This window comes from Antechinus flavipes, chromosome 3, assembly GCF_016432865.1.
Source record: "Antechinus flavipes isolate AdamAnt ecotype Samford, QLD, Australia chromosome 3, AdamAnt_v2, whole genome shotgun sequence".
Taxonomy (NCBI): domain Eukaryota; kingdom Metazoa; phylum Chordata; class Mammalia; order Dasyuromorphia; family Dasyuridae; genus Antechinus; species Antechinus flavipes.
The window spans coordinates 97,224,853-97,369,031 of record NC_067400.1 but is presented as its reverse complement, the minus strand read 5'-3'; the positions used below and the strand labels follow the sequence as shown (position 1 = coordinate 97,369,031).

Below are 144,179 nucleotides of genomic sequence, written 5' to 3'. Positions count from 1 at the left end.
TATATATGTTTTAATTATATTTCATTAGAATATTATAATATAATTAAAATATATATGTATGTGTATACATACATATATATTTTAATTATATTTCATTAGAATAGATTTGATATAGAATAGAATAGATATATATATATATATGTGTGTGTGTATAATATACATTATATATATGTATAATCTAGATAATTATAATTCTAGGAATTAATAATAAATATTTGCCTATATGACTTTTCCCATTTGGTAACTTTTTTTTCTCTTTCTTTGTTTTTACTTATCACATAGTAGTTCTTCCTGCTAAATGTTCCCATAATTTATCATGGTCTTCCAACTAGTAACAGAAATCTCTTCAACATTTTGTGTTATAATTTATTGCTGTTTCTTTTAAAGCTAAGTTTTAAAAAGTTACTATGGACAATCATTACCAGATTCATTATTGAAAGAAAAAAAAGGTCAATAGAGCCTTTTTTTTTTCATCTTCTAAATCATTAGGGTAAATATGGAATAAAATTTTGCTCCTGTTATGTTGGCCTATTTCTTGGGCAGTTATTATCTTCTTTTTCACAATCATTGAGTCTAATTCACCCCTGCACATAAAGTACCAGCAAGACATTTGCAAATATCCATGGAAAAACAGTATCTCTATTTATTTTTCTTTTGATATCTAAATAGCATGGATGATTCCTAGTGACTGAAATGTAAATTTTTAATCTGTAGTACATATTTAAATAAATATATTTCCACTGGATTTTAACATACATTATTTGATTTGTAAATTTATATATCTTGTTATATGAATTTAGAAATAATATGCTAATAAGGATTGCATAATCAAATTGCCAAAATATACCACAATGAAAAATAATAGTAATAATAAATAATGTCAAGAATACCTGATCTGCTTCGTATTTTATGTACTATTGGAGATGAAACTAATTAACCACATTACACAATATATGGAGTGGTCTCAATGGAAATTACAATGAAATTTTAGCACCTTTGCTACTTGGAGAGCACCCAAGCTTCATGAATATAAAAATCTCCTTTATGTCACTGTCACTAGTATATTAGAAAGAAACAGTGGGTAGATATCTACATCCATCCCCACATTCAGAATCTATTGTTCTTATATAAAGTCAATAAATTTTTGAGACAATTCCTGGAAATGAATTTCAAAGAAAGTATATTATTTTCTAATGCCATAGGTCAAGGGTTCTCAAATTTTCTTTTCTCATAACATCCTAAACATTTAAATTCACAAGGAAAGGAGTTTTACATGAAGTTTAAGAATCCAAATGAAATCCTGAGGAAAGGAAAGGAGAGGAGAGGGGAGGGCAGGGGAAAGGAGGGAAAGGGGGTGGAAGAAAGGGGAAAAAAAAGGGGAAAGGGAAGAGAAGGAATTAGGGAGGAAAAGTATATTTCATTCTGCATTTAGTCTCCATCAGTTCTTTCTCTTGGAGAAAGATAGAATTTTTCACCATTAAGTCCTTTGGAATAATATTGTATCATTTTATTGCTGTAAACAGTTAAGTCATTCACAACTGATCATTGTACAATTGTTTCAAAGATTGTTATTTTGGGTTTCACTTGAAAGCTTAGATGTTATAGGCCAGAACTCTGTAACTTGAAAGAAGGATTCTTACAAGGTGTTAAGTCAGTGAAATTACAATGGTTATCTAGTTTAGCATGATGACTAATAGTTCTCTGGTTCAGTACATATATTTAGTATTTAATACAGTTCCACAAGATTCACACCTATGATAATGTAATTATAATAGAGTTTGTAACAGCCAGCAAAGACTGGAGGAGATTCATTCCATCTTCAGTCAGGCTCCTACTGGATCTCCTGGGGGACTTAGGGACTGAGAGACAGATTCATTCCATCATCCACCTTTGTGGTGGCTGGAGGCTGAAGTACAAGCCCTCAAACTCAGAGAAAGATTCATTCACTTCATCTCACAAAACTGTGATGGCTGGCCTATCCTCCTGCATTTCTTCCATGGAGACCAAGGCCTGTCTAAAGGACCTCCAGAAAGCTACCTAGGCCCCAGACAAGGAAACTAGATTGTGAAGGAGATAATAAAGGATTTGGACTTTAACACCTGGCTATAATCATAGTGATTCTCATACTGAAGCAAAAGCTGCTCCCAAGACTTCCAGAAAACCAACCAAGAACACTACACTTAGACTCCTGAACTTTCTCAACCCTATCTCCCTCAGTTTTACACACACACACACACACACACACACACACACACACACACATTCATACATACATGTATATATGTGTATATACATATATATGTATTGTATGACATTATATAACATCATTATTCCCTTGAAAGTCTTGACTTGTTCCTCCAGATGAATTCTATTATTGTTTCTAGATTGACAAAGTAATATTGAAGTAGATTGATTTGCATAACATTAATGAATTAAATTAATTTAGATTGTATTGTTATTTTTATTGTATTTACTCAGTCTACCCAGGAACAAGTCATATTTATTTTATTTTATTTCAATGTATATTTATTTGTGCAAGAATATTTTATAAAATATTTATGTAATACTTGCATATGTCAAAGCAGTTAAACTTTCAAATATTTTACATTTTCTGAAATTATTTTAAGTGGAATTTATTCATTCAGCTAGATTTTGTGCATAGAAAGAAATGCTCATGATTTATGTTTTTAATATTCTGAAATTTGACTGAAGTTCATTATTTCAATGAATTTTGGGTTGACTAGAATTCTCTAAATAAATTATTATATTCTTTAAAAAGAGAGAATTTTGTTTTCTCTTTGCCTATAATTATTTTCTAATTTCTTTCTTCTTCTAGTTATATCTAGCATTTCTAGCATTGTATTGACTAGTAATCATGCTATTGGAAAACCTTAAAAAAATCCCTCTAATTTTTCACAATGTTGTATCTTATATTTAATTAGATATTACTTATAATATTTTAAAATTTATGTTATTCTGTGGCATGTTAATGCTGATGATAGTGCTGTTTTAAAACAGAAATGGATTATAGGTCTTTTCATGATCTTTTTTTTCCCATCCATTGATTATCATATAAATATTATTGTTCTTCTTTCTAACGTGGTTGAATAAATTTAGAGTTGTTTTAATAATGAACTAGTCCTGTAGTTCTAGAATCTGTACTATCTAGTAACATTGTATTATTTTTGATATGTTTTATTTATCAGGATTCACTAGGGATATTGGTTTATATTAATTTTTTCTCTGGTTTCACTCTGGTGTAAGTATCAAGAATAATTTTGTATTATAGAAAGACGGTAATTACTCTTCTCTGATTTTTTCAAATAGTTTATGTAATATTGGTATAAACATTTTAATTTTTGATAAAATATACTTATAAATCCATCTAATTATTATTTTCCTCCCTAGAAGTTATATAACTATGAGTTTTCTTTTATTTCTCTGAGAATGGCTTATTTAAGACATATATTTATTGCACTGTTAATGTCATAATTTTATGTTTTTGTTACTATTTATTCATTTTACATAGATTGCCAGTTATATTTGCAAATAACTGAGAAAATATTTCCCACTAATTTATTGCTTGTCCATGGGATTTGAATTTACTATTTGATATTGACACTGGTGATTTGGTTTTCTTCTTTCTTTTTAAAAATGAAGTTTGCTATTTTTTTCTGTTTTTTTTAAGACATAGTAGTTTTATTTTTTAATTAGATATTTGTTTTCAATTTTTATATCTCTTGATTTTCTGGATTTAAATTTTAGTTGAATTCTAAATTCATTGATCTGATCATTCAATGTTTTATTTATGAATGTGTTCAGAAATGTAGTTTCCCCTAAGGATTACTTTTATAGATTCTAAAAAAAAATTTATATGTTGTCTAATTATTGCAATTATCTTTCATGAAATTACTGAAGGACTCTAAAATTCATTCATTACAATTAAACTATTTAGGTTTGGGGTTTTTTTTGTTTTGTTTTATTTTGTTTTTACTAATTTTAATCATTTCTTCAGTACATATTTATTAAAAATAACTTTCATTTCATTGTGGTTTATAACATATACATACATTATTTCTGCTTATCTATACTTTTTTGCTTTTATGCATTTGGTGAATTTTACAAATTCACATACATATATGTATACATATACATATACACACATAAACATGCTTATACTAACATACATATATCAAGTATTTCATATTTGTATATATAAACATAATGTAAACTTTCAGTTATCTATCCCTAAATGTCTATGATATTTAACTTTTATAAAATTCTATTATATATTTTTAAAAATTTATCTAGTTTTTGAAAGAAATAAATTGATATTGCTTTATTATTCATTTCTCCCTATAATTCATTTAAACTTTCTTTTATGTATTTAGATGTTATATGATTTTGTATATTTATGTTTAGCATTAATATTATTTCATTGTCTATGATATCTTTCAGCAAAATATAATTCCCTTTTTTTCTCTTTTCATTAAATGTCATTTTGATATTTTTCTGCATGAAATCATTATTGCTATTGCTTATTTTTTCCTTCAGCTGAATCATAATAGATTTTTTTCCAGTTCCTTTTTTAACTAAGTGATGATTATGTTTCTGTTTCAAGTGTATTTCTTGTAAACAATATATAATCAATTCCAAGTTTTATGTGGTAACAGTCCTAAAAGACAGTGTGAAAATCAAAAATATGAATAGTGATACATTGAATCTATAGAAAATAGAATTTAGATTCCTGTAACCACAAAAAACTGCAATCTTTTCATAGAAATTAATGAAAATACATTTTTCTTCCTTCAATTCTATATAAAACTTTGATTTCAATAACACTTACCTTCCCAAACATAACAATCATGAAATAATCCATAAAATGTAGTACATAAAATAAAATTGGTAACATGTAAAATAGTTTTACTTGTAATTCCCTAGAATTCTGCAAACTTTTGTGCTATCTCAATTTTAAAGAAATTCAGACAATATTGACTTTCTTCTGAATTGTTTGATTGCAAAAACATGTAAAACAAACAAAAAAAAACATTTAAAATATATCTTTGGTTTAAAAAGAGAAATAATAATAATAATAAATTGTTAGATAAGGAATAATGTTGAGGTAACTAGAAATAAGCATTGTGAAAATAATTATTAGGATATTAGCTGAACTTGACTTTGTGAGGACCTGTAATGTATTTTTTCCATTTTTCTGTTCTAGTTTTTAATGTGTGATTTTCTTGTTAGCTTTCTTATCTCTTTTTTTCATTTCATTAATTCTACTTTTCAAGGTATTGTTTTCCTCAGTGGATTATTATTATTATTATTATTGTATTTGGGCTATTGTATTTTTTAAGGCATTTATTTCTTCAGTGGATTATTTTTTCATTTGGCCAATTGCATTTTTAAGGAATTTTCTTCCTTTTCAAAGCTGTTGACTCTCTCTTGCATATCTCTTGTTTCTTTTATCATTTTTAATTCTACTACTCTTATTTGCCTTTTAAAATCCTTTATGAGCACTTTCAAAAAGCCTCCATGACCTTGAGTCCAATTCATTCACATTTTGAGATTTCCTCTGTGGACATTTTATCGTTGTCTGAGTTGGTGTTTTGGTCTTCGCTGTCACCAGAGTAGCTTTCTTTTCTTTATTTTTTTATTATTATAGCTTTTTATTTACAAAATGTATGCATGGGTAATTTTTCAGCATTGACAATTGCAAAACTGTAATGGGCTGAGGCTTGAGTTGATGCACTGAGGTCCCAAGCACTTGAGGCTAAATAGTAATTGGATCATACTCGATTAATATATATGCTTGGAGAAAAAATGGTGACAGAAAGGAGTATACTTTCTTCTCAGCAGTTCATGGAACCTATAAAAAAATTGACCATCTATTAGGACATAAAGATCTCAAAATTAAATGCAGGAAGGCAGATAGTAAATGCTTTCTTTTCAGATCATGATGCAATAAAATATACATTCAACAAAAAATTAGGGGTAAATAGACTAAAAAGTAATTGGAAACTAAATAATCTTATCTTAAAGAATTATTGGGTGAAACAGCAAATTATAGACAGAATTAATAATTTCACTCAAGATAATGACAATTATAAGTCATCATACCAAAATTTGTGGGATGCAGCCAAAGTGGTAATAAGGGGAATTTTTATATGTTTAGAGGCTTACTTGAATAAAATAGAGAAATTAAAATCCCCCAATCAAATATTAAATTTGAAATTCTAAAATTAAAAGGAGAAATTAATAATATTGAAAGTAAAAAAAAAAAACTATTGAATTGTGGTGATCTTTTTCTTCTTTAAAATAATATATGAGATGATGGTTCTTTCTGGGAGAAAGTAGGTTTCTCAGAGAGGTTTTCTGGAGGCAGCCTTAGTATCAGTTCAGATCAATAATTACCCCAAATGCAGCCAGCTGGTAAAATATAAATGTTTATTTCTCCTTCCAAATCTTGTCTCTTTCCTTGGGCCCAGATAGCTACATTCTTAGAGGCCTATCTCTCTGCTTGGTTCCAACAACTCCCTCCAAATGTCTCCAAACCCAAAGGTTTGTCCTTCAGCCTCTGCCTCTGCTTTCTTCAGCCTCCAGCCAGCACAAAGATGAATCTATCTGTCTTGCCTTCCGAAGTAATTCTCTCCTGGCTCGAGCTCAATTCTGATTCATGGCTTCTTCTGACTTGATGCTCTCCTCTCCATGTAATTTGGCTGAATTCTGTCTGAGAGCCTCTGTCTGTATCTTATATATGAAAGAAAGGAATTATGGGATATGAGAACGAGGGATTATGGGTTTCTTCCCAGAGTCCTCTCTGGCCCTAAGAGCTTCAAGGGAGGTGTGAATTCACAAAGTTACAAAGTTTACTTTGTGAATCTCCCATACTTGTGAACTCTAATGAGTAAAGGTGTGAACACAAGCATTATATCAATTAGTTCTACTTAGTATCTTGTTTCAGGTTCTGACCCAAACATCTTTTTGTAAGATCAGATCAATAATTTATCAACTCTAATGAGTTAGCAGTTTGTAAAGATTCCAACACTGAATAAATGAATAAAACTAAGAGCTGGTTTTATGGAAAAAAAAAAAACACAATAAAATAGCTAAACCTTTGGTTAATCTGATTAGAAAAAGGAAGGAGGAAAATCAAATTGTTAGTCTAAAAATGAAAAGGGAGAACTTTCCACAAATGACGAGGGAATTGGAGCAATAATAAGGAGTTACTTTGCCCAATTTTATGCTAATAAATTTGATAACCTAAGTTAAATGGATGACTACCTCCAAAAATATAGGCTTCCCAGATTAACCAGAGGAGGGAGTAAATTGCTTAAATAGTCCCATTTCAGAAAAAGAAATAGAGCAAGCTATTAATCAACTCCCTAAGAAAAAATCCCCAGGAGCACATGGATCTACATATGAATTCTACCAAAAATTTAAAGAACAATCAGCCCCAATGTTATATATACTATTTGAAAAAACAGGGAATGAAGGAGTCCTACCAAATTCCTTTTATGACACAGACATGGTACTGATACTTAAACCAGGTAGGTTGAAAACTGGGAAAGAAAATTAGAGACCAATCTCCCTAATGAGTATTGATGGAAAAATCTCAAATAAGATATTAGCAAAAAGACTACAGAAAATCATCCCCAGGATAATACATTATGATCAAGTAGGATTTATACCAGGAATGCAGGGCTGGTTCTATATTAGGAAAACATTGGTATAATTGACCATATTAATAACCAAATTAACAAAAACCAAAAATCATCTCAATAGATGCAGAAAAATATTTGAGAAAATTCAACATCTATTCCTATTAAAAACACTTAACAGTATAGGAATAAATGGACTTTTCCTTAAAATAATCAGTAGCATGTATTTAAAACTACCAGTAAGCATCATATGTAATGGGGATAAACTGGAACCATCCCCAACAAGATCAGGATTGAAACAAGGTTGCCCACTATCACCATTACTATTTAATATTTTATTAGCAATGCTAGCTGTGGCAATAAGAGTTGAGAAAGAAATTAAATAAGTAGAGTAAGTAATGAGGAAACCAAATTATCATTCTTTGCTGATAATATGATGGTATACTTAGAGAACCCCAGAGATTCTACTAAAAAGCTATTAGAAATAATCCATACCTTTAGCAAATTTGCAGGATACAGAATAAACCCACATAAGTCATCAGCATTCTTATATATCACTAACAAAATCCAACAATTAGAATTACGAAGAGAAATTCCATTTAAAGCAACTACTAATAGTATAAAATATTTAGGAATCTATCTGCCAAGGGAAAATCAGTAGCTATATGAGCAAAACTACAAAACACTTTCCACACAAATAAGTCAGATCTAACCAATTGGAAAAATATTAAATTCTTGTGGATAGGGCAAGCAAATATAATAAAGATGACAATACTGCCTAAACTAATCTATTTATTTAGCACTATACCAATCAGACTCCCAAAAAACTATTTTAATGACCTAGAAAAAATAACACCAAAGTTCATATGGAAAAACAAAAGGTCAAGATTTCCAAGAGAAGTAATGAAAAAAGAAATCAAATGAATATGGACTAGCTGTACCACATCTAAAATTATATTATAAAGCAGCTGTTACCAAAACCATTTGGTATTGGTTAAGAAATAGTCTAATTGGATTAGGTTAGGTTCAAATTACAAAACAGTCGATAACTTTAATACTCTAGTGTTTGACAAACCCCAAAACCCCAGCTTTTGGGATAAGAACTCACTGTTGGACAAAAATGGCTAGGAAAATTGGAAATTAGTATGGCAGAAATTTGGCATTGACCCACACTTCACACAGTACATCAAGATGAGGTCAACATGGGTTCATGATCTAGGCATAAAAAATGAGAATATAAATAAATTAGAAGAACATAGGATAGTTTACCTCTCAAACCTGTTGAAGAGGAAAGAATTTATGAGCAAAGAAGAATTAGAGATTATTATTGATCACAAAATAGAAATTTTTGATTATGTCAAATTGAAAAGTTTTTGTACAAACAAAACTAATGGAGACAAGACTAGAAGGACAACAATAACTAGAAAAACATTTTTACAGTCACAGATCCCAATAAAGGCCTCATTTCCCCAATATATAGAGAATTGACTTTAATTTATAAGAAATCAGGCCATTCTCCAATTGATAAATGGTCAAAGGATATGAACAGACAATTCTCAGATGAAGAAATTGAAACTATTTCTAGCCATATAAAAAGATGCTCCAAGTAATTATTAATCAGAAAAATGCAAATTAAGACAACTCTGAGATACCCCTACATACCTGTCAGATTGACTAGAATGACGAGAAAGATAATGCAGAATATTTGGAGGGAATGTGGGAAAACTGGAACACTGATACATTGTTGGTGGAATTGTGAATACATCCAGCCATTCTGGAGAGTGATTTGAAACTATATTCAAAAAGTTATCAAACTGTGCATATGCTTTGATCCAGCAGTGTTACTACTGGGCTAATATTTCAAAGAGATTTTAAAAAAGGGAAAGGGACCTGTATGTGCAAGAAAGTTTGTGGCAGCCCTTTTTGTAGTGGCCAGAAACTGAAACCTGAGTGGATGCCCATCAATTGGAGAATAACTGAATAAATTGTAGTATATGAATATTATGGAATGTTATTCTTAGTTATGAAATGACCAGCAGGATGATGTCAGAAAGGCCTGGAGAGACTTACATAAACTGATGCTGATTGAAAAGACCAGGACCAGGAGATCATTATATACTTCAACAACAATATTCTATGATGATTAATTCTGATGGATGTGGCCCTCTTCATCAGTAAGATGAACCAAATCAGTTCCAATGGAGCAGGAATGAATTGAACCAGCTACACACAGTGAAAAAATTCTGGGAAATGACTAAGAACCATTACATTGAATTCCCAATCCCTATATTTTTGCCAGCCTGCATTTTTTATTTCCTTCACAGGCTAATTGTACAATATTTCAGAATCTAATTCTTTTTTATAGCAAAATAAGGGTTTGGACACGTATACTTATTTTTATTTAATTTATACTTTAACATATTTAGTATATATTGGTCAACCTGCCATCTGGAGGAGGAGGTTGTGAGAAGGAGAGTAAAATTGGAACAAAAGTTTTGGCAATTGTCAATGCTGAAAAATTATCCATGCATATATCTTGTAAATAAAAAGTTATAATAATAATAAAAATGCTCTAATCTTTGCCTTGTGAAAAATGATATATTTCAATTTCTCTCCATTCATAGTAATTGTCACTAAATCATATGTAATGCTGGTTATGACTTCTTAATATGTGGATTCTTTCTTTCTGAATGCTCATAGTATTTTTTAACCTGAAATCTATGGATTTTGATTGTAATATTTCCTGGGTTTCTGTTTGTGGTTTCGAATAAGGAAGTAATTGGTAATTTGTTTCCCTATTTTCACTTTGCCTTTTGATTTTAAGAAATGTGGGAAGTTTTATAATTTCTTAAAATATGATGCCTAAGTATTTTTTTTTTTGTCATAACATTCAAATCAGATTTTTCTCAATCTATTTTTAGGCAATGGTTTTTGTATGAGATGCTTCATATTTCTCCTATTTATTTTTGTCTTTGACATTTTGTTATCTGGTGGATTCATAGTCTTTTATAAGATTAATTCTAATTTTCAGAAGTTTGATTCTTGGGTAATGTTTTGTATCTCTGGTTCTAGACTGTTAACTCTCCCCTCCCCCAATTTTTCCTTATATAACTTTCATTTCTCTTCCCAGTTTTATTCTAGTGCTTTCATTTGGTTTTTAATATAAATTTTAGTACTTAAAAAAAATACTGCTAAATTACTTCCAGGAATTTTATTAGAACTTTTGCTCTAGCTGTGTATTTTTTTTAATTTTGTTTTATAGATATTTTGGAATTTTTTTCCTCTCAGTGTTTTGAGTCTCTCTGTTTTTGAGGTTCAAATGTGACACCCCCCCAAAATTTGAAGTTTCAGGCTGGTATTATGAGGTGTCTCAAAAGCAGTCTTGGATCCATTTCCAAATCAAGTGGCAAAATTTGTTACAATTGTAATGCCAATTGAAGATAGCTAAGTTCCAAAAGACTTTACCAAAGAACCAAGAAAAGGAAGATAAATATATAATAAAAAATTAGAGAGATTAGGTGCTTCATGTCACTGATATGCTAATTTTATGGCTCAGAGGAGGATTTGAGGAGTGCTCTGGTATACACTTCATTATAGTCTCAGAAACTTTATTATCACTGAACAACATATTGTTATCTGACAGCCAGCAATATTTGTGGAACAACAGTACTCCCAAGGCCAGGGGACCTTAGTGTTGCTGCAATATCTTCTCTAGAAGCTAGGGGAAGAAATACATCATTTCTAATAATACCACTCCCAAGACCAGATGGCCTTAGGGTTTTTGCTACATCTTCTCTAGAAGGTACACCCCAACACTGTTATCAAACATTCCTTTTTTATGGGATTTGTTTGTGTGGTTGCTTGTTCCTTCTACTTCCTAACTTCAAACTTCATGTTAAGGCTATGCTCTGTGCATGTGCTTGTGTCCTCCTGTGTCTAGTGTCTAGTATTGCTTAAATGGGAAAATGAGTATTGCGTTATTATAAGATATCAGGGACATCTTAGATTGGGGACTTGCAAGATTTCAGTGCTTTTAAAGTGGTCTTATCCAGGACAAAAGTATATCATTGCTGCATTTGTATGAGTTCTACAACTTTCTGATTTGTGTCTGAGTCTGTTAGACACAATTTTTGACTTGCACCTTGTTGAAGTTTCAATAAATTATTGTTGAAAAGCTTTTCAGGTTCAGAAAGATATAACTATAGGATTGTGAGATTCTATATTTTGAGAATACTGCCCTGTTTTTCTTCTGCAGGCCTGAGATTGGACTAGAGAGTATAAATGGAATCTGCTCCTTGAATCAGAACCATACAGCCAATGTTTGTTTTTTAACTTGCAAATTGCTCAGTACATAACCTATTGCCCATATCCTCTCCTTATCTTAGAATTCCTGAAAGACCTCTTTAACCCTGGGAACAGATCTTCTCTTCATTCTGTGCTGGATCTGGGTCCTAGAACTTCACTGTGAATAACAGAGATATTATTTGGCATCTCTTCCTCCATCCTCCATTCTGCCATCCACACACATCTGCCCTCCCCTCTATAGGTCTAGGCCCGTTTATTTCCCCGGGACATACATACTTCTGTAGTTTCAGTTTACTGAAATACACTGGAATGTTCTATGTAGTACATTTCTAGTGAAATCTCCCTTCCCAAAATCCATAGATTTATTCATTTCCCTCTGCTTACCTAGGCTGAAAAATATGATTTGACATTTTTCCTCTTAGACGCCTGATTTTCACTTAGTTTGACACATTTTCTATATATTGCCAAAGTATGGCTATACCTTTTCCTGACACTCCTCTAGCTTGACTCTGCCTCCTCCTTTTTGAAATTAGTCTATACATCCTGGCCCCAACCTATCTTTCTAACCTCATTGAAATATTCATCCTTTCACTCTCTCAGATTCTGCCCAACTGAATATCGCATCTCTGTCTTTTAATAGACCTCCTGCATTCCCACAATGCACTCTTTCCTACCTTCTGCCTCCTAGAGTTTCTCTTTTACTTTAAGGTAGAACACAAGCATCATATTCTGCATGAAGACCTTCTGATCCTCCCTTACTTCCCAAATCTTCTTGCATTTAATTTATTTGTATGCATCTATATAGATTTTCTTTATATTTTTCTGCATATCATTTATCTATATCATATACCATATCACAGAACTAAATATTTACAAAATAAGATTATCTCTATATTTATATGCAAATGTTTATAAATACATCTATACAGCCTTGTCAATCAAGTTTTCCATTTCTATATAAACTATGTAAAAGTAGCTATAGACATAGACATAGATATAAATACAGATATGATATAGGTATAGATACAGATAGATTTAGATATAGATAAATACATATAGACATATACATAAATATTGGCAGAGACATAAAAATAAGTATATATTTTATAGTTTTTTTTTTTCTCTCTAATCCAACTAGAAAGTAAGATATTCCAAGAAAAGCCTGTTTCTTTGTTTTGCATTTATATCTCTAGTTCCCAGAACAGTATCTGGCATGTAATAGCAATTAATAAATATATGATAATTTATAGATCAATTCTTAATATCAGGTAGGGAAAAAAAAGCAAAAAATTGTCTTCTTAAAATCTGATCTCTGATGTTCCATAAATTAAAATTGCAAGCTCAAAAGTACCTGAAATTATGTCAAGGCCAAATCAGGTGATTGATAATTCATGAAGTTTAAATGGATATATATGGTGAGCAAAATTGCCAAGCACTCCTAGAAAAGCACTTTGCATATTAGTGTACTAGAACACCTTTTGCTAATTACTTCCCTGGGTGATAACAACAAAATTTAAAGATAGTTTCAGCACTATACCAACAAGATACACCCTTTTGGTTATGTTTTTGTTTCTTAGTATTAAAATATGTTTTAATTGGATAATAACACAAAGTATTTAAGGATATCCTCAATGCTACAAATAGATATTGTGTCCTGTTTTAGAAAAAAAAGGGGGGGGGGCTGGATTAGGACATAGATACATTCTGGTTTTCAGTAACATTTCCTGAATTTATTGTGTGAATATGTACACATCATGGGTTTTTTTTCTGAGCCTCTTTCCACAACTGTAAAATTGGAACAATAGTACTTACTTTTAAAGACTATTAAAAATAGCAAGTCTGCCAGCCATCAGCCGTTATATTTATAATTTATTAAATGAATAATCTTAATGATTAAATAAATCATGTTCATTTATATCTTCTCCCTTATGTAGTATAGGTACTTTTTGGGGAAAAAGTATAATTTATATTTTAAATCATATTTTATTATTTGTGACTGTCATTTAAAGGAATCCTATTGAGGGTACTTTTGTTAAGCAAAGAATCATTTCTTAATGTAAATAATAACATATAATCTGTCTTCTGTGTTAATCAAAAATTTTAAGCAAGTTTTGTTGAAAATGAGTTACATATGTATTGCCTCAAAGTGAATAAATAATTATTGCTATTATACCATCATTTTCACATATGCCCTTTCTTCTTCCACTATTTACTGAGAAATCCATCTCTTATGTAATTAGTATTTGAGAAATGACTAGTGTCATGATATTTTCAATCCATAAGAACAAACATCTCCCTTTGAAGAGTATTTGAAAAGTATTTTGTGATTTATAGAAACCTTTGACTCAGAAAGAGAAATGGACATATATACACATATGAGTATGTATACATATATACATATATGTAATTGTATGTATGTGTGTACAGAATGGATATGGAGGAAATAAATGAGAATGAGGAGTTTATTAAGACATTTAAGTTGTGAATTTGAGTGACTAAAAAAGGGTTTTGGGGAAATTGCAGCTTTGTATAAGTTGGATTTAATAATTCTATAGAGACATCCCATTAAGAAATCAGGAGAAAAGTTAGGACTGGGTAACTATATCTGAGACTGATCTTCTTAGAGAGGAATCTTAAATACATGGAAAGTAATTAGATAAAGAATAAAAGTAGCACAAAGGGGAAAGAAGGAAAGGAGAAAGAGAGAAGAAAAGAAGGCCTATGGCAGTCTTGTGGGATGCTCATTACTAGCAGACACAATTGAATAAAGAGCAAGCAAAGAAGAACAAGGAGTCAGAAAGGTAGTAGGAAAATCATTTGAGAACAGTGTTACAAGAATCTGAAGAGAAGAAAATTTCAAGAAGAGCTTGGTTGGCAGGGTCAAAGGTTTTAGGAGGTCAAAAAGAATGAAGGAGGAGAAAAAGCCATTAGATTTGGGAATTAAGAAATTATTAGTATCTTTGGGGAAATGATGTGGAAACATTGATTGAAGATAGCTTTCTTGGAGAGGTTAGGAACAAAATAGGAAAAATATATAGGATAATAGATACCAAGAATAGATTGATGAAATAAGCATTTTTAAAAGATATACAGAGACAGAGAAAAACATTTCAGTAAAAACAAAAGAATGCATTAATCAAATGTGATAGTATATATAAAATCATATTTTAAGTTCTTCTGACTTTTCTCATTTTTTTGAGAAAAAAAAACTATCACCATAATTATAAACCATTCAGTTTCATTTTTTTGTTTTATCCATCCCTAACTCTATTGGGTGCCCTTGGACAAACTATTTAACATTCCTGAACCTTAGTTTTCTTATCTGTAAAATGAAAAGTTTTGATAAGAAGAATTTTCAAGGATAATTCCAGGAAGGCAAGGTTTTGTTGTTATTCAGTTATTTACAGTCATGTCCTACTCTTCATGATCCCACATTTTGGATTTTCCTGATAAAGATACTGGAGTGGCAGTATTCCTTCTCCAGCTCATATTACAGATGAAAAAATTGAGATCAGGAGTGATTTATTCAAGATCACACAGCTAATAAATCTCTGAGCCCAGATTTGAATTCATGAAGATGAGTCTTCCTGACTTCAGGCCTAATACTCTCTTCTCTAACACCTAGCTATTCTGGATTTAGAATTAGTTTTTAATACTAACTTTTGATAATACTGAACATTTCATAAGATTTCTTGTAACAATTATTTAGTTCTTTTGATGAAAAAATATTAGGAGAATGTCAAAATGCCAAAATATCTTCCTTTTTTAATGAGCATGCTGTGTGGCCGTAGGTTTTTTGAGCTGGGGTGCAGTGGAATGGGGAGGTAGAATGATAGACCTTGACATCAAGACTGTGTTTCCTGATTTGTCTCTCAGTTTATGAGTGACTTTGAAATTCTATATTTTTAATTTTTTCCCTTTGAAACTTAGCTTAGTCATATTTGTTTACTTAGTGTGAGTCTTAAGAAGTCAAATGTTTTGTAAAGATGTGCAAGAGAAGTAGCTGCGTTTTTCCTCATCATAGACTTTCCTTTCACTATTAGCACTTCAAATATTTCTTGCTTTAAAAATATTTTACCAGTTTCTTTTTCTATACTATTTCTCTATATTATAATATACTTTATATGATATAATTTTCTATTATATTAGAATGTAATATAATAACATAATATTCTCTACAATAGATAAGATGATATTCTCTATAAGATTTTGTCCTTTTAAAAAAACATTCTTACCTTCTTTAAATTAGCCTATATGACAGATATATAAGCACACACACACACACACACACACACACACACAGTGGAATAATTCTCACTCTTACCACCTCATTCATTTGTGATCTTATAATTACAGGTATTGCATTTCGCACAAAGCTGAAATCAAGGATAATCAGTTACTTAATGCACTACTTTCAGCACCACACAATTATAAAAGATTTTGAGCAAAATCTGAGGAAAGGTCAATTCATTATCTTAAATCAGGAATAGTTTCTGTGGAAATAGTTATTTATCCAAAATTACATTAGAACAATATTCTTTTCTGTGTTTGACTTGACTCTGAAAAATCCATAGTTTTAACAACTATCTGAATCACATAACAAGACTCAATTACACCAGGTGGTATTGACTGATGTATTTAATAATGTAATAAATATGCCAACCTTGACAGAATTTGTTAGTTTGGAAATAGGGCAAAATGCTATTAGCCTGCTAAGTTGGCTAATGAGAAATATTGCTTACAAAGTGATGAGACCTGTCAAGCAAATTTATGGTATACAATATTCATAAGTTACCACATATTTTAGTATGGGCTGGCAACATAGGCAGCATGCATTGTGCCCACTGTATTTACAAAGAATAATCAACCTTAATAGAGGAAAAGGCTGACCAGGAAGCAATCCATATAATATTCTAATTGTCACCACTAAGGCTGTGGTATTTCTTTGATCCAAAATCTTCTGCCTTGTGTGTCTCTATATTCTAAATGAAATGCGATCTTTAACTTTCACATTACTTAGCCCAAGGAACTAAAAGAGATTTTATTCTCTTGAAGGGTTTTAACACTACAATTCTGACTTAGTTACTTTGGGCCTAGCAGAAACTTGGCAAAAGATGAAATCAGCTTCTGGGTTGCCAGGATTGATGGCCTAGAGCCAGTTTCTAATTCTGAATGTGTGGCATGCATTTCTTGGTCTCAATTAAACCATATCTGTGCTTCTAAATGCAAAACTCAGAAACAATTTTATATAACACCCATATTAAGGTACTGGTCATCAGAAATCATATTTGAGTCTTGAAAATATAAAGCAACATGTGCATATGCACACACATGCACGTGTGTGTGTGTGTGTGTGTGTGTGTGTGTATTTAAGGAGTAGCGAGAGAACAACAGATTTCCTAGTCTTAGTTTGTCCTCCTCTTTTCACCTCACCCAGACTAAATTTTCATACAACTTATTTTGAGATCTCCTAATAAGAAAAATATAGGGAAAAAATTTGTCCCATTCCTCATTGGAAACAAAAATTAGAGAATATATGAAAATAACCATATCTCAGTGTTCTTTGTTTCATCCAATATACGTTAGACATAAAAGCTTTTTTCATAAAATTTCAAGCATTGGTTCTTTAAGCTAATTTTGAAGAGTTATAAAACAACATGCAAACTGCAGATCAGAGAAAAATGAGTTTCAGTATCCAAATAATGAATGAGAAAGTTTGGTTGGATTATCTGTATTGGTACCTAATTTGCATCATAGTACTGTTTTACTTTGTGGTACCTGACTAGAATATTTTTCCCCCTAGAATCTTCTGGGAAGAGAAGCAGAGGCTTTTGGGAGCATGTATAAATGTTCTGGAAGCACAATATTTTCAAATGGAACTACACAGTATACCAAGCCTTGTTTGGGGAAAGAAATCAGTGCATTCATTCTTCCCCATTTTTATATATGAGTTTACAGGGGAGCCAACCTTTTTTTTTTTTTTAATGTAGCTGATATTCCAAATGAAAAATGGGCATTAGAGCAACAAGGAAACACAGTAGATTGATGGACTGTCTTAATGTACTGGCCTTGAACTCTATGAACTTGTCTGTGAATCCACCCCAGATTAGGGAGACAAGAATGAATCAGATTCAGATGGCCATAAAAGTCACAATAAAACAGACAACTCTTGTATATTTATGGTCTGGGAGCCACACACAAGACCCCTGCTGCAGTAATAATTAAAAACAACCACAACAAAAATTCTCAACGAAGGAGGCTAAGTCGAAAAACAAGGCATAAGAAATCCTGACCTTTTTGATCAGTCAAAAAAATCCCATTAGTTGAATGATTGATTTTCTAATTCTTTTTTTTTTATTTTCCTTCCTCAGCATTTATTTTTGTTGCCCTCTTTCTGTTCCTTTTGTGAAATACTCTTAAATAGTTTGTCACCCCTGTATATTTAACTGAAAAGAGTAGGTCAAGAAAACAGGAGACCAAAGAAGCAACTTGATTTGGATTTCATTCCTAGCTAAGCTTCTTTAATCTTCACATTTTATCAGGTTGGATGTCAGGAATTACCCTGCTTTTTTTACAAAAAGAGAAAGATCTTGGTCTAGGTTTTACTATTTTTGCTAGTACGGCCACATTTTTCTTAAGTAAACACAAACAGAATATTTTGATTCTTCCAAACAACAACCCAGAACAGGTTTTTGAAGTAGTCACTAGCATGACTTTGAGTGGACAAGGGTGATATTGTGTGCATCGATGTCATATATAATATAGATGAGATTGGTAGGGACAGACATCTCTTAATTTATTCATTGTACCAGTGTAATGCCAGCCACCCCCTGCTTTTATTATACCAATTTAATGCCAGCCATTTCCTGTTTTCATTAGACCATTGTAATGCTAGTCTCCTACTGTTCTCATTAGAGCAGGACTGTGTAATGGCAGCCACCTCATGTTTTCATTATAACAGAGCTGTATGGTGCCAGCTGACACTTGTTTAACTTCATTGAAGAGCATTTGACCAGAGAGGGTATTTTTCCTATGAAGTAGTGGCACATGAGACAAAGGCCTCTTTGGGTTCTTGGAGAAATGATGGTGAGTGCTGCCATCATATAGTAAGCATTGATAGGAAAGACCTGACTGATCTTATTAACACCAAGAAAATTAGATACTGATGTAAGTGGCAAGATTGTTCTAATGAACATTTTAAAAGAAAACTTTAACCATATAATGTGTGTATATATTTGTGCAAGTGCCAAAGTTGTTTTGTTTTCCTTTAATTCACTTAGGGTATATTTTCTATGAAAACTTTGAAATATAGTTTCCTTAGAACTGAAATAGCCTTTATTTCCATTTACCTTTAAAAAGCCTTAATGTTGCACGGGACAATGGTTCTTAGAGTAGCAGCTTGTTAGAGGGGAAAATACTCTGGACTCAGACGACTCCTATTATTGTCAAATAATTTAACATCCCACGATCTCAGATTCATCATCTAAAAATTATAGGAGCTCATAAGTTAGCAATAAGGTCCCTTTTATAATTAGATGTTTGATCTCTCTAGTAGAATGGCTATTTTACTTATATGTTTTTGTTGGGGTAGAACCATTTAATGCCCTATGTAAAAGTTTTCTTGTTCTTTTTATTATGTATCCAAGGATATTAAATAATCAACAATATAAAATGAAATGCATCTTTTTGAATGTCTAAAATCATTCCTTTAAAAAAGTGGAGGGATGATATTTAAATGTAAGTTTGTTCCATGTTTTTCACCCCTTAAAAAGAAAATGTTATAGATTAAAAAAGAAAAAAAGCTTTCTGTCATTCACAGATTATTATATTATTAGCATTTCAGAATAGGGTAATTGACAGATGTGTATAAGTTTTGTTAAAATGATTAAAAGCTGTTGAAAATCATAACCTGACAATGTTCCCTGGGAAACAAAGACCTATCCATCTGTTAGGGGACTCTCTAAATGATTGCAATGAGTCACCTCTAAAATGACAGCTGTTACCCCAGGATTTGAACCTAGAAACAGAAGAAAAATATAATGAATATGATTCAGCTAAAAGGAAAAAAAATATCCCCACTTTTGATAACTTACTGTGGATAGAAAGAGGTCTGAAGTTTATAGGGCACTGTTACCTACAAGTACAGATCTTGTTAAAACCAAGAAAAAACAGTTCTTCAATTGGCATGATTTTCAGATCTGATAAACCATATCTTATCTTTTTATATATCATCATTTGTCTTTCACACTTCACCTCATGATGATAGAGTACATTAGTATCACTTCAGAAAATGTGAGGCACTGAATTTCAGCAACTTAAAAATAAAACACCACTAAAATACTGGAATAAGCATTTTCTCTTTATGCAAAATCATGAGTGACCATTTCACCAATGAGCAACAAGGTTAATATTGGTAGAGCATGGGAAAGAGTCTATCTTATTTGTTTCTTTTTTTCTGATTTAACTGTTCCAATCTGATCTACTCTATTCTTGTACACTACAAAAAGATGACAGGTGTACTCATAACATTATTTGAGAAATAAAATGTGTGTTCCAGGATGCAAAGGAACTATTAAGTAAGTAAATTAGATTGAACAATGGTAGTAAACAAGCAATTATATTGTTGTTGTATTTTGGTTGTTTTGTTTCATTTTTAATAGGAAAATTACAGAACAAATAAAATTGAACAAGTTTTCCATTTACATTTGGACTAATAATATGAATCACCAGTGGAAGGAAGAACAACCAGAGAGACTATGATATGTATTACTGAATCTAGTATAAGTTGTAGGATGCAGCTTTTAAAGACAAAAAGTGTTGCAAAAAGCAGTCCTGGTCTTCTGGCAAGATGCAATATTAATTACAATTTATAATAACTTCAATTTTCATCAAATTATTGTATATTTGGACATTCTATGCCAAATAAAATCCTTATTGTGGACTGGGGATGATGATTAATATTTGTGCTAGATTGCCAACATGTATGCTTTTAACACTATCACTGTCACCCTTTCAATATATTATCATTATTATTATTAAGGCAGTGTCACTTCAAGGGTAAATTCATAAATATGTAAACTACCCATTAGTGCCTATAGATTTATAAAACAATATATATAATCAAGAGATACTATTTTTTTTAACTTCCCCTAAGCTGTCCCCTATACCTCCTAATTTCACTTTTAAAAAGCTATTCTGTGTTTTTGGTACTCGACAAATGATCATTATGATAATCATCAAAGGAAATATCTACATTTTACATTTAAGGAATTAAGAGTATAAGAAGTCAAAGAATTTGTTAATGAAAGGAAATAATAGCACGTAATTATATATTTTTTTCATGGACATCATTCTAGTTGCAATTCTCTTACTATTTCAGAAATTGTTTCTATATTTTCTCTAACACTTGACTCTTGAGTCTCTCTTTCCAGTGAAAGGGATTAAGATATAGTCTGCATTTTCTAATATTGTAAAGAATTATTGGAATGTTCCTTTGCTGAGCTTGTCAGATTTTATATATGTATGTGTGTACACGTGTATACATGTGTATACATGTATACATGTGTATACATATATACAACACAGACATGCATTATATGCTGTGCAGTGTACGTGTACATATATGCACATGTGTATGTGTACCGTGTGTATTTATACATGTCGTATTCTTATTCATGTATGTTGTGTACATGTATGCTTATGTGTGTGCATTAAATGTATGTAATTTCACATAAGGATACATGCGTCTATTAACACATTTATGTATTTAACCTAATTTAAGGTAAATTAATATAATTTAAAGAATTATCCCATGACTCCTCTAATAGCAGTAAAAAGTGAACAAACAAAACAAGAGCTAAGTGGGTTCATGGAAGCTATGTATACCAAGTGTAGACTGCTAATCAGAACATTTGGTATATATTTATTTCCATGCTTTCCTGGGATATAGGAATTTGGGATCATAAGTTTAGGTCAAGGAGGGCTTTGGGGCAATCAAGTCTAACTTCTCCCTTTGTAAATGAAGAAAGTAAGACTCAGAGAGATTAAAAGATTTTCCAAATTCACATAACTAATTAGTGCACTGCCTTTGACCTGCTTGCAAGGATAGCATAGGGAACATTGTTAAAAATGAGAATAATAAACTCAACATTCCATCTGTATTATTTTGTCTAGTCATAAAGGATGATCCCCAAATATGTGATACTTGAAATTGAAGCCTGGAGATAGGTAGAAAACAATTCATAAACTGATCATAACAAGAACCAAATTAGTATACAGAAATTTGAAATCATTTGCACATATTTACTTAACTAGCAAGCAGTAGACTCAAAATCAAATCTTCTCTGTGTTATTCCATTGCCCTTTCCACTATAATCTTCTTCAATTCAAGTTTTTGTTGTTGTTGTTATTGAGTTGCAACTAATAGTGTTCACCTAAATCAACTAAATCCCATTCGGTGCTTTACAATAGTGAAGGAATTAGACATTTTTTCTCTAAGATGGCCTGAACACTTATTTGTATATAAGGATTTTTTTTCAAAGTATTCAAGTAGTCATCAATGTGCACACACATCTCTTATTGAAATTAAAAGTGAATTACCTGATAAATGGTCAAAGGATATGAACAGACAATTTTCAGAGGATGAAATTGAAACTATTACCACTCATATGAAAGAGTGTTCCAAATCATTATTAATCAGAGAAATGCAAATTAAGACAACTCTGAGATACCACTACACACCTGTCAGATTGGCTAAGATGACAGGAAAAAATAATGATGAATGTTGGAGGGGATGCGGGAAAACTGGGACACTAATGCATTGTTGGTGGAGTTGTGAACGAATCCAACCATTCTGGAGAGCAATCTGGAATTATGCCCAAAAAATTATCAAATTGTGCATACCCTTTGATCCAGCAGTGTTTCTATTGGGCTTATATCCCAAAGAAATACTAAAGAAGGGAAAGGGACCTGTATGTGCCAAAATGTTTGTAGCAGCCCTGTTTGTAGTGGCTAGAAACTGGAAAATGAATGGATGCCCATCAATTGGAGAATGGCTGGGTAAATTGTGGTATATGAATGTTATGGAATATTATTGTTCTGTAAGAAATGACCAGCAGGATGAATACAGAGAGGACTGGCGAGACTTACATGAATTGATGCTAAGTGAAATGAGCAGAACCAGGAGATCATTATACACTTCGACAACGATATTGTATGAGGACATATTTTGATGGAAGGGGATTTCTTTGACAAAGAGACCTGAGTTTCAATTGATAAATGACGGACAAAAGCAGCTACACCCAAAGAAAGGACACTGGGAAACGAATGTGAACTATATGCATTTTTGTTTTTCTTCCCGGGTTATTTATACCTTCTGAATCCAATTCTCCCTATGCAACAAGAGAACTGTTCGGTTCTGCAAACATATATTGTATCTAGGATATACTGCAACATATCCAGCATATAAAGGACTGCTTGCCATCTAGGGGAGGGGGTGGAGGGAGGGAGGGAAAAAAAAATCGGAACAGAAATGAGTGTCAATATAAAGTAATTATTAAATAAAAATTAAAAAAAAAAGAAAAGCCAAAAAAACAAACAAACAAACAAACAAAAAAAAAGTGAATTACCAAAATTATAAAGGGTAAAAGGAAAAGAGAATTTGTATAAGTGGGAGTGTGCAGAATATATTTCAACATTTTCAATTAATATCATTTGAATATAGAGATATTTTGGAGAAAAATAGCACTAAAAGGTTGAAGCAACTCCTTCAGAGAGAAATGTATAAGTTTCTCAGTATTCATAATAAAAATAGAGAATGAAGTAGATTAGTTTATTCCAACAGAATAACTGTTAGAAAAACTGAGAAATTTAGCAAGAAGTTGAACAACATCAATCAATATGCTTTGCGTCTCATAGTTATGTAGAACTTGGTTTTCTAAATCTTAAAAGTAGTTGTCATCAGTGATGAATCATTGAGGTATTTATTTTTTGCCTTATGGATTTACTTAGTAATCCTTGATAAATTATATCTTCTTTTAGAATAAAGGTGTCTATTATTTGGAGGGACAATTTAAACCCAAGGAAAAACATTGATTATTTTCTCAGTATGTCATGAAAAAAAAAATTCTAATGGCTCTGGTTAGAGAAAACTGAGATTAAAAAAAACCAACTGACTAAATGTTTTGCTCTCATTCAATTCAAACTTAATCAGTTTTATCATTCCTTTGATTATCTTATTCTCTCAGTATGTCAGTGAATACATATATGAATAAATATGAAATACTCTTAAGATTTCTGTTACTATCTGTACCTAAATTTTCTGACAGGTTGGCTATAAAACCTCAGGGAAGCAATTGTATTTTTTTTCTTCATATAAACATCACTAAGAAAAGATTCTGTTTTCATAGTAGTGATGAGAAAATAGACTAAACTGAAAAAAATGTGTGGAAAATTGGTTCTGTTTTCTCCAGTCATTAAAGGAATTAAGAGTAGTATAACATTTAAATTTTGAATATTAAAACTATAATTTTTCATAATTTGTTCATAAAAATTCTTCTGATTTTTTAACTACCACAAAGTAGGATCTGTGAAAAACTAAAATAAATGAACAAAAAAAATTAGTCCTTCATATTGTTAGCTTTGCTTATTTGGAGATTGAGTGTTACATAATTCTAGTGTCAATTTTCTTTTGCCCAATTTGTAAAAAAAAAAAAAAAAAAAAAAAATCCATTTTGAGAAATGCATGTAATGTAACACAAATTAAAAATGGCAACTTGAAGAGAGTTTCATAAAACAGTTTCCACACAATTAATATTTTTAAGAAAATACTATTTTTGCTGTGAAAATTGAGGAAAATAATTGAGGAAAATAAACTAACTCTGAAATTTGAAGATTAGGAAATTGCATCTTTTAATTCTGAATAGCACAGATTCTAATCATTACATATAAAATGAGTGTTACCTGGAATTATTATTTTTGAACATAAAAAATGAACAGAAGATGTTATTTTTTCTTCTGTGGTCTGCTACAAGAATCCTGGAAAGTGTACCTTAAAAGGCTTAAAGATGGTTCATTAACTTTCTGGTCTGTTTCTATGTGCACTGCTGATATCATCCTGACCTTAAGAATTCAAGCTGCACATCTCCCGTACAGAATATTCTGTGTTATTGTTGAGGAAATTCAGCCTTTGGGTACTTATAACTGAAAATATATGCTTTAAGTAGTTTTCATATTTCATTGTTGAGTAATAAAGCTGGGAGAACAGTCCTGTGCATAAGTCTCTATAGTGTATTCTGAGTGACTGAAGATCTAGAAACCTCTAGTTAATTAGCTACTACTATATAACAATGGACTCTCTACTAAATGGTTTTGATATGCAAAGAACTACACTCATGAACTGTTTGAATTAAGAATGCCATCTATATATACATAGATTCAGTGATTGGATTGCTTTAAAAAAATGAGCCTTTCCTTTAAAGAAGGTATTTAGCCAAGTTATTTATATTATGCTTGAAGTTATGTGTTTTCACTGCAAGAGACAAAAATTAATGTTATATACAGCATGGGACAGTTGGTAGGACAATACTAAAATGATGTCTTTGGTTCTCAGATTATGCCAGGTTTAATATAAAGTATAGCATATTGGGCTGTTTAATCATGAAAGTTTTTTTTTTCTAGTTTCACTTTTATGATTTTGAATATCACTTTTCCTCTCAATGTGATACTTCTCTCATCTATAAAGTGAGGGGATTTAAATAAATAACCTCAAAGGTTGCTTCTAGCTCTAAAACTTCTAAGACTATTTCAAAGGAGCTATGTAAATACTGACTAAAGTAACTTTTTTTTAACCTGTTAAATGAAATCAAAGTCTTACCTGACATGCTAAAGATGTGTTATAAAGTATAGACCTATTGTAAAAATTGTAAACTTATTGTAAAAATGAAAATATTTTCAAAATGCTAATTATACCTTAGCCATATTGATCTGATTTTGATAAGACTTGGGAAACTGGTTTCCTTTTAAAACGTTCCTTTTTTTTAAGTGACTTTTCACCAGGAAATTACAAAGGTTAATTCCCAAATCTGTCCATTCCTTTTTTAACCATATTAATTACTTTTAGATTGGCCTGAACAATGAAGCTCATCTTTTATATGACAATCATAAGAGTGTGATTTTTGTCAGTTAAAAATGTGAACACTCAGGCTTGAGGTCACTAAAAAGTAGTTTGTTTTTTCATTGATTTCTTTGAGGTTTGACTTGTTGCAGAATCTATATTAGTTTATATTTCTCCAGCCCTACTGCATGATTGACATTTTGAACACTCTAAATCTGCAGATTCCAAACTGTCACGCTGAGAAAACACTCAAACACTATAAAAAAGGAAGATTCATTGGGTTGCTCATATATATATATATATATATATATATATATATATATATATATATATATATATATATATATATATATATATTTGGATGAGCAGAGAACTAGCAGTAACAATTGCATTGCCACAAGTTGCTTTTCCAAAGTAATTACCACCAAGCTCCCTGTGGTATGCAGTGTTTAACACATTGCTTCCAGTGTTAATGAATGCAAGAGGAGGCAACACAACTATTAGTAATTGCTTTTTATTCGTAGTCCTCATTTTCCAGATAGGTCACATTAAACACAGCCATTAGACAATAGCGTTGAGATAATCCATACAATGTATGCTGCTTTTGTTGTCCTTGTTCACCAATTTCTTGGTGCAGCTCAGAACTTTATGGGAATGATGAAGCTGATAAATGGAATTGCCAACCTGTGGGAAAATGGGGCCAGGGGAATCAAAACTTGAATCAGGTCTCATTCAATTCTGTTTCAAATTCACAAATCTTGATAGCCAAAACTCTCATCTGAATTAATGCTCTGATAAATGCTATCTGTTGTCAAAAAGAATGTAATTAGACAATAATGAGTGCATGTATGTTATGTCAGCCTTAGACTACTTGTTGACCTCAGCAACTTCTACTCCATTAAGTAACATTCAGTTTTAAAGCTGGTTTTAATAAAGCATCCTGCTCCATTACTGGTCATTACATGATTTTTATGGCCATATTTCTAAATGGGTACCATCTACAAGCTCTAATGGCACATCATAGATAAAAAGGTCTCTGCTAATTGGGGGTATCAGTATAAATCAATTTTCTGACCATGAATCTAGTTAATTTATGGTGTGGTGAATCAACCTTAACATATTATCATCTACAGTAAGGTTCATTGCAGACACTAAAGCAAAAGTATTAAAGTATTCTTTGAAATTATTGGATTTCCCCCTTTAGCACTTACTTTAAGAAAGACCTAAAAAACACTAATTCTTCTTCCTTTTAAGTGTTGTATGCAATGTTATTAGCAATAAACAACTGTTGGAACTTTATCTTTCAAAAGCTTCTACAAAATGCCATTTATTCTGTTTGACCTCAGAAATAGTACTGTTTTAGTAAGTGAGAAATGAACTAATCATTAAACTTTTATGTATGTGTTTGAAGAGGATGGAGCCCAATTTGGTGATGAGAGATTTTTTCCCCGTTTTATATAGGATGTAAGGCCCCTTCAAATTCCACTGGTTGATCATGCATTGCCGGCTGATACAGGCTGTTTCAAAAGTGTGAAGTTGGCAATCTCAGATGGCTTCATGGGAAGCAAAGCACCAGAGGTCTATGACAAAGGTAGCTGCTGGCCAAATGAATGAAAGCAAGATTCCCTCAACTCAGCTAGAAAGCTCAGAGTCATGGGTGCTGAATTACCTCAGTCAAGTAAATAAATAATCACTACTAAATACATATAATGTGTTAAACACCTAAAAATAGTAAATCACTAGTGACAGAGAGCCTAAAGGTAAATTCTTCTTACATTGGCACAACCAATTCTTAAAATCTCATGTTTCATGGTTCATTTGTTTTGAACATATTCAGACACATACAATGAATGGTGTAGCTGGTTGGTCAGGGTTAGGAGTGTTGAAAAAAATGAACCCTATTCGCTCTTAGTTAATTTCATGTAAACACCATCTTTTTTAAAAACGTGCAGTTCTCTGTGTCTAATAAAAGAAAGACAATGCTTAGTGGAATTAAATAGCAGAGTCACTTCTCCATCAAATTTCAGCTATCAAGCTAAATCAACCTGTAGTCTCCTGGCAAAATAATATTGTATAAGAGAGACAACACATTTCAGATACATAAATTGTCCAAAATACAAAGAGCAACTGGGTTTAACATGTACAAGATCCCTTGTTTATTTTTTGTTTGTTTTGTTTTGTTTTGTATTCTAATTTAAATATTTAAGAATAATAAAAACCAAGAGCAGTACTTTGGAAAAGTTATTACCAGGAACCAAAGACAATTCTTTGCAAGATTGTAAGGCTGATGAGATTTGATCACTCTTCCCCCTGAAAACAGTTTTGCAAGAGGTACTGTCCAAAATCACATCCGAAATTGATGGAAATAGCTTAAATAGAACTTTGTGAGGTCTGAAATTGCAAAACTGAATTCACATCGTCATTTTTAAATGTAAGGACTCCAATACATTTATATTGTTTCTGAACTGGTTTGGTGACCAGAAAGGAAGGCACGGAGTTCTCCCCTATTTTCACAATAATGTATTTCTCTATTCCAGTGAACAAATAGTTTTCATTTAATCCCACAGCACTTTTTAAGGTAAAGTCCTAATATTCTGTTATGAAATTATAAAAAGCCAGATATTTAAAAACTCAAGGGGAAAAAATAGTCAAATCATTTTCTTATCTCCTGATTCCTCTTACTGGGTTAATTTCATGTTTTGACCATCTGAAATTGGAGGGTTTCCCATTATTATTTGTAAGTAATTTTGATGTTTGCTAAAAAACAAAACAAAAAAAAAAAAAACAGAAAATAGGGGAAAAGCCACTCTTAAGCTACTCCAATAAAGAAAGCAAATGAACTCTTCAAATCAGAACGAATACTATTGTTTTAAAAGCTTGTAATCTTCAGATTACACACAAGAAGAAACCATGGGCATAGACAGGGCTGGTACCTAGACATGCACAAAAACATTCTCATGCTTTGGAGACAGAATGGCAGCATGAGTTTTGAAGGCCTTAAAATACTTGGAGCAATCAATCAGGGGCAATATATTTACACAAACAAAAGCTAAGTGTATTGTTGTGAGGGGAGAAAGAACCCAAGGACGTTCCAGGAATTGGTTCAAGTGTAATTTTTTGTTATTAAACATGAATTTTCAATAAGAAGCTTCTACAAGGACTTGCACATAACCATGACTGATGGATGTATTTTCTGACCTTTTCAGTTAGCTCCATCAGCTCACTCAAATACATTTTGAACAGATTATGTACTGTAGTACTTTCTAGACCATACATTAAACAAGAGACTTTGCTCTGAGGCACTGCTTCCCACACTCCATGGGGAAAAGGAAGCAGGAAAAAACAAAACTCATAGAGTTCGACAGCTACCGAGGCAACACTTGCCATTTACAATATAAGCCCAAATATTTTTGCAACACAACTATATATTAATTTAATAAAATACACAATATAGCTCTTATACACTCAACAATTTGGCTCATATGCACTGAATCTGCAATAAATCAATAAAAATATGTCATTTGATGTAAACACATTGAATCTTCTTACATTTGCACATTTAAATGGTCATGTGGTTCATGTATGTCTAAGACATTTTCACTTTCCTGAGCTATTTTAGTGTCCACAAATGGATAAAAAAGTGTTAATAATGTTAATTTTCTCTGTGTAGTACCATCCAATGGTAACTAATTTTTTTTCTGAAAACTTCTCTATAACTTCAAGTTTAAAACATTGATCATTATTTATATGTTTGTTGGACACTAAAATGCTAAATAGGCATTTAAACCTTTAAAAAGTTTCATCTTTAATGAAGTGAAATAGTAAATGTGTGTGCAGGACAAAATGGACTATATCATTTTTACACTTAACTTTTATATGGCAGGAAGTGTATTACGAATGACCAGGATATGCTTTGTTGACTAATGATATGGAATGTTCTTTGTGTATTCATGTGTGGCAGGTAACTTTATACAGAAACGTTTACCACAAATGTGTGTTAATGTTTGGCGTAGCTTGGACTACTGCAAAGATCTTTTCAGGACTTTCAGTAGAGACCTGTGATGACTGTTGGAATTCCACCACACATCAAATTTTGTTAACCCTGCCTTTCACAGGGTTATAGGTAAACAGTAAAGTCAGCATTAACCATGGAGGACAGTCTTACAAGGATCAGAAAGATTTCATTCCTCTCATCTTAGATTTTCTTAACAGATTTGTCAAAAGATGTTTCTCCCTCCCTTGTTTCCTCCCTCTCTCTTTATTTTTATTTTTTTCCATCCTTCTTTAAGCATACTTGACTCTGTCCTAGTGTAAGTTTGGTCAAAATGAAACCAGTGTTATCTGTGAAAAAGAAACAGCAGTGAAAAGAACATACTTGTGGGCACTTCAGATGTTCACTAAAAGCCTTAAAGCAGCATTGGTCTTCCTTCATCCCTGTCAAACTGTAATAACCAGGGGGGATTGTTTCTAAATCAACAGAAGAGGCAAGAAAATGCCAATGCTTTTTTTTTTTCTTTCACTTTCTCACAGCCACAGGGTCACTTCCCCGGCAATCTTGTAAAAGCTTATCAATTTCTCTCACAACTTCCTCCGCATCCACTGACTCTCTGCCTAGATCCCGGTTTGAATGGTCTAACTGCTCAAGAACAGAGTCCATCTCGTTGGAGTCTCGACTCACTCGGGAATGCACATCCGCAAAGACTCTAGCCATCTGATCGGAGGCCATGAACGCAGTGTCTCTTGACTGTTTACTAGGCGACAGATACTGACTGTCAGCAGACAGGTATTGGTTGCTTGCTTCTGCCAGAGTTCCTGGTTTGGCGTCGCAACCATCTATCGGTCCTTTAGTTGAGGTGCAAGGCTCAATGCATGTCTTGGTTGGGCTGCTTGATGCTGAGGGAACCTCTTGGAGAAGAGGGCTCAGGGCACGTTTGGCTTTTAAATAAGGTTTAACATTGGCAATGAGAATAGTGTGCTCTCTCTTGTCTTTTCCAAATGTACAAAAAGTCTTTTTCCCAGTGGGATTCACAGTTTCATAAGTCTCAGTCTCAACATTAGCTTCCACTGTGGGTACAAAGAGATTTGTGCGGTAATCTGCATTTTCAGCCTGATTGGTTGTAGGAAACTGGGGCATCCAACACCTGTCAGAATGACCAAGGACTCGGCATTCATCTGTACAATTAACACACTCTTCTTGCTCTGTAAAACAAATGAGAAAACAAGTCCAGTCATTAGATATCCCTTTAAATTTCTATAGAGGCAGTGATCAGTCTCAGTGGGCTTGCTTGACCCCTGGTCTTTTAATTAAAAAAAAATAAAGAAAACAATAATTAAAACATTTCAGTAGGGTTGCATAAACCTTCAGGCTGAGACGATGGTTTTATTTAACACGATTCTCTAGATATTAAAGAATTCCCATAGCCCAGAGGAAGTGAAAGGCTGCCACAGGAGAATCATTCTCAACAGAATTGAGAAAGCTTCCCCATAAACTAATCTGCTACAGAAATCAGTTAGTCTTTGTTCAGAAAAACTCATCTTAGAAAACGGTGAACAGTACTTAAGCAACTCAAAAGGTATTATCAGGTTTAATTTTTCAAATCAAATAACAGGGCAATGACTGGCTTTCAGACTTTCATAAAAATCTTCAAGCTGGTTTTTCATGTTTTACCTCCACTTTGCTTGTAATTGTTATTTTGGGTGACAGTCATAAAATAAAAGGTTTTCTTAAAAAGTCTACTTTTCCTGCTGAGAATGGAGAAATGGAATTTTCTTTCAGAATGCATTATGAATAAGCTTGTCAAAAAGTGCACACTGGTATTTTATTAGATATGCGTATGGATCATGTAATCAGTTTTCTTCACTCCTGCTTTTTGTTTTAGTGTAAGTATGTGAAAATGGATTTGCTCAAGAGATAGAGCTCAGAATGAATGACAAATCATGACATTCTGTTTCAAATGATAATGCTTTCTGCAAAAAATGTTGCTTCCCTGTTTTGCCAATAGGCATATGGAGTATCTAAATAAAACTTTTTTTAATGACTTCTGTTTCAAAGATGCTGAACAAGAAAATATGAAGGAAAATTTCTCTCTTCTGTGCAGTTTAATTGACCCCAATATTCTAAAGTTTAACTCTTCCCCACTAAGTTGTCTAAATTGGTTATATTGCCCAAAATAATTACTCCTTTCATGTAGAAAGAACAATTGATTTGGGAGTTAGAGGACCTTAGTTTGGGATAGCTGATATATGGTTAAAAGAACTTTGCCAATTCACTTTACTTCTCTGAAGCCTTAGCTTACTCATCTATAAAACAAAAAGGGTTGGACTAAAATTTTTTAAGTTCCTTTCCAGGCCTAGATCTTATAATCTATGGAATTGATCCATTCTAAGCCAATTGAAGTTCCTTGTGAAGAAACAGTATATATCAAAGGACTATATGGGAACTAAGTTCTTATGCACATTTGAGAATTCTATGAATTTCTTTAACTGAGGGTAAGTAATACTCTCAAGTGACCTGAATCTAGGATAATCTCTATTAGCATGCATAGCCAATTTTTTTCTAAATAAAAAGTGTATTCTTAACCCATAGGTAACATACAGAATGGGGGGGGGGGGGAGTGTAGGAGTACTACAAAAGAAGGTTTCAAATCTGAATTTACATTTACAATATAAACATATTTCTGGGTATAAGAACATTACTTTAAAAATTCAACTATATAAACTTCTTTCCTCCATAATAGGAAGTTTCCGAGTATCTTGACATTATAGAAAATTATGTCATTTCATAGCATGAAATATTCACACTTTGAAAATGGAAAAAGTATTTTGGTACATTGTCTCACTTTCATTTAGGTCAATTTTTAAATTTTATTTTCAGTGAGTGAGCTAAAGTGTACACACATATATACATATGTTAAATACATATGCAACAGACTATAAAAGAAAGAGTTAGTTTGTAGATAATCTGAACAAATGAGTTGAAACATTCTGTTATGCATAAACACATATACATAAACAAATCTTGAGAATTCATCAGACTTTCAAAAAATCTTTATGGCATTGTAAGGTCTAGTCTAAAGAATTGTCTATAGATTGGTTGCTTATCATATTCAGCTGATATTTGTGACAATCACATTTGCTTTCTAGAAAATATTTTTAACAACAGGGTTATTAAAGTAATATGGATTAATGTGCTGAATTTATATATCCTCAGCCTTGTTGACCCAAGAACTACAAATCTTCAATCTTATCTGGTACATCTACTATTATATTTACCTATCACAAACCTGCACACATACACACACACACACACACACACACACACACACACACACAGAAACAGGGAGATAAGAGAAAAGAAAGTCACTATCCATTATGCCTTGTAATATATTTACATGTTTTAGAGCATAAATTTCCAAGTTTTTCAACACCTATCCATACTCCTTGAAATTGCATATACAATTTTATGTTCCGATCTTGACTAATTTTTCATTTTTGTAAGTTAGCTTGCCTGATACTGACCGAATTATATATGCATAAAAATGAAATAAAAAATAGCAAAAAAAGATCTGGGAGGGGGGAAAAGAGAATAGTGTAATCATTTTTTTAAAAAAGTCTGAATTGACCCTGAATATGAAATCATGAGTTCTGTTTGTATAAGCATCTTGAATTCTAGTGCTAAAAAAATTATAATTTTTTTTTATTTTAGTCTTTATGTCACATCCTATGAAGCAAATTTGGAGTATTAGATATAATACATTATAAGCAACTGATCCTACCATTAAACTATAATTTGAATTGCTACAATTCTCAGACAGAAAAGTAAATAGAAAAGGAACTTTTACACCAGTAGTAGGGACCATAAACCAAAGTGAACTATCACCACTAAGTGACAGATTAATATTTATAAAGGGGAAAGAGTGGAAGGGAAAGTAAAAACAATGTAAAGGTAAGCATAAAGAAATAGATACACAGAAAGATAAAATTTTCAAAAGGATATATGCTTATTAAACACACACATATTCATATATGTGTTATACATATATACATAACCAAAAGGTTCTATGGCAAGTTATTGCCTTGGTCTTTTCTATCTCTAGTCATTCTTCCTCCTGTAAAAAATATGTCCTTAACAAGACATATGAGTATAATAAATAAGAATAGCATAGAGACTTCCCTCAATCTCTGGAGCTTTGCAGGTAGGCAATCAAAATCGCTTTCTATACCTCTGGGAGAACAAATTTTAAAATAGATATGTAAAATTATTAGCTATAGAAAGAAAAGGAATGTAAGCTCTGTGGAAAATATATACTTGCCTAGATTGAGAATTTGTAAAAGCCAATATTAAAAAAATTGAGAAGAAGTATAGACAAATAAATTTTATACAAAAATGCATTTTTTTCCTTGGAACCAGATAGCATTTACAAGTTAGTTTCTTTTTTTCCTGAGATACAGGAAGCTGGACAGACATGCTATATGACAAGGTCCAAGTAGTCTTCAATTAGATTTCATTCACCAAAGATTCATTTGTTAAGCATCTATATTATATACAAATTATTTTGTCACAAATTTGACTGAGATTGATTCATGCTTTGACTTCATACTTATCCAGCAGAATAATAACTATGAATGAGGGTATAGATATGGAGAAAGATATTTTTTTATTGAGCAGGATGGAGATCATACCACTTTGCAACTGCTAGGATTCTGGGACAGCTTTTTCTAAGGGACATCCCTTAGAGAAAAATAGAGAAATTCCCCTGTTGTAGTAGTTCTAATGATAACAACAAAATTTAAAAAGGGATATTACATCTGGAAGAAACAGCATGAAGCATACTCCATATAAACAGAATGCTAAACTACCTTGCGTCAAAATGGGAATGATCATTTCAGTCCATGATCAAATCTCAAAGAAATGTATTTATACTATGATTTAACTCTGACAACAAGCCATGGCTGAAAAAAGAGGGAAGTATTTAGGGATTCTAATGATGTGGCATTTTATTCTCAATCTATTCTTTGGCTGAATAAAGATTTGAAGTTGTTGGTCCCTTCTGGTAACTTTAAACATAGCTCAAGTACAATAGACTGATTCAGATCTGGATTTGTGAACCATCTCCGGCACTGAATATCTACAGAACTTAGATTGACTGAGTTTCAGTATCTCATCTGTTAAATAAGGTTAATAATACTTGCCCCTACTTATAATTGAACATAGTTTTTGTGAGAATCCCATTGGATAAGTTGTGTGAAATATCTAATAAACTCTAAAGCATCATATATAAATAAGGAATGACTATAATTGATAGTTAAGAAGCATTGTACTTTAGTCTTGAGCAAATTGAAGCAATAATCTAGAAGACCTTTGGACAAATCCTGCTCCTCTCTCCTTTTACCAAAGAAAAAATATTTTTCCATATCACTAAAATGAAAATTTTTCATAGTGCCTTAGTACTTGAAACATTTTAAAAGTCTATTCTGATAGACTTTGTAGTAAAATTAGTGGAATCTCCAAAACATTATTATGAAAAAAAATCTATACTTGTTTCCTATAGAAGTTGACTTAATATATGGTAAATGAAGATATATATCCTGCTTTCACCTAATCCAAAAATCAAGTGTATTTATGGATGTATATCTGTGTCCCAAAAATATTGTATTCTAGAATGAGTCAGTAGTTAAATGCATAAAATGCTGTTGTCTATTTTATGGCATAGGGATTTTTTTATTTATGGTGTAGTTAATCTATCTTAATTTTGAAACTGCATACTCATTATGACATTTCTATAATTACTTTTTTCCTTAGAAATATCTCTTTAAATTTCTAAAAAGTAATTACTTCAAAATGGAATTCATTTGGTTTAGCACATCTCTAACAGAAAACAAATATTTTAAGTAGATTCTTATTTTTATAAAATTTTAAATGAAATGACTGTTAATATAAATTCTGTATTAACTCTACAGAATTTTTTAATATCCTAGTTCTGTGTAGAGATGAAAAACAATCCATCTGCAAAAATTCACATGAATGACTCCACAAAGTAAAACAATGTAAACTACTTGAGGGTAGAAAATGATATTCATGTTATCTTTGAAAAAGTTGATGTTAAATTAATATTTTTATAAAATAGAATTTTGTGGCATCATTAAAGAAGAAAAATTGGAAATATATTACATTTTCTGTTAATGTATTTGAAATGACATATTAAAACAACTTATTGGACAGTGCTATGAATTGCAAGGGTCATTTTTCAAAGGAGAAGTTGAGAAAGCATTGATTTTTACTCTAAACTTTTAGATATTGGATTCTCTGATGTTTTAGTTAGATCAACAATTGCAATATATTTGGTCTAAAGTTTAGATGCATATGCTTGATTTGGAAATAAGGGGAACCAAAGCAGTAGTTCTCTTCACAAGACAGAATGGTAGACTGTTGGAAATTTGCATATTGATGTAGCCTTATTTATATGAGGCACTACTAGCTAAACTCAGAAATATAAAATGCATTGGCTTTTTTTTTTCTTTTCAGCTTTAGCTTGCCTTTGATTTTACCACTGGTATGAGGATTATTAGTATGCATCAAAGAATTATTATCTTTATATTCCTTTTAATGTTAGAATGTATCTTCAAAAGAAATAAGTTACTGGAAAAGAAATACGTGCCACATATACACAAAGAAAATTACATGCAGGTAAAACTTTAAGCAAATTGGTTGCTGTGATATCAGGTAATTTTGACAATTTTGCAAATGGTTACAAGAATGATTTTGATAAGAGTTCCTCTGTGCTCTGAACTGAACAAAACATTTCTGGAATGTCCCATGCAGTCTTGGTCAACATATTTCAAAAGTGATCTTGACAATGTAGATTATGTCTCAAAGAGGGAAGTCATAATGATTAGATTACTTGAAAATCATACTATATGAATTCAGGGCAGAGAATGGAACAATGACTTAGCATTCAAGTTCTTGAAGAGATTTTTTTTCTTTTTTATAAAGGTGCCAGAGAGCATAGCAAGTACCCAGAGATGGAAATTATGGGGATGTAAAATTTCAGCTCAAAATTAGGATTAAAAAAATTTGTATTAATTAAATCTGTCAAAAATAGAATGGGCTATTTAAGAAGCATGTAAAATCCCTGTCAGTGCCCAATTTTAAAGCAAAGAGAGATGACTGTACATCAATAGAATTATTACCACTGCTCAGTGTTGGAGTAGATGACATCTGAGATCTTTATGAGTAGAAATGATTTGATTTGTTGGCAGTTAGTTGGAAAGAATGTCATAATTGGATCCCGGAAGACCTGAGTTCTAACCTTGAAATTACTTAATCTCATTTCAGCTTCATCTTTAAAACTGAGATAATAATAGATAATACTTATCATAAGGTTAACATGAAAATGAAATCAGATAGCTTGTATAAAGTGCTTTGTAAACTTCAAGGATCATCATCATCATCATCATTATCATCAGCAGCAGCATTATCAACATCCTAACATTTATACAGCACTCACTATGTTCCAGGTATTGTGCCAAGAGCTTTACAATTACTATTTGATTTAATTTTCACAAATCCTAGGAGGTAAATGCTATTATTATCACTATTTTATGGAAAAGAAAGCTGAGGTATGTAGAAGTAAAGTGACTTACTCAGGATTATAAAAATAATATCCAAGGCTGAATTTGAACTGAGATCTTCCTTGAATCAGACCCAATGCTCTATCCACTATGCCATCTAGATCATCATCATAGGCAGCAGCAACAGCTTATGTCTCTAGCTCTTAGTACAGTGTTTAGCATCTAATAGGCACTAAATATATCCTTTATTGATTGATTTCTCTCCTCTAAGATTCTATGATGCCATTGTTTCAAAATCCAGTGAGTGTTCCACAAATTTAATAAATATAGGGTTTCCATAGTGCAATATTTCCATTTTATTATGCATCGTGTCTATTTCTTTAATAGATGAAAATTCCCCCAAATCTATAGATAAATGCCTATGGTAGGTAATGCACAGGAAGTATTGTAAAGGTTAAATGATTCTACATTGAGCTCCATTTGTTTTGAAAAAGCGTGGGAGTTTTTTTGTCTAACAAGATTCTATCCTCCAAGCTTACAGAAAGTATTGCGGAACTCTTAACATAGTGTTATCATGCCCCTGTCTTCCGATTTCAGTACAAGTGCACTGCTGCATCACCGTACTTTCTTCTTAGCTCCTAGGCAGTCAGTTAACTTAAAAGAAACAAATTGGAGGTTTAAACTTCTCTTCCATGTCATAGTGCCCCTGTGCAACTCCATCCAGAGATGAATGCTAGGCAACCCATTTTAAAACACTAACAGGAAACACTAAAGAACATAAAATGATTCCATTCCCTTAGCTTCTAATGCCCTGGGAGCCCACGTATTTGTAAATCAGCAATCATGCATATGCTTCAAGCATAAGAACTTCACATATACATATGCTATCTGCCTCTGCAGAACAAAATTAATTGTCTTTTTATGAAGATATAAATCTCTGTCATGGAAATTTGAAAACAAAATAAAACAGGATATGAATGGGGACATTCTGCTTCTTGGTGGCTAAGGCAGTAAGTACCCAAATCAACAGGGAATTTTCTGCACTTCATGGCTGTCAACAAAATAGTTTTATTTCTGCTTTGTGAATAGCTTTAAATAGAAAGAGTGCTCTTTTCTTAGCATAGTCGGTGCTGTTTCTAGCAGGATCTGAAACTTGGTGCTGTTTCCAAGTAGAAAATTCTATAAATGGAAGTCCATTTTTTATTTGTTCTCATTTTTCTTTTTTATTTCCAATTCCCTTTACTTCACAATATAAGCTTTCATAACACCCAATTAGTTTTTTGAGAAAGTAGGAAGTACCAATGTTCAGTAGATAAATGCCATATGTAAGGTGCCCCATCTCAGGTGCTTCTCCTGTTTGAAAACTATGAAAAATCAAGGTTTCTGATGCTGGTGTTCAGGGGCAATAGTAGAATAAATCGCAAGTTCTATGAATCTGAGCTAGTATACAAGCACAGATAAAATGGAAAAGCTAAAAATTAGAGCTGGAAAGAAATTTCAATATACCTTGAATATATGAAGATCCACTTCTCTGAAAATATTGTTATAATATGTCCTGGCAGGCAGCTTCTTCAGGACAAAATAGGTGTTCCTCTTGTAGTGTTGATTATTAATTCATATATTCCACATTAATGATGAGGATAATTGATAATGATTTCCTGAAACATAATAACCTAAATATGTATCTATATTCATCCTTTTCATCTATGACTCTGATATTAGATTTATTTAATATACTAATCCTAATATGTCTTTAGGTTTTCCTCTGCCTAACTAAAAAAGAAAATACTTCCATCTGTTACCATTGCTTAAACAACTACATGTATAAAATATACTTTGGTTCTCAGAAGAGAAAGGGTTATTAATATCAGAGTAAATTGTGCCCTGTGCTTCATATATTCAGTCCTTCTTTCCATCCCCCATTATCCACATATTCAATATTCACCTGAGTAGGTTTTTAAATTATTTTTAATAAGCTAGGTTTACCCCTAGGGCAAGTGAGAAGAAGAATGGGTGAGGGAAAATGTGACATAGGAGGAATTAATCACTTTATTTCAGCTGAATGATCTTTCATATATTGCACTGTATTACCCAGGATTCTCAGCTGTGCATGGGGACCAACAGTTGGTTAACTAATAAAGTAGGTGAATTACAGATGCAGCAGTTTGTTTATGACTCATTTCTGGAATATGTGAGCAAAATGGTAGCTGTTGCAAGCAGTTCATCGCATCAATAATGCTGTTATGTTACAGATAATAATTATTTTCATGAGTCCTATGGTTCAATTCTTTTTCTTCTGCTTCATTAATAATCAAATACTGATCAATGTTCAAATTATTTACATAAGAAAAATTTAATAAACATCTATGGCTATAAATGGAGGCTAAGCTTCTCTTCCCCATTCCCACCAATCTGCATTGATCTGCTAAATTCCCAGGACACAAACATCTAGAGCTCTGATTTCTTCATGTTGGGGGGTTCTGAGAAGTGACTTGGTTCTATAAGTGGGGATCATTTTCCCCTTTTTTATTGATTCCAAAATACTTTAGAAATTAACCATGGAATTGGTGCCCAATGATAGCACACCTGAGGGGGAAGGTGGAAGAACTGATCGCCATGAACATTTTAAAAACAGCATGCCCTGAAGGTTCAGGCACTGTTTACATCGCTCTTCAGGGAAAGAACTTAATTGTCAATTGACTTCCATATAGTCATCTCAGTAAAAATTTCTTAAAACATGGTTGAGTTGGAAAAACATGGGCAGTTTTGAAATGACAATCCTGAGGAATGCACCTGCATCGTAAAATTTGCCTCTGATGCATTAGCATGAGAGTATTCAGATGCTAGAATGTACTGGTCTACATCCTATTTGAGAAAATCCAGCAGCAGCTGGATGCTCCAAGCTGCTTCAAACATTTTCAACCATTGTTGAGTCCACCTGCATGCCTCCAGGAAACATTCATGAGCCTCTGTGACCCTCTGGACAAAGTACAGGGACTAAAATTCAGGCTATTTTCTGAGATTACATTGAAAAATGAGCAGCATATCTTTGAGGTGGGAGAAAATAAAGTAGTAATTGCATAGAGAAAATTAAAGATTAAAATAGAAGGAAAAATGATTAAAGAGAAAACATAGAATCAAAACCAGATATTGGCAACTCATAGCATTCATGTTTCTGAAAGTAAAAAGAATGCTGAAATAACTTTGTTACAATATTAAGATAGGATCCACTTACTACTTGAACCTAACTGTACCTCTGTGCAGGGTAAGATTCAACCCAATGAAACTCATAAGTGAAAAAATAGCTGCAATTCAGTGGGGAAAATGTCTGTCAATCTAACAGTTTCCTCAAAGTACCTTCCATGTTTATGCCAACACTACCAATAATTTAGGTACCAGAGGAGCAAGTGGAAAAAAACAACTATTAAATGTTATCATTGTTCCCAAAGTAGGTTAGATTCCCAAAGAGTATTCAAACATGAGATAATTCAAGAAAAAAGTACTCAACAAAATATATAATAATTATTACAGTATTTAAAAAATTCAGGAGAGATCAGAAGGATTTGAGTAGTTGACCTAATTTGAGATGGGTCTTTAAGAATGTAGAGAATTAGAAGTAGAAGAGGCAATAGTGGAAGGCATTAAGGACTGAAGAAAAACATCATAGGCAAGGGTAGAGAGAAAAACATAAATATATCACGTAGGTGGAACAATAAGGAAAGAAGCCTGATCAGAGTAGAGGGTTTGTGTTGGATAGTAGTGGTAAAAAAAAAAAAAAAAACAGGCATAAATGGAATGTGAAACTAAAATATAAAATGTCTTTGAAAATCATGGAGAAGCCTCTCATAATGGTGCATGTCTGAAATCCATGCTACTGGATAAGCCAGGAATTACTCAATTATTTGAATTTAGTATATCTGTGGTTGGTCTAAATTCTACCAGGTTGCCTAAGGAAGTGTCAACCAACCTCAAAACAAACCCAATAAAAACAAAACAGATTGTAGCTTTCAATCTGATAACATTGGGATCAATATTGAGTGACTTTCTAATATAGGTGACATAGGGAAACCCATTCTTAAAATAAAGAAACAAATAAACAAATAAGTAAATAAATAAAAGCCAAATGAATATGTATATACATTTTTTTAATCACACTAAAGAGAGAAAAATTGACTTAATTCAGGAAACTATAAAGTCAATATTTGATAAAAACTATATCTGAGATTTGAAAAGGTAGACAGACTGGTGAAAATTATGGATTTGAAGGTGATTAGGATGAGGCCTTGGTGGTAGACTCAGAACAATTTTATTACTCATATCAAATAGGTTTTGAGAACAAGAAACGGATTGGTGAATCTAAGCAAATTTTCTAAGGGAATAAAAATTATTGATATAGATCATAGGATATATAAAAAAGGGAAGAAATGAAGATAAACTAATGTGTTAAGCACAGAAAACTAAAAGAATAGTCATAAAACATTAATTTTCTTTTGATTAGAACTTGTTTTGCCCAGTATAGATTAGTTGCTTAATAAATGCGTAGTAAATTTCTAATTTTTCATGTTTGTAATTCTGGTTTCTCCAATAACTATCTTTCAGGACAAAGATAATATTCATCTATTCTTTTTTATTTATCCAATTATTTTAGAATATTCTATATTTCTTTATTATGACATTATATAATATACAATGTTATAATAAATTTAAATTAATTTTAAATTTTAAAAAATCAATTACATACACAGAACCAAAATTGGACATATCATCAAAAGGCTCTGAAAATAAAGAGTAGGACTAATATTATTGCATGGAAGTTGGAGTTGTAAATTTATGCTTGAAATTAAAAGGAAATAAAAAATCTTAAGCATTAATATCATTTAAAAGTAGAATAGACTCTCTCAGGGAGGTAGCATGTTTTTCCAGTGGAATTCTCCAAGGGCAGAATGACTTGTTCAAGATAAAAACAGAATTTTGTTTGTTTCTTTTTTGCTCAAATCAAGAAGTATTTATTAAGCATTTACTATGCTATGCCTAATGTATAGCATTAAGTGCTAGAGATGCAAAGAAAAGAAAAACCCCTCTTCCCCCCAAAATAATCCCTGCTTTCCAGAAACTCAAAGTTCATCAATAATTGATTGAATCACATGTCACATGAAGTCTCTTTCAACTGTAATTCTTTATTTGAATCTGAGCACTGTCATTTAAAAATCATGGAACTGTAGGCAAGTCATTTCACCTTTCTAGACATTGGTTTCCTCACTTATGAAAAAAAGCATAATAGTCACAATGATATATCTGCCTTATCTATATAACCTATTAGTGTTGTTGTGAGATTCAAATAATATTTTGTATGTAAATGATTTTAACATGCAAACTATTACATTTGTTATTGTCATTTATTATGACACAGAAAGCTCCCTCAATTTCACTATATGATATTAAATCTGTTCCATTTCAAATTGGTCTAAGATGAAAAAAAGGAAAACTAACATTTTGTAGAGCATTCTATCTTTCCATCTCTCTTCAACCTTCACAATTATGGGTAATTAATAAATTCATGGCATAGTGGAAAGAATTCTGGACCAGGAAGCACAAAGTCTAGTTTCTATCTCTACCTCTGCTCCTGATTACTTACCAGTCTTTAAAAAATTAACTTAACTACTCCAGGCCTCAGTTTCCTCATCTAAAATGAGACTGGAATAGAAGACTTCCCAAGTTCCTTCCTACTGTAAGATTTTGTGAGCTAGAATATAATTCCTGTTTAAAATATCATTCAGATATGGAGGTCAAAAGATTTGCTTCTTTGGTAATTTTTTTTATCCTAGTACTATTGTTTAAATCAAAAACAATATTTAAATAATAGCTTATTCATGATATCAAATTGTAGAAATCTATGAGTTGGCCATTAAAAAAAGAAAATTATACTTTAGCACATAGTTATAACAATCATCCTATCCTCTCACCCCTTCTTCCCACTGTTACTTTATGCAAAATGTACTACTTTCTTATTCAGGATTCTCCTTCTTCAGTGATTGTTAGTCAGAAACCCCTGAAAGTCTCAGTAACTCTCTTTTTAAGGCTCTGAGCTTTCATCTTGGTAATTTACTACTAGAGCATTTCCAAAGGGTTACCTTCCAAAGGGTTAACACAGCTGCCAAAAGTGTCTGATTTACATTCAGAGAGGAACTGATGCTTTGGCACAGAGTTCACAAAGATGCTATTTGGCTTACAAGACCAAATTTTAAATTCTAGCCATTGAAATACTGCAATGAAATTCAGGCATAAAAAGGATGTTAACTCTATTACTGTTTTTTCATCTTTAGAAGAGGAGAATTTCCCTTATGTTTTCAGTGTCTCTGTTTGTGAGTTCTATCTCGGGTTGATGACATGAATCTTTGATGATATGGATGAACACATCTAAAATTCAAGTCATCTTTCTGGCAAAGCTCTAATCCTGTAAGGAAGGTCAATGAAAACATGCCTATTAAGCTTAACTTGTTGTAAGTAACAAGCAGGATATTCATATTAGGATTTTTTTCTCTGCTTTGCTATCTGATTTCTATGGGGACATGCATCTATATACCAGCACAAATCTTGTTGTTCAGATTCTGTTACTAACACATGTTCTTTGTTCAATTGCTAGAGGTGGGTAAACAGAATCGGTATCATTGTTAACAGTCTCTACAGAGTTAATGCAGATGTAGCTAATCCTCTCCTGCTTATTATTCAGTCATCAGTACCCACCAATAGGATTTGGGATTCCCAGAAGTTCTATAGATTTATTTTAAAATGAAGGGTTAAATTTTAATCTTTTAATAGTATTTCTGCTGCAGTGAATATTAACTCAATATATAAAAACCTAATTCTGCAGAAATGTATGAAATTTCTCATTGAACCCCTTTCAACTAAATGGGCATGTATGGAAGGGAATGCAAGTATTATAATGCTCTAAAGCAATGTTTTACATTGCAAAGTTCAAACTGCCAAATTTTCTAAAGATAGTTGTGGTTTAGCCAAGCTTTCTTGTGAGCTGTAGGGAGAGTGGTAAGGAGGAGTGGGAGAGAATGACATTTAGAATGATATTCCCCCAAAATTCATTCCAACATGATTAGTATGGGGGGGGGGTGGAAACTTAGTGATTGGATTTACCAAAAAAGGTAAAGAATCCCAAATCAGTGGCTGGCAATTATTTTTAACTGAGTTTTATCATCTGTAATGCCTTTTGGGAAGAATAAACAGAAATATTTACTTGGTATATATAAAGACAAATTCATGAAACTGATACAGACAGTGCAAATTAAATGTAAACATTAGACTATAATTCACCTTACATAAAGCACTCTTTCTATATATGTTCTTCCAACTGTTATCATTGTTACATGAAGTAGAAAACACCTGTTGGAACTTCCAACTCCTATCCAGTCTCTACTCAGTTGCCATCTGTTACCAAAAGATATTTAGTTGCTCTTTCCCAAAAATCACTTTGCATTTATTTTATACAAGGTATGACATTTTTTCATATTCAAATGTCTCTCAATGTATTGTATTATTTCTGCTACATCATACTCCAAGGAGAATGTAAACTTCCTTTGCAAAAAATGTCTCATTTTTGTCTTCTTAGCCTTAAGACCTAGAGTTTGCATAACACAGTATGTGAGGTAGAGACTCAGAATGAGGGAATGGATTCATTCCAAAGACAGGAAGCTCTGTATTCATGCCCCACCTTTGATAATTGAAAGTTCTGTGATCCTAAGTAACAATCTCTGTGCTCCAAGCATTGGAGCTGAACATTGCAGAGAATCTGTTCACCTATACTGGTAAAGGGAATTTGCTCATCTGGGAGATCTCTAGATCAATGAAGTCACAGATTTTCCCACAGCTAGCAGTGTTTTATACATTAGGTGTTCAATAAATGGGGATAAGCACTTATTAAGCATATACCCTGTGACATGCCCTTTGCAAAAAACTTGTTAAATTGAAAAGAATAAAATAAAGATGTTAATTTTTTTTAAAGCTCCAGGTACTACAGATACCAAAGTTGATTGCTGAAAGTTAATACAAATTAATTTTTTTCCCCTGCTACATGTTTGGCTTGATTTAAGAACAAACTACATGTTAACCCCTTCCTCTCAAAAAGTGCTCAAAATTCATGAAGATTATATATATGTATGTGTGTGTGTGTGTGCGCGCGTGCGTGCGTGCATGTGTGTGTGATATATATATATATATATATATATATATATGAAGAGAGAGAGAGAGAGAGAGAGACTATAGAAATGTGGTTTTTTGAATGTGTATTAGTAACAGTGAAATGCTAGTTTCCTGGGACTATTCTCATGTTCTATATTCATTAGAGTATATTGAACCAGTGAGGAAGATAGCAGAATAGGTCAAGGAATTGACAACATGCAGAAAAACAAGAAATATGACCCTCTGGATATCATCTGATGCATAATCAAAGTTCAGCCAACAAGCCACTGATGAAGGCAACCACTGAACCAACATTTCAATGACAATGCATTTTTAAAAGATTGGAAAAGCCCCATGTAAAAATAGAAAATACATTACAAACTGCCACATAATTTAAAACACATTACAGAATAGTTTCTATATTACTGGGGGTATTAAACAAAACTGAAAATAAAGCATTAAATATGTGAGGAGTAGAGAAAAATAGCATGGATATAAACATAAATAATTTAAGGCCATTTCTCATTTTAGATCAAAAACATGACCTATGTCAGAAGATTTCACAGAGAGTTGTAAGGATTTTACTATTTAATATTTAAGGATTCTACTTTCAAACTCTTTTTTATATAATTGTAATTTTTCAGGTCTACATTATGGTTGGAAAGTTAAATGATGAGTCAATATTTCTATTCCTTTTATGCCCATATTAACAAATATTTAAGTTATCCAATAGTCCAATTAATCCAAATTAGTCCAAAATCCCTTTCTTTCAAGGTTTCAAAACTTTCCACAATGCTTTCCCAATTGTCTTTCCAATTTTTTTATTCATTTATTTCCACCATCAATCTTTTGCTTCAGTAAAACTTAGAACAATTACTGCTTCTATACCTCTAGAACTGGGCCTTTCTTCACAGTTTACCTGATCTAAAATACCATTATCTTCCATTAATTTTAACTTTTAGCTAGCCTTCAAGATTCAGTTAAAGTTCATATCTTGCTATGAAGATCTCTTTTGACTCCTTATTGATATTGTTGTCTAAGCTTCTTATCTGGCTTCACAATCATAGATGAATATATAATGTTTTAAATCTCTAACAAAACTGCTACTCGTCTGTAAGCTCCATGTTTATATTTCCAACTAAGCTTTATTTAGGGCAATGATGACATATTATATTTGTCTTTACTTTCCATGCAATATAATCTTATTTATATTAGCAGTTCAATAAAATAACCATTGATGAATTCATTAACTTAAAAAAAATTGTTAAACCATTTTGTCATCCTTAGAATTTTTTTTTTTTTGATGCAGTGTCCCAGGAACAAAAGAAAATGAATTCTAATCCTAGACTAAATAAATACTGAATTACCCCAAAAAAGTTTTAAAAATCACTTCTCTAAAAACTTATTCTCCTTACTTTTAAATTTTAAATGTGAAGATTTTTAAGCCTACTATGTGTGAAGTGCTGTTAAGATAACTATCTTTTCTCATATGGGACTATTACAACAAAAGTCATTTATGTGAAATATATTTAACTCTAAAAGAAAGATTTTCTTGAATATAATTGGTATTCTCTGACCTTTTTAAAAAGAACATTTTCTGCTTGGGGACAAAAATAATTATTAGGAAATTTTTCCTTAGGGTGACCCTAAATCTACCTTTCTAACTTCTACCCATTTTATCTAGAGCCTCTCTCTGATAACAAATAGCTAGGTAATACAGTGAATAGAGCTCTAGGCCCAGAGACAGCAAGAGCTGAATTCAAATCCAAATTCAGACACTTCCTAGCTGTGTTACACTAGAAAAGTCACTTTTACCTTCTTTTTACCTCAGTTTCCTCAACTGTGAAATTGAAATAATTATAGCACTTACCTACTAGAGTTATAGTGATGACAAAATGAGCTAATACTTATAAGGCACTTAGCATAGTGCCTGCTACATAGTAAATAGGACATAAATGTTCATTTCCTTCCCCTTAAAAAAACTTCAAGATAACTATAATGATTCCTGTCAAACTTTTCTTTTTTCATGAAAATAATGCAAGTTTCTTTAATCATATCTATCTATGTATGTTATATAAGGTCTTCACAATTCCAGTTCTTTTCCTCTAAAAACTTTCTAATTGTAATCCTTCCTCAAATTTAGTATCTAGAACTGAATATAAAATATTTAACACTAGGGCAGAGTCTTGGAAGACCATCATCTTGGTTTTATTATCATGTCTCTCAAAGCCATTCAATATTATATTAGCTTTTTCATTACCTTATTTTATTGCTGACTCATTTGAATATGCACCAAAACCACAGATTTTTAAAATTGCTACCTAATCATGTCCTCCATTATATATTTGTGAAGTTTCATTTGTGAAACTGGATATGGGACTTGACATTTATTCTGACTATCTTTATTAGTCTCAGTCATGTGGTCTAGTCTATTAGGTCCTTTGGAATCCTTATAACCAGTAAGTCAGTTAAATCTGAGTTTGTCTAATCTAAAAAAAATTATGAACATGACATTAATGTCTTAAATGTTGTTCTAAATGTTAAATGAAAGAGTGACAATAACAGAGCCTTGGAATTCTATACCAGAATTCTTTACAAGTGTACACTGAACCAAATACGTATTCTTTGGATCTAGCTATTCAGCCAATGGTATGACCCATATCAATACATGCTGTCCACAAGAATACCATTAAAAATTTTATTATACTCTAGGTAACCTATACCTTCAGCATTCCTTTCACCTAAATACTTACTAACCCCATCTCCAAAAGAAATGAAATTGACCTATTTTCAGTAAAGCCACATTAACTTTTGTGCTTACTAGTTATGATATTCACTTACTTCCTGTAATAATAATGAGAACTGATATTTTACAAGGAGTTGTATGTAGTCTGAACCTGATTATTTTTTTAAATAAGTACATTTATTTTTACTCATTCTCATTACAGTTCTTCTTTTTTCCCACCCATAATCTTTCAAGGATCGAAGATAGGGGTCCAGCAATCTCATCTGCCAATCCTTTTAGTATCCTGGGATTTGTCCACCTGGGCCTGGTGATTGAATTCATCAAGGGTAGCTAGGTTCTCTCTAAGCATCTCATTAATTATCTTGGCTTATAAATTCCTATCCAAATATCAGTCTCCTTGGCAGAGAAAATGGATGGAAAAAAGAGATGAATAGTTCTACCTTCCACCTCATGTGCATTCTTTTCAATCTGATCACCCTTAACAATAATTCTATCTCTGTTAGGATCCTTCTCTTTTCCCCGATATATCATTTTTGTTAGTCTGGGCTGATTCTCAAATTTATTCCTTTTGATATTGTTTTTACAAGACCATGCTACATTTTTGCCTTTCTTAGCTACTTTCACCAGTGCTTCTAGCTTCCGTGCATTAAAAAAAAAAAAAAAAAAAATTCAAGATAGTTTCATTACTTTTTGGCACATCACATCAGTCATTTTAGACAATTCTAAGCCCTTTCCCCTCTCATTTTAATTGTTTCAACTTGTTGTAATTTCCATATACTTTATGTTATGGCTATGATACTGATGTAATTATCAATTCAGATAAACAGGACTGAATAGCCAAAATTTAATGTTGTTTGAGAGGGAGGAATGAGTCCTAAATCCCTGGATTCTTGGGGGGGAAGGGAGGGATAACTAGAAACTAGACTATAGAAACTGTAAATTCTGGAAATTATAACTACCAAAGAGATACTTGACAATTATCTACTGGAACAATAAGGCTGAGATTCTGTACATATGTGCTTAGGGAAACTGCATAATATTTTAATCTTCAGAAAAATATCATTCTGAATTTCTTTATTCATGCCATAATTATACTTGGAAGCTAAATATATGTGGCAATCTCTATTTCTAATTGGGGTAATGAGGTCTCAGCCCCAAGGAGCTAGCTATATCAGAATCACTTTTCTAAGAATAAAAAAAACCTAAAAAATTAAGCTGATCTAAAATTTCTTGTGACATGTTAATTTGTCTTCATCTCTTATTTCAAGTTATTTAGTTAATATTACTAATAACTATTGAAATCTATTATTTAGTTTTTATATATAAATCTTAAAGTAATCTTGAATTAAGAGATATCTGATAAAATATTTTGGTGGGTTATTATATGAATTAATGAGCTCTTAATATATCTCCACCCTAAAAAAATTGTCCAACAAAATACTATTGCATGAATCAAGATGTTTTGATTGCTGCAAATGTGATCCAGAAAAAAAAATCAAGTTAATAATTGGTCTGGATGTGACATAAACTTATAGTTAGAACTCAATTCTCAAATTATACCTATAACTATACAAAATGCTATATGATAATATAAAAGGTGTATTAGAGAAGTAAGCATCTAAACAAAGATCTCCTCCAACTTATGGATATATTTAGAGTGCAGGTTTATTTATGGCTCATAAAGTAATTCAAGTGCTGCTTTAAAAAAAAAAAGAAAAAAGATCTTATGTACTGGGGAGAAAACACTGACAAATTAACCAATGACAAAACAAAAGGAATTCTGAAAGAGAGAGCTTTAGGGTAACCTTCATATAGATCCAAAGTGATTTCTAAATTTCACAATACTTATATTTAAATAATTTAAAATTATATTTTAAATTTAAGCAAGGCATATCCCTGCCCTGCTTAAGGTTAATAATTTCTGAAAAACATTTATTGGTTGCAATAAAGCCCAAACCACCTTTCAACACAACAACAACAACCTTGTGCTCAAACACAATTCCCTGCTTGCTCAGCTTATCATGTTGATAACAGCCGCGGTTAAGAACAATTGTGAGTGTGTGTGTGTGTGTGTGTGTATGAAACAATTGTCTAAACTGACAAAACTTATAGAACATAAGAACTAACAAAAATCCAAACTAGGGAAGCACTAATTACTTTTTAAACAAGACAATAAATGCGTTGTCCACTCACATGAATTTTTTTCTTTTTTTCAATCTTACAAGTTCTCTTATCTCCAAATATTTAAATGATTTTTTTAATTTCAAGCATTCATACCTAAGATTATTATGATAATATGTATTTTAAAACATTTTTAAAATATTAAGCCTCTCTCTCCTAAATCATTATTTAAAAAAAAAAAAAAACCTATACAATGATTACGCCTTCCTTCAAAGTTAATGTTTACCAGATTCGAGTGCTTAAAATGATTTTAAGTAATGCTCATGTGGGGAAGTTATTTCATTTCCATTTATAGTTTATCAAGTTCTGACTGACACACATTAGCTTTGTAACTCTGTGCGAATCATTTGAACTCAGTGATCTAGACAATTCTCTAAAACCACAGTTTCATAGAAAAGGCCAATTTGCATTGGCAGAGGACATTGCCTTACTCTGGAGTTGCTGATATCAAAATGAAATCACAGATCTTTGCCTTTCTCTGTCATTCATTCCCACCTTCTCCTTTTCTGACATTTAGAAAACATGAGATACGAGGATTTTTAGAGTTCTGGATTTGTATGCAGGGATTTCAAGTATTGTAACAACTACTAAAATGATGTCATCTTTTTCTTCAACACAAAATAATATTTTTTTTCAGAATGCATCAAACAATCCAGAAAGCAAATTTACTTCCCATGTGTCTTCCAGTGTAAGAAAACCTTGGTTTTTCTATATCATAGAAGCATAGATAATGAAAATAAAAAGAATACTTAAGCATTTCATTATATTTCCCTACCATAATTCACAAAAACAATAACCTAGTAGTGACAAAGAGTTAAAGCAGTTTCTAAAGTTGCTTGATTTATTCAATTATTGGATTCAATCGATGGCCTATTAAAATCTCAAAGGTTTTCTTTGATTTTTGCAACAAGTTTCTTCGTTCCAAATAAGCAGTTTTGTTTCTCAGCTTCTGACTTCAAAATTTTTTGTGTAATTTTAAATGGGATAGGAATAATTTTGTCTGGAGTTACAACCTGTTTCTTTGGAGGACAAATGCAAATTGATAATATCTCCATTTAGAGCTTGGGAGCAAGTGTAGACTTAATATATTCACCAAACTACCATTTTAATAAAAGTTATAAGATATGAAATGTCATATGGTGCAAAGGATGATTAGCTCTACAAAATAGAGAAAGGTGAACTTCAAGATGAACTATGTCATGTTGATGGTTCAACTTCTAAATCATGGAATCTATTCTACATCTAACTTAAAACATAAAGGAGAGGGATGAACAATACCTTCCTTGCCAAGTTTAGCTATTTTTCCTTTAGGGAAAAAAAAAAAAAAGTTGTTTTTCAAAACTGGTTTCATCAGTTTCCTAATACTTGTAAAACAAACAAACAAAAAATACTATAAGATTATTGGTAGAGTGGGCTTGCAGATGTAACTATGGTAACTTTAGAATCACTCATATTCTCTGATAATTCATTAACTGGAAAAACTAGAATAAATACATTTAGATAAAACTGTATACAAGAGTTTACATAAGATTATGTTTTTCTCCATCCCCCCCAACCTCTACTTTGAAGACGACACTTTGTCAAACACTAATGGTTACAAAATAAACATAATAAACTGATTTAATTTTAGGATTATTCAGCTGAAAATTCCAGTAACTTGATCTGAAAAATAATGCACATTTTGAACTTGTTGTTCTTTATTTTTTTCCCAAAATTATCATGTTATTTATAAGACCACAAAGAAATAATCATCTACCAGTCATGAATTTAAAATATATTTGTATATACTCATGTATATATAAGTTTTATCATCTAAAATGTAACATTCTGTTTACAAGAGAAGATAGCTAGCAGATGAAGTATTTGCTCACCTGGCAGAAGCAGATCAACAGATTGAAGTCTACTTGTGATGGTGTGTAGGGTGAGGATAGCAAAGGAAAGCAAAGTCGGGAATGCTTGAAAAATAAAATATTTTTAGTTAACAAATTGAAAAAAAAAATCAAGTTGGAGAAAAGGGTCCAGCCCAATTATAAGGTCTTCCTTTAACCTGGTTTCCATTTTAATATTACTATTTTTATAGATCCCAAAAGATATGGTACTATATTCTCATAAAATCATGAGACATATCTGAATGACTTCTTTTTGGGATATTTCAATTCAAACTAAATGAAAACAATACATCTGCTAACCCTACATATCACATTCAAATTCATATTCTGTAGTGTTACAGTAGTTCTTGCTAAAGGCATTTAAGATAAGCAGCTCCAGATTTCAATATCACCAATGATAAAATACTACTTTTAGGATGATAGTGAATTCATTTTGCTTTTTTCCTTAGTTTAAGAAATTATCTCCTCTTTTATTGAATGCATTGTGAGCAACAGCTTCATATATGTGGTAAGAAATAGCAACAGGATTTCAATCCAGATATTCCGCTGAAATCTTAAAGCCTTTGAGAGATGAAGGTCTTGCTCATGTTCACTAGTTATCTCTTAAGGTCAGGATTCTAACCAAGGTCAAGGCTACTTCTATAGCAACTTTTCTATATTTACTCTCACTATAGTTTAGTGAATTTATTAAACATAAACCACATAGTCAATATGCCACTTTTCGTTTAAGTCTCTGCATAGGTTAGATATCAGAACATGTTAAGTGTATTTTAGAGGCTTTAGAAGAAAAAAAATGGATGTGAAAGGAAAAAAAAAAAGATTGCTATCTAACATTCTTGCTCTGCCCTCCTCAATAAAAAGGTGGAGCCATAAATAAGTATTGTTTCCCTTTTAAAGTTTCATTTGCTTATTTTCAATTTTTATTCAGCATCTGTTATTCCCCCTCCCCTAAAATGTAATTATGTAAAATTCCATTATAAAACAAGTTGAGTGCTTAATAATAGGCAGCTTAAATATTTCTTCACACTGTTGCCCTGCAGATGTGTCTGTCATTTTTTTTCCCTGGCTTCCTATTTAATTTCTATCTGTTTCTTTCCCATTCTTAAAGTGTACTCCCACAACAGATGGAAACACCTGAAAATAAGTCTGGCTTGTGCACATGTTTATAAGACACCTATTATGATATTCAGCACATTGGAGAAGGAGAAAAAATACAGAATATTTGTCAAATTGAAGCAAAAGAATTAAACTGTGAGTCACATTGTTGCCACATTTAGATAAATGTTTTCAAGTGATGCTACAGCTCTTGCTAAAAGTGCTTAAGGTAAGAGCCCTTAGTCTTCAGTATTTAGACTCACTCTTTCAAGCAGACTCCCTTTGGCTTAACTACCTTTGGAATAATACCCTTCTATACTCAATTTTTTTCTATTAAATACTTCTCATTTTGGATAATTTCATTTGTTGATGGATTTCATTAAATTTACATTCAGTTTACAAAATGTAGGGCTGAAGTTCAAATTACAAGATGTGAATTTAAAATCCAGTTTTCCCATTTATTAGGTGTGTGATCTTACAGAAGTCACTTATACCTCTATGGGTCTTAGTTTTTTTTTTTTTTTTTTCCAAAGTAAAAAAAAAAATGAATTAGATATTGTCTAAGGTTCTTTCCAGGTCCAAAATCTATGATTCTATGAAATTTAAAATGAGGGGGACTGATAAATTGATCTTTAAGTTCCCTTCTACTACTAGATTTAAGAGTCTAGGTTTCAAACAGGCATAGAAGATCTCTAAATAATTCCTTTCCCATAATATAACTAGAAGCTTGTGAAGCCTATTAGCCTTTCATCTCCTGGTACAGGATAGTCTCATTCCAATGAAAACAACATAAATTATCATGTGAGGAAACTTAAGCTCAAGAACCCCAGAAAGTCCTAAAAGAAATTTAAGAAGGGCAAAAAGTCAAATTAGAAAGTTGATACTGGAAAAGAGATTATAGATGAAATGGATAATACAAACCCAATCTTCCTTTTCATGGATCTTAAATGAAGAAAGCCTGGTATGGTTTGATAAGAACATATGCTAGCAAGATAGATGTTGCTGACTACAAAGCTTAGTAAATACCTTGACTAAGATCAGCCAGTGGAACACAAATTATTTTATGCAAGATGGATTCAAATCATATTGAATAATTTAAAATGGAGTATTTGCTTCATAGGGTTATAAATTAATAGCTCTTCAAGTTTATGCTCTGAAGACCAATAGGGGTTCTCTTTTCATCTTGAAATAGGTTTGTTTTGTATTAAATCATATTTTAAATGCAATATGCAGAGTTTCAGTTTGTGCAGTCTCTCACAATAAACTGTCAGGCAATTATACAAACTATACATTTTAATATTTATATTTATTTCTAAAGTAAGCTTTACTTATATCCTTACTATTTACTTTACAGTCAAAATAGATTACCATTATGGAAACAGAATATCATATGACTTTGGTTTGGGCATGTATGTTCATATATATGTGAATACATGTGTATATGTATATGTGTGTTGTAAAATGCACTATTACATTAGTGTGTATATGTATGCGCGCACACACTAAAGCATATGTTTTACATGCATTCATATAAATGTGTTTTATAGCTAAAGATCAAAATGGGGTCAATGTCTAAATCTGAGAGAGGAGGAGGAAAGAATCATATATTTTGCTCAGTTTAGCTCAGTCACAATGTCACCCATTTGGATGGCTTGGGACAGAAAGTAGATATGAAAATGTGAGTGGAATCAAGTAGAAAATTATTAAAATCACATTTTGATTCAATCAGTGAAATCAGCTTTAAGAGTATCAAATTATTATAAAATTTAATTCAACTTGGATAAAAATTACTCAACATTTTCATATGCAAAACTGTGTACTAGGTACCAAAACATTTAAGGTTATGAATAAGAAATAGCCTTTTATTTTAAAGAGCATCTTATAGATGGAAGCAAAATTCACATGCCCACAAAATATAATATAAAAAGTGCAAGTGTGTCAGAGAGATAAAAACAATGAAATGAATATTTGAAAGAGGGGTAGAATCACTCTTTCCAAGGGACTTTTAAAGTAAGCTTGATGAAAGAGGCATCATTTGAGTTATACTTGGAAAGATCAGATTCCAATACAAAAATATAAAGTGAAAATGTTTAAGGAATAGGGAATGATGTGAACAGTGGTATGGTTATGAGCAGTGAAGGACATAGGGAACATATGATTTGGCTAAAGAATAAGAAATATAAAGGAAGGCAGTAAATGTTAGCAGTAAACACTCATTTACATAATGCTAGCATTACAAAGAATTATGAAATTTCAAACCCAAAAGAGATATTTAGAATTTTTGTCCAATTGTCTTATTTAGGATTAAGCAATGTAAGAAATAGCTCAATAAGATCTTATGCTTCATTATGCCTTTCAGTAAATGAAAGTATTAATTTTCTATGTATTCCTATGAAATACTTGAATTTATACTTTATTTAAAACAATTGAGTAGCTTTAACAATAGAAACACGAATAGATTCATTGTATTTAAGAGTTTTTCTTTGCTTGAATTATTAGCAATCATTGTCAAAAGTAAAGCATGCTATATAAATAATATCTTATGTCATAAAATTATGATTTTTTTGTGTCTGAAAAAGTTGAACAAAAATTTAGTTCTTTAACTTTTGTTTCTCTCATTTAGCATGTATTCATTTGTCATGCCTCATATTTATTATGTTTTCTCCAAACAAAAATAACTCCAATATAATACTGAATTACTGAAATCAACAAAAGAATGTTTAAAAAGAAAGGGAAAGTTTAACAAATTATAACTGGAAATGGAATTAAATAGTTCCAGCTACAATTATATTTATGTGAACAGAATGTATGGCAAACCTTCCTTTCAAAACACAGAGTAAAATCTTAATCAATATGATTAGTTTAAAATAAAAAGGTGTCAGTTCTATTTCTCAATACTTGCTTCAAAAAAGCAGTACTGTATTTCAAAAGCTTAATGTCATCCTACTGAAAATAATACTTATAAAAAGGAGCCAAAGATTACAATTTTTTTTTCTTTTCATAGAAGACTGGACAACCAAAAATGTTTTTAAAATATATTTCCCCTCAAAAAATCTATGAGGAAGTAGTTAACTTTGTTTTTCATAAATAAAAGAGAACAAGAAGTGGAGAAAATCTTTCCTTAAGACCATAACATTGTTTTGCCAAAGCAAACTGTGAAATTGAGTATGTGCATTATTAATATAGACATTTCTTTTGAAATGTAAATTTAACTTCTACAAAAAACAATATTATTGTGTTTGGGTTCTTTAATATATGATATAGCTCTTTTGAATTTTGTGTCTAAAAATATTTGAATATTCAATGCCCTGTTTTTCTAAGCAACCTTTTCCTATTTTGAGAAATAAAGAGCAGAAAGAGTAGAATGGAAATATCAAAGAACATTAAAAGGATTTGAAATAACCTATATAGGAGGTTTATTTTGGACCTACCCAAGAAGACTGAAAGAAATCTACATTGTACAAGCTGCCACATGTCAGCACACAGGTAGTTATTGAGCACTCATGTGTGCCCAGAAAATGCGGAGCCTTGGAGTTGATCCAACCAGGTTATAAGTTGTGGCAAGGCTATTGAACCTAACGGTGTGTAAAAAATGACAATGGTATCTTCAATACAAATGCATGAAACTATTGGATATAACTGTGATATTGTTTATGGTGTGGTTTCTGCCCCATTATTGCAGTTTCTTTGAATGAGAAAGCAATGCGTACTGTATGGTAGCATAGCAAATTACACCCTGCTCACTTAGCTTCAAATAACCTCTTCCAAGCCCTATGCACACATCTTAGATTTCAAGGTTTCCTGGTGGGAATTCTATTCAGCTAAGCAGGCTCCTCTATAGAGAATTACACAGCTATTTAATTTAATTTTTCCTGACATTTAGCCCATTACTCATTATGTTGACCTGGAAAAAGATACTGAAATCAATTTTTTTAATGATTCACATTATCAGAATTATGATCAAAGAGAGAAAGCCATGATCTGTATTAAATTTTCCACAAAAATTTCCTTTCGTATTAGAGCACTTTGTTGAGCAGACTTTGTAATGCCTGCAAAAAACATCATGAAGGCATAATAAGCCATGTAATCATCATTATCTTTGACTATGGCTACAGGGAAGGGGAAAAAAAGAATTTAAACCTTTTCATTTTAATGTCAAAACAAAATGGCACACTGACAGCTCCAGACTATGCTGTGATTAAATCACAGAGACTATTCAGATTTTAGGTATGAAATCAGAGGACAGGTATCCAAGAGTATAAAAATATCTATCCAGCTCAAGTATAATGATTGTCTGACAATTTCTATCTGGGTTTTCCCATCTTTAAAACAGAAAAAGGAGAAGAAAGAAATGGCAAATCTTCTTCCTATATAATGTAGAAATGAAAGTCACCTTTTAGCACTGTGGAAGTCCAATATTCTCATTTTCAAGATTTAAAAAAAAATAAACTAATCTAAAGCTTAGTAAGGATAAAATAAATTTTCCCAAGCCAACAGTCAAGCTTCAAATCCAGATCAGACTGCAATACCATTGTTCTTTATTAGGGAGAACTTTCTTTATCCAAGCAGAAATAATAATTAACAGTATAAGGAGAATTTATATCACATCTACCACATACAATACACTGTCCATGCACTTCAAAAATTGTAATAGATCATACAATACCCATTCACAGTCTTACTATTTGTTCCCAACTTAGAAATAGGGTTAGATTCTAAGGGTTTGTTGGCAAATCTATTATTTGTGAATCAGGCCACATTATCTAACAGAAATACTACTATGAAAATAGGGGGTTAGTTCTAAAGAATGATTTTCAACCTAGTTCTGTCATTTCTTATTAGCTGTGTGACTTTGGTAAGTAAATCTTTTCTGAATCTTGTTTTTCTCATCTGTGAATGGAAATAATAATATGGCTTACTACCCAGGGCTATTATGAGGAGAATGATTTTTAAATCTACATGTGAAAAGTGAAACATTTCCAGGTTAGGCCACAAAGGATTTTTTAAATGTTCCTTAAGGACATGAATTTAATTAATTAATTAATGTTTCAATTATATACCCAACACAAACAAAAAGGTTTAGTACATGGTAGGCTCAATAGATGCTTGTTGGTTGATTGACTGTTAAAATGTATCTAAACTACAGTATTAATAGTGACAGCCTGAGTTCTGCAGGAGGAAAATTTTAGATCTATACAAGCAAAATCCTCTAAAAATTAAAGTTGTTCAAAAGTGAAAAGAGCCACCTTCATAGCTAGTGTCTTGCAGCCTATGAGGTTTCTGTTTTGTTTACAATTGTTATGAGTTTAATCTCAAATAATATGAGTTTAATCATTATCTCTAGCAGACAATTCCTAGGTATGTATGCATATATGTACATATATGTTATGTGTGTGTGTATGTGTGTGTGTGTAATAAAATCTGTCTCTTGACCTACATAATAAATTGCCTATAAGACATTTTAAAGGGGATGTTCTTTTCAATGAATCAAAAACAACTCATTATTTTCTCCCACAATGCTACTTCTATTCTGAATTTCTCTATTTCTACTGAGGGACCATCACTCTTCTAGTAACCCCGATTGCAGCCCTGGTATCATCTTCAATTTCTCATTTTCACCCATTCCACATGACCATTTAATCAATTCCTACCTCCACAACATTTCTTACATACCCCTAGTTGCTTTATATACAACCACATCACTATTTCAGCATTCATTATATTTTGATATTATTACAATGTCTTCCTAATTGTTCTTCCTGCCTCATGTTTCTTCCCTACTAATCTATTCTCCATATAACTATCTCATATAGGAGGTGATTGCCTTAAAATATAGGTCTGGTTTTGTCAATAAATTCCAGTAGCTCCCCATCACTTCTTGGATTTAATGTTCAAGACCCTTCACAACTTGGTCCCACATTTCCTTTTCTGATGTCATTGTTTTTTTCTTCTCTTAATACACTCTGTGTTCTAGCCAAATAAACCTCTTCCTGTTCTTTATATATGACAGTCCATTTATTATCTCTGACTTAGCACTAGTTGCTCCCCTTGTCCTAGAATGCATTGCTCTTCAGCTTTACCTTTTAAAATCCCTTCAAGAGTCAAAACAAAGGCCACTTTCTACATGAAGTCTTTCTTGGCAAACTGTTATCCAGTGTATGTATGTATGCATATATGCATTTATATTTATATTCATATATATAAATGCACGTGTCTCCATTGATACAATGTATTCTATCTGGGAAGGAAAGGGACTATATAGCTTTTCTCTTTGTAACTTTAGCACTTTCTATAACTAAAGGACCATAGTAGGTTCTTAATAAATGTCTGGATTAATTAGCTCTCTCAAAAGCTTTCTCCACCTAAGTTTTTCTACATTGAATACTCTTGAATATCTGAATATTATATTAGATTATTATAGCCTAAGATGGCACAAGCATTTTAGCCATCATGTAACACTGTTGACTCAATGAGTTTGTAATTCACTAAAACCACATATATTTATCAAACAAATTATTGGTCAGTAAATCAGTTAGCATTTATTAAGCAAATATATACTAGGTAGGTACTGAGCCTCTCCCATGTAGGAATGATGAAGTTTATTTACAAATCCTAGTGTAATATTTAATTTTTAATCACCATTAAATCTATTTTATCTAGCCCAAGATTTTAGTCTATAAAAATCTTTTTGAATTCCAAATCCAGTGTCAGTTGTCTATTCTAGTTTTGTTCTACAAATCTGAAATACCTATCATTTCTGCCTTTATAGGTCTTAAAAAAATTTTTAAAATAGTCAAGGGTGGTGGTACTCCAATGTAGATCTTCTCCAAATAGATAAGTAAGCATAAATGACTACTCTACTTGTTCATCAAATACATAGAATCATTTCCCCTAAAATGTGAAATATCTTCCCAGTGCTTTGCTAAAATCATAAGGGTGGGTTTAATATATCATGTATATGTGTTTTATATATGTATATATGTAAGTATATATTTACAAATATATAATATAACATACAACAATAAAATAGTTTGCATGTATACACAAAAACATCGTTCTTTGTGTATATAACATAAAACAATACAAACATAATGTGTACATATGCATATGCCAATAAATATATAAAACATAATATATATGTGAATATAACACACATATATATAACTATACATGTCTCTGAAATTCTACCAATCTAGAAACCTTATTATTTTCTTTTTTAATTGTTCCAATTGTTGGAATTATTTGATATCCAATATTTGAAATACAATTGTGAATTTTGAATAACGATTTTCTAATTGTTCACTAAATATCCTCAATATTATTTGTAGAATTTTTTAAAGAAATTGAATGCAAATCTATTAGCCTATTATTTGAAGACTTCATTTTCCTATGTTGCCTCCCAAATTGAAAGTATTTACCCTCTCTAAGTCTGTGACATCTCCATCAGTGTCTTTTATGATCTTTCAAAGATCATCAAAAATAGTATTCTGACCTGTTGCATCGATATCTTAGAATAAAGCTCACCAGAATTGGATGTCTTAATCTCAACAAGGATATCTAGGTGATCTCTTCCTATCTACTTACTAGATAGATAGATAGAGATAGAGATATCTATCTATCTATTCTTCTTGGACATCAACTTTCTGATAGTCGTGTTTATTTGACCTTCTTGAGGGCAAAAATTATTCTCCTTACAATGAAACAAAGAAATAAGCAACTTTGTGTGCTTTCTATCACTACAGGCCCCATTTGCCCTGCAAAATGTTTTTTTTTTATATTCTTCTTTTTTATTCATGCAGCTTAAAAAATAAAGCTTTTTCATTCTTAACTTTACTCAAGAACTTCAGCTCATTCTGAACATTAGTAATTCTTGACATAGTTCTTAAAGTAATAAAGTATGTTTTTTTTTTTTAGTTCTCTGTTGTCTATCTTTGCTTTCTATGCTTCTCTGTCATTATTGTCCAAAAATAGAGAGAAAGAACTGAAGCCTACAAAAGAGAAACATAAAGATATCATGAGATATAATAGCTGTCTTCAAATACTTCTACAGGTAATAAATGGCTGGAATCTACCTGATCAGTCATTTTAATCTCATTTACTCATTTTGCAAATAAGGAAAATGAGGCATAGAAAGGGTAACTGACTTGACCAAAACCAAACAAGGAGAATGAGGGAAAGATTAAAAACCATGTTATTTTCTGATTTCTATGTCAATGTTCCTTTCCCTATACCAATATTAGGGGAGTCTTAGATAAAACAGGGATTATCTTTGTTGGGGGGAAAGAGGGTTAACTTGGCCCCAGAGGGCAGAATTGAGGGATATGGGAATGTGAAGAAAGGATTTTGAATTGGGGAGAAAGAATGATAATTCATGAAAGATTTCAGCTGAATTTAAAGGAAAAAAATAATAATTTAAATGATATAAAATGGGTAGTCCCAGAAATTAATAGACTTTCTTTTAATCGAGATTTCCAAGAAGAAATCTGATGAAGATTTCTAGACTTGTTTCATGTTATACTACTAATCAGTTGATTTTAAAAGTCAGGTGACCAATAAAGCCTAAACATTTGTCCATATTGTTGAATGTGAGATATTATAAGACCATATATATGCACACATCTGAATGGATTTCGTTTTTATGAATTGCAGGATTGAAAAATATGTATGTCCATGTTATAGTTCAAATACTTCATTTTATAGATAATGAATATAAGGCCCAAAAAAGGCTAAATAATTTACTAAAGGCCACATAGGCATTTACTTTGAAAAATCAAGATTATAATATATGTCACTTGATCCACAGCAAAGGGATAAAAAGGTTGATTCTACATGATACATTTTTTTCTTTCTATTCTTCTTTTGTCATTGAGATACAGAGACAAACTAAATTTCTATAATTAGTTTGTTCTAGAAAAGGCTAAATAAATATTTTAATATTTAAACTGGAAATGTTTCAAATTTTCAGATTACAGATATAGATATAGATAGACAGACAGACAGATAGATAGATAGATAGATAGATAGATAGATACTAGCTTCTAAGCCTAGAGAAAATAATTTAATTCTTGAAATGGGAAATCATAGCAGAGAAATTATGTTACAAATGTATAAAAAAATGGAGATCATATAGTCAAGATTTAAAACTGAAAGGATCTCAAAGATGATTTAGTCCAATCCAGAGAATGGTATGAGTTGCCATTGTTAGTAGTAGACCTGCAATTCAAATCCAAGTTCTTTAACTCCACATATAATTTGTATCATCCTTCCTGCATGCCATGAATGAAAAATAACCAATGCAACAAAAGCAATAACAAAAAAGTATTTAAGTGATCAAATAACAACAACCAAAACAAACAAACAAACAAACAAAACAACAACAACAACAAAAAACAATGTGCTAAAAGTTATTTGAGACAAAAAGGAGGGTTTTTTTTTTAAATCAACCAAAATTATTAAAGCTTTGGCATCAAACAATAATAAGTAGATATGAATGACTAAAAAGAAGGTAAAACTGAGAACTCAATCAGGAATAAAAATCTAAATTCTTCAAGAGACAATACAAACTAAAAATGCAAAGCTAAAATGTGATGAAATGCAATGTATAAGTTTGATCAAGGGACTACAGCAGAGTTCAAATGAGTACTAGGAAAAATGACAGTCTGGTAATTAGAATTACAAAGATGGCTGAGCAAATGATTTCTGGAGGTCAAGAACTTGTTACAACCTTTCACCTTTTGATTTTTGGCAGAAATCAAAAAGAGCAACATAGAAATGAAAATTATTTCTCACTAGAGTCACTCCAATATGCTAGTGACATTCATACAATACACATGAGTATATATTAGACAATGCTTCTATTTCTATATATCAAAAAGAAAATTCATGTATTCCAACAATGTAGATTTAAACTATTCAGCTATACCTCAGATAATAATTATCTGGGACACTAAAAGATCATGGCAAAAGCTAATCTAATAAGTCTTCCATTATCCCTTAATACTTTAACTCTGTGCCGTGAGCTAAACAGTTGTCAAAATTGAGCTCTGTTTACATCGAACTGGATAATGGTGAAATAAACAGAGATCACTGCTGAGCTCTAATTATAAAAACAAATTGTTCTCTCAGTAATTGAACTGAAAAGGTTAGCTGGTATTTTCTTCTGCCTTTGTGGGAGGTGTAAAAGACAGATGAAAGATCATGTAGCATTTCTTGTGAAGATATGTGGAATTGAGAAGATCTAATAGGAAAATGCTTGGGCTCTAGGAATAATACTCCAATGCCTCATTCAACAATAATCTATGTAATTCTGTAAGGTAACATAGCAAATAAGTTGCATAGCTACGTAATGTATCAAAATCACAAGGTCATCTGCATGTGTTTCATGAATATATAAAAGAAATTCCCTATGAAATATATATGCATCAATTTATATAAATACAGATGTGACTATATATGTGTATATATGAGTGTATATATGCCCACATATATATACATATGTAATGTGTATAAGATTTTATGTTATATATGTACAATGCCAATGTTATACATGTATGCCAATATACACGATTCATTATAATTTTGCTCAATTATGTTGGCATTATATGTATATAACCTTGAAGTTTGAGGTTAGGATCTATATATGTTATCCATACAAATTACAATAGTTATATGGATCTGTGATATAGATTTTTGAAAAAAAAAACTAAGGAAACTTTAAAAATAAATCATTAAACAATACAATAAGGTTTTTAGATTGGATTTGGGAATGTGACCCTAGCTCTATTGCTTTATTAAGTTAATATTTGTTTATTTTCACTGGATGCAGATACAGTATCTACTGATATGATTAAGTATGAGAAAGACCAGTGAAAAATATAGATTAGAAACAATTTTAAAATGTATATATTTATTTAAGTGATAAAAAAAATCTCAGAATTTTGTAACAATTTAAAGGAAATAAGGCAATATTTTACACTACTGTTCCAAAGTTATTGATATACATCCAAATTACATTAACAAATGTCCAAAAACAATCATACTTCAATATTGTGCATGTTATTACACGAGGTAGTAACTAATCTAAAGTGAAAAATAGGTAAAACACACACACGTATAAATATATACACACATGTTCAAATAAGTAGATTTACATATGCATATTTATGAATGGATAAATATGTGTATATCTACATGCATGTATGATATATGAAAGACAACATTGTAAAGTACATTGCTTACTGAGCATAGAGTATTGAATACCTGTTTTCAAATCTCACCTGACTTACTACTGTTTGACAAAAAGAAAACTAGTTAGCCCTTTTAAATACCAATTTGCTCATTTCTTAAATGAAATAATAAAAGATATGATATTATGTGACAGAAAGATATATGTGTATTAACAAAATACATATGCACATACACATACATAGATCAAAACCAACGACTCTATACAAATAGTATTCATTGTCATCATCATTATGAGAATATCCTACCACAATCAGACTTAAATTTGTTTTATATAAATCATTATGTATTTGGGGGTTACAAGTAATACTAAATGTATTGCCATGAACTTGTTGCTTATTGACATCATCACTGAAATCTTATCTCTCAGTTTGGTCCTCTAGAGATTAAATCTATTAAAGTGTAGCTCAAAGAAGATGACTTAAAAAAAAATAAACAGAAGAGTAGTATCAACTCTTCTGGGGGGAAAAAAGCCATCTTAGATTTCTAATACGGAGCACTCATGCAAGAAGGCTGCTAAATTGCTGTTCTGCAACATTGCTAATCTGCATAAAAACAATTTTATTTTATGAATAAATAAAAGCTACTTTGTATACTCATGAAGGACTAGAGTAAGAATAAATACCAGGCTAAATAGCACACAGTAATCCATTTCATGAAAACAAATGTACACAGCTCTAGCCAGTGAAGAATGGGGTAACAGAAAACTTTACTAAGTGCTCTATTGGTGGAAAAGATTGTCTCTGTGAATGGTGGACAAAAAAAATAAGCAATTAAATCTATTTAATTCAACAATTTCTTCAAATCAGCATCAGAAATCCTAAAAATTTTAAGGATCATTTATAACAAACCAAGTGGGCAATTAACGGCTTGTTGAAGATGTCAATCAACTGGGGATGTGGGTGGAATTTAAGTATCGGAAAGTACTGCCAGTCTTCATGTTTGACTTCTTTCTTCTATTAAACAGGGGAAAAAATCCACCATCATTTTATCTGTCTTAAAGAAGGAAAAACTTTCTTCCATTGTGAGTTTCTATTTATAATTCTTTTGGAAACTACATTTTTAATACCCAAGACTTGAAGAATTTTATACCTTGAAAATGAGAACTACTGCCTTTCTTTATCTAGGATAATTAATAAAAATAAAATTCAATCCCATTATTACAGCTTTGGAATATTTAATGTATTTTACTCAATATAGTGAGTTACAGTGAATTATTAGAAGCTTTTCTGCTAAGAATGATAAGATACCAATACCCTTCATTCAAGATTATCCATATCTCCCAAGGCCCCTGAACTGGTTTATTTGTCAACAGCTCCAACCTGTTTCATCATTAGTAAAGAAATCATTTTGCAGCAATGTTTATGGTTTGTAAGAGAAATGTTATTCTTGAACCTCTCATAATAACTATTTAACATAGTTATCCTAATTAAAATATCAGGTATAGGAAGACATTGTTTTGAGTAAAATAATATCTATTTACCTCAGACTAAGATATTTAAGTCTCTAAATATAAGCACTTCCTTTGAGACAAGGAAAAGACTGTTCTACATCATTTGCAGTTTGAGAAGAGATATGCATTTTTAAAAGGAAAAAGAATAGGCAATATTTTTTTCTGATTGCTTACCTATTAAAAATTGAAGGGAATCATATGAGAAAAAATAAAACATATGTCTTCTATATCATTCTTCTCCTCTCCTGGAGTTATCTTGAACTTATTTTCAGTGAACTTATTTTTAGTAAATCTCATATTCCAATATATTGATTCAATTTCCCCCCAAAATTACTTTATTTATTCAATATTATACAGCTCATTAAATATGAAATAATAGCAAGATGGCAGTTTGTTTTAGAACCAAGTCTCTCAAAACACCATTAATAAAAATAATCATGAAATAAATGATCATAAAAAGTTGAGAATAAATCCATCATCATTATTATATATGTATGCATAGTAATAATACTAAAAATAGCTGAAATTATGGAGAAAATTATATATATACATATATATATAATCTCATTTGAACTTCAAAAGAGTACTAGGGGCAAATGATGAAAGTAAGTATTCTTCCTTTAAAGAGTGTTATATAATTCTAAAAGCATATATTAATTTCTGCCTCCATGTTGCTTAGACTATTTTGCCCATATTTACATTTTATGTTCCTTGCTCTCTATTCAAAGTCAGAACTCTCGCATTCTCACAAAACCTAGGAACAGAATAATGGCTATTTTGACTGCTGTGTGATTCTTAATACTCAGAACAAATGAGAGAACATGTTCTTTGGGTTACACAGTTGGTAACGATAACTAAAAACAAACTCGTCATATTTATTCATATTTTCTGGTTAAAACTTTCTCAGAACACTAATAGCTCATCCTCAAAACTTTCTATTTTAATCTCTTAGGAAGGAGACAAGAAGACTTTGCCTTTTCACTTATTTCATATGTATATTTTAGAGGATCTAATATCAAAATAAATCCAGCCTTAGCCCTATGTGAGGCATTCTGTACTATAGAACAAATGCACTTTTGTCCCTTGCAATTCCCTATCCCCAATTACATTCAATTTTAATTTTCTTGGACAGCAAAAAAAAGGGTCTTGCCAATTTGACTTTGATTCTGAAAAATGTAAAATCACATTCTTTGAAAAGGTATTAACTTGAAATACTGATACCCTAAAGTCTGGAGGCTGCATAGAAGCAGAAGTCTGTCCTCCTTAGTAAATGCACAGGACAGAAATCAAGTGGTTAATAAAAGAGAATGTAACAAATTTTATATGACACAAAAAGAACAATATCTTTACACTTCTCTCGTGAGAATGACGCACTTTATAACCTAGCTCCTTGGACACATAGGATTTGCTATACAGATTCAGATCCTTGATTAATCTACTCTAGGAAAATACATCTGCAATGGCCTACATCTGATGCCTCAGAGGATTCATGAAGTGGAGACTAGAAGAACATAATGTATTAAACCTGAACAATTACAATATCATATACAGCACATTGCCCTAAATACAACAGGGGATCTTTGCAGTTTATACAAAATAAAACAGATATAATATGATACATAATTTTAAAGATTAATCAAATATTGATCTAAAGAAACAATAATTTCAATTTATACAGGGCAATGGAGGAAAAAAATTTGCATCATAGCCTTTTATTTCAGAATCTGCAGAGTGTTCATTTACTTAATATCCAGACCTCATGTAACTTTTCTTTTGAAAGATATAAAATCAAGATCTCTGAAAATTACTTCTCTCTCCAATCTTTTTTTTTTTTTAATAGCATCTTCCTGACCTACATTGCACACTTTTCATGTGTTTTAGCCTTGGTGAATAAAAATATGAATATCTTAGCTTTACAGTCATGTTTATAGTTTTCAAATGTATTATCTTTAAGAGATTTCAATCCAGCAACAATCTCCTGTTGATGTAGGAAAAGTGTTATCACTATTTTTTTAAAATAAGGAACATCTCATCAATACTGGTCTCTGTCAGTCATTAGTCCTTGTCTGTGGCATAAAGCATTGAACTAGATGACTTTAAAAGTCTCTTACACTTCTAAACATCTAAACATATGATTCTATAAATAAGAATTTATGACCATGCTTTGGACACTGTGGTAGGCACTGAGTATATATTTAAAAATGAGTTAGTTTATGGAAATAAGGAGTCTATAGTGTACTAAAAAAAAAAAAAAAAAGTTATTTGCATTCCCCTGGCCATATGTAAAAGGCTTAATGTTGTCTACTTTCTTCCCCTAAATCAAGTTGAACTTGGTCAAAAAAAGAGAGGGGGAGGGAGTCATTTGCTTAACTTTCTCAAAACATGAACCATACTCCTTATATTTAAAAAAAGTTATTTTAAATTCTATTTAATAGAAGTTACTTAGTAATGTTGTTGTTATTACCTTATCTCAAATTGAACATAAGCCCAGTGTTAAGAATGTACAGTACCAGAGTATTTTGGTGCTACCAATTAAATGGATTTATTTCTCAGTCTCATTATCCTAGTAGTTGCTTCAATTCAATAGCCCTAGATATTTAAGACACGCTTTTATAGTTAAGAGTAATTTTTTTTCTCAAGAATTCTTCTAAGGGCATTTTCACCTTGGCATGCTGTGGAAACATATATTAATTCATGTTTTAGGAAGAAGTTTTAAAATTTTAAAATGAGAAGGTGGCATATTTTATAGATCAGACTAAACATATGAAAATTTTAATTATATATCTGGTAGAAATGTGTTTTCCATGGAGAAAAAAAAGGTCTTAAATACTTAAATCTGTCTCAAAGCCTTAAGAAGGTAAACAAGTGCTTTGATTTTGTATAATTGCACTGGATTTTTTTAAACAATCTTTGAATTCCCAAAATGTATACTTTTAAAATATCATTTGTGGTAAAAAGAAAAAAAAATGACTGAAACAACATGGAAAGAAAAAATTCTAAGTAATCAAATAAATCATTATATGAAAAACAAAAAAGTCATGTATAATGATTTTAACCTCTGCTATGAAAGGTAATTCTCTATAAGCTGGGAAATTTAGATTAAGTCTCAGTTTTTGAGTTATTGCTTCCTCAGACAGAAAGTCTTTGAAATAATAAAGTACAAAAGTTTTCAACTGACTTTCCTTTATCTCCAACTTTGCCACCTAAGATAGAGAGGATTCATGTGCTCCATGACCCACCTGCAATTCCCTAAGAATAGAGTGAACCTCTAACAAAGGACTGTGAAAAGAGGGAGAAAAGGTTTGAATGGATTGGAGTCTTAGAATGCGAACATTTATTCTGGTTGAGAGGAGAAGAAATGGGTCACTGGAAAGACATCCAGAATGCTGCTATCATAATAAATGGATATTAGCCATGGTGCTTTTGCAGCTTAAAAAAAAAAAAAAACAATATCTAGTCCCCTCAATTTATAGTGCAAACATTTAAATGAGGACAGTAAGAGCTTTGTGCTCTGACACTAATCTCACTCCCTGCTTAGACCTTGAAAGTCTGAGAGTTATGATAATATACTAGATAATCTTGGCAACATTTTCCATCCCTTATGATAAGCACTTAAAAACTGGAACCTCTAATCTAAACTCTGCTCTGAACTAACTTTTTGGCCTTGTAAACTGAGAAAGTTATATTTATCTATCCTTAAACACCAAACATAGGTCTTTGTAGGTTAATTAGTTAAATGGACAGAAAGCTTTCTGAATATTCAAAGATCTATGTAAGTTCCAAATTTGATTTCAAATAGGCCTAAGCCATTTATCTGGAAACATTACCCTTATTCCAAAAAAAAGTGAAAATAATTTTGAAATATTTTATGTCCAAAAGTATAGTTTTGTGTTTTGTTTTGCTTTTAAGACAAAAAGGATATAGACGCAGGACTTATAACAAAAAAGTTATTTTTGTTATAGGGAAATCTGGAGAGGAAACCCCTTCTACTAGTACAGGTTAAAATCTCTACAATTTGTAGTCAGGAGTGCTGCTTAGAGCATTGAGAGACTATGACATGCTCAGGATCATATTGCCAATATATGTCAAAGATAGGACTTCAAACCCATTCTTCCTGACTTAGAAGCCAGTTATTAATTCACTATAGAAAAGTACTTCAGAGGACTATTACAAAATAAAAAAAGGAAAGAATAATGGTTCTACGTGGTATGAAGAACCATTGAACACAATATAATTTGCTTTCTACCTTTCTTTTCTAAACTTCCCATTCCCATAAGTTCACCTAACATTACTTCATTTCATTGCCACTTTCCAGAAATGCACAGCATAAAGAGGATATAAAATTCATACAGCATTTTAATGTTCCCTGATGTAGGCCTTTTATATTAAGTAAAACATTTAAATTACTATGTAAGTAGGTGAATGAGGGCTTATGCAGCATCTTGCTAACTTTTTTATTACATAGGTGTTCACATCCATTATTTTGAACTTTAGTAAGTCTTTTCCAGTGTCAGCCTAGATAACCTTAAAGGAGGAATTAAAATATGTACAATGAAAAAATTAAAAGCAAATGAATATTAACATTAAATAATGGTAACTAGTCTACATGCAAGGAAGTCTGCAGTAATATATAGCAGGCATTTTGCTAAATAATGGTATTATTCTTCCTGATAAAATGTACCAGAGAGTCACTTTATTGGTATAGAAAAGAACAAAGAGTTATAATAGGCACCCAGGGCTGTTATTTAAAGACATGAAAACACTAAATATCCATATTAGAATTCCAGAGAAGAGAACAAAAAAGAAAAAGTAGAAAGAAATTTTCAATATCTCAAAACATTTAAAGATTAATATTTCAAGCTGGAGTTCTCCTTCCAGATTTTATAATCCCCATAGCATCCAGTTTTCATTGATATTTGTGAAAGTATATCCCTTTAAATTGTTGAATTTTTATGAAATTTAAATAAAGTTCAATATGGCACCAAAATATTAAAAACATGCTCTGATGCTTATTTAAATGAAATTTTCATATTAATTCAAATAAGGCAATTTTAATCAGATTATATAGTGTCTGAAAATCTATGGAGAATTTAAGGGGAAATTTTTAAGGATGATATATGCTGTAGTAGACACAGAAATTATTTCTTTCGGGTTTTATGATTAACGTTGAATTAGATTCCAAATGACTCATTCTCATGAATTCCTTTGTATCCTAACTACTTCCATTTCTCAATATGCAGGAGAAATATGTGTTTACTTCTAAAAATCTTAGATTTGGAATTGACATATATACATAAAATATTACATCAAAGAATGACTAAAAATAGTCTCCATATGCTTTTTTTCCCCCTGAGGCAACTGGGGTTAAGAGACTTTCCTTGGATCACACACCTAGGAAGTGTTAACTGTCTGAGGCCAGACTTAAACTCAGGTCCTCCTGACTTCAGGACTAGTGTTCTATCTACTGCACCACCTAGCTGCCCCTATATATGCTTTTTAAATTAGTGTGTAAACTACAAACTCAGACTTTTTCAAAGAAGGTCACATGGATACAAAGTTTGAACATCATGTATGTTTTTATTCTGAGATTTCTTTGCTCATTCATTTATTTCACTTTAACTTCCTGTATACATCCTTAGGCAGGTTTAGGGATGCTATGAAAGTAAGAGACTGAGAAATAAAATAATGAGATTTATTTCAAATTACCAATTCAGTTGAAAATTTAGGAAAAAATTAATAAGCAACTTACGATATAAAATTTAGTATGCTATAAAAATGTATACTCTTCCTGAAGATAAGGAAATAGCATTAAAGGAGTGAAAAAATTTTTCCAATGTCACATAGTAAATCCTGGAAAAACTAGGGACCAAACTTAAATCTTCAATCTGCAGACCCTTTCATGTATACATATATTCACAAATATATATTTTTCTAAGCAGATACTCTAGAATTTTGGCTCAAAATATTATATATTTGGCTCCAAATTAAAAGTTTTCATAATTTTTTATGGTTACTCGGAAAATAATAAACTCTCTTAAGTTCAAAAAGTATACACTGGAAGCTTACTACCTTACAAGCATTTTTCAAAAGATATAATTTTTACCAGAAAATATGTCCTGAAAAATTCCTGTTAGGTTATTCTGACAAAATGCTAATAAGTATACTGAAAAATGACAAGAGATCATTTTTCAAAGGTCATACAGTTACATGTCACATGAAATGCATAAAATATAGCCAATAAAAGCAATGAATGCAATTAGTGAATATACCATCATTGGATTATTTTTGAAAATTAAATCTGACATCAAATAAAGACCCTATGATTTATGCATTAGTTTTCTATGCTTAAATAGAAATAATGAACAATTATAGATATCTAAAAGTTTATATTTTAATGGTTTATATCTATATAATTAAATAAAATATTGATCCTATTTTTTATATTATTTATAACTAAATATTTAACAATGTTAACTTGGTCATCAAGAGTATTCCTTCATTTTAAGATAGATTGAAATCCATTTAATATACAACTATGTTAAACTAGTTAGAAGACGAAGTCTATAACAAAAAGATACCAATGTTTCTACATCTATTTCTATTATTTACTGGCTTTTCCTTTGTGAAAATCTTCAAAGTCATATATAATTTTTTTAAGTCACTGTACATCCAAACCACATTTGTACAATTGAATGCACTATAATAATTAAATAATAATCTTATGGAGGTCACAGAAAATATTGTTTTGTACTTGTTATTTTGTTCAGTTGTTTTTCACTTGTGCCCAATTCTTCATGACTGTGTTTTCTAGGCAAAAAATAAGTAGTTTGTCATTTCCTTCTTCAGCTCATTTAAGAGATGAAGAAACTGAGGCAAAGAGAGTTAAATGACTTGCGCATTATCACATAGCTAGTAATGTCAGACAACAGATCTGAATTCAGATTTGAAGCTTTTTAAAGTTTGTTCCAGAATTTTCCATTGTGCCACTTAGGTGTACTGATAATATGAAACTTTGGTTTCTTTTTCTACTTCCTACATTCATTATGGTTGATCCTGTTGCTTCTGAACATCACTACAATGTCATATTGTAAACATACCTGAATAACTGCTTACTGTGATCTTTACACTTCTTGAAAAAAAAAATCATCTTAGCAGTGACTCACAAAGAAAAACAAAAATTTATATAGTTTAAGGAAAAATACACTTTTGAGATGGCACTTTCAAAATAATCTCTACAAAGAGAATTCTAACATGAAAGTTCTGTATATTTGTATGTGTTTCAGTGTGTACTACTTGAAATTATAATTGCATCAAACACAGTCATTGGTTCAAGTCCAAGGAAAATATGCAGCATGAATTCAAATAATGTGACCACTTCACAGGAGTCTTTATTCACACTAATCAGGACACAGATGGCAGTTTCATAATTTCATTAAAATACACATACAGAAAAAATTGTTCTGCTTTTTGTTTTTGCTTTTCTCAAATTCAATGGACTATATTTTTACCTGTTTATTCTATTAACTATAGGCTTGCATATGTTAATGTATACTAAAATATAGCTCTTTCTTCCATAAGGATGCTAAAAATAGTTACAATGAACAATAACAACCACAGAAACTGAGATACCCTACTCCATATTTCCATAAGGATTTGAATGTGGAATACACTTTCCTCTTGGACATATCACAAATATTCTTGTGTTTATGACTTTAAATTAAACCATTTTTAATAATATCTCTTGCTTGCTCTTCCCTAAAAATACTGTATCCACAATAGTTCCAAAATTCCTAAAAGTAATTTGTATTCTGTCGAGGCTATAGAATATATCTAAAAACAGAAAATCTATATTGATATTTTTTGTGATATGAAAATAAACTAAAATCTGAATATCATGTTATATCTTTATTTGAACACCCTTCCCAACAAATCTTAAAACTGGAGTACATTTCAGGAGTTGCCTTGCCTAAGATATACCAAGACCATATCTGGCAAAAGATTACCTAAACATTAATTTAAAATCCCCAATGACAGGGAACAAATTCACTCCCATAGTACCTCATGTCTCTTTATGAAAGCTCTAATAATTTTTTCCCTGTCTGTTGAAACATTTTAGTTTTTTGACTGACAGTTTACTCTTGCAAGTCAATAAACTACTTCCCTTGCCCCATCTCTCTCTGTCACGGTTTCTGTCTCTCCATCTCTGTCTCTCTGTGTATGTGCCTGTCTCTTAAATGTATGTGTGTATGTATTATGTATGTGTGTATACATATGTATGTGTGTATATATGTATGTATACATTTATATACATATATAAAAGTTTAATTCAACAATCATTTATTAAGTGCTTACTACTTTACTACTAAGTGATTAGAACACAGAATACTAAGACAAAAAATAACTTCTTTCATTTCTGTACTCAAGGAGCTTATTCTACCTGAGAGAATAAGAGAGGTACACTTGTCAGAAAATATAAAATGGATTGAACAGAGTTAGTTTCCCATAAATTTACCCTATTACATATCTCTATTAGATTTACCCATTGAATTTTTGCCTCTCCAGTTAAAATCTTATGGAATTGGGAAAGAGTTTGGGAAAGTGGCAGAATAGGTCAGTAAATTTCAAGCTCTCTAGATTTTCCCCACTAATAGAACAAATTTGCACTCAAGGAGACAAAGACTAGTGAAAAATCAAGAAGATTTGGGTCAGAATTGGGGTCCTCCAGATATAACCTGAGAAAATCTGAAGAAAGGCCCTGAGCTGAGGATTAACCTATCTGAAATGCAAACAGCTCCAGGTTAGCTCCTTACAAATTTCAAGCAGGGATCTTCAGGCTAGCTAGGTGTGGCTCTTCAGAGTGAAGAGTTGAAGGGAAGCTTAAGGCACCATTGTTCCACTCCATGATTTGAAGTGCTTACATTAATATTACTCATTAAAAAAAAAAAAAAAAAAAAAGAACCAGCAAAGAAGAAAAACCCCCAACTTTGAAACATATTAAGGAGAACAGGTAAGTCTGGGATTTATCTTTAAAGAAGGATACTTTAGTTTAAAAAAGAAAACAAAATAAAACGAAACAAACAAACAAAAAAAAATCTTCTACTCCAAAGATACCATGAAGTGGCACCCTGTCCAGAGAGAATTTATTGAAGAATTCAAAAAAGGAAAAAAAAAAATCCAACCCCCCAAAAAAACCCCAAAAAACAAGAAGCTCATGAAAAAAAAAAAAAAAAGCTGACCAACTAGAAAAAGAGGTACACAGTCTTGAAGATAAAAATAATGCTTTGAAAATTAATTTTGGACAATGAAAAGCCAATGAATCTATGAGAGGCCAAGAAATAACAAAAGAGATTATAAAGAATAAGAAAGTAGAGCAGAATGTGAAGCATCTTATAAAAAAATGACAGATTTGGAGAACAGATCAAGAAGAGAAAAATATGAAAATAATTAACTTCCAGAAAGTTCTGACCAAAAAGAGAACCTTGACACAATAATGTAAGAAATAATTGTCTTGAAATGATAGAACATCAGGGGAAAGTAGGAATAGGAAAAATCCACCGATCACCATCTCAAAGAGAAACTGTATGAAAAACATACAGGAATATTATTGCCAAATTTTGAAACCCCTTTATGAAAGAGAAAATTTAACAAGAAACAAGGAAAAGACAGTTCAAACATTCCTGAGGTACACTTAGAATTGTAAAAAACAAAACAAAATTAAAAAAACTTATAAAAGACTGCATGTCTTGAAATCATACCTACTGACAATCAAAAATAAAAAAAAAATTGCAGCCAAAAATGTAATATTCAGGAAAATTATCTATAATCCTCAATGAGAAAAAAATGGACATTTAACAAACTTGCAGATTTTCAGGACTTTCTATCAACCAAAACTGAACTTAACAGAAAATTTAAATATAAGTCATTATGAAAGAAACTTAAATTTTAAGAATTTTAAGAAACTTAAAGTGAACAAACTGTTTTGCAGATTTTCAGGACTTTCTATCAACCAAAACTGAACTTAACAGAAAATTTAAATATAAGTCATTATGAAAGAAACTTAAATTTTAAGAATTTTAAGAAACTTAAAATGAACAAACTGTTTAAACATGGATAAATTATTACATATATGTGGATATACATGTATATATAAAAGATTCACATAAAAATAGATATCTCAAAAGAAAATTTGGCAGAGTTAAGGTAAAAATAGCAATCATGTTATACAAATGAGGAGCAGAAGAAGAATAGACAGAGAGGCATTAAAGGGGGAGGGGGACTCATAGCTCTAAAAATCTACTCACATAGACAATGGATTCAATAGATAACACTATATATATATATATATATATATATATATATATATATATATATATATACACCATGAAGATTATAGCACCCCCCAAAATCTATAAAGAAATAAAGGGGGAGGAATGAGCAAGAGGGGAAGCAAAAGTAAGGGAAGAAGACAAGGGAGGGATTTTTAGATAGGGAGAGGTTGAATAATAGTAAGATAAGGTATGGAGCAGAATTTAATTAAAGAATCAGCAGGGATAAGAAAGACATGTGTGTGTATGTGGAATGGGTGTAGATGTGAGCATGTTTATATATCTCATTATGTATACATAAATATATCTTTTCTTAAATGGAGTTGGTTCGGTCATGGGGGGGCGGAGATGAAAAGGGGAAAAAACAATAAAGTAAATAAGGTGAGCAGCAGAGAATGAAAGGACAATTTACAAGTAATTAAAGAAAAAAATGATCATTCATGAATATAATTTCTTCTATTAATATATGTATTTTCTTGATCTGGTAATTTGTTGTTATATATTTTTAATCTTCCCTGATCTTCTTCTGAGCACATAATAATGTTCTCTTTTGTTTTGCTTTATTTAGTTTTGAATTTCTTTTCTGTTTTCCTTTTTTTCTTACTTTTTTTTTTTTTTTTTTTGCAAATAAAAGGGATCCTGATTCTGTCTACTATCATTCTCATAGCAGTTTAATTAAGGAGTATAGAAAATAACGTTCTGGGTCTTGAATAGGGAAGACTTGAATTCAAATCTGAGAAACTTTGTAATTCTGTGACTCTGAGAAAACCATTTAACCTATATCTGCCTTCATTTCCTCAACTATAAAATGGGGATAATAATAACAATTAACTCATAGGATAACTGCGAGGATAAAATGAAATTGTATTTGTAGAGAACTTGGTGCAGGTTCTGGTACATACTAGGTACTAAATAATTGCTTGTTCCTTCTGTTTTCTTCTTCTATATCCCACCAACATCTTACATGGACTCAATAATTTTCAAATATTGCCATTTGTCAATTACACCATTAGGATAGCATGTCCCAATCAGGAGACAGAAAAGTAGGATGGTTTCACAATTCAACAAATTCCCAGAGCTCTCTGTGGGCATGGGTTCTATTTATTTTGAAACATCCAACAGGTTTTTCCAAGTTAACCTGGAACATTCAAGTTTCTAAGACAGGCACATGAGCATTCTAATCTAAAGATTGCTGTGTTCTAGAAGTATACACACAAATATAGTCACACAAAATCAGACATGACAATTGAGCATCGGCTATTCTGCAGAGTGGACACTGTGCTCATATGAAAAGCATTGTTTTCAAACTAACCTGAATCAGAGACATCTACCACACAGCCTTTTTTCCACTTAAAATGTAAATCAGGAAAGGGTCCCTCTCTTTAGGCTACAAATCTAATTTTTAAAATTGTGAATACCTCAGCCAAGGATTAAATTTGCAAGGGCAACATCTCTTCTAGGAGGTTGCCAGACACAATGCTGTGCAGCTGAAACTTCAAACCTAAGCAAAATTCAGAGCTAAACTCTGAAACAAACAAAAAAAAATGTTCTGAATTTCCTCTGATTTGGGAGGCATAGTTAACATGGAGATTAATTCTGTTTCCTGAGGAGTTTCAACAATACCATTTATTGAACATGGAAGGGCACTAATGATGACATCTTTTCTATCCACTCTTAAGCAACTATCATAAGAGAAGATTACTGGTTTGACAATGAATACACAGGTGACAGCAGTGAAATTCTAACATGCTATGGGGAAGAATTTTGCAAGTTGAAATCTGGGGGCCTGAAGAAATGCTTTCATGAGCCACAATCTAATCCTAGTTTCAAGAAAAGAGTCATCTCTAGGAAATTTACAGGAGCTGAAGAAACAATATTCAATCAAACATAAAACTGCAATGAAATCATAACATAACTCAGCAAAAAATGTAAAGCAAAACTATCAGGATTTGATAGCTCAAATATAAATCACAGGACAAATCTCATTTTACTCTATATGGAAAAAATATTTGGTACCACATTGTTGTTTTCTGTAAACTACTAACATATCACATTTAATCCTCCACTGAATAAAGAGCATAATGTGATGATAAGAATATTTGTATCAGAGTCAGATTTGAAGACTGGATTTGAAACCCACTTTCAATATTCACTAGCTTTGTGGTTCTGGGCTATTCATTCTCTAGTATTTCATTTTCTCATCAGTAAATTGAGGATAATAATTCTTATACTAGCTTCTTAGGCTAGTTGTGTGGTGCAAAAAAAAATAAAGTATGTAAAGCACTTAGCAGTTCTTAATATACTTTATAAATGTAAGCTCTTATTATTTCTTTATTAACAGCAGTGTTGAAAACGGGACAACAATGAAAATTTCTTGTGTGTAATGATTTCTGAGATGTTAATATTTTCATTTCCTACACTAATGAATTAACAGGTCTATCCTCACTTCCCAAAGAGAAAATTATAGATAAAGCCATTGATGTAAAATTTGGTACTGTTTTCTAAACAAATAAGTTAAATAGTAAGTTTCTAGTCTAATCAATAAATTGGTCTGATCAACAAAGTTTTACAATGAATATAGCAACCACATGATATTCCCAAGGCCCAGCAAGAATATTTGACACATAGTAAGCATTTAATAGATACTTGATGATTTATTAAATTATAAAATTTTGAAGTATTAGTTATTTTAGAGATCATCTAGCCAAATTTTCATTTTTTACATGAGAAAGAGTATTCCAGTGAGTCTAGAGTATTTCATAGAAACATAGATTTAACAATAGAATGAACCTTGGAGTGTTTATCTAGACCAACTTTCTCACTGTAAGAACAAAGAAACTTAGACTCAGAAAAGTTAAGGTATCTACCCAAGATCACACACATGTGCATGCATGCATGCATACACATGTGATAAAAACAGGATTTGAAACAAGATCCTATACAGTTAAGCTTATACTCTGGTATCGATATTCCCCGGGTAATAGGCTAAGAGTGACACACCATTATATGTAGCAAGATTTTCCCAAATTCCTAGAAACATTTTAATAATTATCAAGTGCTTTAAAAAACAGAAAGTAGATTCACACCTAACACTATATACCAAGATAAGGTCAAAATGGGTTCATGGTCTAGACATAAAGAATGATATTATAAAAACAAATTTGAAAAATATAGAATAGTTTACCTCTCAGACGTTTGGAGGAGGAAGGAATTTGTGACTAAAGAAAAACTAAAGATAATTATTCTTTATAAAATAGATAATTTTGATTATATTAAGTTTAAAAAGTTTTTGTACAACCAAAACTAATGCAGACAAGATTAAATGGGAAGCAATAAACTGAAAAAATGTTTTTACATTCAAAAGTTCTGATAAAGGCCTCATTTCTAAAATATACATAGAAATGACTCAATAAGAATTCAAGCCATTCTCCAATTGATAAATGGTCAAAGGATATGAATGGACAATTTTCAGATGAAGAAATTGAAACTACTTGTAGTCATAAGAAAAGGTGTTCCAAATCACTATTGATCACTGAAATGCAAATTAAGACAACTCTGAGATACCAATACACATCTCTCAGTTTGGCTAAGATATGATGATGTATGTTGGAAGGGATGTGGGAAAACTGGAACACTGATATATTGTTGGTGGAACTGTGAACAAATCTAACTATTCTGGAGAACAATCTGGACCTATGCTCAAAAAGCTATCAAATTGTGCATACTCTTTGACCCAGCTGTGTTTCTACTGGGCTTATATCCCAAAGAGATCTTAAAGGAGGGAAAGGGACCCACATGTGCAAAAGTGTTTGTGGCAGCCCTTTTTGTAGTGGCAAGAAACTGGAAACTGAATGGATGCCCATCAATTGGAAAATGGTTGAATAAGTTATGGTATATGAATGTTATGGAATATTATTATTCTGTAAGAAACGATCAGCAGGATGATTTCAGAGAGGCCTGGAGAGACTTACATGAATTGATGCTAAGTGAAATTAGAAGAACTAGAAATCATTATACACGGCAACAACAAGACTATACAATGATGAATTCTGATGGACATGGCTCTCTTCAACAATGAGATGATTCAAACCAATTCCAGTTGTTCAGTGATGAAGAGAGCCGTCTACACCCAAAGAGAGGACTTGGGAGCTGAGTGTGGACCACAATATAGGATTCTTACTCTTTTTGTTGTTTGTTTGCATTTTGTTTTCTTTTCCAGTTTTTTTTTTCCTTATTGATCTGATTTTTCTTGTGAAGCAAGATAACTGTATAAACTTATATACATATATTGGATTTAACATATATTTTAATACATTTAACATGCCTGCCATCTAGGGAAGGGGGTGGGGGGAATGAGGGGACAATTTGGAACAGAAGATTTTGCCAGGGTCATGTTGAAAAATTATCCATGCATAGGTTTTGTAAATAAAAAGTTTTAATTAAAAAAAATAGAAAGTAGTAGGGTTTACATCATTGACATTAGTTTTAAATTGTTTTGGAGAATAAATTCACAAAAGTGTGCAAAGACATGAGTCCCTCTAATGTCTCGGAAATGTTCTCAGTACATTTTTTATTTAATAAAAGAGGATACTTGTATAGGGATTTAAAAATAGCTTTATAAGTCAACTTGCTTGTTACAGATTAACAGCTGCTTCTAAGGCAGTTGATCTTTAATGAACATATGATAATTCTCTTATTAAATCTGAGCAGCTAGATTTAATAGTATTGGGAATTATTTCAAGTCAACTATGATAAAAATATCTTTATTAAGGATTAATGCTAAAATAGTTACATATGTTTTATGAAGTGGTTAACCTTAAGACTAATACATATTTGTAATAAAAAGGTGAGATTTAATTAGTGAATCTATCTAATCGAATTTAAGAGTTCTCTTCACTAGGGAAGGAAAGTGATTAGTATTGTTAAGAAAATTGGGAAAGACTATTTTGATTTTTCTAAATATATGAGATAAAATTATTCTTATGATCTCATAATGCAATTTTTGAAAAGAGCAGCCCATTAGAGTAACAAAAGTAGGGAAATCTTACCTCTCTCTTTTCCACAAATAGATAAATAGTAACACTTAAAGACAGAAGGAAGCGATAGGGGACAAAAACAACCTCATTTTTTTAATGGACTTTTTCTACCCAGTATACAGATTTAATATTTTTAATTGTTAAATAGATCATTAAGAAGTTCTTACACTCGAAGTCTGTAAACTTTTAGACTATTTTGATAGCTATATTTCAATGTAATTGCTTCCCTTAATAATTAGATATGTATATAATTAGGTGATAGTGGATAGAGCACTGAGCTTGGAATCAAGACTCATCCTCATCAGTTTAAACTAAGACACTTAATAGATATGTGACGCTAGGCAAGTCACTCAACTCTGGCTCAGTTGCTCATCTATAAAATGACCTAAAGAAAAAATGTCTGTGTCAAGAAAACCCCAAGAAGCAGTCACAGAGAATTGGACAGAATAGTAGTAACAATAAATTTAAAATTATTCTGAGAAGGGATCTGTAGGTCTTATTAAATTGCAAGGGGGGTCTTTCATATGAAAAAAAGAGCTAAAATTCTTTCAATTAGAGGTTTAATTGTGTTTTCAATTCTAGCTAGGATCAGAACAAATTACAATAATTGTTCACAATCATTTAAAGACCTCATCACCTCTTCTAGTCTACTTTAAAAAACTTTCTAGTTGGACTTTCAACTTCTAATCTCTGTCCTCTTTCCCTCCTCTCTTTTTCCAAACAATTGCAAAAATAATTTTCCAAACCCATAGTGCTGACCTTGTCATTTCTTTCATTGGTGAGATATATTATAATAAATATAATATAATATAATGTAATGTAAATAACATAACATAATATAATAGTTCTCTATTGCTTCCAGAACTAAATAGGAACCCTCAGATGACTTGTAAAAAAAAAAAAGCCTTGGAAAGTTGTTTCATTTGCCATTTTTGTACACTATACACCCCAAGTCCAAATATCCTACTTTCTGTTCCCTAAAATTGACAGTGGATCTCTTGATATATCAGCCTTGCAGAAATTGTCCCCTTCATTCTCTCTTCTCTATTTCCACAAAATTTAGTTCATGTGCCATTTCTTAGACTAATTTTTTTTTTTCTTCCCAATACAGTCTGGCATAAAAATCAGTGTTTAATAATTGCCTGTTAATTAATTGATTTCCTAATCTCTCCGTTGCTAATGTTATCTCCTTCTCAAATTTTCTTGACTAGCAAAAATATCTCTCTCCTCCAGATGTCATCACATGTAATTCAAACATTGTTGTATAGATCATTTAGACATCACCAACATTTCCCAAATCTTAATTATTCAAATAGAGAATTCAAGAAAAAAAGATTTCAGAATTTTGCTGTGGGTAAATTCTCCAGAGAATTTAATACCACCATGAATATTGTAACGGTTCATTCTCTAGATCTGTCTACCTCTTCCTTTCTCTTCCCCTGCAGGTATTACTATTTACTAAGAACTCTCATAGGATTTTTGATTGTCCCTAATGTATTTGCACCTGACGGAAAAAATTCTATCATTTTCTAGGGACTTCTTTGTCCTCAGGGAAATCACTTTGCATCTGGAGCCCTTGGATATCTGCAACTGTGGTAAGATGGAAATGCATTTTTACTTTGTAGAAGTCTGTTACCATCATTCCTTTGGGAGTAGAGACATAGTCACAATACTTATGCTGTAGCTTTTAAACTTAGTTGTTGGCTGACTACTTAGCTATCTTAATTTATTGACAGGAACGGACTGTCCCATCTTAATGTAGTTTGCACTGTCAGAAGATATTAGAACAACAACAATAATAGCTCATATTAATATAATGCTTTAAGGTTTGTCCAGTGTTTTACATGTATTAATTTGAGCCTTAAAATCCTGTGAGGTAGGTGTTTTTTATTCCCCCACTTTTACACATGAAGAAACTGAGGATTACAGAAACTTAATTGATTTGCTTATTTAGGCAGCTTCTAAATCTCTGGAGCTCCTTCTGACTCTTAAGTTTAACTGTGTTAACTATGCCTTGCTGCCACTAATTGTGTCTAATTTGGGTACTTCTTTTTTTTTAAGATATAGGTTTTTAAAAAAGAACGGAATACAACAAGCATTGAATGTAATAACTGAAAATAAGTAATGATAATATCTAGGACTTAGAAACAAAACTTAAGTATAATTCTATTATTTGGGAAAGAATTGATAAATATCTTCAAGAAAGATGAGATAAAAAAAATAAGAACTGTTTTTCATAATAATATTTAAAACTATTCATTAAATTAAAAATGAATTTAATTTGAAATAACAGTTCAAGCAAAGATTCTGCACTTTTAGATAATTGCAAAACAAAAGAAAATTCTGTTACATTCATTGTTAGGCTAAGATATGGTTAAATAATTGATAACTTTAAAAAATTTAGGTGAGGTTTTTAGTCTACTAAGATAAACATGTACTGTACAGAGTGTCCCAAAATAGTAGCAATTTTAAGCTAATAGTTAAAGATTTGTGGACATTTTATATAGCCAAAAGTTCCTTCTAGCACAAAAGTTTTATACTACTATGTATTGACATTTATATTGTTAAATTTAAATTCGTTTTTATCAGTTTAAGCATTAAATTTATTATTTATACTCAACTCTAATAAAATATACAAATAATGAAACATGATAAATATAGAGAGATATAGATAGATATGAATCTTTCCCCCTATGAGTTCACACATTAATAGAATCACAGACCTAAAGTTTAAACCCATAATTTTTACAGAGGAAATGCAGATCTTGAGAGGTCGATGTACTTATTTGAGATCAAACAATAAGTGATAGAGCTAGTATTTGAACTCCAACTTCTCTAAAGTAACAGTTTTTCTATGCAGTTTTAAATTGACTGAGTTATAAAGAATAGACCTAAAGAACTAGGAAATTGTTATCTTTTTAGATCCTATGTTAACAGGCCATTTATTCAGTGTATATAGACCTTTTATAGATCTTAATGTACTGCCTAAATTTTATAATTATATATCAATATTTTATATTAAATGCATTCCTCAAATTTTTCCATTGATATCAAAAGATATTTACATACAAATCAAGTACTGACTGTTGCTGAAGAATAATTTCAAATGTATATATTATTGTCAAATTTAATATTTTTAATTTTTTTTTCATTTTGCAGTTTAAAAAAAATCATTTTTAACTACAAAGAACCCAAAGATTTACTTTTTTAAAAGTTTTCTAACTTTGTTTTAGGCTAACATGAATTTTTACTATATTCATTAGAACTGATCAAAGCATTATTTTGGGTCTCCTGTGAAGGAATATCACACTTATTTAATACTTTTCAGTATATCAGCCCTTTTCTCACAATAACCCAAAGACATTCTTAACACAGTCTTTTTTTTTACTAGTATCATAATTACACTGGAATATGGAGGTTCATGGGGGGAAAGTCTAATAATGGAAATCTACTCTATAACTATATTAAAATTGACCAGAGTTAACAGAGCTAGAACATGAAAGGGGTGGCATCTTGACATCTGTTTACTTATTGTCTTTCAATATGTGCATTATCAGGAGTATATTATATAGAAATGTTTGTCCAAGAAACATTTTATAGATTTAGTTTGATAAACTGAAACCATAATGATGGTTTGTAATCTTTAAATCTATAAATCGAGTCAAGTTATTGTGTCTGGAAATGTGTCTGAAATATGATATTTAGCCTGGAGAAGGCTGAAGACAAAGGAGGGATGCAATAGCTTTCTTAAAATGTTTTTAAAATGTTCATATGAAAGAATAAAATTATAGCTTTTGGGAACAATTGAGTCTAAAAGCAATAGGTAGAAGACACAGAGAGGCAAAATTCATACTGACATAGGAGAAAACACCCTGACAATTCAAGTTGTACAACAATGCTCGTATTCTATTTTATCATTATAGGTACTGAGATTGGATGACCATTTTCTGAGGATGGTTTTGAGAAAACACCTCAATCTGAAGCCTAATTCAGACATTTGTTAGCTGTGCATTCCTGGGCAAATCACATAACCTTCTTTCTACCCCAATTCCATCCCTATCATTTGGAAATAATAATAGCACTTACCTCCCAAGGTTTTTTGTAAGAACAAAATTAGATAAGATTTGTTAAATGTTTGATAAATAAAATATAGAATAACGAAAATAAACAAAATTACTAAAATACAAAAAAAGAAAGTAAAACACTATGTGCTTATTTGTAAATATTCTTTTATTCTGACTGTCTTTCTTTCTCATTTACTCAAATAAGATTTACTGTATTATGAAAAAGGCAAAATTTATTATGTTAATGTTTTCATTGATCAATGCTAAATGGAAAAAATTCACCTTTTTGTGCACAGGCTTCAGTAATATTATAATATTTGCTTAATGTTTTTATGAGTATGAGTAGATGAGATGGCAACCTGGTGTAACAAATAACACTGAACTGAGAGTTAAGAGGCTATGTGATATTTGGAACATTGGTTCACCTCTGAACCTTTCCATTTCCTTTTGAATAAAATGAAATTGAGTGTCTCTGGAAACCATTCTGTCTCTAAAATTTTAGTATTACTTATAGAATAGCCAACTCTTTAAAATGTACAGACTTCCAAATTTCTATGCTTGATATTATACTCTTCTTTCTTGGCACCAGACTCTAAGACAAATATTATTCATTCCCATAGATAAGAGTTGTCATATCTATGGAGGTGATTCACAAGTAAAAAAGGCCCGAAATTTTTTTTCGAGATATCTAGACCTGTGCTTACAGCAGTGTATAATTATTTCCAACTTGGTGTCTCACTTTGTCCTCCACCTCAACAAATGAACAAAGAATATTTCCTTTTTTCTGAATGTCTTTATGTCATCTTACTTCACAATTTCTTTTCCAGTGATACCAACATTTACTCAGTCTCCATATTTAAAGACTCAGTATAATGTGTAAAGTAGGGGCTAGCTCCCTGAAGGGCCTCAGGGTCAGCCAGAGTCAGGATAAATCAAAGCCCTTGTTCTTTTGGGGGAGAAGTAAAGGAGGCAGGCAAGCTGCTATGCAGCTTGCCAAAGATGTATCCTGGATTCTGGAGTCTGGAGTCTCCAGCCTCTCTCCTCCTCATCCTGCCACCAAGTGCCTCTCACTTCTCTTCCACAGCCCTCCAATTCTTGCCTACAATTATCTTACTACCAAACATTTAGCAAGCATGAATGGTGAGGAGAGCCATCATCCAAATATGTGCTAATAGAGCCATTATCTCACATAAATAGATAGCCTAAAGTGCTCTCTTGTCTGATTCAGAGTTTCAGCCCTCTACAATAATGTATGACTTTTCCCTCTTCTCTAAGTCTAATATTTAATATATTATCATTACTTGAAAACTGAAATAACAAAATGTATGTCTTCTCCCATATTATTCTTATAGGTACCACCTTCTCCCTCTTCTTTCCACATCCATCCCTCATCATCTATTGAAATTTCCTTCTAATAGGTTTCCCTCCTTAAATACATATATTTATGTGTATTTGTACATATATACATATAAGCAATTAGGTGGGCAAGTCATTTAACTGTTTGCTTCAGTACATCACCTGTAAAATGAAATGGAGGAGGAAATGGAAAACTACTCAAGCATCTTTATTAAGAGAATCCCAAATAGAGTCATGATGAATTGGACATAATTAACTGAATAACAAAATACATATATGGTGGTATATACAAAGAAATGCATTTATATTATATACATGTGTGTGTATGTATACATGTTTGTGTTTATAAGTGTGTATGCATATGTATGCATACAAATGCACATATGCTGTGTCCCTTTCTAATAGACTGAATAGGAGGGTTTTGCTTCTGTATTTGTATCCTCGGCATTCAATACAGTGCCTAATATATAGCAGACATTGAATAAATGCTTGGTGATTAAAATTCTCCCCACTTTATCTTTATGTCCTTTATGCCAAAAGCAAGCTAGTTACCTTACTATATGGCCTTATAACTGCTCAAAAATAGTCACTGGCTTTTTTTGCTAATCAATTAAAAGTCAAATTTTGTCTGAAGAAAATGAAGATTCTCCTCTTTCTATCTTTATCTCATTTTTCTTTTTTTATATGACCCATGCTATGTTCAAATGAGATTCCACATTGCCCAGTTGTTTACTTTGGGGATTGGGTCTATTTTTGTCTTCATTTGTACCCCAGCCCTTAGCAAAGTGCCTGGCACATTACTGCTAGCTAATTGTTCCCTGAATATAGTATTAAAATTTTTCTGCCTCCAAGTTTTAATTTAAATTCTTTATTATGTCTGAATCATTCACTTTCCCTTTCTTTGCCACCTGAATTACTACAAAAGCTCACTTCAAATTATTACTTCTTCATGAAGTCTTCCCTGATCCTCAAGAATTCCCTGCTCAAAATTCATGTATATTTTATGTATTCAATCTTCTATTAAAGTCTTTATTTGATGCCTCATAATTTGGCAGGTTTCATAGTTTCTCAAGGGCTATTTGGTTCCTATCAATTTTAAGCATGCTTCTATTGAGAGATCTTATCTGTTATACCAAGATCATCCTAACTCCAGCCAGAAAAGTTCTTCATGAATTTGACAACATAGTGATTGAGTTTTCATTCAGCTAAGTGGAGAAAATAATTCATTAGGTTATAAAGGGACTGGAACTTGCATTAGTAAAAATAATACTATACCAATAAATGGAAATCAAAGGATTCCTATCAATTGGAGAATGTCTAAACAAGCTGTGGAATATGATTATAATGGAATATTATTGTTATATAAAAAATTACAAGTTGAATGATTTCAGAAAAACTTGGAAAGAATTATATGAACTTTTAGGTAGTAAAGTGAACAGAACCAGGAGAATATTGCACACAGCAATAGCAATATCCACAAAAACAGCAACACAATAATCCAAGACCGTCCCAAAGGACTGCATCATACTATTTTTTTTTTTTACTTTTTTTCATTTTTCCCCTTTTATTCAAGCCTTCTTATACAAAATGATTCATATGAAACTGTTTTATATAATGGCACATGTATAACCTATATCTGATTATTTGTCATCTTGAGGAAGGGTGAACAAAGAGAGAAAGGGAGCAAAGGATACAATTTGGGACTGAAAACTTTATTTTTTTTAAAAAAGGAAAAATATTATATCAATACATTTATAGATCCCAGAAGTACTGAATCAAATGTTAATAATTTTTATATGTTTCAAAAATCTATGATGCCTAAACTACTAAAGGCAAAATGCCTCAAAATTTTTATTTTAATTGAAAAAAATTTCTTTGGAATTTAAAAGATTTTTCCAAGTAACTTTCTTTAGAGTGTTTCTGTTCTGATCAATTAATTTACAAAATAGTTCTGATAGGACATTTGCTTGAAGGAGATCATTGTATGGACACAAATTTTCAACTTAAATTTACAATGCTTTCTCTTTACAATGCTTATACATTTCATGATCTCTAAAAAGACCAGTTTGACTCTATATTTAACAAATGGATCAATCATGACACATACTAAGATGAAAACATGTAGCTGTTTCTATGTTGAATGTATTAGGATGTTCAAAAAGCAAGGTTAAAAGAAAGCAACTGACATATTTGGATGAGAGAAATGGAGAAACAAAAAAAAAGAATAAAAAATTAATAGAGCATGAAGTAGAGTGCTACCAATTTTTTTTTTTTTTTTTTTACTTTTGGTTCCACTCCATGTCACTGGTATCATGAACCAAACATCCCTGAAAGGAGTCTTCAAGGAAAGATGGATGATAGTTTAGTAATGCTCTTTTGAATGACTATAACTAATAAAGGATTTAAAGAGGATTAGTGTATAGTATTAAATGCATATATAGGCAAATATTTCAGGGAATATATACATTCTAGAGAAAAGTAATTAAATTGATATTGTGAATCAAGTGAGAAATGAACAAAATTACAAATGTTTCTATGGGGAGTTAGCAGGTAGAAAAGGAGATGCAATTTTTTTTTCAGGTTGAAGAGAAGTTGTTACAATTTTTAGATTTGTATGTAAAGGTTTCAAAGAACTGGGAAGTGATAGTTCATTTTATCTTACTGAGAATGCTTACATCTGAAATACATAAATCAGTTTTGGATAATCACATGATATGCATTTATTTGAAATATACAAATGAAATGGGGCATAGGAAAGTGATTGATTTAGGATAAGACTCTCAAGTAAAGTAAGAATATTTGTATGACATGGAGAAGGGAGTGAGATGTAAAGAACAAATGTTTATTACAATTAAAGGTAAAGAAAGGTGACAAGCAAAGGGATGAGAAGATCAAATCATGAACTGGAAGGGCAGCAAATTTCTTTTGCCTCTGGAATTATTTTCAAAAGAATGGTGTCAGTAAGCATACGCTTCTGGATTATGGGAATTTATGAATGGTTTTTAATAGGGAATAATTTTAAAAGCAGGTATGTGGCTCAGTGGATAAAGTATTGGGTTGGTACTCAGAAAGACCTAAGTTCAAATCAAACCTCCAAAAATTACTAACTGTGTGATCCTGGGTAAGCCATTTAACTTTTATTTGCTTTAATCCCCTGGAGAAAGAAATGAAGAACCAGTCTTGTGTCTTAGGATGTTCAAAATCAGAGGAGATGCCACTGTAGCATCTGAAAAAAGCAGTATATTGTAAATTTTTTACATATATATCCCTGAAAGATTATATGAGTATGAGTCCTATTCTTTATAACTGAAGATCAATTCTTCATAATAATATAACTATGTTTCCCTCTTGTAATAATGATGATTTTAAACTAAGCCATTTAGACTGTACTCTATAGTGCAATCTTTCTTTAGACCACTTGGAAATGGTTGAACAAAGTTACTCTCCAGCCATGAAACCTAGATATTCATTGGGTAAAGCTAATTACTCTGTAAATGAGTCATAAAAGTCCTGGATTTTGGCACACTCTTTCAGAAAACGATATAATCATTCTATCAATAAACTATCAAGTATTTATCTAAGTGTCAGTCAATGTTCTTATTCTTGGGAAAAGACAAATGAAATTGTCCCTATCCTTACATTCTAATGACAAAGGTTATACAGATCTACATGTAAGCACATGAACTTCCATGTTAAACAATTTTCAGAAATAATAAAGCTCACTGTTTAAGTTGAAGTATATACATATATTTCTATTTCTTAGCATTATTATTATCATGGCTTATAACACCAACACATATTCTGCTATCTGAATGGATATATTGATATCTTATTTGTTGTCTGTTTTAAGCCTTCATTTAAACTTCATTTTTATGTTTCAGTATGTTAAAGTTTAAGGGTCAGACACACTATAAGAGAGTTGCAAGATGAAAGCAAACTTCATAAGTCTCAGATTCTCTAGCTTCCACAATGGTTCTCAAACTTTTGTTTTCAGTATCTTTATCCTATTAAAAATTATTGAGTATCTCTCCAAAGGGTTTTTGTTTATCTGGGTTATATTTATAGACATTTACCATATTGGAAATAAAAACTATTTTTGAATTTGTAGACCCTCTAAAAGGGTTTCAGAGATCCCCAGGATTCTCTAGACCATACTTTGAGAACCACTGTTCTAGAAAGTCTCCGTTCAAAATCCGTATTCTACAGGTGGCTTTTTAAAATCTCATTAGTGCTAATTCCTCCTAACCCTCCCCCCCCAACCTTTCAGATTATTTTATATCTGCTCTGTATAAGTCTTGTATTTATTTACGTCTTCATGCTCCTTAAGAAAATAGACTATTTGGTTTTCGTTGTATTCTCAATACTTAGCGCAGTGCCTGCTTGACACATAGTAAGCATTTAATGAATACATTTTGATTAACTTGTTTCTTGACTGATTGACACATAAAAACACTTCCTCAATATTTTCACATTAAAGTACTCTTCTCCTTTAGCTTCTGTTTACCTATTAAGCTGAGCCATGAAAGAAATGGATCCAATGACAGTTTTTGATTAAATAAATAAAACTTAATTGCCCTTCATAATAATATAAAAGGGAGAAATTCACCATATTTGAAGCCATGAGACATGACTCTCTGCCCCTGACTAGTCATTTGATCTTGGACAAAGTATTTAATATTTCTAAGTCTCTATTTTTTAAAAAAGTCTACAAAATAAATTATATTTGGTTTTAGATTGTTAAGAAAAAATAGATAAGATGAAAAGTAATTATTAACATAAAGTATTATACAGATAAATTAAAAAAAATAATTGTTACTCTTCTCTGATCATTTACCAGTTTGGAGGCTACTTGTAAAAAAAAAATATCAAAAACAATGGAATAAGGTAAAAAGACCAATCTCTATCAATTCATTTACATGAACATTAGAAATAAAGTGCAAAAACCCTAGATTCAGATTCCAAATATACCATTTGCTACCTGTGTGACTTTGGAAACCCACTTTTATCTTCCTAGACACCATATTCTTTAGCTATAAAATAATGAGATTGAGCTGAATAGTTTAAGACACTATATGTTTAAAAAAAACTATTGTTCAGTCATATCCAATTTTTTATGACACAATTTGGAGTTTTCTTGGCTAAAGATACTAGAATGCATTTCTATTTCCTTCCCCTGTTCACTTTATTAATGAGGAAACTGAGGCAAGTAGTATTGAGTTTCCCAGTGTTATACATCTAATAGATGTCTGAGGTCAGATTTGAAGATTTCCTTACTTAAAGCCTAACACGATCCACTGAAGCTCTAAATGCTGTAATATAATGAAGCTGACAGCCATTCAGTCCTATTGTATCTTGTTGGCCAACATAAAGTTAATATTTGGAAATTGACCAAAAATATTTCTGGTATTGAATGTTTACCTGCACAGAACAAAGAAAATCCACAATAGCAGAAACAACTCAGAGAATGAACTGAAAAAATACTAGCTCTAAACTTAAATATGTTTTACTGGGTTAGAGAAAGTTTTCCCAACATTGTACCTTGACTTTGTACTAGTTTTATAATATCTTAAATTTCTTTGCTGTTTAATCTTAACTTTTAACAATCTTGGTAGGCCAAAAAACCAAACCAAACATTTTGAAGGACTATATGTAAAGAGGATCTTCAAAATTAAAATGAAATATAACTTAAGCAAGGGGATATGGATGGGGAGAAGCATTTCATATTATACTACAAACTTCTCAAATCTGAAAAGTTTCACATGCACAAATGCAAACTAAAAGTAAAATAGACCAAAAAACCACTTCAAAATATGGTCTTTAAATTTATATTAATTGCCATTTTTACTCAAAATTTTTTTAGAGCTTTGTTGTTGTTGTTGTATTTTCATTTGTTAGTTAAAGAATTGACTCTTCTGCAGCTCATAAAGATTCTTACCAGGATGGGAATGGACAGAAATTACAAAATAATTTAATTAATCTTTAGATTTATTTTTAGATGTGACTCCAAAAGTTAATTGTTGGTTACTATGGTTTAAAAGGCGAAATCTAGTGTTTCTATATCATATTCTATATTTGTAGGATACTATTCACTCAGAGAACTTTAATAATTCATAGTTTTTAAGAATTTTTCATCCTTCATTGTTTTTATTCTAAGCTTAAAATATGTTATTTCTCTTCAAGTTATATAAAATCCACTTTATAATTTTCCATCTATATGATTAACTAAAGAGGACAAATTATTTTTATTAGTCAGTTAGTTGGTGCAGTAGTTAGGACTAGAATCAGGTACATCTGGATTCAAGTCTTAGTAGCTTACTACGTGACTAGCTTTGTGATTTTGGGCAAGTCACTGAATCTGTTAACTTTCATTTCTTCAACTACAAAAATGGAGAGACTAATAAACAGTAAAGTAAGGACTCAATGTAATACTTAACAGTACCTATATCTTAGAGTTGTTGTGAGAATCAAATAAAGTATTTGTAAAGTAAGCACTCAGTGCAATACTTGACGAATAATACGTGCTACAGAAATATAAATAAAATTTTAAAAAGTTATTTTTATTATTATTTTTTGACCCAAGGCAAATCATTTATCTTCTGCTCTCCACAATTTCCTTATCTATAAAATGGGTATAACAAAAGCACCTAATCCTCAGAGTTGCTCTGATAATCAAATGAAATAATATTTGTAAAGCACTTTGCATATAATTGCATATAATACATAATACAAATGCTAGCTATTATTCAAATTATTTCTTAAAGTCTTTATTATTTCATACATGAACTGCTTCAATTTACTCACTTAGGGGTGGAACAAGTTTACAATCATCAGTGACTATCACTAACTATTCTTCTGAATATGCAAAGCCATTAATGTTGTCCAGCAATGATAACCTTCAACATCCATGGAAAGCTGCTAGCTGCTCAAGAAAGCTGTTTAAAGTGCAAAAGATTTCTTTTTTTCCTGACTGGCCTGAGAAGGGCAAATTGCCAACTTCCTCTCAAATTCAAATGGATGACCTGAACTTGCGTTATTTAGAAGACAGATATATTCTCTAATATGAGTGATTTAATCACACAAAGCAGTATTGGGCTCTGAGCTCAGAATACAAAAAACAAACATTGGCTACATTTCTGAGAATTTGAACCCCTATTAATGAAAGTCCAACTATTGCATCAAATATCACAATTTTGAAGCACATGACAAATGTGGAACAAGACTCTTCATATCTCAGGAACCTAAGTAAAGTACTGAAATAATTTATTCTTTAACACAACACAGATGAAAATGTTGGGTTACAATGGCAATGGGTTCTTATTGACAAAGATTCAACTTTTCCCATATTAGAATTTATACAGGAAATCAGAAGCATAACATCCACTTTCACAGGAAAACTAGGTCCTTTGTTACTTAATGATGATGGGAAATATGTGATATAGTACAATTGAGTTGTTTGATATCTCACTTTCATTAGAGGTTTCTCCCCAAAATGTTTTCTGACTTTGTATTTAAGAACTGGCTTAATATAGTACTATATAAATGTTTTACTATTTAATATAATGGTTTCTTCCTATAATTATTCATTAAATGATATCAAATCAAAACTTCTGAGTCAGAGAATAGAAGCAATTGAGTAATAATTTTGTATTTTACTTGTAGGATTTTTTGCTCAGATCATGTTAATGAAGAATGGGAATATCTATATTTTTCTATGTACACATTAATATAACACAGTAAAAATAATAGCAATAATGATAATAGGAGAAATGTGTTATAGAACAGTAGCAACATAGCATTGTGAAGAAAATCAGGCTTGAAGTCACAAAGACTTGTGTTTGAATCTTGCATCTGATACAGAGCATCTGTATGACTCTGAGCAAGTATTTTGAACTCTCAGTGCCACAAGAACTAATATTATAAATATCATAAATGTTGATGGGCCATATCAGTGGAAAAATTTTCCATATACGAGTCAATCTCCTCACATAAATAGGTATTTTATTGTTATTAAGACTTGTGAATAATAATAAAACTTCATATGTATATATATATGTATACATATATATACACACACACACATGCATATATAAATAGATATATTTCACTTTAAAATTTGAACTTGAAAGTTAGTTTCTCTTGAACATGATACCAGATAATTGTCTCTCCCATAGATTTGGAAAGAAAACAGGAACAATGGAATCCTTGTTCAGTCTCTTCATCATATGCATTCTATTTTTCACTCTTAAGATTTTGAAATTTTTTTGAATTTACTATTCCATGTTTCTGCAATTTATCCAAAACCAAAAAACAAAATCCTCAAAATCACAAAAAGAGTGTTTTGTTTAAAAACAATCTTTAAGAGGATCACAATAATCACATTCAGTTATGGTATTTGCTAAAGTATTTGTAACCCATACACACCCCTGGGGAAAATATGGGAAGAAAACTAATGACCAGTGGCTGGGAATCATGTGCCAAAGATTTCTTAACTAAACTGTAATAGTCTATATTTATGTTGCCTCTTGAAACTCAGATTTTGTAACTGTGTGATGATTAAAAAAAAAAAAAAAAGGTAGCAGGGATGGTACAATAGATAGTGCTGAGCCTGAAGTCAGGAAGACTCATCTTTCTGAGTTCAAATGTGTCTTCGGACATTTATTACCTGAGAGACCTTGGGCAAGTCATTTAATCCTGTTATCTCAGTTCCTGCTCTGTAAAATGATCAAGAGGAAGAAACTATGAACCACTCCAGTATCTTTGCCAAGAAAACCCCAAATGGAATGACAAAGAGTCAGACATGATGAAAAATGAATAAATAAAACAAAAGGGCATCTTTCAAACTGTCCTTCAGATTAGTATAGTAGCTCTTCCCCAAAATTGCAAGTTTTAAGAGTTATAACTTGATGGTATATAATATAGTATGCTCCATTCTCTCCACAGCAGAAGTACAAACTGAAGACAAGTAGGTGATCTTTTAAAGGACAGTTATAATAACTCTTTTGATCAATATGTGATAAAATTGCCTTTACCTAGAACCTAGACAATGTGAAATTATTTTTACACCTTTTATTTTTAATGGAATTAAATATCTCTCCCTCATGTTCCTCTCTGTCTCTCTGTCTATTTCTCTTTCACTCATTCTCTCTCTTGCTCACTTTCTCTTTCTCTCTTTCAATTTTCTACCTATGTCCCAGTTGCTCTCCACATATTTCAGTTTCCTTCAAATACACAGAAAAAATAAAATTTCTAATTATAATAAAATAATTAATATTAATTTACTCACTCAATTAAGATTAATCATAATATAGATATTGACTATGTCTATAGAATCATGCATTGAGAATTAAAATTGAGAATGAAAATAATGCAGCATTATAATACTTATTCCCTAAAGAAAGATTTTATTTTATTTATCATCCTATACTTACTGAAGCAAGGAAATATATATCTTGTAACACCCAAAGAATTTTCCACTTAACCCTCAGCTAATTACAAAATTCATTAAATGAGAATATACTGTTCTTTGTAGATTCTGACTAACTAAATTCATTTACTGTAGCTCTGCTGATAGAGAAAGTCTATATTCATTTCATATGTGATCCATCATCTAAATATATTGAACTATAACTACTTTAGTATTCTTTTATTCAGCTTATCTAATTCCTTGCTGTACTTTAAGGAAAAAATAGAAAAGGGGAAAAAAATCACAAAGTTTCATGAAAGTGTCTATATTAATATTAAAAGATATGGTAGACATTTCATCCGCAAATACCAAGAGCATTACTATAAATAAAGCAATCATTTAACTCTTTAGTCAGGCTAATTTGTTATAACCCTCCTTATCCCTTTCCATATCAAAGAAAACTAACTTACCATAATTATAATCTTGATAACAAGTACCAATAAAGCCTGTCCTAGAATTTCAGAGGGATTAAGAAATCTTATTTGTCACACTAAGTACTCAGGATCTAACAGTGAGATTCTCTGGCAAACTCTCTATAGTCAAATCTCCAGGACTTCTTGGACTTGAGGATGAGTTGAGGTTAATCTGAGACTCTCATGGCAACAATCAAACAGTAAACATGTTGCAACAAGATTGGTCCACATCTCAAAGCTAAATATTTTATCCAGAATCTAACCATATTTGAAGAACTGTCAGCACTCTTTGAAATATTATTATTGGTTACAAGATGTCATTACTGAACTGAACCAGAAGATGTGGTTTAATCTAATTAGATGGAAAACATAGGGATATTAAACCAAGTTTCCAAATAATTTCACTCCCTGCAAGTGAGGTGTTTTGCTTTAGAAAGACCTCTACTGTGTTTACTAAAATAAATAAGTTTCAAAAACCACTGCAAGTCTACTGTAAATCACGAAATATTTTACAGGATCCTGCGCAGTGAGGAATAAATGTGATAGTAATAACAGCTTTTTCCAATTTGATGCTGCTGGCTTCTGAATTCTACAAACAGATGTTCTTAATCAAATAAGATTGGCATTAAAACTTTTCAAATGGGACATTCACAAGAGCGTTCTAAAATTTCAGTCACTCAGTACGAAAAATCTAATATGGAGTAAGATGGAAATTGAGAATTCCTTTAAAGGGCCTTTAAACAGCATTCGGTGATTAAGATTAGAAATATAAATGTTAATGTGCTACTTACTAAGAACCTTTTTTTGGGGAGGGAGACTCTTTGTCAAAATTCAACAAATTCAGAGGAGTAGAAACATTCTATAATTTTAGTAGCAACCACTCATCATTTTCTATGATTGGTGACATTTAGGTTGGTTGAGAGGAAAAGATACTTCACCAAGAATAGAAAAGTAAATGAAATGAAATGAAAACAGAACCAAAAACTGAAGGTAAAATCTCTCAAGAACAAGGAAAGTTCTAAGAATGCTTCCAGAGGGAAAAACCTAACAGTCCATCACTACAGGAGAAAGCTAAGGACAACAGCCTTTATCCTTTCTGAGATTAGAGTACAGCAAAAACAACAACTTAGAATTCTTTTCCACTTCCTTCAGGCAATAAGGCCCTGATTTCAGTTAATTATACAGATATTAGAGAATTGATTATCAGTGGGGAAAGAGACCTAAGACTGGGTTAACAATGAGGAACTCACAGGATTTGTCAGTTAACATTTTTGAAGACTGTACATTTATTATTGGAGAATCAATGAAGAATGCTGATTTTCAGTTAGTGATTACTGAAATCTTACTTGGAGGGTAAAAAGTATTAACTGCCAGTCAAAAACCTATAATTTATATGGCATAGTTAAGAAATTATGGCTCATATGTAAAGAGTTTCCTTTAAGAAGTAAAATCCATTAATAATGTGCAAAGGCATATGAACTATATAAACTAACAATTTTTAATCTAAAAGCAAAAATTTTTATCCTTCATAGAAATGTCGTGCATTTTTTTCATTTATTTTATTGATTTATTTCATCACTACTTCAAATTTAAATGGTTACTGAACCCCCAACTAAATACATAATTAGATAAATATCTAAAGGGGAAAACATTTTTGCTTCATTTCCTGAAATCCACTGTTTTCTTTTTTTAAAATAGAAAAAAAAATTAATTTAATAAAATTTTAAATAAAAATCTTCACTTTTTTCATTTGTCTGAACTATTCGAAAGATGATAAGTGGTGATATTCAAGAAACAAATAGTCCTTACATTAAAGATATATTATTAATAGGCACTGTATAATTAATACATATATTAGTAGTACAAATCCCAATTACAAATGTGGGGAAAATGGGAGGGAGCTCAGGCAAAAGATGTAAAGAGCTTCCACTCTAACCAATTAAAAACAATATAACCATACATAATTTCCAAAGGAATGAAATTGAATTATTTGATAAATTAAGAAAGCAAAAATAAGTAACCTCCCACATTTCCTATTCTGGCTGAAAGAGTATAGGAGTTATTGGTGAACCATTCTTGCCATTTTCTAATGATCTATCAACAACAATATTTCAGTCATACTCCATATTCAATTCAGCAATAATAATAAATGTATTTTTAAAATCCAAAAATTTAGGATTTGATCAAGATGACAAAAACTAACACTCCAGCATCATTAAGGAAAATTATTAATAAGGAAATAAACTAGATAACACACTAAAAATAAATGATGTTACTCCTATAAGACTAGATCCTACTTAGAAAAATCCTATCATTTTAAATATTGATCACTGCAAGAGAAATTTACTATTTTTGTACAAAGTTTAATAAGAGAAATGAAACTGATTTCATGATTTAACATAAGCTAAATATCTTACTATTTCCCTAAATATATATAAGAAAGTACAAGGTAGAATTGTAAGAATCATTTATTTATAATGACATTTAATCAAGAATAATAAGCTAGGAAGAATAATAAGATAGGAATAAAATAGGACTCCAATAAAAACTCTGAAATACTAATACTATGTAAGGAGGTGTGCCAAAGTTTCCTTAAATTATTAAGAGGATGTTAATTTTAATTTCCAGAAGATTAATAAACAGGAATAAAATGTGTCTCTTTATATTTGGTCCATTTTACTTTATATTTATGTAAGTCCTAGATTTGTCATCATTTATTCATCAACATAATATTTATTCTAATTTGTAGCTAATGTATAAAGGTGTTAAATCAGTTAAAATGGCATTTTAAAATATTATTTAAAATAGCAAATATTGCCTTTAAAATAGTCTGCTGGGGAACTATATAATGCCATATAAATCAATATAATGCAACCATACATTTTTTGTGTAAAGAGAGAACAATTATTAAATGTGGTAGCACTTCACTTATCAGTGGTTCAATCTGGTTCAGTGTTCTGGTCAATGGACAGTGGCACATATTTTTAAAATTTTGTTGAAGTGGTCCTCCATTTTTCAAGTTCATGTAATGATACAAATTTATTTGTTTTTTTCATATGTAATCAAAATAACTTGAGAGTAATGACTTTTAAGGATTAATTGCAAGTTCTCTTTTCTGATTGCAGTACATTTTGAAAACTTCTTATATATGTTATTCTAATTTACATAATTTTCAGCCATATTTGTAGATAAGGCCCTGAAATGACTGTTTTCTATTGATATTGTATCTCTTTCAAAAAGAAGGGTACCTTTCTTAAAGGGAAAACAATGTTCAAGTACATTTCATCCTCAGTTGATTCTATAGATCTTGATTTTGCACATTTGAGTCTTGCCTATATGTAATTGCATCTCTGTATCCATGCTAGCAGCAGAGCTTCAGTTCCTATCCTAAAATTGCTAAAATTCCTTTGCTAAAACCCCAAATGTTCATTGGAACTATTTTTGCCCAACCTGTGGCAGAGCATTCTGAGTTTTGTCTTGGTTTGATTGGCCACAGCCAGACACACTGTAACTTGATTCTAACAGTTATGTTATTTTGTTCCTCTTCAAGAAAGAAGGACAATAACCAATTAACATTGTCAGGCAAAAAAGACCCTTTGCCCTCTTCCCACAATGATTTTTTCCCTGGTATTTGCTAATTCCTCCTAACTCCTCCCTCTTAAGACCTAGAGTTCAATTTATGAGGAAAAAGAGAAATTCGTGTGAAGAAATAGCATGACCTGCTTTTTGATGAGTCGATATATGATAATAAAAGCAAACTTTACACTGATTTTGTTAAATTTACAAATTAAGTAATAGGAATACTTGGTGAAATGTGCTTATGTATAGCACCTGAAGGCAAAACTGCAGATTCATATATTATACTGCATATGCTATGCACTCATGCTATGACTCAAACAGACCATCATTTAATCCTTTTCCATAGAGCAAAATATCTTATATAATGTGGGTCTTTTTTTCATATCAATATCTGGAAACCCTTTTATAAGTCAACTACAAAGAAACTTAGGAAACTCATCAGTACTTAAATCATGTCTAAAGAGAAAGAGAGAGGCATTACATCTTTATACAGATCAATGTCCAATTAAAGAGGCAGAGAAAAAAATTTTTCCGGCACTTGGTGCTTAGAAAACATGGTCTTAGCCCTTTCACTATACAAAATAATTCTACCACGGTATTTGAAGTAGTATACACAACAAAAAAAATAAATTATAACTTCAACTTGATAAAAAATTAAGTAGTTATATTTACTTAAAATTATGATTACAAATTAGACACTACTAAAAAGAATCTGAATCCAATTAATAAATATTACTCCTGAGTTTAAAGATTCAACTTAATATTCTTACCTCCTACAAATCACTTTCTAGATAAAAATCTTATGTTTATCATTAGCATTCCAAAGTTTAAGTCAGAATAACTTAATTGTCCTTCCCCTTTTTTTTTTTCCCTTGTAAGATAAGGAAACTATAGCCACACATTCCTGGGTCATTTTAATATTAATAGCTTAATTATGTTTAGGTGACACTGTTAACTAATATTTAATTCTTTTATAAATTATATGTATTATAATTAATAAAACATCACTCATTTTAAAAGAAAGCATATATATTATAAAATATGATTATTACCTTTGTCTAGCATATATTTTAGAATTTATTCAGTTTATAGAATTTTCTATTAGTTGAAAAATGTTTCCTTTATTGGTCATCAGATTTTGCCATTATTGTATGCTGTATTTCTTAAATTAACAAATATTTCAAACAAGTAAATTATGATACAATATGGCTTTGTTTTTACAAGACCATATTTAGCCAATATTACTATTTATAATACTCCATTTTCACCTCAACAGAAACAAGGCATAAGTTGTAACCCAATATGGCACAGCTTGGAGATTTTGTATAAGTACTAAGGGTTTCTTAATCATTTGTGGTTTTAAAGAAAAATTCTGAATTAGATGAAAAGCTAAGGCCTTTAGAGACCAATATTATGTTGTCTGAAATATTGAATAACTTTTTTTTTCTTTCTGAGACAACTGCAAGATTGATTGTTTCTTTTGATATATTTTCAATGGGCTATTCCACTATGATAAATTGTGACTACAGGATTAATAGGTTTATAATGATTGCTTAAGAGTTTTTTAGATTTTATAGGCATTGGAAAATGTTACTCACCTTGTTCAAGTGGTTGGCTTTTAGTTGAAGTAGTTTTCATCTTGAGTGCCTCCCTAACAGACATGTCACAGCAAGAGCCTTTGTTAGTGTCTTGGTCACTGTCAGCCTGATCACTGTCCCCATGCCCACTATCTCTCAGGCTGGCTCTTTCTGGGTCCTTGAATGTGGAGCTACTGTAATACACAGAAAAAAAAAAAAAAAGATGAAAAAGTGTTGTTTCTACTAGTTTCAATCTGAAATGTAGTTTCTAGCAAAGCAATTTTGACAAGAATGCAAATAGGGAAGCTGAGAAAGTTATTTAATAGGCCTTACCTTTGAACAAACTGCTGCCTGCTGCCCATGTAATTGGGCTCTGCGGGAAAATTGTCTGTCTGTGAAAAAGAAGGAAAAAAATACGTATAGTTGTACACTGGACAAATCTCCTGCAGAGCAACAAGATTTCCTAGTGGAGAAATGATTAATAATTCAAAAATTCCCTTAATCTTCAGATTTGTACATTTTAATTAAATTGGAAAATGCTGGCATGTAATTATGTACTCGGAACAATTAAATGATTCCGGTCCACAAATTACCTGCTAAAGTAAACAATGAGGCTGTCATAACTGGCATTCTCTGTTAGGAACCTGATGGATGACACTGTTTATGTTGTTTCATTAGTCAGATATTAAGATTGAATGTTTGTGGGAGGAGTGGGGAAATGACCTAATTTCTGCATATTAAAAAAGTGAGTTATTTAATAATGCTGATTTTAATCATAATTATATCATCGGTGGGGGATTCTCAGGCCCTTATTGAGGTAATATAATTTAAAATAATCTACTGCATTGGTCTTCAGTGAAGAACAACAGGGTGATCTTCCAGGAGTCTTTTCTTCAAAATGTGCCCATAACAAGTACAAACATTGCACATATGGTTGATCTCATCTCTACAATTAATTCTTTTTATTATTAATAGTCAGGTTGAAAGTAGAGCAATGGCATCTGATCAATGCCATTGAAATGTTTGCTACTGCCAATTTCTTTTAAATAATATATGTATGAATATACTTGTTAATAATTATTATAAAGCAAAAATAATGAATGAAAACATGTTATTTCTAAATGTAACTAAATATTTCAAGTGACCAAATTGTGGAACTACTACTATTTTTTTTTTCTTTTCATCTTTTTTTTTTAAACAGTACCCAGGCTAATGTGGAAATCTGCCAAAATGAACTGAATTCTCCTTGTATCATCAACTGGAGTCTCTTTAGTAAAAGAGACTAGATCTTTCACTGCACTCCCTATACTGTACATTCATACACATCATTTCTCCTTGCAGCTGACTTAGAGACAAAGCATCTCTTGTTTTCTGCATCACTTCATATCATGCCATTATGCTGTGGGCAGCTATGGCTTTTTAAAAATCTCCCCCAAACACATTAGTACCAGTAATGGGGAAAATGTACAATTATTGAAGCAAAAAGCCCAAGATAAGACAAAATACCATGTTCTATTTTAATAAACAACTAATTGTAAATACCATTGTGCTTTTTTACCTTCCTATAAACTACTTTCTTAGTACCTTACTTTTCTGAGTTATGCTGCTAAAAAGAAAAAGCCTCCAGGAACAGAAAGTTTTAAAGTGGATTGTTAGAAGTTTGGAAAAGGTAAGAGGGCAAACACCCAAAATCTGAACCATGGAGTTTTTCTATTTTGTCCCATTGTTTGCAGCAAGATCAGGGCAATGAAGAGGATTCTGTTTTTTGTTTTTTCTCACATTTTACTCCTTGGCAACAACCTTTGGTATTTTAGGCAAGTTTTATTAACATACTGCACTGGGTTCTAATTTCAGAAATATGTGTCATTAGCCTTGTTTCTAAACTTTATGTACTAGTAACAAAAAAGCTGTGGTAGTCAATGCCAAAGATAAGTTGTCTGAATATAGAGGATCACTGCTTGCCTTAATGTAATTAGCTTTGTAAAACTCCATACTTTGAAGAGTTTCCACAGATCTTTTAGACCATGTATATAAACCAACTCACTGCTATAGTCCATGAAAATTTACAATTGGATACTAAAAAATGTGTACAATTATGAAGAAATTAAAATATTAGGAAACTGTTTTATATTGCAAGGTGAAATTCAGGTTAGCCTTAGGATATTTCAGGTGAGTACAGTTCTAATATTGTAAAGAACTTCAATTATGTATGGATCTATATTATAAGATTCCAAACTTTTTTCAGATCAAAGGGAAAGAGTTTGTGAAACATTTGCTTATCAGTTTAGCAGAGAAATAATTCAGGATCTTTTCTTTATAAATAAAGTTATAGATATGATTAGTGAAATGGGAATCTTTAAACTGATCATTCAAAATTAAAAAAAGGAAATTTGTAAAAAAAAAAAAAAGGAAATTAGTTAAATTTTAATTTTAAATGGTTACAATTTTATAACTCTGTGTATATATATATATATATATATACACACACATATGTATATATATATATATATACATATGTTCCTTCCTAACTACTTTTTGCATCAGAATCTAAAAAAACAGAAAAAGAGATATCATGGCATGTTATCATTATACCTATATTTAATCAACTGTTTTCTATTTTGTGAAATAACACTATTCACAATCTTTAAATATTCAAGAGAACCAAGAAAAATACTCTTCCAGAAAAGGCTTCAAAATAAAATTAACAAACAGAAAAGCAAATAGAGTTAAGGAGAAAATGGAAAATTTTTGAAAAAAATTAAACTGAAAGTAGTAAAGAAAACACAATAAGAGTGGAGAAGTATGAAAAAATTAAAAAACAAACAAATAAATAAATAATTTAAGACAAAACTTAAGTCAAGAAAATAGCTGCCAAAGAAATTGAATACAAAGTTATTTTCAAATAAATAGGCTAATGGACAAAACTTAGTTTTACACTCTTTTTACAGAGTATTTTAACTGCAGCTATTGATGATTCCCACCCAGAAATTTATCTATCTGGTATAAATGAATTGAAGCTGTCATCTAAGAAGCTATCATCCTGTTTAATAGAACCTACTATCTCACTTCTCTGTCTGTCTGTTTCTGTCTCTGTCTCTCTGTCTCTGTCTGTCTCTGTTTCTGTCTCTATTTCTCTATCTCTCTGTCTCTCTTCCTCTCTGTGTCTCTCTCTGTCTCTCTCTGTCTCTCTTTCTCTCTTTCTTTCTCTTTCTCTATGTCTCTAAGACAGTTACTAGGAGTAGATCTAGAATTCATATGGGCCAAGATAATTTTAATATTCCTAGGTGGTATATTTATTTGTTTTTGATTTTGTAGCTGACTTCATTTTGATGCTCACTCAATAAATGCTTCCAAAGACAATGCTGGAATGGACAGCCTCGCCACATACTCAGAAGCATTGTGTTTAGAAAGGTCACACTGTCCCTAGAAAGAGAGGAAGGAAGAGGGGAAAAGTAGTATTCTTTTGAAAAATGCCAATAAAAAGGGAAAAACTCAGAGTAAAGATAAAAGGCAAGAGTGAATCTATTATGCTTCAGCTGAAGAAGAAAGAAAAGGAAAATGAAAGAGAGGGAGAAAGTTGGAAGAAAAGGAAAAAAGAAGAATAAGCAGGGTTAGCAATAGTAATCTCAGGAAGAACAAAAGCAAAAATATCTCTAAAAATAATAAGGAAAGAAATTACAACTTGTTAAAATATACTATAAACATAAATAAGTAATATCATTAATAAATATAGATGCACAAAATGGTATAGCATCCATATTCTTAGAGGAGAAAGTAAGTGAATTACAAGAAGAAATGGACAGCAAAACAATCCTAATAGGAAGACTTGACCTCCTTCTCTTGGAACTACATAAATGTAACTCTACAAAATAAGCAAGAAAAATAAAGGATGTGAATAGACTTTTAGAAAAGTTAGCTTTGGTACACTTGGGGAGAAAATTGAATGGGAATAGAAATGATTATGATATCTTTCTCAGTGGTACATGGCAATTACATAAAATTAACCACATGTTCGTTAGGGCATAAAATCATCACAATAAAATGTAGGAAGACAGAAATATTAAATGCATCATTTTCAGATCATGATGCAATAAAAATTATATGTAATAAAGAGCCACAGAAAGATAAATTAGAAAATAATTATCTAATTATCTAATCTTAAAGAATGAGTGAGTCAAACAATAAATTATAGAAACAATCAATAATTTCATTAGAGAATGATAATAATGAGACAACATACCAAAATTTATTGGATGTAGCCAAAGTAATATTTAGGGGAAAATTTATTTCCCTCTATGCCTATATAAGCAAAATAGAGAAAGAAAGATCAATGAATTGTATCAAAAATGAGGAGTGAATTCATGACCAAATGGTTTGGTGATGGCTACTTTATGTTATAGTTTTAGATGTGATATGGGTAGGCCACCTTCCTTTGAATTTCTTTCATTAATTCCCTGAAGTTTTTGAACTTTTTTTCTTTCAGATGAATTTTATTATTTTTCCTAGCTTTATAACATAACAGAGAGTAAATAATTTAACTTAAGCAGAATTTCCATTTTTATCATATTAGCTTGACCTACCCATATTGTTTAGATATGGCTTTATTTGTGTGAAAAATGTTTTATGATTGTATTCATATAGTTGTTGGGTTTTGTTTGGCAAGTAGATTCCCAAATATTTTACATTGTCTACAGTTATTTAAATGGAATTTTTTTTTTCTTTTTGCTGAGCGTTTTTCTGGTAATTTGTAGAAATATGGTGGTGATTTATGTGGGTTTATTTTATATACTGCAGCTTTCCCAAAGTTGTGAATTATTTTAGCTAGATTTTTAATTGATTCTCTAGGATTCTCCAAGAATATCATCATATCATCTGTAAAGAATGATAATTTGTTTCCTCACTATCCACTTTAACTCCTCCAATTTCTTTTTCTTTTCTTATTGCCAAAGCTAACTTTTTAATATAATATGGAATAATACTGGTGACAATGGGTATCCTTAATTCAACTCTGATTTTTTTAGGAAGGCCTCTAGCTTATTCCCATTAAATATAATATATGCTGATGGTTTTACATAGATACTACTTATCATTTGGTCCTGACAAATAAATAGAATGGTAGATCAGTAGAGTAGATTAGGTACACAAGAAAAAGGATTAAATTATTAAAGTAATCTACTGGCTAAAGGCTCCAGCTTCTGGAGTAAGAACTAAATATTGATTGAAGAAATACAAATTGAAACAACTCTAAGGTAATACCTCATATCTATTAGATTGGCTACTATAAGAGAAAAGGAAACTGATAAATATTGGACAATATGTGGCAAGATTAGAACACTAATGTATTATTGGTATAGGTGTGAACTAAACCAACCATTCTGAACAACCATTTGGAACTATGACCATATTGTAATAAAATTTTGCCCCTTTGATCCAGCAATACCCTCTATTATGTGTGTATCCCTAAGAGAACATAAAATGGACAAAAGACTACATATACAAAAACACTTATAGCAACTCTTTTTGTGTTTTAAAATGATTAGATACCCATCAGTTGGGAATGGTTAAACAAGGTGTACATAAATGTAAAAAAATATACTATTGTAGAAGAATGATGAGCAGGAAGATTTCAGAAAACAACTAGAAAGATTTACATGAACTGATACTACATGAAGTGAGCAGAACCAGGAGAACATTATACAAAGCAACAACATTATGCAATGATCAAGTATGATTGATCTTCTAAGCAATTCAATAATCCAAGACAATTCCAAAAGATCCATGATGGATAATGCTATCCACATCCTTGTTACAATATTTCTGATCTTTGGCAAGGTCAAATTGGAAGAACATACTGGGAAATACAAGTGATACAAAAACCAAACATATCAATGAAATTGTATTTTAAAAAATAATATGCATGTATAGCAATATATAAACAAGATCAATTAACAAAGGATCATGCAAAAAACGTGGTATGATCTTTAAGAGGTGTCCAGAACATCAGGATCAAACTCATATAGAAAAGGGGGCAATTAAATTGTACCAGAGGACTGAAGAAGGTACATATTGACTTAGAAAATCATATATTAATATTATCCATGTTTTTGTATTTTTATTTATTTTGTTAAATATTATCTATATTTTGTTGTATTTTTATTTATTCTGTTAAATGTTTTCATTTTACTATGATGCCAATGAGTGTTGTGGACCACAGTCATCCTCTCTGAATTCTTTTTAGCAAGAAAATAAGATAAATTTTTTAAATTGTTCAGTCATTTTAATCATGTCTGAATTCCCATGACTTTATTTGGAGTTTTCTTGGAAAGATATTGGAGTAGTTTACCATTTCCTTCTCCAGCTGATTTTACAGATGAGGAACTGGGACAAGCAGGGTTAAGTGACACAGATAGTTAAGTATCTGAGGTCAGATTTGAACACAGGAAAATGACACTTCCTGATTCCACATCTGCGCTCTATCCATTGCACCACCGACCTGCCTCAGAAAAATAGATTTTTAAAAGCTTATTAAAAGAACAAAAGTAACCTTTATCAATTAACTGTTCTATTTAAAATTGAAATGAAGTTTCTAGTGGAGTGTCTCAAATATATTTTTCTTGAATCTATGCCATTTAACACTTTTATCACTATCTTAAATAAAAAAAATGACATACTTTTCAAATATGTGGATGACAAAAATCTAGGAGAGATATCTAAAATGTAGCATAACAGAGTCTGGATTTTGAAAGATCATGAAAGACTAGAACTTTAAGCTGAATCTATTAAGATATAATTTAGTAAGAGAAAATATAAAGCATTGTGCTTAGAGAAGAAATAGATAGGGGGAACTTCACAAACTTAATATGGGGGATATAATTAAAGAACAGTTTACTTGGAAAAAAGTCTTTGAGTTTTAATTGATTGCAAGTACAGAAAGTTAAACATATGACTTATCACCCCAAGACAAAGAAATAACCAATGTGAAACACATTTTGGTAGGAAAGAAATAATATCCAATATAAAGGATGTGATAGTCCTAATGCATACTACCCTAATCCCATTGAATACATAGGGTTTTATTGTTAAATTCATAGTCTCAGATTTTGTGAAGGACAAAGACACTAATAGATGGGCAATATCTAGAATGGGGGTGACCAGAATAATATAAGGCCTAGAGATCATGATGTTAGAGGAACTTTTTAATGGGAAAAGTGGGATTACATAAGAGCTGTCTTCATATGTGTTTGAAGGGCTATCATAAAGAATAGATTTGTCCTTTGTAGCACCACAGGGAAGAAATAGGAATAAAAGTGGAAAATTGCAGAAAGACAGATTAAGGATTGATCCAAGTAAAGATGTCCTTCAGTTATGAGCATTTATACCTTGGAAATTAGTAAATGCTACAAATCAGGAATTGAATTATTATTTTTTTGGTTGTTTAGCCTTAAGAAAGTGACAAAGAAAATATTAATGATGCAGATTAAATTTTAAAAAGGTGTACATCTTTCTCCTCCGAGAGCCAGTTGTTAAATATTTACCAGCACACCTTTGGATTCAAGGATAATTCCTAACAATGAATCATCTATGGTATAGTGAACTGCTTCAGGAAGTGACCAGTTCCCCTGACTAAAAGATTGCATGCAAAAGCTGGATGCCTATTTATTGGGAATTTAACATACTGGACTCATGTTTAGATATGAATAGGACTAGAGGATCTCCTTGGTCTCTTTCCAATTTGCATTTCTGTTATTCTGTGAATTATTAAGCCTAATTTTAAATGAAAACCATAAGGATTAGTACATTTTCCTAAAGTTGTCCATCTCAAAGCCAATTCACAACAGAAAGAAAATAACATTTGCCAGAGTTTCTTAATATCTACTGCCATGCCATTATGTAGTAAAAAATGGCCAACAATGATAAGCCACCCTGAAAACCACTGAAAACTATCTAACAACTACCCCTATGATGATTACAAACATGTTGTAAAGATGAAAAGTGATTTCAAAATTATTAAGGAAAAATAATTTTTATGTTTTTATTTCTAGTGAAAGTCTAAGACGGTTTGTGTTTCCATTTTTAAAAAATATTGATACTTTACAAAAAAATCACAATTGTAACCTAAAACGATCTTTTGGTAGGATAAAAAAATGTATACATAACTATTGATATTCAATAAACAGTTAGATAGATAAATTGATGGATGGGTGAATAGATAGATAGATACATTATGAACAGATAAGTGGATACATCTTTATTGCTATAAAAAACTCCTGTATCAGTGAAGAGTGGTCAGCTAATTAGAGTACAAAGTAGTTAGCTGACTAATCCAGGATCACAATTATTATCTGTCAGAGACTGAACTTGACCTTAAAACTTTTGGGGCAGCTAGGTGGTGCAGTAAATAGAAAGCAAAACTTGGAGTCAGAAAAACCTGAGATCAGTCTGGCATGGGGCATTTCCTAGATGTGTGACCCTGGGTAAATCTTTTAATCTTTGTCTGCTTCAGCTTCTTCAACTGTAAAATAGAGATAGTAATAATACTTATGCTTCATAAGGGATCAAATGAGATGTTTGTTCAATGCTTAGCACAATATCAGGAACATAGTAGAAACCTAATAAATGATTGGTTTTTGCTTTCTTCTTTCTTTTTCTCATTCCTTCCTTCTTTCCTTGCTCTAAGGTGAGATCCTTATCCCCTATGGCATGCTGATTCATTATCTATTGATTAACTGATTTATCCATCTATTTATCATTTATCTGAACTGGAAATAGTTTAAAATTACATAATTGTTTAAATATATGTTAAATAGTATAAATTAATGTTTATTAATGTATTTGTTTTTTCAACACATATTTTGTGCATATTGTGTATAAGGTAGCAAAGATCAAAAGTAAATCAACAAATTTATCCTCTCAAAAGAAAAGGAATAGAAAAATTCAATACTAAAATGGGATAGAGCTGAGCTTCCTGTTTGACAGTTTATTTATTGTGATGGAGAGAATCATCTGCATCCAGAAAGGAATGGAGACTGAATATAGATCACAATTTAGTATTTTCACCTTTTTTTGTTGTTATTTGCTTGCTTTTTTTCTCATTTTTTTTTCCTTTTTGATCTGATTTTTGTTGTTCGGTCTAATAAATGTAGAAATATCTTTAGAAGAATTGCACATGTTTAATCTATATTGGATTACTTACTATTTAGGGGAGAGGATGGGGGAAAGGAAGGAGAAAAATCTGGAAAAGGTTTTGCAAGGGTGAATGTTGAAAACTATGTTAGCATATATTTCATTTTTTATTTTTATTTTAATATATATTTAATATTTATTAATAATATTTCTTGTTAATTTATTAATAAATAAATTTGCTATTTTAAAATAATTTGTTTTTTTCTCTTTTGTCATCTCATGTCCTGCTTTCTGCATTCATCCATTCTGCCCCAGTTGTTAAAGTCTTTCTTTTTCAGATTAGCTTAATATACTCTATATCAAATATGTAATGTTATCTCCTTAATCAAAATATACACTCCTTGAAAGCAGAGACTTTGGGAGGAGGTGGGAAGGGACTCCATTTATATCTATGTACACAGTGTTGTTTGGCACAAAGAGATTAATAAATACTTTTTTTGATTACTAAGTGACTGATAACTGAGTGCTTTCTGGATATAGAGGGATGAAAGTATTTCTGCTAGTTCATGATTTATTTAAGAAGATATTTACAACCTTTAGCAGACATTTAAAACAAATTATAGGTCATTTGAGTGAATTCTGACAATTAACAAATCTGGAGAAATAAATGTAGGCCTCCAAAATGTCCTAATTAAAGCTAAATTTTAGCCAAAAGCTTTAGTAAACTTGCTGGAATAATTTATAGATCCTAATAAAAAATGAAGTATAAAATTTAAAATATCCCATTTCTTATGGGTTCTAATGTAGGGAGGAAATGTTGGGGAGGGGTGGGGAAAATGTAGAAATTTGACAATTATAGAAATCTGAAAAAATATTAAATGCAAATATTTGCATAAATTGTTCTGGGAAATAGTTGTCATAAAGAAACATATAACCATAAAATAAGAAAACATAAATATTGGTCATATCTGAGTATTTAGCCTATTAAAATCATCATTTCTCCTCTCTGAATTATAAGAATAAAAGCTTCAAAATGTATGTCAATGCAAGTCTATTTTATTAGGTGTTTTTACCTGAAATTAAAATGAAATAAAATGTCTTTACCAACTTTAACATCTTTTGAATTAAACATTAGTAGAAAATAAAATGAAACATCTCTCCTCTTTATCAGACTGTCACTTAATATGTAATTCAAGCATTTTCTACTTCTTTCTTTTCCTGAAGACCTTAATTCTAAGTGTTTTTCTGCTCTTGTGAAATGAGTGATCTTATATAATGGCAATCACTTTACAAAACAATAGGTCTATATCCTTCCAAATCTAGTTTTGAAAGAACAGACAATGGTCTTGATTTTGTTAGAAATGGTTTATAATCTACATGATACATTTTTTTCTAAAAAGAAAAATGCATTTTTTAAAAAGGAGATAGATTCCTTGAAAAGACTGCTTCTGCTAAATGCCTTATCATACAACTTTTAATTCTATTCCATAATCTTAGATGTGAAATCCACAACTAGCTTTCTATAAAGGAATATATTATAAATAAATGATTAATTAACACTTTGCCTACATGGAAACTTATATCAGTTTACAGTTTAGGGGGAAAAACAACTCTAGGATTATAGATTGCTATAGATATATAATAAAGACATAGATATAAAAAGATTCAATTATTCATTTATTTTTCATGCTCTTCTGTAAGTTACTAAAGTGTATCTTATGTAATCAGTGCCTGGGTTAAAAATCTATATGGGCATACTTTTAAAGTGTATTTTACTGTTACACAATCTATAACATGTTTATATTAAATCACATGTTATTTAAACTATAAGAAAGCTCAGTACTACCAGGGAAACACCAGCAAGCAGAATGTGATTTAAAAAATTAAGTGTACTGATGTAAGTGTACTAGTATTTACAATAGAGTATATTTTAAAATACTTTCAGTGACCCAGTCTTATCCAGAGAGATATCATCCTGGTATGATCTAGAAAATGGCCTCGCTCCTATAAAATTTACGTGTTGATCTTTCCTCTGTTGTCCCAACTGTTTTCGCAGCATAGTATCACTATGACATTTAAATACCCACAGCTCAGTAGGTGACACAAGGAATATTTCACACTTGTATATGACCCAGTTTTCATTGTGATTTTTTAAAATATTATCCTCATTCTAAGAAACTTGCCCATACTCTGGGTTAAAAGAGTGTATTGAGAGAATAAAACAAATTCATTCAAGATATTTAGGTCAGCTTATATGTTCTAATTCCAAGGCTACCACAGCCACAGCCTTCTTTGTGCATCTTTGAAAGAAGGAACATGAGCAGAGAACAAGAGCAGGTTTAGTTTTAAAATGTTATATATCAGCTCAGGGATCTTCTAGGACACCATTATTCTGAGCAAGTTCTATAAATCTCTTTAGCTTGGGAAATCTACTCTTACTACAAAACCATTTCAAACCAAAAGTAGCCTCCCATCAGGACTTCCTACAGTAGTATTTTATTTCTAGAATTCAGTAGATAGACTGACATGTGTAAGGTACATTTGAAGACTGCCATAAAATTATGGAATCAGGGTGATACCTGGGTTAGATCGTATTTATAATATATTTTATGATTTCCAAAGCTTTTTGCATATATTATCTCATTTGATCTTTAAAACAACCTTCTGAGGCATCTGCAATTAGTACTTTCAACTAACAAGTGAGAAAATTGAGGTCTACAGTTGCTAAATGACTCATATAATCACACAAGGAGTAAGTAACTGGTTGGATTTCAATATAAGTCTTTCTGACTCTAAGTACAATACTCAATCCATTATGCCATACTCTCTCTCTGTTAATAAATGTTTGGGATTCATTTTTTTATTCTGTGAAGTAAATTAATTTCCCATCACAGGTTTGGACCCAATAAGGTTAAACAGACTCACTTTTGAATCCTATAAACTTATAATACAGGTCAAAGATAGCAACAATAACTATAATAGCATTCGTGTAATGCCTTAAGATTTATTAACAAAGTGCTGTGTATACAGTGTCATATTTGATAACACATCTTAAAACCATATCTTCTATAATTGATGTACTGCAATTAACCATTCCCTAAAATATAAAATCCTGTATTTCCCAAAGTTCCAGAATTTAATAAAGTCCTATAAAATAATGAAATGCACTTTACTTTTCTAAGGGAAGCATTAGATTTGGAGTTAAAAGAAATGGATTCAAATCTTAGATCTATCATTAATTAACTGTGATTTTGACTAAATCATTTTCCCTTTAGCAATAACATTTTTTCATATGTAAAATAATTAATATCCTCTCTTAAGATCCCTCATGGAACTAAATAGTTAAGGATCTATTCTTTATTTCATTATTGCTTTACTATTAGTTCTCAGTTACCCTTCATGCTTTTCTCATTGCTTGGTGGTTCTCTTTCTTAAGTCTAGTCTAGATACCAACAAAAAGCCCAACTATTTTACAGGAAAGTTTAGCTTTGGAAGCATTTCATTATTTTTTTTTAATTGTCAAATCTCTGAGCTTCACAGACCATTATCTGTTTTATCTTCTTTGTATCTTCTCCATTTTTTTTCTAATGGCAGCCCAGTCTGTTTATGCAGATAATGAGAAACACATAAAAATAAAGGATTATATAAGTTCACAAATTAGGGTGACAGGTAGCGAATTTCTTTGTTATTTCTTTCCTTTGGAAAATCTTTTTATCTATAATGGAGACCTGGATTTTAAAACCCTATGAGAGAGACCTAGGCCTGGAAGTAAAAAAAAAAAAAAAAAAAATCTTCCCGAGTTTAAATCTGTCCCTAGATACTTCCAAGCTGTGTAACCCTAAATGGGTCACTTAACCTTGTTTATCCTATAAAATAATCTGGAGAAAGAAATGACAAACCACTCTAGTATCTTTGCCAAGAAAACCCCAAATGGAGTCACAAAGAGTGGAAACAACTAAAACCACCGAACAATAACAAAACAACAAAAATTAAGTTATCACATCATGTTATCTACCAATTGCTCCAAATCTAAACTCTATTAAGTATAACTTACTAAAATAAATAGCAGCTTCCTTTGGATGCAAAATATGATGAAATTTGTTTGGGGTTTGTTTGTTTTGTTTTTTGCTTTTGCCATAGAGAAATCTAATTTTATAATGGGAATATGGAGTTGCAAAAAAAACGAAAAAAGACAAATCAAAACAAATGACTTAAGACTTAGGAGAAGGATAACTAACCTTGAGGTAGCAGATTACAGTACAGAAGCATATTCTCCCCATGAAGAGGTCAAGGCTTCCTGCTGACCTTTACAACCATTACAATTTTAAAAATGACAAGAAGACTTCCTGGTGCAGTGGATGGAGTGCTGGACCTGAAGTCAGGAACACTCATCTTCCTGAGTTCAAATCCAGTCTCAAATTCTTCCTAGCTGTGTGATGCTGGGCAAATCATTTAACCCTATTTGCCTCAGTTTTCTTATCTGTAAAATGAGCTATAGGAAGAAATGACAAATCACTCCAAAACCTTTGCAAAAAACAAACAAACAAACAACAAGCAAAAAACAATGCTATAGAGTCACACAGTTATGTGAGAACAAAACCTCAATTAAAAGTACCAGAAGCAGAGAGTTTTCAAGATTGGCAATATCTCTGAAACATTAATGATGGTCAAACATTGTAGTCCTAAGGCTCATTTTCCTGTTTGATCTCCATTTGATTAACAATCATTGATGATATTGTCAATGGGCAATTATGATGTCTGTCCTCTATTTACTATCCAATCTTTGAATTAATTCCATCTAAATAGAAATTTAATAAACAACCCTGAAAGAAAACTAATGACAAATATAGTAGCTAATAGTGCAGGATAATGTGCTTTATTCTATACCTCTTTCAACCAAAATTATTTCACCATATTGCCTTGCATTTTGAAAAAGAATGATCACCCTCCCTTTTTCTCTTCTATAATTCCTAAAAGCTTATTCTAATAAATTTCAAATAAGTTAAAATTTTAAACACTTGCTACAAAGAATCTAAAAGACAAAAAATTTTACCTCATTTAATCTATTTGTGTATCCTTGATTCTGCTATTCTTAAATCATCAGAACACCTCTCATTTTCAAAAGTACCCCAGCACCATATAGTACAACATTAACTCTTATTGAAAGCCTAACAATAGTTCTGAATTTTATTGCAAAGCCAATAAATAAATATAATGAAAATCATGACACATCATTATATTACTTTGAATTGCCTCTATTCATTTAAAAAACTGATGAGCACATTAAAAATAATTTCACATGACAAATTCCAGGAAACCTTTGTATTTGAGATGCTACCAAGATTGTAGACTGGTGAAGATCATGTATATAGGCTTTTGTGCCATATAGCAAAGTGAAAATGAAATCTGGTATACTCAACAATAACTCCTTCATTCTCACATAGTAGTAGTGGCAGAGTATTAGATACATTTACATCATCCATCAAAGGTTTGTACTTATTGACACTATATTGTCAATAAAAATTACATCAGAAACCTTTTGAAAGAGCTTCCCCATCAATTAGCCTGCAGATGGATTCTATCATTGTATTTTTCTCTATCAATTTAATATACTGGATCATATTAACAGCAATGGCTTGTCAAAAAGGCAGATCTGAATCCTATTAATGGAGTTACACTGCCAATATAATCGGCTTCCTATTTATTGAGCTTCCCAGTATTTGAAAAAGCTGTGAAATGGGATTATAAGGTTATGTTGTGTACATCTGGCTGTTCACTATATAAATATTTCAAGAAATTTGATCCCACAGGCTGAAGAAACACCTGTCTAATCACTTTCTTTTCACCATTACACAAATTTCAGACAATAGAGCAGGCAAACCAAAACTTGGAGAAATTATATTGCCTTGTTTAAGCCCATTTCCTTTTTATCCAAGGAATAATGTCATTATTCTAAATATCCCAGTACCAGTTTTAAAAACAGTAAAAACAAAACAAACAAACAAACAAACAAAAAAAAAAAACAAACGAACAACAACAACAAAAAAAAACTTATCTTACTGGGGGGATGAATCTCTGCTTTACTACATCTAAGAATTAATGTCTCCACCACAAAAGAAATGAGACATAAAATTTTTTAATTAGGAAAAATACCTGAAATATTCCATAATTTTGTACTTATTAAGTTTCTCTATCATGCTATGTACTCTTGGTGTAATTATAGCTTGTAAGTATAATTTTAGTGTCACATGGAACCATGGAAATAATTAATGAGAGGTAGTAGTTCATGCATAAAATAAGTTAAAAAATTCTACAATCCTTCTAGTTAATATAAGCCTTAATGGAATTGAACATTAGTTGCTTTTAAGCACATCGAGTATTAAACAACTACATCGACTGGATTAGTAGAATATACAACAGCTCATTAAGTTTGAATGCGTGTGTGTGTGCACGCGTGTGCATGTGTGTATGTGTATACCTTAAAAAGTAATTGCATTACTTTTTAATTGCTTTACTAATTAATTGTTTTAAAAAATAATTGCACTAAAAACAATTTTGGTTTTTGTTCCAATCAAATTAACTCCTGAACTTTAAAAAAATGAAGATTTTTTTTTAAATGGTCCAAAATGACAACTAAAGGTCAAGGAATCAAGTTACCAATTATATTCCCTGGTAGCAGGTGGGTGCAATGAAACCTAGTGACTGAATTTGAAATATTTTACTGAACCTTTTATCTGTTACCAGTATGATGATTCTACCTTAGAATTCTTAACAAGATATTATGCTTATAGCAATTTGCTGACTGAAATGGTATCTCCACTCTTTTGTCATTCATATCATATTACTTTGAAGCAAAACTACCACTTCCCTTCTCTCCATTCATCCATCTATCCCATGTCACTGCTAAAAGTAACAACCAAAACTATTCTGCCTTATAATATTGTAACATTTCTTTCTTTATGGTAATGATGTTCACAAATAAGTAGGGACTTTTAATCAGTGAAAAATGATAGAAGTTACTAATGCAAAACTTCTGGTACACAAACGAATGCATTGTGATCAACAAGCATTAAGAACTTAGTGCATATAAAGGGGAGATTAATGATATACCTATCCAATTGAAATTAAATACAAATTATAGAGGAAAACTAAACATAAATCCTAGGAAATTAGAAATAAAATAATATCTTTGAAGGTGATTTTCCATGCAGTGAACTGTTTTCAACTTGACTTCACTTGTATTATGTTCCGTGCTTTGCAAGCTCTAATCTTGGCCCTTTTTATTCTACCTCTGATCAAAGAGAATATGCTTTATTTTCTTACTGCCGATTATAGGTCCAGGTGGCATAAACCTGTAAAGAGGCTTTCTTAAAGAGTAAGAGAATTCAACTCTTTCTTTGAGGAGTAGCAGATGGAAGTTTTTATTCCCTAATGTGTCTTAAGAATGCACATTGTTATGCCCTGAAGAACAAACAGGAAAAAGAAAATCAGGCCAAGGAATTTATTTTATTGCTTCTTAGGTAAATCAAACTGTCAGCATTTTATTTACTTCTTAAAATTAGATTTAGCATATTATGAGGTAAATAAAGAGTCCCCTTTCCAAATGATAAAAATGGTAAGATTTTCATATTATATACGTTATACTTCTGTCTATTGCCCTACAAATTTCTACTAACACCCCTCCCTTTCAAATTCATGAAATAACCAGGCCTAATTTTAAAAATAATAAGTGAAATTTTATTGGACCAAGATGAAGTATATATTGCCTAATGTTCTATCATTGTTTCAGTGAGTTTCCAGAAATTAAGTTTATACACCAGCCCTGAAGTCAGGAGGACCTGAGTTCAAATCCGACCTCAGACTCTAACACTTCCTAGCTGTGTGACCTTGGGCAAGTTACTTAACCTCAATTGCCTCAGCAAAAAAAAAAAAAAAGAAGAAGAAGAAGAAGAAGAAGAAGAAGAAGAAGAAGAGAAGAAGAAGAAGAAGAAGAAGAAGAAGAAGAAGAAGAAGAAGAAGAAGAAGAAGAAGAAGAAGAAGAAGAAGAAGAAGAAGAAGAAAGAAGAAGAAGAAGAAGAAGAAGAAGAAGAAGAAGAAGAAGAAGAAGAAGAAGAAGAAGAAGAAGAAGAAGAAAAGAAAAGAAAAGATTAAGTTTACATTCTAATAGTTTTATTCAATTACAAAAAGCTGTAATTCTATTTACTGGCTTGATATTCCACAGGTTATTAAATATAACAATAATTTCAGAATACTGTCTTATCCTAGGACACTTTCTATCTGAACTTTATCCAAAAGAAAAAGATGAAAGGAACAATAATCATAATAATAAGCATTACCATCACTGTTGTTATTATTCCCTAACAATTATATTATGCACAGATTTTTTAAAAAGATCTCACTTATATTATCTTATTTGAACCTCATAGTAACCCTGTTGAGTGTATTAGTCAAAAGAATCAACTATATCTATGATTTCAGTTTTAACATTCCTTAAAATTATATGCATAGAAACAAAACTCCAATAAGACATATCTTCTTCATATGTCAAAATTAAATCAAGAATCTTCAAAAGATATAGTAACAGAGATAATTTTCATTGATGAGTGTCTTATAATCAATAACTAATGAGAAAAAAAAATTAAGCAGACAAGTGCTCACCAAACAAGATCTTTCTTGTCATGGCTTAGACATAGTGAAAAGTTCAAGTCATAGAGGGACTGCTTGCCTAAAGAAAGTGAGATCCTCCAAGTATTTCTCTTTGTAGATAACATTCTGATGACAGTATCAAATTCTATAACATTGTAAATTAATTAAAATGAAATCTCTTATCACTCAAAAGTTTACCCTAACTATTCATAAGGTGAAAAAAATCCTGTCTAGATCATGATACATAGTTGAATGGAGTGTCCAACCTGTAATCTGTGAAGCATTCATATACACATGAGTTTAGAATGTACATATATGTTTGTATGTGTAGAAGTATATGAAATAGTATTATAAATACAAATTGCACTTGAAGCCAAAATATATATATATATATAAAGAGAAAGAGAGAGAGAGAGAGAGAGAGAGAGAGAGAGAGAGAGAGAGAGAGAGAGAGAGAAACAGAGAGAAATAGAGTGACAGAGACACAGAGAGAGAAAGAGACAGAGACAGAGACAGAGATAGAGACAGAGAGACAGAGAGAGAATGACCAGCCAAATCATTTAACTTTTCAGTAGTTTAGGTCATTCTCCAATTCTATAAGTTATATAGAAGAAGTTGCTGGCATGGATTGGTAGAAGAGCTTTCTCTTTATCAATGAAATCACAGTATTATTCTCTGTCCTATCCCTAGGGGAGGAAATCCAATGCTATTCTGAACATGAGTTTTAGACTTATAAAGGTTAGTAAGAGCCAATAGTGACTAATACAATCAGAATATATTGAAAGAAGTATCAGCAGTGAAGCTTGTACATAGCTGACACCAAGAAAGTCCTTGCTTAGACTACGGCAGACTCTTCTTTCCTGAAACAATATTTAAGGACAGTTTCCAGCATCAACTTCATTCCTCAAAACTAGTCCTATTTCTCTTTCAAACATTCAAATACTTTAAGGGAAAATTATGTTTAGTGTTCAATTGCATTCATTAGTGTTATGTTGACATAATTCTACAAGCAAAAGATAATTTGGGAGAGCAGGAGTGGGAATGTGTAGAGTTACTAAAACATCATATTCTCCTTTCACTTATATTTTTTTAGACAATGCTCTATTTGAATTTCTTACAGTTTTTCAACTTGGGATTCCAAACCTTGTCAGTTTTGTATATGTCTGCTACATATCACTCTTGATCTACTTTAATACATGAAAACTTCTAGGCAAATGAATGAATTAGAAATGTAATTATTCTTCAACTCAATCTAAATAATAACTCTGGTTCTATCTTACATAAAATCATATTCTTCTCCTTCTCCAAACCAAACTTTAACACTATTCTATATTCAAAATCCAAGTGAAATTTAAAGAGTCAATGTAATAAAATTTTGTTTTAGAGAATTTTCTAAAGGCTGGGCTTTTTCAATAGTGATTTTAATTATTTTACCATTTTATATTGATTTAATGAATTGATTTAGTGAAAAGTTTGTTTAACTTTGCTGATTTGGGAGCTGCTATTTAGTACATAGTTACTATGCCTTGCAGTCATTCAGGATACATATATAGATTTTTCACAAACCTGAATCTAAACTGATTAATGAAGCAGCTACATGCCTAGTGGACAGAGCACTGGACCCAGAATCAGAAAGAATCATATTACTGAGTTCAAATCCTGCCTCAGCTGCTTACTAACAGTGTGATCTTATGCAAATCACTTAACCCTGTTTGCTTCAATTTCCTGATCTGTAAAATCTTTGCCAAGAGACCCTCAAGTGGGATCAGAAAGAGTCAGGCATAACTGAAACTAATGAATGCCAATAATAATAATAATAATAATAATAATAATAACTATATAATGATTTTTTGAGGATCAGAAAGAGTCAGGCATAACTGAAACTAATGAATGCCAAAAATAATAATAATAATAATAATAACTATATAATGATTTTTTGAGTGATAGAAGTAGCATTGCTGAAGCTTAACTATTTAGTAACAAGATAGCAAATGGTAAGGTTTATAGTGTTCTTATCAAAACTGAATAGTAGCTGAAATCAAATATAATCTTATAGAACTTATTTATTTGTAATTTATGAGTTTAAAATTCTTAAAGTTATATGTTAAAAAAAAGCTTTGATGCATTTCATAAAAGGTACACAAAGCTACTCTTTAATGCCATCTAGGAATAGATTTAAATAATATAGAATAAAATTAGTAACACCTATAGAACTTGCACTTTGTTTCCTCAATTCCTAATAAATAAGGCCTCCTGACAAAATCACTATGTAGAAAGAAAATTATACTTGACTTAAAAAGAATCATTTTATCACCCACAGCAAGAAAGGTTGGTTATTACAGTACAAACAACAATATATCTATCTATTAGATAGAATGTTTGTAAGGTAAAGGTACATGTTGGATTCCCAGCTTGAAACTTAGAAATATAGACTAGGTCAATACTGTTTAATAGATGACTTTGTTCAGTGATTTTCGTGTATAATTGGAATTAAATTAATAACAGTACATCTGTTTTTATTTTGAAAAAGTATTTACAAATGTATTTTGAAATTATTAAAATATGCCTCATCAGTTATAATTTTTTTTAGTCCAAACTACTATAAGATGCTTTCATTGCTCTCTAAAATGTAATGCATAAAATTACATGCAACGTGTAGTATTAGTATTACCTAGTTTTCCTTCTAATATAGTATTAAATTATAACTCAATAATATATATTTGTAAAATTTAATCTATTTGTAGAAATCATCCTCTAAAAACTGTCAGTTTTGATTAATTCCATTTTTTCCTAAACTATTCTCATATTCATATAGTTTAACTTTTTTTTAATGGCCTTCATGAAATTATAGAATTGGTATCTCTTCTCATTACTTGGTGGGTGAAGTGGGTGTTAGAAATATCCTTCAGCTGATAAAGAAACATAAATCTTCTCTACCCTTCTCCCTTTCTCTTTCCCTAGGAAAAGAAACAACATTTTTTTTTTCACTTAGAATCAGGTGCCATTTGGCACATTAAGAATTTACAGAGCTTTTGGACAAATATTCCAGTCCATGTCAATTCCTCAAATACGTATTTATTTATTTATAAGAAAACAGAAGTAAAGAGACTTCTCCTAATTTCTAATTTTTCTTTAAATTAAGAAATATTAAGTAACATAAATATACTTTTACTTAAGTAAAAATCAGATCAAAGAAACTCCTTAAGATGTTCTGTATAGGGATGTTTTTATTCTCCAAAGGGCTTCTTAGTACTTGCCTGCTAAACAATTCTGACTGTCTCAACATTGGCAGTTAGCCCAATTTCCTTTTCTTCAAACTCAAAGGGGCAATAAGAAAGGTTGGAGGAATGAGGGAGTTAGGAGTGAATCTTTACTCCCTTCTTAGACCTTCTTTACATGTCAACTTTTGCCCAAAGCAAAATTTAATAGGAGATTTGTGGATCTCTATTTCTAGAGATTTACTATGGAAACACTGACATAACCTTTAACCATAGCAAACAGTGCCACTCTAATGAGTAGGCAATACCAAACCACTTGCAAACTGAAAACTACACAAGGAACAGACAGATCCTGGCAGGAATTAATCTGCCATTTTCACACATCTGCCCAAGGGAGGTATTGTAATTGCAAAAATTTACTCTTAGACTGCTGAGACTCATAGTAATTATGTTTCTTTTTTTAATAGAAATAGCCACAGGTGGTAACAAATTGGGTTTTGAGATGGGAAACTGGGCATGCATTCTAACCCAAATTACTATGTAATTGTCTTGATTATAAAATACTGTGGAAAGCCTATTGCTCAAAATTTAAATCAGAACAAAAAAAAGTATCTTTTAAATGCATCCCTTTCCTCCCCCAGCTTCTCAATATGTGGACCTATTGCTTCATTTGTTGGTATAGCCACATCTAATGCTAATCCAGGCAATTTACAATAGATTTGTACCAATAACTATCCCAAATTCCTGGGGTTTATATTTGTTTAACAGCATAAATTCTTGATTTCCTCTCTTATTCTCATCTAGGGATAAACAGTAGCTTCACTAAGAAGGTCAAGATCTGGAAAGTTAGCTAATAATTATCATGAATGTAAATGCCAAAATTCAAAATGTAAACTTGCATACTTTAAACATAAGTTAAAATTAAAGTCCTATTTGGTCTTTTGTAAATCTGTTTGACAGAAATGTGTCTTTTTATTTATATATTAATCCAAACATACACATTTCCCCACACAACACAAAAACCAACTTATTGTTTATCTAATACTGAACAGTATATATAATGTTTATAATGATGACTGATATTGATGATGATACTTTTGGTTAATTATTTTCTTAAAACAGCTATTTAATCCACCTGGGCAAAAACACATAGAAGAGTAAATATAATAATAATAATAATAATAATAATAATAATAATAATAAGCAATAATGGAATTATACTTTGTCCTAATCCTATTTCTATCTAAACTGTTATAAAATAAAAAGTGAGATTTATTTTTATTGTTATTGTTTCTTAAGTCCACAATTTCATGTGATCAGATCATTCATTGAGAGAAAGAGAGAGAGAGAGAGAGAGAGAGAGAGAGAGAGAGAGAGAGGACTTAAAACTAAAATAGCTCATTTATAATACAGACAAAAATATCAGGTAGATTTAGAGCAATCAGAAAGCAAACAATTATAATCTCATACCCACTGGCTAAACAGTTGACTGATTAGTACCTTACCTTAAAGCTATGTGAATTCAAGTTAATGTGTACTTTTTAATACCCACTGCCATTAATAAAAATGATAGAGGGTTGATTACTCTGCACTCTGCATGACTTACACTTTTTCTTCATCATTATTCTCAGTCCTGAAGGTTGACAGTGGGATGTGTAAGTTTAAGGAAGATGTATATATCTAGCTTCATAGTAGAAACTGAAGCTTTCCTACACTACTGCCATTCCAAGAAAACATGACAGCACAATTCATCTATAATTAGACAACTTCTTCTATTAGCTATTGATCAACTACTGAATATCTAATGACGTTTTAAAGCCCAGTTAGAAAATTTCTATGAATTGCCTTATTTATGCTTATTGAAATCAATTAGAAGCATACTGTTTAGTATCAACCTTACATATTTTTAACATTTTAGGTTTCTCTTTTTAAAAAATCGTTTTCATTTGTTTGGTTTGAAGGGCAGTATAAATATTAAGATAATTCACTAGAATTTTATCCCAATATTTTAGGCTTTTAAACTTTTCCCCAGATACTAAAAGTCATACTTGTTATTATTTTTGATCTACTGAAATGATGTGATCACAGTAAAAAGCATACTGACTGGATATTGTACAGCTGTGTCTAAATAATCCTTCTCATGATCATTAAGGCTGAATTGTTTTTATGATCTTCAAATCTGCATATCAAATTATACAAGTGTTATGCAAAACAGCAAATCTATAAAATATTCAATCATCAGGATTAGCTTAATAGGCTACTATCAGATGCACTATGAAACTAAATGAAATTAACAGATCTGGGGAATATATTTGTTGGCCATTTGTAGAAAATAGTTACTGTTTAGGTGAAGTAAGCTTTGAGTATGAGTAGGCTTTAAGCACAACTCTATGCTAAATAGGTTCACATTTCTAGACTCCTGCTATACAATTTTATAGAATGATTTACAATCATTGAATAAGAAAGATTCTTTGTAACTTTGTGCCTTATGGAAGTTCATATATAAATATATGTTAAGCAACCTGTAGCTTGAGTATTTGAACTGAGTTCAAATATTGGCACTTGGAATGCTTTCTAATTCAATTTTGTGTACTTCAGCATGTTTTATTGAACAGCAGGCTACAATTTTATGTTTAAATGGATGCTTAGTAATCTGTAATGATGCATGTAGAAATATTATAAGTAACAATATTGATTAATATGTCTTATATTTGAATTACCATGTTTATTTTTAATTACTGCCAAGAAAAGTTAGGAAAATCTTTTAAAAAGGTAATACTGTTGTAAGAAATAATTTGAAGACTTCATAGTGTGATTCTGAAGTTACTTTTGAAGATGTCATTAGCTATCATTAAGAATACATTTAAATCGTTCACAATTATAACAAAGCCATTATTTACTATTTATTTTAATTTCCTTTACAAGCATGCATGCAATGGTTTTTAAAACAGTATATATCTACAAAGCAAGTAAGTGTTTATAGCTTTGAAGACTTGAAATTGATTTTTAATGCTTCAGCTTTCAAACAGTACAAAGGCTGCTTTTAGCTGATAAAGACAGTAAACAAGACATTGTCCCTTTAATGTTTTTCTTTAATTAAAAATCAATCAAAAAGCCATTTCAAGTTTTTAAAACGTTATGCATTTTGGACACACAATGTGCTCAAAAACTAAATGGAAACTTATGAAATGGTATTTTTGTTTACCTGAGCTGCTTCACATCGTCCTTCCACCATCAATAGTGTTCCTGGCTATTGAATTGAATAGACATTTAAGGGAAAAAAAATAAGATGGTGTAAGTTTTGATGTTATAAAAATGACTGAAGCAAAATGTTTTTAATACCACTAAATTATTTTAATATATTCCTTTCCTCTAATCAGACCAAAGCCTATTTATGTAGATTAGTTACATCTAGAGTCTCATTTATCCAACCTGTATTTATCCTTTGATCACAAAGCTTGTTAACTTAAATGGTCTTTTATTGTTATGATTCGTTTTCCCATAATTATGCAGTTTAACTGCCTGATTTTTTCCGAATAAATATATGCAAACGCGCCAATCATATTCAGCAATGTTATGCTGGATGCTCAATGAACTGTAAGAGCCATTTCAATACAATAAAACTGCCTGGAAGAATTCCAGGGCAAGGACTGCAAATACCAGTAATCATAATGTCACTAAGACTAGAACAGACAAATAAAAGTATGTTACACATTTATCAATAGATTTTCTCAAACACAATCTGAAAATCATTTCACATGTCTATCACTGAAAGAATTTACAGTATTTTTATGAGTGATGCCACCCACACAACAAAATGGTGCATTTAATTTTGATCAACATCCCCCCCACACCCATTTTATCTTGAAAATAATGGGTAGTTTTATAGTAGAAGGCAAAGGAGACTCCAGCACATTTTTGCTTAGTCACAGATTGTTGATACCATTATAGTCTTCGCTATTAAAAGTAATTTATTTTAAGTAACTGGAGGCCTATGATATGTCAATGTCAAAATCATCAATGAGGGTTGTAACTAACTGCAAAATACTAGGTTAACTGCAAAGATATACTTCTCTGTATCACCATGACTGTAGTGGATTATTAGTAGATGAGAAAAGGACTGATTAATTTAAACTGAGAGAAGGGTAAAAGCCATCCAATATTCATAGTGACAGTGACAATCCAAGAAATTTTATGTTATGTTAAAATGTGAAGGCATTATTTAAAGTATACAAGCTTATATCAATCCATCATGCATGCATCCATGCACATATTTTTATTTGCACCTCTGTCTTCATGATTATACACACACACACACACACACACACACATATATATATGATTGCATGTATATTTATAATCATAAATGTCTTACAAAAATAAAACTTGGAGGTAGTGCCCTTGGGGTTTTAATAAACAGTAGCATTACTGTAGGGAATATATTCTAAAGCAATGGGAATAACATAATTAGCTGAGGATGTGTAAGAATTTTCCTGCCAACATTTTTAAGAGACTAAGTTTTCATTTATAATTGTGAGAAGCCCAGGTCTAGAAGTTTATTCCTTCTTTATTTTCTATTCTAACAAGAACTTTAATTTCCAAACATGTGTGTATGTAAGTACATGACATGCACATATAAGCATACATATATATGCATGTATACTTATTGATATATATAAAACCAAATATATATTTTACATATATATTTAATATTCTTGATATAGTTAACATTAAGCTTAAAGTATATCCATAACATCTGATTTTTACAGCCCTCTTCCTTCTTTTAACTGATTTAACTTTAGGATTTTTAAGGTCTCACTTATTATAAAAATGTAACTGTTTCGTGAAATGTATATCCTGTGGGGTGGGAAGGTTTCCTAATAGCTATAATGTTGTAATGAAGTTATTTATGTAATGAGGGAAAATTGTAGAAGAGTATTCTTGCTGAAATGAATAAGTATGTATGCATTATATATACACATGTAAATATATACATGAATTACATTTCAAATCAGTGCTTCATTTCTTTAAAAAGTGAAACACAAACACTTCAGTGCTTAACGTTATATTTAGAAATGACTTTTCTTTTTCCAAACATTTTTAGATTTTGTCTATAATATATTTTGGTAAATGGTTTGTTTGGTCTGGGTGGTTTTGTTTTTTGATAATGTACATATTTGTTTATGAAAAAATGTGATGACGTATTATATAACTGATGCATTGTCAATAGCAAAAAAAATTAGTAGTCTTGATTAATCTATAAAGAGGAAACATAGAAAAGTCTAGTTTTGAATAATGCAACTGAGGAAACCTTAATTTCAGAATTTTTCCTTGAATATATGAATTTGATCTAATCCTTCAGTCTGCTTGATAATTAAGATTGCTTTAAGAATAATATATGTAAAGTTTAGAATAAAGTATGTAAACTTTAAGATAGCATCAATGTTTGCCTTTAAAATAATCATATATTCCCACTACATACCAAGAAAATAATTAAGTATATTTATATGTATATGTATATATATAAACTCTCCCAAGTAAAGTCATTTATTCACCAAGTTGTGCCTCATACAACTTAAAGATTCTATGTTACCTTCTCATATATTCTAATTTTTGATAGGAATAAATGAAAATTTAAATTCTTTAGGTGAAATTGAAAGTATTTCCTTTCCTTTAGAAAAAGGTTGTTGAATTTTCACCTGGGGGCTACATATGGTTCATATGTAAAAAATATAAATGACTATAGGTATCATTTTGTTAATTTTACTAAAGGCTGTAGCTGATTCATGAAGTAAGTTTTTAATTATTTCAAGTCAACATATCAAATTAAATATTTGAAAATCAAATGTTTCTATATATCATTTTACTTCTATGTATCATTATTCAATTACTTCTATAATTTAATATTTCATATTGTGCTGGTAATTTTGCATTTAATAGAATTATTAAACATTTGAAAAACAATAATTCAGGGTCCTGTTTCTCAAATGATTAATAATAACAACAAAATTATAATTTAGATTCACTGTAAATTTCTTCAAGCACTTTTGTGGCTAATACACCATTTTATTTGGTTTTTTAAACCTGATACAGTTTTTCTCTATGTGTCATTTTAACTTCATCTTTAAGAATTTGTATTAAGCACCTAAATTATATCATTGACCAAGCTAGGATCTGTGTTGAGATATATCAAAGGATATTCTCATCTATAACAAGTCCCAGACACTCAATAAGTCAGGGTTTTGGTCTAAAAAACACTTGACTGGCAGTGAATAATCTTAGGTTCTGTTCTGGGGAATGGTGCCAATTAGCAATGTATCCTTTGGCTTGTCACAGCTTCCCTGAAACTCAGAGGTTTTTTTGTTTGTTTGTTTGCGTGTGTGTGCGTGTGCGTGTGTGTGTGTGTGTGTGTGTGTGTGTTTGGTTGTTTGTTTTAAGCTCTATTTTGTAATTCCCTAAATAGTGTGAGGGAAAAAAAGAAATCAGGTTGCACATGTCTGTGCAATTTGAATATTAATTAAAATATTGGGTGAGTAAATCTGCCAGTTAACCTGTCATTTATGAGCCAAAGGGCAGAAATGTTATTTTACCTTACAAAAAATAAATTGAAAAATATTTTAGCTTAATTCTGTATAATTAACGAAATATGAATCTGGTGAATCTCCAAACTCAATCTTCATGGCTCCTGAGAATTTGGAGGGGGTGAATACAAATAAATGTCCAATAGAGTTGACTGTACCACATCCCCAAGTTAGCTTCTAGCAACTCAAAATCATTAATTTGCCTTATGAATTGCATTAGGCATTATCCATTGGGATCAATAAAGCATATAGAAGTTTCTCCTTACCTTTTTTTCACTCAAAGATGCTAAGGCTACTTGTGACCCTCTCTTCTTTCCACACTGTTCATTTACCTATTTCTCACTAATTTAATTACATTTAGAATTTTGGGCAAACATTAGAGACTACCTTAATTAAATGGTGCATATTTCAAGTGTACTTTTCTTCTGAAAACATGTACTTCATTTTCTTTGACTGAAAAGTCTATAACAAATCAAGAAGATCTTACACCATTTCTGTAAACTCTATGAAGTTGAAGTTAATAGGAGTTATTTGAAATTGGAGTTTTAAAACACTAGAAAAGAATGCAACTGCTTTTTTTCTTTTAATTATTTCAGTTGTACTAAAATGTAAACTAAGCATAATTCCTTCTAAGGATGCTCATAAAAGTTTCTTGCAGTAACATTATAGCAAGTCTGAAGGCATTAGAGCAGCAAGAAAATTTGGGATTCCTCCAGCTTCTAGAGGATTATCTTCCTCCCCGACCCCAAATCAGCTCCTGATAGAGTTATTCTGAGATTTATTACCTTTGTTAACAGGGGCATGAACAGTGGCTGCTTTCAAGTATCATTAATGATTGGTGCTTCATTTTAGCATGCCACATGAGAATTCCCTAAGGTATGCATATTTGTCAGAATGTAGAAAAAAAGACACTTAAAGCTTCATTTGATCTTTTTTAGTAAAATTTTTATCTTAACCCCAAAGTCCTTTTGTTCCATCAATGTTCCCTAAAGGAAGTGGCTATTGAATGTTTCCTAATCATATAATTTAAATTAATATCTAAACATATGTTAAAAAGCATTTCTACTTCCTGTGTACGTTGGCTAAACTTTGGACTATAACTAGTTGGTTAGAAAAGTGTATATACATCTTTTACATCACTGCTTCTCTATAAAGAATCTATAGAGAAAACACCTGATAATTAGATGTTTTTGCACAGAGTTTGGTTTTCTGCTAGTTTAGCTGACAAATAGTATATTGGAATTTGTCCTAATGTTAACAGTGAATAAAATAGTGCTTTATTTTGACTGTGGCATGAATAGAATTCTTAATGTTACATCTAAATTCAGTTAAAGTATGGTTTTGACACAGGTGTGCCTACAAAATATAGCCACAATTTTTGGAATCTGTACAGTTCATATATATATATATATATACACATACATATATATGATTCTACTTTGGACAGACATAAAATGTGAGATTTAGTAGTTCTGTTAGTCCTTAACATACTTATAAGTAAACCTCAGTACCTCAGTACTGAACTTCCTTTGCTTACATAAGTAAATCAAACATATATTACATAGCTATAATATCTACCCAGAAGTTCATGTCAAGTTTTTATTCAGTTGTATGTTACTGAAGGTGAGTAACAAGAGCATAAAACCATCTTATTGACCCAAAGTAAGATGATGGTGTCCTTAGGTGCTTAAAGTATTGTGCTCCATTTTAAAGCATTTGCAAAACAATAACTAAATTAAAAGGACCACTCATTGTCCTTAATTTAATACATAAAATACATTATATTTTGGGTTAAATCATATACACCTAAAAAGTAATTAAAAATAGGTGTGCAACATAAGCCAAAGTGTGCTATACTAATCAGGTGGATGATAAAATGAGGCAGGTCCCCAAGGGTGTTCTTAAAGGCCTTCCAGGCCACATATAGAAGCACCAAAGGGAGGACAACTTTGAAGAAGAAAAATAGAAAAAATGATGAATATAATGTTGACAAAAACAATTTTTTAAAGGAAAGAATAAGAGAATAGGCCTCAGAATTCTGAAAAACTGAATTCAAGTCTAATACAGTATCTGACTTACTGTCTGATTAAGCAAGTCACATAACCTCTCCATACCCTCTCTTTCCCAAATAAGTGTCAAGACTACTTTAGTAGAGGTCCCATTCTGGACCAAAGCTTATTTCAACTTTTAAAACTAAAACTAATTTCACAAACTACATTTATTGATTATTTTGCTGAAATGTATTTTAATGAGAAAAAAGGAAAGAACAGAGATGAGATGTTCTTTGCTTTCTGCAAATTAAATATGAAATTTTCTGTGTTGGAATTGATATTTTTTTTTTTCATTTTAAAGGAATTCAATCTACTAACTAGGTTCTTGTTTAGGACAGATCAAAGCCTTCCCAAGTGTTTGTGGAAACACTTGGAACCTGTCTCCTCAAAATAATATCGCTGATTCAATCCCAGATATATCATGCCCAATCTAACTAATGCCCCAGACTCTTTAGGTATTCTCCTACTCCAATTCCATTTCTACTGGGAATTCCAATAAGAATTTGACTTGTGGAGATAAATAGTGAGAGCCTGAGGATTTATCTACCATATTACAACTTTTTAAGCAAGGAAGTTAAAAAAAAAAGTGAAGGCAATTGAAGGCAATATATTTGTGCATTTATCTAATAAATACCTACATATAAATTTGTTAGCATAAAACTCTCTTCTTCTTAGAGATGTAGATAACCATGAAAAGAATATTTAATAGCCACAGAAAGACTTTCATAGAAACCACAAAACACCTTTTTAAGGGAGGAATTTCCTCTTTGAGTTTTATATAGATCTCCAAAAAAAAAAAAAAAATCATGTTTAAGTATACAGTAAACACTGTAAAAAATGAATAAATAAAAAAAATTCCAACCATTGGGATTTAACACTACAAATGATAGCTTCAAATTCAGTAGCATTAATTAGTACATGTATTAGTTACGTTATGGAGACATTACATTATTGTGGGAAAATATAATTTGCTTCTTTTTAGCAACTATTACAGTTATATGCAAAAACAAAAAACAAAAAGAGTGGACTTAGCATTTTGAGCACTTAAGTTTAACAATAAATAAAAAACTACCCAAAACAAGTGCCATCAAAAGTTATTTGATTTTTAAAGCACATAAGTGTAAAAATCAATTATCTTGCTTTTACCTCCAACATTGTTCATTTTCCCTAAAGCGTCACTTTCTGATAAGTTCAATTTTAGATTTCAAGTATTATCTCCACTAAAGTAAATTGGTAGCAATGCAAATGCATATTTAGCATAAAATGAAGTTGCTGTTGTGAAACAACTCCACAATGGCTTGAGGAATAGCGCCAATAGACTAGTGCAGAGGGAGTTTTCCTACATTTGTCAAAGTATCTATGCTATTTCGAAGCTCAGGATTTTTCCTTTTACCATATGTCAGTGGACTTTAATTTAAAGCATAGAATATATGTGTGCATATATGTATTTATATGCACATATCTATTTAAAGTTCCAGGGAATTTGAATTTTTCTTTTCATATCAAATATACAATTCATGAATTTAAATGCATTTTAAATATTATTTTATTTTATTGTTAATTTTTTTTTTTGGTACATCAAGTGACTATAGTGCAACTTTTCCTCCCATTTTCAGGGAACACAAAATAAGTCTGTCACTTTTTTTTTCTTCTGATACACTCAGTTCACTTCTCCAAAGACTCAGAAGAGAATATTAGGAAAACAACTGGACAACATAAATGTGACATTTTAAATATAGTAATAGTCATTATCCAGAGCCTTTCTCCATCCAAACTTTTAAAAAGTAGTTTCAAAGTATATCTGTGATTTGAAAAGTTAAAGTACACTAATAAATTAAAATGTACTTCAATCTGACTGTTAAATTAGATCCATGTACGATTAAAATGTGCTTTGATAAAACTAATATTTAAATACATTAGTGTAAACAATAGTTCACACTGATTCGGGCTACTGGAAATCTGACTGCTATTTTTGTTGTTCCCATATAACATTTTCATTTTGTAGCATACATTTAAAAAAATATTTTTTGCAGTGTTAACAAAGAACCACTAACAAATCAAACAAAAGTTCCCAAAGGTGGGAGGGTTCTTTGTTATTTGTTATAAAGTGAAATATGTACTAATAAAAAATAAAACAAAACAAACCACAAACACTGAACACTGCTCAATGATTTGTTTTAAATGAAGTCTTAAAAAAAAAAAAAAAACAACAACAACAACACGTTAAAATAAGTAACAGAAACAAGACATTTACATCTTGTAATTTTTGTGCTGTTATTTACATACATGGATGATACTTCTGTGTATATCTTATAGTATGTACACACACAGTGTTCAGAAAGTAAACCAGAGGGTTTCACTGCTGTTGGCAGTGTCTCAGTCCTGTTCGATAGGTGTCAGGACAACTCCAAAAACAAATCTTTAAAGTCAAGTCCCAGGTTATGCTAAAAGTCTCCTACCTGAATTATGGACATCCGAGTGGAGGGTGTCTCGGTTGCATTAGTCCCTTGTCCAGTGAAGCTGGTGTGGCAGCCCCCATGCCCCTGAGGAACAGTCAGGTTGTTGGAGGCAGGTTTCAGGTACATCACCTCAGATCTGGGCGAGCTGAGGGGCAGTCGAGTCTGATAGTCAAAGTACATGGGGGAGGTGGCCAAGGAGGGGCTGCTCACCACATTCATGACATTCATGGCATTTCTCTCCTCCACCTCGCTCTGCACTAACATAATATCATTCTTGTTGATCTTCTTCTTTTTGCCCTTGCCCCCGCCTAGCTGCGGGTGGCTGTATTCTGCGATGCGGCAATTGTAAGTCCGGATCTCCTTGTTCTCCCGCTTGCACTTGACCGCGATGGTGATCATGGCCGCTAGGAGGATAATGGAGATGGTGCTCAGGGTGACTATCAGTGGCAGGGACATGTCCCAGTGGTGCTGCTCGCCATTCACTCGGGGCACACCCTCGGGAAGAGAGCCGCTCACCGAGCGGATGATGAGCCTAGCTACGGCTGAGAGGGTAGGCTTCCCGTGATCCGTCACTTTTATCACTAGCTCTACCACTGGAGTCACGTCTTCCCAGAAAGGGTGCAGAGTGCGGATCTCGCCGCTGGACGAGTCGATCTCGAACAGGTTGTCCTCATTGCCGTCCACAATCTCATACGTGAGCCTCCCGCTCTCCCCGAAGTCGTTATCCAGTGCTCGCACAGTGCTCACTAGATAGCCCAAGCCGGCATTCCGCGGCACCTGCAGCTCGGCTGTATCATTTTGCAGAGTGGGAAGCACTATCACAGGTGCGTTGTCGTTCACGTCCAGCACAGTCACTCGCACCGTGGCATTGCTCTCTAAGTGAGCCGGGGCGCCTGAGTCCTTAGCTAATACTTTAAACTCAAAGGCTTTGGTCTGCTCATAGTTGAAGGAGCGCAAAGCGTAAATGGCTCCGTTCGTGGGGTTCACAGACACATAGGTATAAATGGACACGTCCCCGATATGTGAGGGTATTATGGAGTAGGACACAGTGCCGTTTTGGCCCAGGTCGGGATCATGTGCCAGCACAGAACCCAGGTACTCACCGGGGATGTTATTCTCGTGCACCTGCAGCACGTAAAGTCCCTTGGTGAAGCGAGGCGGGTTGTCATTCTCGTCCAGGATTTTCACAGAGAATGACTTCGTGGAGTTTAGAGAGGGAGAGCCTCCATCCCGAGCCACGATGGTAACATTGTACTCATCCTGGGTCTCTCTGTCCAAAGGCCGGTCAGTCACTACTGTGTAGAAGTTATCATAGTTCTCTTCCAGTTTGAAGGGCACCGGGCCTCCGGTCCCACTCCCTCCAAGTACCCCTCCTGACCCTCCTCCGCCCAGGACACGACATTGTAGCTGCCCATTCTTCCCCGAGTCCCTATCAGTGACCCGCACCAGGGCGATGACAGTACCCGGTGGGGCGGCCTCACTCAGCGCCCCCTGGCGCACGGAGACAAAGCCTATGGAGGGCGCATTGTCGTTGCGGTCTACCAGCTTGACCGTGACCTTGCAATGGGCCGGGATGGGGTTGGGCCCCAGGTCCCGGGCCTGTACGTCAATCTCCACTAAGCTGTTCTCTTCATAGTCTAGGTTACCTTTGACGCGGATCAGTCCCGTTTTGGGGTCAATAGAAAAGAGTTCCCGCACCCGGTCTGGCACATAGCTACTGAAGGAATATATCACCTCGCCATTCTGGCCCTCATCAGCGTCTGTGGCATTGAGGTCAATTACTACCGTGCCCAGAGGGGAATTTTCGGGCACCTCCACCAGGTAGGAGGGAGCCTCGAAGACGGGACTGTTATCGTTGGAGTCGATTACCTTCACATTGATCTGCATGGTGGCTGAACGGGGCGGTTCTCCGCCGTCCAGGGCGGTCAGCACTAGGGTGTGGTGATTCTGTTGCTCACGGTCCAGTGCCTTCTGAATTACCAGCTCTGGGAACTTGGTGCCATCTCCGCGGGACTTGACGTCCAGGGCGAAGAGGCCGTGGTCGTCGCGGGTGAGCAGGTAAGTGCGGAGACCGTTGTCACCGGCGTCTGGATCGTGGGCGCTGGTGAGTGGGAAGCGAGTCCCTGGAGCGGCATTCTCTGAAATGTCCATCTCAATCTGGTCTGAGGGGAAGGAGGGCGCATTGTCGTTGATATCTTGGATTTCCACTTTGATCATGCAGATCTCTTTGTCGTTGGCGAAGACCTCTAGGGAGAGCTGGCACTTGGCGTTGTGGCGGCACAGGGACTCTCGGTCAATGCGCTGCTTAGTGTAGAGAAGTCCGCTGTCAGCGTCCACATCCAGTAAGTGCGGCGCCGAGTTCTCCAAGACCCGATAGCTGCCCGATTTGCCGCGCCCGGCTCCGATGCTGACACCGCCGCCTCCTCCTCGCTCCGGGGGCAGAAGCCCCTGCTGTGGCAGCCTCGCATCTTTTCCGATGTTGCCTATCACAGTGCCGGCACCTTGCTCCTCCGGCACAGAGTAGTTGAGGTTCTTGAGCGTGAGGGCGGGAGCCCAGAGCAAGAAACAGCAACAGATGGAAAGGTACATCCCAGACCAACGGGGTGGGGGCAGGAGCTGCAGGACGTGCGTGTCTGTGTGTTGCGAGCGTGCAACACAACGGGGTTGTGTGTGTGTGTGTGTGTGTGTGTGTGTGCTCCTGTGTGTATGCGTGCGTGAGACAGAGTCTGTCTCTCTTCTCCCTCTAGCTGCTTTTTGATTCAGGCTCTTCTTATTTCTTCCCCAAGTTCCTTGAACCTGTTGAGCTACAGCATCTGCCCAGAGCGAGAGGCAGCAAATGGACCGTAGCTTAAGGGTCACTGAGTGAAAATAATAGCAGCTTCCGAGCACAGGGGTAAAACAAGCGCTTCGTATCTACAGGAAAACCCCAGCTCTAGTTCAGGCTCCACAAACTTCAGCGATGAGGTGGATGATAAGAAGAAAAAAATCGTCCGGGGGGAGGGGAGAGAAGGAGGAAGGAGGAAGGAGGCAGCGATAATGGTTTTTTAAATACGCAGGGTTTTTCTTTTCTTTTCTTTTTTCCCCTCCACCAGTGCGCTGAAAAGCCACTCTCACACGCAGTCTCGGAAATACTATTAAAAATAGAGGCGGAGGGAGATAAAGAGAGCGGGAGGTGTGTCTCTAAGCAGGATCGTAAAGTGAAATCCTTACTTGTTACTCATCTCCCGTGATGAGATTGACGGGGATAAGGGAAAGGAAACAGACGAGTCTCGGAAATAGATTTGAAGCCCTCCCTTGTGTACAGAGAAATGTCTGGTGGCCTCGCGGGCTTGTTGGTTTTCAGGGAGTGTTTTGCTGCATTTAGAGATCTAATCTTGCATTGCTTGCAGCGGCGGCGGCAGCGGCGGACTGCATCTCGCTGGCAGGCGTAGTTCTCTCCCTTTCCTTTCCAAGCAACCCAAGGGAGGCGGGAAGGGGGGGAGGAGGGGAAGAATGCAGAGCAAAGAACTAGTGTCCGGATTTGTAGTTTCCTCCCTTTACCAGCCTCCGCCCTCTAATCTTGAAAAATGCTCCCCCGAAACCAGGAAACCCCCAACCGGATCAGCAGCAGCAGTGTCTATGCGTTATGTGTGTACAGGAAAGAAAAAATATCTGTCTATGTTCATTCGCATATACACTCTTGGATTTCTCTAAGACAGGCCAGTAGCAGCCGCCACCACCACATCCTCTCAGGGAACAACACTTTGCTCGATGCAGTTTAATTCCAGTTTGCTTTCCTCTCCAAGAGAAAGGAAATCAACAGGCAACCCATGGTTGAATGTTCAGAATTGAGGGAGGAGGGAAAAAAGGAGGAAAAGCGAGAAAATCCACCCAGTACTCACACACACATACACTTTGTGGCTAAAAGGGAAACAGTCTCTGCATTCACAGGGCTGTGCTGTCAAGTGCTTCTTTTTTCTTTCTATTCAGCATCTCCTTCCAAAGGCTCTGCCACCTCCCAATCCTCTTCATTTAGCAAAGAAAATCTTGGCGATGAATAAAAGTGGTAAATATTTTAAGCGAATAAAATATGTCCTTTTTTGTTTTGTTTCGAAAGGGGAATGAATTAAACAAATACAAATTAATGTTTGGTGTAATGCATTCTGCAGTCTCAGGCTCAAACGATCTTTCTGGACATCTTGGTATAGGGAGTAGCAACAGCAGCAGTAAGCCAAGTCAGGACGATTTACCTTTCGGGGGGGCTATTAGATAAAGGTGGATTTTTTGTGGTCGTTTTTTTTAATTTCAGGTTCTTAAAATACCCCCAAAATAAGTGAATGACACATCCAGAAATTCAGGTGTTCCAATCTGCTGGATGAGTCAGATCCAGCGGAACAAATCGCATTCACTATCGCCTCATGTTCCTCCCTTCACAGACATTAGTTGCAGCTTCTTCCTAACACTTCTCTGACTCACTCTATAGATAGAAAAATCAGATTCATGTTTTGAAGAAGAAAAAAGGAGGAAGGGAGGGGGTGTTGAATCCAGCTGTACTTTTACTATACCTCTTTCTCCGGGAGGCTGAGGATCAGGAAAACAAGGCTTTTATCCACAGCACCAAGAAGGCGTCTGCTTTGCTGGGTGTATTTTTTTTAAATTCTGTCCTCTATTTTAGGCGTGAGTCACCCCGAGATCTTTCTGATCTTTAGGGAAATAAAATATGTATATACATATATATGTAGTAGGTTTCCAGTAACTCTCCACAGCTCAATCTCGGCTCTCAGTTCGGTATCCCCCCCCAATTGTCCTCTATTCATAAAAGTCCAGACCCAACGTGCATAGTTAATTCTGCAATCTGTTGTAGTGGGGTATTTCCCCCTCTCTGTTATGGGTGGGTGGCCTCTTTCAATCAGGCATTCATCAGGATCAGCCAACAGCATGCAAAAGATGTTCTGATTTCAGAGAAAATAAATCCATCTCCGAAACCGAGTGAAGAAAATTAAAATTAATAATAATAAGAAGAATTCAATTCAACAGTTGGAGTAGCGTCTCTTCAGTCTCCCTTCTGCTGTTGCTGCATTTGCTGGGCTCCCAGCCCTCTCGCTCTCTCCCAGTGCCTCTTGCTGACTGACTCTATTCACCTCACGCCGCTGCTTAAACATTGATACTGATTCTCTGCCAGCCAATCAACGTTAAGAATAAGAACCTGCCTCCTATTCTATCTTCCAATGAAAAAGAGCTAAAAGGCTTGTGGAGGCGGTGCTAGAATCCCCAATGCTTCGGTGTCATTGATTAGATCAGTTAGATTGGAGACTAACAATGTGAGAAGGGCTTGTCGCTTGTAAACTGCAGCGCCTCATTTCTACACTGCAGAGTCTCTGTGGCCTTTTAACTACATATAAAAAGCTTTCTCCATGGTCTTCCACTAGAAAACGAGGTGGGGAAAGGGGGGGGGGGTTGAAAGCAATTTATTTTTTGTCTGTGTTAAAAAACATAAGAAAGCGGGATCCCAGGGTGTGTGTAGGATTCGGAACCTTGCAGTAGATGCTGGATTAGGTCTCTGTTTCTCTCACACACACATACACACACACACACACACACACACACACACCACATACTCACACACATACATGCACAGACGTTGTCAGAAAATAGAAAGACACTCTTGTGCATACTTCAGTTGTCTCAATGTAGCTTATTCTGAAAGCGATGCAGCTGTGTGTGTGTGTGAGAGAGAGAGAGAGAGAGAGAGAGAGAGCGCGCGTGACTGCACGCGTGTACGTCTGCAGCTTGTAACAGGAATCGATATGCAACTTTCTTCAACCTCGGGGAAAATCGGCTGTCCTCGTGTATCCATGCAATGAGAAGTCACTCGATTATTAAAGTATTTTAGAAGAAAAGCAGAACCGCAATGATAGATACACCGTATCAGCAATGTAAAAACGCCTCTCTTTTAAAGAGACACGCATCAACTATACCAGAAGCTTAGACTGCCACAAATTAAATCAGGTTTATAATACTCAGGGGCCAACGCCCCTCGGTTACCCCTATTTCAGTCTAAGGATCAACAAACAGAGATCTCCCTCCTAGGTTCCCCAAAGGCCAGAGCTCTCCCTGCCCCCACACATTAGCCGTGGGACTTTCCCTCAATCCTCTTAAAAAAAAAAAAACAAAAAAAAAACAAAAAAAAAAAACCTTTACAACGTAATTTCAACTTCTGTCTTGGAAAGCTCATATAACCTTTGGTGCTCATTTTGCAAGTAGCTTCTACATTCTTCCTGCATATATTTTTTTTCAAATGGTAAAAAGGAATATAAACCCCAGAAAAAATAAGTTTCTCTAATAGCTTTGGAGAGTGCTTTGGATCGTTTTGATATTTTCTTTAAACCTTCTGTTTTCTAAGTAGCACCATGTTTAAAAAAAAAAAAAATCCTGCTTCATTTCATCTCACTTCTCTACGACTGTGCTTCATTCCCGAATCATGGATTCTGCCTCGCTTTCCAAACTCTTCGAACATCAACATGTGGGGACTGAGGGATGCTGAATTTGTTTGAGATGCTGCCATCCTGGGGAAAGGTTTAGTGCAAAAAGAAAATTGGAATGTTGAAATAGAAAAAAAAAAAAAAGGTGAGTGTTTTGATTGCTGGAATATTGATCAGGATTCATAAATATAAAGTTGAGTTGCCATTTACAAATTGTGTATGCCGAATGTACAAACCTGTAACTTGAATCATTCAATATACAAAGAAATTCATATCCAGATCTATTATAAGTAAGATAGATAGACAGACAGGCACATATATATAAATTATTACAGGGGTAATTGTTTTAAGATTCAGGTAAAAAGAGTTGTTTTTTTTTATTTTTTTTTTTTTTTGCTTTGTTTTGTTTTATTTTGTTTTAAATTTCTCTGAGGGTTTTCTTTGGAAGGGTAACCTTTAATCTGAAGTCAGATTCAGTATTGTGTCTATCTACAAATATTAGGAAATCAAGAGCCCCTCTAATGGTTTTAGAAATTAATATCGCTGCTCTTTTTAGTAGAATTTCAAATCCTGAAATGTCTGTACTTTCAAAATGGATAGTTTCTCTTGGGGTAGGATTTTGCAGTTAATCATCAGGAATGCAATGCTTTGTTAAAGCTGGGCTGTTTTGCAAATAAGTTGGATGCATGAGTTGCCTGCAAAGTGTAATTGAAGGACATCAGGCACTTTGGCACTAATATGTACAGAATTGTCCTTGTACCACAAACATGGAAGATGCTATTTTATGGATATTAAAATCACTAGATAATTTCTTAATTACAAAAGGGATGGACTGAACATAATTAATTAATTAATTTCTAAGCATTCCAAATCTTTTATTTATGGGGACTATACAATACTTCAAAGATAGTCATGCAAGGCACTTTAGATAGTTACACACTGCCTTGGTATTTGTTCTCTAACCCCTTTCCAGCAAGATATGGAGAGACATGTGTGTGGTAATAAATAAATAAATAAGTTTTTATTATTATTATTATTATTATTATTATTATTATTATTATTATTATTATTATTATAGCTATTAAACCCAGAAAGGTTAAGTCCCAGAGGGTAGTTAATGAAATAGTGTTGTGTTAATAGACATGTATACACGTACATACTTTCATATAATATATGTATATGTAAAACCCTTATGTAATTATGCCCTGACTCCCTCTAGTGTATTGAGCAGGAATAGTGTGTATTTATGGCATATGCTGATGGAAGTGGGGCCAACTGGAGAGTGAATTAGATTTAGAGTAGATAGGGTGTACTTTCTATCTAATCTGTAGGAATATGGAAAGTTTGTTGTGTACCAAAATGAGTTTTCCCCTTCATCTACTTTTTTAAAACTTAATTTTAAGTGGAAATTTTACTTTTTTGAAATGGTTGTTGAGAATGACTCTCCCTTTTGAATTTGAAAATCCTATTTTGGGCTTTGACTTCTTTTACCTAACAGAAGATTTCCTTTCATAGGATTTTCAGGGATGATTCTTGGGAGATTGTTCCTGATTTCTTTAATACGATACATTTCTCAAATGTGTGATGAAAATATGGGCATGCAGTCTGATTCCCTCAATTCTTTCCTATCCCTAAAAATATAAATTAGGTTGTGCCAGGGACAAATTACAGTATAGTGACAGTTTGCTAATGTATCTGACTATTGATTTAACCCCATTCAATCTCATGTAACTGAATTTACACTTACAAAAAGACTAGATTCAAACTGATTAGTAGGAATTACAAACAAATGCTTCAAACTCTAATGAAATTATATTATCACCATTGTTAATATTTATTGAAAATCCAAAGTGTTCTAGATAATTTACACAATATCAATGCATATACATGTTCACTGAAAATAAACAGTTTAGAGTTTCTTAAAAGAAAGCTGCTATATCAATGAAAAGGAGTTGTACATTAATATGTTATGTTAATCTGGAGAATTTCAAGTATGGATTGTTGATATGTGTTAAAATTTCTTAGACTAGAAAGTAAACAAACCTTCGTTTTTAGGTAGGCTCTTATATTTAGACAATGCAATTAATACCTTTTCCATTACTTTGATTACTGACACTAATCAGGAGAATATTAAATGAGAGACTATATTCCCTCCCAGGGGAAGGTGATGAAACTGGGTTTCTATACAAAATAATTTTTAAAAATATATTTCCTTAAGGAGGAAGGGGGGGAAGGTTGAAGTGGTATTTCTATACAGAATTGCATTGCTTTTCTGAGTAAGTGAATTAAATATTATGCCCAGACAAGCACTTCGTAAAGATACAGTTAAGAAGTTCTTAGAAGTCTTAATAGCAACTGTAGTAATATGATTCAAAAACTTGCCCTGCCAGAGTTCTTCTAAAATAAGATGTCTTCCTTGAAAGAAGATGTTTGGTGCCAGTTTATTTTTCAAGTCAGCTAGTACCCTTTTCCATTTAGCTGAAGCTATGAAGAGTGAAAAATAATGTTATGACTGAAATGCAGGCTTCTCCTTATTTCCTTCCTTGCTTTTTCTCCTGTTTTGATTTTATTTTTAAAAGATCTTTTTCTAATGTCTGAATAATCGTGTTTTATAATTGTCAAAAATATATGTAATCATTTCACATCTAATACTAGAATGACTGAAATGCTTTGGTAGGGTGGTCCTGCATGTTATTAGGTTCAATATTTCTCTTTGTCCACCATGGACACTTTTGAGCGCATTCTATGCTTCCAAGATAAACAAGAATTTTTCTTTTTAGAAGTTTAAATTTAAGCCCTTTCTTCTTAATAATACTTGTTCACTAGTATCAACAGGATAACTGCCAACATGGATTACTTTTTTCTTAATGTTATATTTGAATTATGAGAATAGATTACACTTGGATACAATTTTAAGGGAACTTATAGCACTTAAAAAAAATTAATCTTATAGATATTCTCTCTCCTCTAAATAATTCCCTCTTCAAGCAGTAACACGTGCAGATACATACACATGCACACACATGTGTCTACACATATCTTACACCTGAATTTGAAATCTCACTCTCAAAGGAAGATAAATCTAATTTTGATATTTAAAATTGACTGTTTTTGTTTTACATTCTTGGAATTTTAGATGAATTTAGATGAAGGACAGGTGTCTGACATTTATGTTACAGAATATGTATTCTATAATATTAGCATTTACATTATATATAAATATAATATAAATATATTATATAAATCATTATATAATTTAAAATATAAATATAAATCATTATAAATTATGTAAATATAATATATATAAATAAATCATTAAATTGGAGTTCTTCTATTGTGAAATTGTTCTCAAATAGTGCCTAGCATAAGAGAGATTCAC

At 31.9% G+C, this 144,179-nt stretch overlaps 1 protein-coding gene across 4 annotated transcripts; it reads right to left on the bottom strand.

Moving 5' to 3' along the window:
* Positions 1–26,577: 26,577 nt before the first annotated feature.
* Positions 26,578–139,904, bottom strand: PCDH17 (protocadherin 17). 4 transcript variants are annotated; one of them, XM_051983886.1, is made up of 6 exons: positions 134,340–139,904; positions 126,454–126,498; positions 102,595–102,653; positions 102,283–102,455; positions 52,639–52,722; positions 26,578–31,278 (listed from the first exon to the last, which is right to left on the bottom strand). In XM_051983886.1, exons 1-6 carry the CDS (start codon positions 136,926–136,928, stop codon positions 30,596–30,598), a joined length of 3,633 nt encoding a protein of 1,210 aa, XP_051839846.1. In that variant the 5' UTR covers positions 136,929–139,904; the 3' UTR covers positions 26,578–30,595. The 4 variants fall into 4 exon arrangements, with proteins under 4 accessions (XP_051839846.1, XP_051839848.1, XP_051839847.1 ...); XM_051983888.1 differs by lacking the exon at positions 52,639–52,722; XM_051983887.1 differs by lacking the exon at positions 126,454–126,498.
* Positions 139,905–144,179: the final 4,275 nt, after the last annotated feature.

Bases quoted from the DNA above. Each gene is read 5' to 3' on its own strand.
- PCDH17 (XM_051983886.1), bottom strand. From the start codon at position 136,928: ATGTACCTTTCCATCTGTTGCTGTTTCTTGCTCTGGGCTCCCGCCCTC. The intron at 102,456-102,594 runs GTAAGGCCTATT...TGTGTATTACAG, and splicing joins AGGCAGCAGTTTGTTCAAAG to TAGCTCCACATTCAAGGACC. The intron at 52,723-102,282 runs GTGAGTAACATT...TTATTTTTCAAG, and splicing joins AAGCCAACCACTTGAACAAG to CATTCCCGACTTTGCTTTCC.